Below are 144,179 nucleotides of genomic sequence, written 5' to 3'. Positions count from 1 at the left end.
ACAGGTGTAGTAACACCAGAGCACAGGTGTAGCAACACCAGAGCACAGGTGTAGCAACACCAGAGCACAGGTGTAGCAACACCAGAGCACAGGTGTAGCAACACCAGAGCACAGGTGTACTACACAGGGAAGCTAGAAGGCCAACTGCTTGACTTCAAACAGAAAGTTCAAGCAAGAGGGAATGTCGGAACTTCGTTAAAACTTTGCCTCATGATTCTGACATGAGCAGAGTGTGGCAGAGAGTGAAGCTCATCCACAACCGCACTACAACCTACAACCAGCTGTGCACTACAACCTACAACCAGCTGTGCACTACAACCTACAACCTGCTGTGCACTAAAACCTACAACCAGCTGTGCACTACAACCTACAACCAGCTGTGCACTACAACCTACAACCAGCTGTGCACTACAACCTACAACCAGCTGTGCACTACAACCTACAACCTGCTGTGCACTACAACCTACAACCAGCTGTGCACTACAACCTACAACCAGCTGTGCACTACAACCTACAACCAGCTGTGCACTACAACCTACAACCAGCTGTGCACTACAACCCTTGCATCCACAACACGACACACTCAGCCATTATCTGACGAGGATTCTATAACCAGACACTATGACCAGATGGCAGTGCGACCTTCCATGAACACCTCCATCATGTGCCCATAATTCACTGTGACAATTATGTACAATAATCGTACGTTCCCTTAATTATGAACAATTATCGTAAGTTCCTTAATCATGAACAATTATCGTACGTTCCTTAATTCTGTGTGATAATAATTAAGTTAATAATGCTGATGTTTCCCTTCATCTGTACACATCTCAAGTGTTGATGTATCTTCGTCTTGTTTACTCTGTATTACTGTGACTACATTATCACCCACACCGGCCACTTGTGATGGTCCTGTAGATTATGTAACACTGTATCAGTGTCTCTCCGGTGAACGACTGGTAATAATACAGTGTTGTCAGGGGGGGGGGGCAGTGTTGTTGCCAGGGAGGTGACGTGGAGGGGTTCAGGCGAGGGGGGGAAAGGGGGGAAAGGACCCAGATTGGGGTCGTGACCCGGATCAGGACCGGGTGTGTGTGTGTGTGTGTGTGTGTGTGTGTGTGTGTGTGTGTGTGTGGGGTGGGGGTGGAGGGGACCTTGCCATACAGTATATGGCCACGTCAGTTTTCACATACAAATTTTGCTGAACGTTCTGCGTCGTGTTATTGTTCTACAGATGAACATCATGGAATGGTGATGTTATTTAAGGGGCAAAGTTGCTGTGTTACACCATCTACCTGGTGTTACTTCCCCCCCTACCTCGCTTCCTCCTGCCCACACCGTGTGGGTAGCGCCTCTGCTCTGGTTATCATCAAGACTAGGACAGCGTCTCCTTGACCTGGTCATCACTACTGACCCAAGATAACAACTGACCCACAAAACACAACATCACGATCACTCTTGACCCAAGGTTACGTAGCTTATATTTCACCACGCTCACCCTTGCTGCTCAAATATATATATATATATATATATATATATATATATATATATATATATATATATATATATATATATATATATATATATATATATATATATATATATATTCCTATGAGTCCACGGGGAAAATGAAACACTAAAAGTTCCCAAGTGCACTTTCGTGTAATAATCACATCATCAGGGGAGACACAAGAGAGAAATATAACAGTCAGTTGATATACATCGGAGAGACAAAGCTAGGACGCCATTTGGTAAACATGTGATTGTCCAAAAACATGTGATTGTTTTGGACAATCACATGTCATTTTTCTGGTTGATAAATGAGCTGTATCGATACATCAATATGATTAAGTTCTTATATATAAAAGCTGAATACATTCTGACATACCATGTCATCAGATTTCTTGTTAATGCACTAAATCAAATCAAGAAATATGTATTATTCTGGATATTGTAACTATGACACAGATATCAACTTACAATTATAAATATATCTATTTAGTTAATCATTATATGCCTGAGGGACGTAAGGTTCTGCGGGTGGCACATTCACGATCGCAATGAATAATAAAGTTAAAGAAATGAATAAAGAATGAATAATAAAGTTAAGAAATGAATAAAGAATGAATAATAAAGTTAAGAAATGAATAAAGAATAAATAATAAAGTTAAAGAAATGAATAAAGAATGAATAATAAAGTTAAAGAAATGAATAAAGAATGAATAATAAAGTTAAGAAATGAATAAAGAATAAATGATAAAGTTAAGAAATGAATAAAGAATGAATAATAAAGTTAAGAAATGAATAAAGAATAAATGATAAAGTTAAAGAAATGAATAAAGAATGAATAATAAAGTTAAAGAAATGAATAAAGAATGAATAATAAAGTTAAAGAAATGAATAAAGAATGAATAATAAAGTTAAAGAAATGAATAAAGAATGAATAATAAAGTTAAGAAATGAATAAAGAATAAATGATAAAGTTAAGAAATGAATAAAGAATGAATAATAAAGTTAAGAAATGAATAAAGAATAAATGATAAAGTTAAAGAAATGAATAAAGAATGAATAATAAAGTTAAGAAATGAATAAAGAATAAATAATAAAGTTAAGAAATGAATAAAGAATGAATAATAAAGTTAAAGAAATGAATAAAGAATGAATGATAAAGTTAAGAAATGAATAAAGAATGAATAATAAAGTTAAGAAATGAATAAAGAATAAATGATAAAGTTAAGAAATGAATAAAGAATGAATAATAAAGTTAAGAAATTAATAAAGAATAAATGATAAAGTTAAGAAATGAATAAAGAATAAATAATAAAGTTAAGAAATGAATAAAGAATAAATGATAAAGTTAAGAAATGAATAAAGAATAAATAATAAAGTTAAGAAATGAATAAAGAATAAATGATAAAGTTAAGAAATGAATAAAGAATAAATGATAAAGTTAAGAAATGAATAAAGAATAAATAATAAAGTTAAGAAATGAATAAAGAATAAATGATAAAGTTAAGAAATGAATAAAGAATGAATAATAAAGTAATGAATAAAGAATAAATGTTTGGAAGGTTTGGTGGTACAGGATCAGGTCGGCTCCGTCATGCAATGACGATCCTCCGTCATGCAGGCGAAGCCTCACCGTCACACAGGCGAAGCCTCGCCGTCACACAGGCGAAGCCTCGCCGTCACACAGGCGAAGCCTCGCCGTCACACAGGCGAAGCCTCGCCGTCACACAGCTTTACCATCAGTTAGTACGAGTAAGATGTGTGTGTGTGTGTGTGTGTGTGTGTGTGGCAGGAGGCCTCCCACACTCCTCACACCTCACCTCACCTACTTCCTGCTCCCATGTGTCATCATCATCATCATCACCATCATCATCATCATCATCGTATGGTTCACGTGAATATATAGATGTTGTGGAGAATTATGTGTGGGTCACCGGTGGTACAGGAAGCAGAGCGCTATGTCTCGCCTCCCTTCGTGTTGCGCACCGCCCGGGATCTTACCCTGTGCAGGACTTGACTGACGTGTCGCTCGCTACAACCCCAACGCTACAACCACAACGCTACAACCACAACGCTACAACCCCAACGCTACAACCACAACGCTACAACCCCAACGCTACAACCACAACGCTACAACCCCAACGCTACAACCCCAACGCTACAACCACAACGCTACAACCACAACGCTACAACCCCAACGCTACAACCACAACGCTACAACCCCAACGCTACAACCACAACGCTACAACCACAACGCTACAACCCCAACGCTACAACCACAACGCTACAACCCCAACGCTACAACCACAACGCTACAACCACAACGCTACAACCCCAACGCTACAACCACAACGCTACAACCCCAACGCTACAACCACAACGCTACAACCCCAACGCTACAACCACAACGCTACAACCACAACGCTACAGCCCCAACGCTACAACCACAACGCTACAACCACAACGCTACAACCCCAACGCTACAACCACAACGCTACAACCCCAACGCTACAACCACAACGCTACAACCCCAACGCTACAACCACAACGCTACAACCTCACTCTCCCGTCACAAACAACAGGAAACATTTCTGCGTAGACCATCCGTGTGCCCTGTGACTCAGTTCCCAGAGCCAAGCGAACTCGGTGCGCAGGGGAAGCGGTGTTGGTGCGCTGTGAACAGCCAGTACGAGCGCACACATCACAGACGCAGCGCTGCACACGGAGCGGTGGCTCCTCCGCGCTTCTCTTCCACGAGAGAACTTTGTTCTCAAGGCAGAACTTTGTTCTCGTAGTAGAACTTGGTGTGCTTGATCAGCCCCACGTCATCACAACACGATGGGTGAGCGTCAGCAAGAGGGTCGGAGAGGGGAGAGGGGAGAGGGAAGAGGGGAGAGGGGAGCTGATAAAGGATAAGGGGGTGCAACTGGCGGGGGGATGTTGTGGGGGGAGGGTAAGGGGTGAGCTGGTCAAGGACAAGCGTTGCATCAGTCAACATGGCCCCACAACCCTCCAGGTTGGGTTATAACTAAAATGTTTAACGTCAAATCCAACGTGGAATCCACAAGAAAAATTGACACCAAAACACGATTCATTAAAGACAATAAATATCTATCTATCTACCTACTCAATTCTCTATCAACATTTATCTATCTACCCAATTCTCTATCTATATTTATCTATCTACCCAATTCTCTATATCTTCGAGCTTCCGTGGTGCAGTGGTTATTATCGCTGACAATGAACCATGCGGGCCCAAGCTCGAATCTTGAACAGTGCAGTCGACTCACATTCACCCTAGGTGTTCATCTTCCTCTGTGCCCCGGGCACCGTCGCTGAGGCGGCACCTGGCTTGGGCTGGGACGTCCTGGCTGTGAGGAAAGCACAGCGCAGGGGTAAGGGCGGAGAGAATGGTTAGGGAAATTGTTAGGGACAAAATCAGGGGCTAGTGTGAGGGTGAGAGGTGAGGATGGAGAGTGTGGGAGAGTGTGGGAGGGTGAGGGAGAGTGAGGGAGAGTGAGGGAGAGTGTGGGAGAGTGTGGGGAGGTGAGCTACACTGATGTGAGTTATAATGAAAAAGTGGGTCACGAGAGACGTGTGATCGAGAGGGCTTATGTACTTGGCCAAGGAGAGTGATGATGAGAGGGGATGTGATGATGAGAGGGGGATGTGATGATGAGAGGGGGATGTGTTCCGGGAGTGGACGAGTGAGTGTAGGTGTGAGGCAAGAGGCTGGTCACCAGTGATGGCTGATCTGATTGTAATGTGGCAATTGTGGTACAACTTTGGGGGGGGGGGGGGTGCTCAGAAACCTGAATGGCAATGGTGAACAGCTCGTTACGTGCAAGTGTGTGCTGAAAAAGAAGTGGTGACGAGGAAAACTTAGTTTGAAAAGAGTGACATACGCGGGTCAGTAGGGAGGATGGTATGGGCGCATTGCTGGATTTAGTACTAAGTGAAAGGCGAGCAAAAAGGGAGACTTTTGGACGTGAATGTGGTGAGCGGTGCCACTGGTGCCCGAAGGAGGCGTGGGCGAAGATTTGTGGAGGCTGTCGTAAAAAAGGAAATTATATGAACGAAAAGAAAAGAGAACGGTGGAAGCTAGCGAGCTTGGTAAGGAAGACTCGTGCGAAGATATGACAAGAATGGTCGAGTGTAGACTGGCAGAAGGCGAGAGTAAGTGAGGCTGAGGCAAGGTGTGGTCAGATGAGGGGGGAAGTGACCAGTGGGATGGTTGCAGGTGAAAGAGAAAAGAAAGGTGTGTGGGTGGTACTTACAGGGAAGGATTGCGAGTGGCAGGGAAATGTGTAAGAGCAAGCAACAGAAGGTGAAAAGGGTAATGGGACTGAAAAAGAGAGCAAAGGAGGACTGAGGAAGCGAGTGCTATTAAACTTCAAGGAGAGTAAGATGTTTTGGAAGGAGGTTAATATTTCAAGATAAACAAGAGAACAAATGCGAACATCAGTGAAGGGGACAAATGGGGGCGTGGTAAGGCAGTGATGAAGTGGAGAGGAGATAGAGTGAGTATTTTGAAGGACTGTTGAATGTGTTTGGTAATAAGGTGGTAGATGATGGGTGTCTGGGTCGGGTTGCTTGTAAGAGCACGCAGGGGGTTTCTTGAAAGAGAAGAGTTGGTAAACATGTTGCGTCAGACGAAGTGTGTCAGTGGGACATACAAGGAGAGACGGTGAGGAAAGGTTGACAGAGGAGAGGATATGTGTCAGACGTGGGAGTTACAATAAGAAGCGGGAGACGAAACTGGAACTGGAAGGAAGGAAGGAATAAGACTGTGAGTGTTCGGGGCCTGAACGTGCAGGAGGGTGAGAGGCGTGCGTGGAATAGAGGGAATTGGAACGATGGGGTATACAGGAAGCGATATGGTATCGTTGGACTGAGCTAGTGAAGCAACCAAGAGAATCACAAGGAGGTGTGTGGGGCCTGGTTGTGGGTAGGAAGCTTTGGTTATGAAGCAGTGCACATGACAGACGGATAATGCATGTAAGCGGATGAGGCCTTTCATCGTCTATTACTGGCGCTACCTCGCTAACGCGGGAAGAAGCGAACAAATGAGAATATATACACCTGCACGTGTGCGTGTCCGTGCACGTTTACGTGTCCCTGCACGTGTACGTATCCTAGCACCTGTACGTATCCCTGCACGTGTACGTATCCTAGCACCTGTACGTATCCCTGCACGTGTATGTATCCCAGCACATGTACGTATCCCAGCACGTGTACGTATCCCTGCAGGTGTACGTATCCCAGCACGTGTACGTATCCCTGCACGTGTACGTATCCCTGCACGTGTATGTATCCCAGCACATGTACGTATCTCTGCACATGTACGTATCCCAGCACGTGTACGTATCCCAGCACGTGTACGTATCCCTGCACGTGTACGTATCCCAGCACGTGTACGTATCCCAGCACGTGTACGTATCCCTGCACGTGTACGTATCCCTGCACGTGTACGTATCCCAGCACGTGTACGTATCCCAGCACGTGTACGTATCCCTGCACGTGTACGTATCCCAGCACGTGTACGTATCCCTGCACGTGTACGTATCCCTGCACGTGTACGTATCCCAGCACGTGTACGTATCCCTGCACGTGTACGTATCCCAGCACGTAGGAAAAAATCGTAAATGTTCCATAAAGTCAGTGGCGCGGGGAAGCACCAGGACCTGACGTCAGTAGGACAGGGGAGGCACCAGGCCCTGACGTCAGTAGGACAGGGGAGGCACCAGGTCCTGACGTCAGTAGGACAGGGGAGGCACCAGGCCCTGACGTCAGTAGGACAGGGGAGGCACCAGGACCTGACGTCAGTAGGACAGGGGAGGCACCAGGACCTGACGTCAGTAGGACAGGGGAGGCACCAGGACCTGACGTCAGTAGGACAGGGCAGGCACCAGGACCTGACGTCAGTAGGACAGGGGAGGCACCAGGCCCTGACGTCAGTAGGACAGGGCAGGCACCAGGACCTGACGTCAGTAGGACAGGGGAGGCACCAGGACCTGACGTCAGTAGGACAGGGGAGGCACCAGGACCTGACGTCAGTAGGACAGGGGAGGCACCAGGACCTGACGTCAGTAGGACAGGGTAGGCACCAGGACCTGACGTCAGTAGGACAGGGGAGGCACCAGGCCCTGACGTCAGTAGGACAGGGTAGGCACCAGGACCTGACGTCAATAGGACAGGGGAGGCACCAGGCCCTGACGTCAGTAGGACAGGGGAGGCACCAGGACCTGACGTCAGTAGGACAGGGGAGGCACCAGGTCCTGACGTCAGTAGGACAGGGGAGGCACCAGGCCCTGACGTCAGTAGGACAGGAGAGGCACCAGGACCTGACGTCAGTAGGACAGGGGAGGCACCAGGACCTGACGTCAGTAGGACAGGGGAGGCACCAGGACCTGACGTCAATAGGACAGGGCAGGCACCAGGACCTGACGTCAGTAGGACAGGGTAGGCACCAGGACCTGACGTCAGTAGGACAGGGTAGGCACCAGGACCTGACGTCAGTAGGACAGGGGAGGCACCAGGACCTGACGTCAGTAGGACAGGGGAGGCACCAGGCCCTGACGTCAGTAGGACAGGGGAGGCACCAGGACCTGACGTCAGTAGGACAGGGTAGGCACCAGGACCTGACGTCAGTAGGACAGGGTAGGCACCAGGACCTGACGTCAGTAGGACAGGGTAGGCACCAGGGCCTGACGTCAGTAGGACAGGGGAGGCACCAGGCCCTGACGTCAGTAGGACAGGGTAGGCACCAGGACCTGACGTCAGTAGGACAGGGGAGGCACCAGGACCTGACGTCAGTAGGACAGGGTAGGCACCAGGACCTGACGTCAGTAGGACAGGGTAGGCACCAGGACCTGACGTCAGTAGGACAGGGTAGGCACCAGGACCTGACGTCAGTAGGACAGGGTAGGCACCAGGACCTGACGTCAGTAGGACAGGGGAGGCACCAGGACCTGACGTCAGTAGGACAGGGTAGGCACCAGGCCCTGACGTCAGTAGGACAGGGGAGGCACCAGGCCCTGACGTCAGTAGGACAGGGGAGGCACCAGGACCTGACGTCAGTAGGACAGGGTAGGCACCAGGACCTGACGTCAGTAGGACAGGGTAGGCACCAGGCCCTGACGTCAGTAGGACAGGGTAGGCACCAGGCCCTGACGTCAGTAGGACAGGGTAGGCACCAGGACCTGACGTCAGTAGGACAGGGTAGGCACCAGGACCTGACGTCAGTAGGACAGGGCAGGCAACATGTCCTGCAACATGATTCCATGATTCTCTCTCTCTCTCTCTCTCTCTCTCTCTCTCTCTCTCTCTCTCTCTCTCTCTCTCTCTCTCTCTCTCTCTCTCTCTCTCTCTCACTCCCTCAGTCCAGTTCTGGCCACGCATGATCCACATTCTTCCTCAGAACAGGTTTGGTAACGCGGACGACCCCACAGTTTGATGAAGGCAAGCAGTTCAACGTTCACTCATTAAACAATGTGTTGTTACCGTGTGTGTGTGTGTGTGTGTGTGTGTGTGTGTGTGTGTGTGTGAAGGGGAGTGAAGGGGAGGCTATCATCAACCAGTGAAGGGGAGGCTATCATCATGATAGCAGTGAAGGGGAGGCTATCACCATAATAGCAGTGAAGGGGAGGCTATCACCATAATAGCAGTGAAGGGGAGGCTATCACCATAATAGCAGTGAAGGGGAGGCTATCATCATGATAGCAGTGAAGGGGAGGCTATCATCATGATAGCAGTGAAGGGGAGGCTATCATCATGATAGCAGTGAAGGGGAGGCTATCATCATGATAGCAGTGAAGGGGAGGCTATCATCAACCAGTGAAGGGGAGGCTATCATCATGATAGCAGTGAAGGGGAGGCTATCATCATGATAGCAGTGAAGGGGAGGCTATCATCATGATAGCAGTGAAGGGGAGGCTATCATCATGATAGCAGTGAAGGGGAGGCTATCATCATGATGGCAGTGAAGGGGAGGCTATCATCATGATGGCAGTGAAGGGGAGGCTATCATCAACCAGTGAAGGGGAGGCTATCATCATGATAGCAGTGAAGGGGAGGCTATCATCATGATAGCAGTGAAGGGGAGGCTATCATCATGATAGCAGTGAAGGGGAGGCTATCATCAACCAGTGAAGGGGAGGCTATCATCATGATAGCAGTGAAGGGGAGGCTATCATCATGATGGCAGTGAAGGGGAGGCTATCATCATGATGGCAGTGAAGGGGAGGCTATCATCATGATAGCAGTGAAGGGGAGGCTATCATCATGATAGCAGTGAAGGGGAGGCTATCATCATGATAGCAGTGAAGGGGAGGCTATCATCATGATAGCAGTGAAGGGGAGGCTATCATCATGATAGCAGTGAAGGGGAGGCTATCATCATGATAGCAGTGAAGGGGAGGCTATCATCAACCAGTGAAGGGGAGGCTATCATCATGATAGCAGTGAAGGGGAGGCTACACCGAGGGTAGGCCAGGTGTACGTGTGTATAACCTTGTGAGGACCAGTGTTGCATCCGTCTACCGCCAGGGGCGTGACCGTCACCCTCCTACCCCTGTCTACATCACTGCTCATGGTGATCAGACTCCATGCTCACAGAAGGAGCATGGCCCACATGCTCACAGGAGGAGCATGGCCCACACGCTCACAGGAGGAGCATGGCCCACATGCTCACAGAAGGAGCATGGCCCACATGCTCACAGGAGGAGCATGGCCCACATGCTCACAGGAGGAGCATGGCCCACACGCTCACAGGAGGATCATGGCCCACATGCTCACAGGAGGAGCATGGCCCACACGCTCACAGGAGGATCATGGCCCACATGCTCACAGAAGGAGCATGGTCCACATGCTCACAGGAGGATCATGGCCCACATGCTCACAGGAGGAGCATGGTCCACATGCTCACAGGAGGAGCATGGTCCACATGCTCACAGGAGGAGCATGGTCCACATGCTCACAGGAGGAGCATGGTCCACATGCTCACAGGAAGAGCATGGTCCACATGATCACAGGAGGAGCATGGCCCACATGCTCACAGGAGGAGCATGGTCCACATGCTCACAGGAAGAGCATGGTCCACATGATCACAGAAGGAGCATGGCCCACATGCTCACAGGAGGAGCATGGCCCACATGCTCACAGGAGGAGCATGGTCCACATGCTCACAGGAGGATCATGGCCTCCATGCAGGATGACAGAGGGGCAAGATGTGTCTGGTGTGATGCAGGGGTGACAGGGGCAAGATGTGTCTGGTGTGATGCAGGGGTGACGGGGGCAAGATGTGTCTGGTGTGATGCAGGGGTGACAGGGGCAAGATGTGTCTGGTGTGATGCAGGGGTGACAGGGGCAAGATCTGTCTGGTGTGATGCAGGGGTGACAGGGGCAAGATATGTCTGGTGTGATGCAGGGGTGACAGGAGCAAGATCTGTCTGGTGTGATGCAGGGGTGACAGGGGCAAGATCTGTCTGGTGTGATGCAGGGGTGACAGGGGCAAGATCTGTCTGGTGTGATGCAGGGGAGACAGGGGCAAGATCTGTCTGGTGTGATGCAGGGGTGACAGGGGCAAGATCTGTCTGGTGTGATGCAGGGGAGACAGGGGCAAGATCTGTCTGGTGTGATGCAGGGGAGACAGGGGCAAGATCTGTCTGGTGTGATGCAGGGGTGACAGGGGCAAGATCTGTCTGGTGTGATGCAGGGGTGACAGGGGCAAGATCTGTCTGGTGTGATGCAGGGGTGACAGGGGCAAGATCTGTCTGGTGTGATGCAGGGGTGACAGGGGCAAGATATGTCTGGTGTGATGCAGGGGTGACAGGGGCAAGATGTGTCTGGTGTGATGCAGGGGTGACAGGGGCAAGATGTGTCTGGTGTGATGCAGGGGTGACAGGGGCAAGATCTGTCTGGTGTGATGCAGGGGTGACAGGGGCAAGATCTGTCTGGTGTGAACGAGGGGTGACAGGGGCAAGATCTGTCTGGTGTGAAGCAGGGGTGACAGGGGCAAGATCTGTCTGGTGTGATGCAGGGGTGACAGGGGCAAGATCTGTCTGGTGTGATGCAGGGGTGACAGGGGCAAGATCTGTCTGGTGTGATGCAGGGGTGACAGGGGCAAGATCTGTCTGGTGTGATGCAGGGGTGACAGGGGCAAGATCTGTCTGGTGTGATGCAGGGGTGACAGGGGCAAGATCTGTCTGGTGTGATGCAGGGGTGACAGGGGCAAGATCTGTCTGGTGTGATGCAGGGGTGACAGGGGCAAGATCTGTCTGGTGTGATGCAGGGGTGACAGGGGCAAGATCTGTCTGGTATGATGCAGGGGTGACAGGGGCAAGATGTGTCTGGTGTGATGCAGGGGTGACAGGGGCAAGATCTGTCTGGTGTGATGCAGGGGAGACAGGGGCAAGATCTGTCTGGTGTGATGCAGGGGTGACAGGGGCAAGATCTGTCTGGTGTGATGCAGGGGTGACAGGGGCAAGATCTGTCTGGTGTGATGCAGGGGTGACAGGGGCAAGATCTGTCTGGTGTGATGCAGGGGTGACAGGGGCAAGATCTGTCTGGTGTGATGCAGGGGTGACAGGGGCAAGATCTGTCTGGTGTGATGCAGGGGTGACAGGGGCAAGATGTGTCTGGTGTGATGCAGGGGTGACAGGGGCAAGATGTGTGTGGTGTGATGCAGGGGTGACAGGGGCAAGATCTGTCTGGTGTGATGCAGGGGTGACAGGGGCAAGATCTGTCTGGTGTGATGCAGGGGTGACAGGGGCAAGATCTGTCTGGTGTGATGCAGGGGTGACAGGGGCAAGATCTGTCTGGTGTGATGCAGGGGTGACAGGGGCAAGATCTGTCTGGTGTGATGCAGGGGTGACAGGGGCAAGATCTGTCTGGTGTGATATCTAAACTTTCATCCATGACGTCATTAGATGACATCACATGACGTCATCACATTAACAGACAAACATGTCCTGTTTCTTAATGGCATGATAAATGTTTTTGTTCACCTTCACTATCTTTATTTTCTTCCTCACTCAACTTTACCTCAATCTTCACCTTGATTAAAAATGATTAGAAACTTTTTTGTTTAATGTCAATACTGGTAGACAGACAGGGTGGTCAGTGTTAATGCTGGTAGACAGACAGGGTGGTCAGTGTTAATGCTGGTAGACAGACAGGGTGGTCAGTGTTAATGCTGGTAGACAGATAGGGTGGTCAGTGTTAATGCTGGTAGACAGATAGGGTGGTCAGTGTTAATGCTGGTAGACAGATAGGGTGGTCAGTGTTAATGCTGGTAGACAGACAGGGTGGTCAGTGTTAATGCTGGTAGACAGATAGGGTGGTCAGTGTTAATGCTGGTAGACAGACAGGGTGGTCAGTGTTAATGCTGGTAGACAGATAGGGTGGTCAGTGTTAATGCTGGTAGACAGATAGGGTGGTCAGTGTTAATGCTGGTAGACAGATAGGGTGGTCAGTGTTAAGTCTGGTAGATAGGTAGAGTCGTCAGTGTTGAGTCTGGTAGACAGGTAGAGTGGTCAGCATCAAGTCTGGTAGACAGGTAGGGTGGTCAATGTTAAGTCTGGTAGACTGGTAGAGTGGTCAGCATCCAGTCTGGTAGACAGGTAGGGTGGTTAGCATCAAGTCTGGTAGACAGGTAGGGTGGTCAATGTTAAGTCTGGTAGACAGGTAGGGTGGTCATCATCAAGTCTGGTAGACAGGTAGGGTGTTCAGCATCAAGTCTGGTAGACAGGTAGGGTGGTCATCATCAAGTCTGGTAGACAGGTAGAGTGGTCATCATCAAGTCTGGTAGACAGGTAGAGTGGTCATCATCAAGTCTGGTAGACAGGTAGAGTGGTCATCATCAAGTCTGGTAGACAGGTAGAGTGGTCAGCATCAAGTCTGGTAGACAGGTAGGGTGGTCATCATCAAGTCTGGTAGACAGGTAGAGTGGTCATCATCAAGTCTGGTAGACAGGTAGAGTGGTCGTCATCAAGTCTGGTAGACAGGTAGAGTGGTCAGCATCAAGTCTGGTAGACAGGTAGAGTGGTCATCATCAAGTCTGGTAGACAGGTAGGGTGGTCATCATCAAGTCTGGTAGACAGGTAGAGTGGTCATCATCAAGTCTGGTAGACAGGTAGAGTGGTCGTCATCAAGTCTGGTAGACAGGTAGAGTGGTCAGCATCAAGTCTGGTAGACAGGTAGAGTGGTCATCATCAAGTCTGGTAGACAGGTAGGGTGGTCAGCATCAAGTCTGGTTTAAGGTTTAGAGAAAGTGGGTCACCTTTGCTTAGGAGCAGACCAGTGTCACACAGCTGTCCCTCCCATGACTGACTGACTGATAACCCCACAACCTGCTGACTTCTGGCTCCACCTATGACTGACAACCCCACAACTTGCTGACTCCTGGCTCCACCTATGACTGACAACCCCACAACTTGCTGACTCCTGGCTCCACCTATGACTGACAACCCCACAAACTGCTGACTCCTGGCTCCACCTATGACTGACAACCCCACAACCTGCTGACTCCTGGCTCTACCTATGACTGACAACCCCACAACCTGCTGACTCCTGGCTGAGGAGGGTGGGGTTGGGGAGGATATGGTTTACTGGGGTATGTGACAGATGCTGGTCACATCAGGGATGTAACATGCTGGTCACATCAGGGATGTAACATGCTGGTCACATCAGGGATGTAACATGCTGGTCACCTCAGGGATGGAACAGATGCTGGTCACATTAGGGATTTAACAGATGCTGGTCACATCAGGGATGTAACATGCTGGTCACATCAGGGATGTAACATGCTGGTCACCTCAGGGATGGAACAGATGCTGGTCACATTAGGGATGGAACAGATGCTGGTCACATCAGGGATGGGACAGATGCTGGTCACATCAGGGATGTAACATGCTGGTCACCTCAGGGATGGAACAGATGCTGGTCACATCAGGGATGGAACAGATGCTGGTCACATCAGGGATGGGACAGATGCTGGTCACATCAGGGATGTAACATGCTGGTCACCTCAGGGATGGAACAGATGCTGGTCACATCAGGGATGGAACAGATGCTGGTCACATTAGGGATGTACCATGCTGGTCACATCAGGGATGGAACAGATACTGGTCACATTAGGGATGGTACAGATGCTGGTCACATCAGGGATGGAACAGATGCTGGTCACATTAGGGATGGTACAGATGCTGGTCACATTAGGGATGTACCATGCTGGTCACATCAGGGATGGAACAGATGCTGGTCACATCAGGGATGGAACAGATGCTGGTCACATTAGGGATGGTACAGATGCTGGTCACATTAGGGATGTAACATGCTGGTCACATCAGGGATGGAACAGATGCTGGTCACATCAGGGATGGAACAGATGCTGGTCACATTAGGGATGGGACAGATGCTGGTCACATCAGGGATGGAACAGATGCTGGTCACATCAGGGATGGAACAGACGCTGGTCACATCAGGGATGGAACAGATGCTGGTCACATCAGGGATGGAACAGATGCTGGTCACATCAGGGATGGTACAGATGCTGGTCACATTAGGGATGTAACATGCTGGTCACATCAGGGATGGGACAGATGCTGGTCACATCAGGGATGGGACAGATGCTGGTCACATCAGGGATGGAACAGATGCTGGTCACATCAGGGATGGAACAGATGCTGGTCACATCAGGGATGGTACAGATGCTGGTCACATTATGGATGTAACATGCTGGTCACATCAGGGATGGGACAGATGCTGGTCACATCAGGGATGGAACAGATGCTGGTCACATCAGGGATGGGACAGATGCTGGTCACATCAGGGATGGGACAGGAGAGCTGTAGTGCCGCACGTAACAAAACGTACTAAATAATAATAATAATAATAATAATAATAATAATAATAATAATAATAATAATAATAATAATAATAATGATAATAATGATAATAATAATAATAATAATAATAATAATAATAATAATAATAATGTAATAAATCATGATAATGAACTTAATTAGATGTTTACAGCTGAGAGAGAAGGGTGTTGCTAGTGAGAGCTGCTGGTAGGGGGGGGGGGGACGACGTAACTGTAACGCTCTGTAACGCCACAACAAGAACATCCAACGTTACCAGCACTGTGACGATGGTTTATGGAAGGTTTGTAACTGTAACGCTCTGTAACGCCACAACAAGAACATCCAGCGTTACCAGTGTGGCCAAGCCAGTCATGCACACATTGCAACACCAAGCGGGTTGTGACTACGGGTTGTGTGTTACGTGGGGGGGAGTCTGGCTCACCAGGACAGCTGGGGCACTCATCCTGGCCTGCCTGACCTGGTGCCTGCCACTCCTCCTGGCCTGCCTGACCTGGTGCCTGCCACTCATCCTGGCCTGCCTGACCTGGTGCCTGCCACTCATCCTGGCCTGCCTGACCTGGTGCCTGCCACTCATCCTGGCCTGCCTGACCTGGTGCCTGGCACTCATCCTGGCCTGCCTGACCTGGTGCCTGCCACTCATCCTGGCCTGCCTGACCTGGTGCCTGCCACTCATCCTGGCCTGCCTGACCTGGTGCCTGGCACTCACCCTGGGCTACCTGACCTGGTGCCTGCCACTCCTCCTGGCCTGCCTGACCTGGTGCCTGGCACTCCTCCTGGCCTGCCTGACCTGGTGCCTGGCACTCATCCTGGGCTGCCTGACCTGGTGCCTGGCACTCATCCTGGCCTGCCTGACCTGGTGCCTGGCACTCATCCTGGCCTGCCTGACCTGGTGCCTGGCACTCATCCTGGGCTACCTGACCTGGTGCCTGCCACTCCTCCTGGCCTGCCTGACCTGGTGCCTGGCACTCATCCTGGCCTGCCTGACCTGGTGCCTGGCACTCATCCTGGCCTGCCTGACCTGGTGCCTGGCACTCATCCTGGCCTGCCTGACCTGGTGCCTGGCACTCATCCTGGCCTGCCTGACCTGGTGCCTGGCACTCATCCTGGCCTGCCTGACCTGGTGCCTGGCACTCATCCTGGGCTACCTGACCTGGTGCCACGTTATATATCTTGACCAGGTCACATATGACGCCTCTCACACCCAGGGTCACCAAACTGATCGACTTCTGTCTTTCCACATAACCATGTCCCGGGAAACCCCCCCCCCCCCCCTTGTCAGCCCACCCGGCACATTTTCTATATCATGTATATTACCCTGATTCTATGGACGCCGTGTCTGCACATGGTATTCCAGACGCAGACAGACAGAAAACGTGGTGTGGTGTACGTGAAGGTGGTGTACAGGTACTCCACCTTCAACTTTCTCTTGTCCCAAGACGTCATGTGACCAGTGGCCTGGCTGCCTCGCTCTATCAGTACGACGACTGAGGTTTGAGAATTCATGGATCGTAATATCAAGGTTCCTTCGTGTGTCCGCATGTGACATTTCCACTCCCTCCTCGACCTGGGAATGAGAACACATCCTCCACGTAGCAGATCATCATGCAATCACGACTTGTGCATGTTCTGTTGCAATGAGAAACATGTCATCGAGTGCGCATACCCACCCAAAAATTTTGGTGTCATCGGCAAACATAAGTTGCCTTCATCTTTCGTGTCATAACACTATCATCAATGTTATCTATACATTACTATCAGCAATACCATTTGTATATAACATCATCAACGCCATTTATATATACCAACATCAATGTAATTTACGTATATGTGAAATAAACAAATCGGGCTTGGAAAACCTCTCCTTCCTCAGCCTCACATCCAGCAATTATCACTGGCCATAATCATTGCAAGCACGTTAACCGTGAAGCAAATGTTCCTTGATTCAAAGGAAGTGTGATCATGTCTCCTGGTCATCCACTGATAGGTCTTGCTGGTCTTTAGCTAAGGGCGTCTCTTGACAACTTGTGTCGCTTTACCTTTCCTTCACTTTTCCGTTCTGACGACGGTACTATGGCTGTCTCTCCCCTTGTAGACAAAGCAGCTTTCTTTGGTTGCCGTTTCTCCTCTAACTCCACCTTGGATGACTACATTCCTTCACCACTTGATGCTCCTCTTACTAATCCTATGTTTCTTCCCGTAATCTCTCTTCGGACTGTCAGAAAAGCGCTTCTTTCTCTGGACACAAGCAAGGTTTATGGTCCTGATGGCATCCATCCCCGTGGACTGAAAGTGTGCCTCTGAACTTGCACTTGTGCTTGCTCGTCTGTCCCGTTTCTGTTGAAAAGCCAAAACTTTTCCTTCTCCTTGGAAGCCTGCATTGATACATCCCCATCCCAGAGAAGGGTGACCGTTCTGACCCCTCGAACTATCGTCCTATTGCTTTAACATCTACCATTTCCAAAGTCGATCAACTCCCATATCCTTAAAATTTTGAGTGTCACAGTCCTCTCTCCGATCACCAGTATGGCTTCCGTACGGCAAGATCCACTAGTGATATCCTTTCCTCTCTCGCTTATGTCTGGTCACCATTCCTGAAAAATTCTGGGAATCCTGTGTGTTTGCCCTTGACATCTCCAAAGATTTTGACAGGGTGTGGCATCGGGGTCTCATCTCTAAGTTCCCCAGTTTTGGCTTCCCTTCTGCACATTGCTCCTTCATACCTGGCTTCCTCTCTGGCCGATCTATCTCTATGGTTGATGGATCAGCCTCTTCCTCTTTTTCCTTTGACAGTGGTGTCCCTCAAGGTTGTGTTCTGGTCCCCACACGTTTTCTCCTTTTCTTAAACGATTTCCTCTTCTCCACAAATAACGAAATGCATTCAAACACTGACGACTTAACACTGCATTCCTCCACATCCTTCATTTCTGCTCCTTCTTCTCTCACTCGACCTGCATCTCGTCTTGACACAGCTTCCTCAATAAACTCAGACTTGGGCAGGATATCTCAGTGGGCAAGACGAGGTTAACGCCCCCAAGGCCCAGTTTCTACCCATCTCTCCATCGAAATTCCTCACAACTTTCCTCTCTCATTGGACGGTTCTGTAATTCCACCTCTTGACTGAGTGAACATACTTGGTGTTACTGTAACATCCACTCTTCCCTGGAAACCCCACATTACAGAAACCGGATAACCTGTTTAGATGTCGAAACTTTTCTTCTGAACAGTTGCTCCGTTTATACAAGAGACTGATCCGTCCATGTATGGAGTACTGCTCTCACATCTGGGATGGTTCTAGATATGCATCCTTACTTGACAGGCTAACTTCCAAACTTGACCCCCTTGCCCTACGCCGCAATGTTGGTTCCCTTTCTCTCTTCTATTGGTATTACTTTGGTTTTTGCTACTTGTGTGCCCCCACCACTTGTTAGACCACGCAACACTCGGCAAGCTGCTGTGGCACGTGATTATTATGTGGCCGTTGGCAACTCAAGGGTAGGCCGTTTTGATAACTGTTTCTTTCCTCATACGTCAAAGCTTTGGAACTCTCTAGCCTCTCCTATCTTTCCCAGTATATATGACCCGGCACGTTTCAAAGACAGGTTTTTCACTTCTTCCAAAAATCGTAATTGCTTTCCCGTTGTCTCTTTATCTTCCCTTCATACTCCCTTCTATATTTCAGTAAGGCCCGGCCTTGCAGTGCACTGGAGCCTCCAACGCAAAGGAGAAAAAAAAATGGCTCCAAGATTTGTCCTTGAGAAACATAACTTCTTACCATCAACTGCTGTTTTTTTTTTTTTTTTTCCTCCTACTGTGTCGCCGCGTCTCTAAATTCTTGTACATAAGTCGTGATATAACCTTATGGGGAACATATATACACACCCGAGCTTACGTCAGGTGTGTGTGTGTGTGTTTGTGTGTGTGTGTGTGTGTGTGCAGGGAACGCTAAGTAGGTTCAGCTCAGTCATGGCCGTGCACCACCATCACCTGCCAAGGTTATCACAGACCCTCCCACTACCTCACGTCAGCAACACTCCTCCCCGCCACCATCTCTGTCACCCTCCAGCGACCCTCAGCTCCCTTCTGTCTCCCCAGCGGCAGACACAGCCATTGGTCCTGTCTCTCCCCAGCAGCAGACACAGCCATTGGTCCTGTCTCTCCCCAGCAGCAGACACAGCCATTGGTCCTGTCTCTCCCCAGCGGCAGACACAGCCATTGGTCCTGTCTCTCCCCAGCAGCAGACACAACAATACGTTCTGTGTACCCAGCTACAAACATAATACACACTCCAGTAGGAGGGGCTGCAGGTGTTCAGGGCCTCTGTCAGGACCCATGAATGTTCAGGGATCCGGCAGGAGGGGCACAAGTGTTCAGGTCCGGGTTGGTAGGGCTGTTAGTGTTCAGGGCCTACGGCAGGCAGGGCTTCCGGAAGGCAGGACGCCTGATGTTCAGGGCCTCCGGTAGGCGACGCTGCAGGAGTTCAGAATTTCCATTAGGTGGAACTGCAGGTGTTGAGGGCTTGTGGGAGGAGGGCCGCAGGTGTTGAGGGCTTGTGGTAGGAGGGCTGCAGGTGTTGAGGGCTTGTGGTAAGAGGTGGTGCACTGGTTGCGTAGTGGACTGCCTGGCTGGTCTGGTGTGGTGACCTGCACATGTGTAGGTTGGGTCACACGTTCTTCTGAAGATCATCATCAGTCTCCAAGCGTTGTGGTTCTTATCGTAGAATGAGGCTGGTGGGCGGGAGAGAAGACAAGGCTTGCAGGGTTGATAAACTTGCCTGTAACATGTTACTGTGACGTGTTACTGTCACATGTTACTCTAACGCGTTACTGTGGAGTATTACTGTCACATGTTACTGACTGTTAGTTCTCGTTTTTCGAGATTCATCCTCGAGATATACACAGACCAAGCAAATCAGCGTTTGTAAGTGAGGATACGTACGTAGGTAGGTGGAGGCAGTACACCAGGGTGTGCAGTGAGTGCAAGACATCGCCAGGGGAAGGTGAAGTGAAGCAGTGAAGGGAGGCACTAGGGTTGGTGGGTTGGCTTTTATATAAACACTTTCACTATCAGCAACAGTGACCAGATTAGTGACAGTGATAGTGTATGTGGCCGGCCAACCCTTAGGCCCACCTCACAGCACAAGAGTTTACAAATGTTTCCTAAAGTGTGAGGGTCGGGCCTGATTCGGGCCAGCTGCTATGTGTCCCTCTCAGGCAGCAGTGTCCTTACTGTCTGCGGCGGGGTGTAGCTGGTTAATGCGGCGGGGTGTACCTGGTTAATGTGGTGGGGTGTACCTGGTTAATGTGGTGGGGTGTAGCTGGTTAATGTGGTGGGGTGTAGCTGGTTAATGTGGTGGAGTGTAGCTGGTTAATGTGGTGGGGTGTAGCTGGTTAATGCGGCGGGGTGTACCTGGTTAATGTGGTGGGGTGTAGCTGGTTAATGTGGTGGAGTGTACCTGGTTAATGTGGTGGGGTGTAGCTGGTTAATGTGGTGGGGTGTAGCTGGTTAATGCGGCGGGGTGTACCTGGTTAATGTGGTGGGGTGTAGCTGGTTAATGTGGTGGAGTGTACCTGGTTAATGTGGTGGGGTGTAGCTGGTTAATGTGGTGGAGTGTACCTGGTTAATGTGGTGGGGTGTAGCTGGTTAATGTGGTGGAGTGTAGCTGGTTAATGCGGCGGGGTGTACCTGGTTAATGCGGCGGGGTGTAGCTGGTTAATGCGGCGGGGTGTAGCTGGTTAATGCGGCGGGGTGTAGCTGGTTAATGCGGCGGGGTGTAGCTGGTTAATGCGGCGGGGTGTACCTGGTTAATGTGGTGGGGTGTAGCTGGTTAATGTGGTGGAGTGTAGCTGGTTAATGTGGTGGAGTGTAGCTGGTTAATGCGGCGGGGTGTACCTGGTTAATGTGGTGGGGTGTAGCTGGTTAATGCGGCGGGGTGTAGCTGGTTAATGCGGCGGGGTGTACCTGGTTAATGCGGCGGGGTGTAGCTGGTTAATGCGGCGGGGTGTAGCTGGTTAATGTGGTGGAGTGTAGCTGGTTAATGTGGTGGAGTGTAGCTGGTTAATGCGGCGGGGTGTACCTGGTTAATGTGGTGGGGTGTAGCTGGTTAATGCGGCGGGGTGTAGCTGGTTAATGCGGCGGGGTGTACCTGGTTAATGCGGCGGGGTGTAGCTGGTTAATGCGGCGGGGTGTACCTGGTTAATGTGGTGGGGTGTAGCTGGTTAATGTGGTGGAGTGTAGCTGGTTAATGCGGCGGGGTGTACCTGGTTAATGTGGTGGGGTGTAGCTGGTTAATGTGGTGGAGTGTAGCTGGTTAATGTGGTGGGGTGTAGCTGGTTAATGCGGCGGGGTGTACCTGGTTAATGTGGTGGGGTGTAGCTGGTTAATGTGGTGGAGTGTAGCTGGTTAATGTGGTGGGGTGTAGCTGGTTAATGCGGCGGGGTGTACCTGGTTAATGTGGTGGGGTGTAGCTGGTTAATGTGGTGGAGTGTAGCTGGTTAATGTGGTGGGGTGTAGCTGGTTAATGTGGAAGAATGTACCTGGTTAATGTGGTGGGGTGTATCTCCTATATGTTGCAGATGTCTAATGTGACAAAGTGTAGGTGGGTTAGGAGCTAAGGTGCCGTTGGTTCATGTGGCAGGGTGTAGGTGGCTGTAAGGATAGGTTGCAGCTGATTCATATGGCAAGGTGGAGGTGGGTCATGAGGCAGGGTATAGGTGGGTCATGTGGCAGGATGTAGGTGGATCATGTGGCAAGGTGGAAGTGGATCATGTGGCAAGGTGTATGTAGACTATGAGGCTGTACGTGGTCGGTTTCTGGGTGAGAGAGTAAGTGTTCTATGATGATTGGTGTAGGTGGGTGTAGCTGGCTCGTGAGTCAAGGAACGTGATTGAACGTACCTAAGGTGGCAGGGAGACAGGGTGTACCTAGGGTGGCAGGGAGAGAGGGTGTTGTACCTAAGGCAGCAGGGCGTAGGAGGTCACGAGGACGGGGTTACGTACGTGTTGTGGTGGGAGGCTTCACGGAGGGAGGGAAGGGTGAGTACAAGAGGCTGGTGTCAGTGTCAGGGAGGCTGACCAGTCGTCACCGGATGTAGCTAGGGGGCGGGGCGATAGCAGGAACTAAGATGGCTGACACACACACACACACACACACACACACACACACACACACACACACCACGACGCCCTAAAGGACACAAACCACCACTGGAAGTATATAAATGACTCCACTTTGGCATCACTATCACCAAGAACACTCCTGACTTCAGCGCGCTTCAGCACATCATGAACAACCTTCAGGAGTGGACCACTGCCAAAGACGTCACCATCAACCACACCAAGACTGTGATGATGTACATCAACCTGGGCGCAGACATCACACAAGGCCCCGACATCTTCATCTCACTAAGCCATGACATTTTTAGGTTCGTCAAACTTCTTGGTGTCACCATACACAACGGTTTAAACTGGAAGAGTCATGTCATCATTATCACGACATCTTCCTCATACCGTCTGTACCTAAGTGTGTTACACCAACTGAGCTCAGAAATGTCAAGACAACCTTCATTCTACTTCAGCTACGTGCGACTCCCCACCCTGGTCCTCCTCACAAACAGCAACACAGAGGGACCAGCTAGCAACATTACAGAAGAGAGCACACAGGCTCATCCTGAGCCCATCTTACACCACCTACCAAGAGGATCTCATCCTGCTGAACCTCTCCATAATCTCAGACCAACACCAGCAGCTCACACGGCTGACACAGCCCCGGTCACTCATACCTCTCCACCATCTCAGATCAACACCAGCAGCTCACACGGCTGACACAGCCCCGGTCACTCACACCTCTCCACCATCTCCCACCAACGCCAGCAGCTCACACGGCTGACACAGCCCCGGTCACTCATACCTCTCCACCATCTCAGACCAACACCAGCAGCTCACACGGCTGACACAGCCCCGGTCACTCATACCTCTCCACCATCTCAGACCAACACCAGCAGCTCACACGGCTGACACGGCCCCGGTCACTCATACCTCTCCACCATCTCAGACCAACACCAGAAGCTCACACGCCAGTTTGACAACAAACTGCTCACCCCACACCCCACAGATACCTCCTCCCCCACGACGCCCTTCCACCACTAACTTGTTCTAATCAGAGCTCGTATAGACAGATATCAGAAGTCTTATACTTAACACTGTGAATGTCAAAAAAAAAATCCACGAACAAGTGCAGAGCTATGCAAGTGAACAGCTCAATTTACTGTTGGTCAGGCTCTGTGGCGTGTTAACTGCAGTATAATTATTCATCACTTAACGTTCAGTCAAGCTCATAATGTGTAAAACATACTAGTGACTCTTGTATACATTCTTGTATATGAGCAACCCTGGCTATCTAGGTGCACCTTGCCCATGTGATTATCCAACGAGTGAAAACATCCAGCTCAACCTTATCTCAAACTCTTGTATGATTGCTTAACTTATCATGGTCACCCAGTTCTGTAATATTTGTAATAACTTTGCATTTTCAGCTAAATGACTGATTACATCCAATAAACCGTTATTTATATATTCATTTATTTACATGTAGAGGGTGTAGAGGACTGTCCTCCTACTTTGAATTTGGTATTTGTTGTTTCAATAACACACCAGTGTCCGAATTAACGTCCCTCTTCAGTCCGGACCCACGAATACCGACCACCGTCTACTTAGCTCTGCTGACATCATCATCATAATCACCTTCGAGTATAATGATACTGTACCACTCTGTGTATACTAAGCCATGTATCAGATGACTGGGAAAGGTTAAGGCTTATCATTTCTGACGACGTAATCAAGATCCTTAACAGACGACCCTATAAAAGAAAGGCGTCAAGAGGGACACCAAGAGACGACTCCATTAAAAAAAGGTCAATAAGGTGTTAGCAAGGAGACCAATAGACGTCTCCATAAAAGAAAGGCGTCACCAGGGAGACCAGCAGACGACCCCATTAAAAAATAAGGATATAACTAGGAGAAATATTGATCAGAGTCACAAAGGACGTGGAGCAGTTTATCTGCTTGAAGGTGAACTGTTTACATCCCATGTAGACGTTTAAAGATATTCATGGTCTCTCACTTTTAGGATATGGCCGGAAGACACACAATAATAAAAGTACTATATGATGCAAGAGACCGAAGTCATCTGACGCGTGACATCACTCCTGGTGACGTCAGGTTCGTGGCCCAGGGGCGTCACATGCTCATCCAGACTTGAGAACCTTTTATTGACTGGTAACATGGCTCAAGACTTCTCGCAACGCATGTAATTACATGTGGCACAGTGGTACGTATGAACGTATCTGTGGCACACGATACGCATGTGTGTACATGTGGCACAGTAAAACGAGAAGTATATATGTAATCGTCACAACACACATGGAGTCACACACACAAGATATAACTGATTGGAATTTTTCGTTGGAAGCGAAGAAATGGCAGTGATGAAGGCTCAAGTTATTTCCATGTTTTGAAGTTCAGTTGCTCTATTTTTTTTTTTTTTTTTTTTGACGGATATTCCGGCAATTACGCCATAACTGTGGTTCTGTAACTCTTTTCTTTTACGTTGGAGGCTCCAGTCATGCAAAGAAGTCCACGTCAAGGCCAGCCATCATGGAAATATAGAGGATCATGAAAGGGACACAGAGGAGACAAAGGAAAGTACTTCCGAATTTTGGAGGAAGTGAAAAACCTGTCTGGAGTAGTAACCTAAACAATGGAGTCTAGTAAAATGTTCTGTAAACAACTGATATGGTTTGTGTGTGTTACACTATAACTTGTTATTCATCGTGACGTAACGTCCTCTTGTTTTCATATTCATCTAACACGTTCATCCGTTCTGACGCTGGGGAAAACACTTGTACTTTCGTTATAATAAGAATGGAATCCCTTTTCTAGCTTCTTTCGAAAGTTAAATCATGAAATCCGTTCCTGATTCCACTAGGCATTTACTTCGAAGATAAACCACTTCAAAAATACTGAAAAACGATGCGCAAGTTTTGTCTGATAACGTCATTCATTAAGTGAACAATCAAATCGCTTCTTGACGAGGGCTAATTCCATGGAGGAACTTCTCGTTCCACAAGTCCACCATTTCCTTAATTCTGATTGCAGCGCATCCTTGAAACTGCTGTAGTACAAAATGGGGATCTGGATTTATAATTGGTTTCAGGCAAAAAAGAAAAAAAAGGATCCTATGTTGAGTGCGAATATATGTATTTATGGATGTGCAGCTGTTGTGTATTTATGGATGTGCAGCTGTAGTGTATTTATGGATGTGCAGCTGTAGTGTATTTAAGGATGTGTAGCTGTAGTGTATTTAAGTATGTGCAGCTGTAGTGTATTTAAATATGTGCAGCTGTTGTGTATTTAAGGATGTGCAGTGTAGTGTATTTAAGGATGTGCAGCTGTAGTGTATTCAAGGATGTGCAGCTGTAGTGTATTTAAGGATGTGCAGTGCAGTGTATTTAAGGATGTGCAGCTGTAGTGTATTTAAGGATGTGCAGCTGTAGTGTATTTAAAGATGTGCAGATGTAAAAGATAATGGAATCTCCCAAACGGAATTTCAATTTGCGTACAAGGTTTTCCTCTCCCCACTTATAGGAAGCAACAGTGAAATATAAAACAATTAAAAGGGCCTCCCCCATGCAAAAATCTTGGCAACATGTCTAACAGTGATGGTGGGGAAGTTTAAGTATCGTGGACAAACTTGAGAATAAATCATGAGTCAACCATAAATGTGAAGAAACAAGCAACTGTAGCCACTAAGAGTTGCTAAATATATATTCAGCGTCATATTTTCTTCGACATCTATAAAACATCTTTTCAAAATGCACTGTCCATTACTGTATGTTACACATCCTACAAGCTGAAAATTATTTCGGTTATCTGTTGTTTCCCAGATGATGATCAGCCTCTACGCAGTGATCAAGGAGAAAAGCATTCCTCTTCTCGCTAGTGATGGTATCAACGGGACTTCCACTAACATTAACCATCAGGAATATTGTACGCCTTTTTCGTTAGCGAAACAAAAATCAGCCAATACTTGAAGGAAAAATCTTAGATACAACCGATCACTACATTATACATGAAACTACTTGGCTGGATGAATTTTTTTTAAGGAAATTATTGTAAATGGCAACTCGTTCGAGAGGAGCGGGGGAGGATGTTGGCAATATAACCCGAGGATCCCGCATGTAATGCAGCATACAACTTGTTGACGAGGTGAATATTAGTTCGTTCTCCGGCTGAACATTTAAGCTCGAGACCAGTGTACAGCCGGACTTCAGGTGATCATGAAGACGGTTATCGCCGTAATGCTGGCTTACTTGGCGGTGATAAGCAAAGCCAAACCCTCATCACATGGGCCTTCCAACTCTAATGGACTCAATATTTGGTCTGGAATCGTCTTCGAGATTTTCGACCGTGTTGACACTAACGAGGCTACAGATGCTGGCAACCATAGTCGAGGAAACAGCGATACGCTCGATGAGGATCCCATCTTCTTTGATGGGTTTGGTCCCGACCTGCCAGTCCGTGACAGGGCCACGATAAACACGACTGAGGGAAGTGGAGACGGACAGCTGCATTTCCCTGGAAGAAACACATCTTCCAGGGGCGTTGCCGTAGACCGGACGGCGCTGACCGAGGAAGAGGGTAGCGGTAGTTTCATATATCCATCACGTGGCTCCTCGCACGGTGAGGTTCTCCTGAGCGAAGAGGACTCTGCTGATTGGGTACCAGACAAAGGAAACTGTACCCTCGAAACTGGCTACATCATTGTCAATGGCACTTGTGAACGCCTCCTAACAATAGGCCCGTGCGCAGAGGGCGAGTGGCTGGTACTGAGAGATAACCTGACGGAGTGTGTGCCTCGTCTGTGTCCCTTCGGAGAGTTGCATTATAATGGGAAATGTGTCAATGTGTCAGATATTTCCGTCTGTAATGAGGGACAAATTCTGTACGTGGATTTTACGGGCTACACCATGTGCGACTGTGAGCCAGGTTTAATCTACGATGCGTGGAGTGGGAACTGCTACGCTAAGCACGAACGAGGATCTTGCAACTTTGGCCAGTACTTGGAAGTGTCGGAGGCTGGTATTGTGGAGTGTGTTCCCAACGACTGTCTGCTGGACAACTACGTGAGAGACGAGAACTTTACTGGTTGTTACCGAAAGACGTATCGAGGTTATTGTGAACCAAAATTCCTGATCACTCACCACAACAACAACACTGCTGATTGTTTCACTCAGACCAGTGTCGACGACCGGAATATCTACGACGTTCCCGTACTTCGAGCATGTCCTGAGGGCTCTGTGCGTAGCCACGTTAATGAGTGTCGAGAACGGTTCCGCTTACCTTCCCTCACAGCTGACCCCAGTACATTTGGCAACTGTAAACCTGGCCACATTCAGGGCCCCGGCGGCACCTGCCGGCGTATCCACAGGGTGCTGGGGTAGGAAGCTCTGCCTGCAGGACTCCCCACCTTCTGCTATCATGCCAAACCTGGAAGATTATGGAGTCGATTCTCACTTGACGTCACACTTCACGATCTTACAGAACCTCCATTGGGTTGTCTGTAGTCTTTCCTGACGGGTATCAAATAATAGAAATTCTGTTGAAATTAACTAATTGGAAATAATATAAATCTATCAAATCAGTTTCATTATCTAGCTTATTGAAATGTGTTAAAACCACTGTTACACTTTTCGGTAAAAAAAATTAGTCTATGCTAATTTTAGTGCGATATACAATATAGAATAGTTCAGTATTTGTATGTATTCAGACACTGTAACAAGCTTTACTTCATAGTACAACAACACAGAAGTGCACATGTTACCGATATCGGTCAAGACGTTACATGAAACTGTCTAGATGGTCATCTCGTAATGATGAGCCACATTTATTTTACTGTTTTTGCGATAAAAATATGCATATATGTTCCACTGTGATATTAGGTTAAGAACAAATATATATATAATTTGGAATAAATGATAAAAGTTTTCACATGCATTCTTTTGACCTGCACATTGTTAAGGGGTAACTGGACCTGCTCAGTCTTATATAATGACTTGAGTTCAACAATACAGTGCCATAGCATGCTGGGATGACTAGCCCAGTGCCACAACATGAAGTGTTAACGACTTGCAAGCAATATATTTCATTCATACTTTCATAGTTTCAAACATTATTGAGAAAGCCTTAAGAGCAGATGAAAAAAGGGTCCCTTTGCTCACATCCAATCCCTAGCTGTCCAGTGTAATACACAATATATGCAATATAGATATATAATGAACTGGAATGAAAATGCGTAATGATTAACAACAGAGAATGGAAATCAGGTGCAGTAAACCATAAAATCAATTACCAAAGTGATTTACAGACCACCCAAAAAATTAAGCTACGTGAATTTCATGGAAAATTTGCTAAATACAGGAGAGATTATGACAAACTTGAATAAATTTTAAACATTATCATATAGTCTGGAGCATATAACTTTCATTTTACTTGATACATACAAAAGTAGAATATGGATGCAGTAACAACCATAAATCAGTAAATAAAGGATTAATAGACAAAAGAGGTGGACAGATAACCTAATATGTGAGTCATTCAACCTAACCCAGGTAAAGCATGAACAGACAAGATGAAATCACACGATAGCCTAGCACTTTACCAATGATAATGGCAGTCTTCTTAGACACTGAAGATAATAAAACATGCATATTAGTTCATAATATCATGGACCTAACTATAACAAATCACAGAGATATGGATGAAAGTAAAGTCAAAGTAAATTCAACACATCACAAGCTGTTACTGAATTTGAGCAACAAAAATTTTTTTGAGAAAACAGAATAGACCAAGACTAACAAGCAAATGTATCAGACTGGTTTTCATAGACAAGTGACAACACAACAATATTTCATATAACATTAAGCTACATAATAAGAGAAACCTTTTGAAGAAAGTTGAGAGAAGCAATAAACAAAGAAAATAAGAAATTTCTTGAAAATGAGAAATGCTGAAAAATATTTAGCGAATCTCACGAGAGATGAGAAGGAAAGATGTAATACATGGTCAATTATTCTCATGCATGAATCAAAGAAAAAAGAAAGTGAACCTTCAGTGTTGGTAAATAATATGAAAACAACCTCAAGAATGCATATATTTACAAATGACATATTTCTCATCTGTCTTAAAGGAGGATTCAATCTAGTGCAAAAACAGTAAAGGCCAATTAGTTTGATATCACATGTTCCCATGTATCAAAAATAAACATGAAACTCAAATACAAGAAAGGAGAGCAAATACAGTTTTTCAAAATTCTTCAAAGACATTTGATAAGGTAAACTATATAATTCTATTGAAAAAAAAGAATTAATACATATAGACCATCTCCTCCTATTAGCAAAGAAGCATCAGGATCAAATGAAGAAAAGGCCCCATTCCCTCACATAAAACATAAAAAGTAAAAATATGAATCTGGATGAAGGAGCTTCTAACTGATAGAAAATTCAAATTACAATATTAGCAAATGTAAATATGTCTGAGAAAGATGTTTTACAGATGTATCACTGGGAACAAGACTAGCTTATGTACTATCTATAAAAATGGTATCAGATATAGATAGTAAAGTAAAAAAGGAAGATTATAATATATGCCTTGCAGACAACTCGAGTCTCTAAAATGCGATCAGAAGACATAATATATGCCTTGCAGACAACCCAAGAGTCTCTAAAATGTGATCAGAAGACAAAGAGACTATGCAAAAAGAATTGAAAATAATCAATAAACGGGCAGAAGAGAACCAAATAAAATCTCCTACACTTGAAGAAATAAGCTATGGAGCAGTTGACAATACTGTGTAATGATGAAACCCTAAAGGTTCAACAGAGAAAGTGATAAAAAGCAAAGACTAGGAGTCAACCTATATAATAAACTTGAATTCAGCAGCCTACTTATAGTACTATCAATCCAAGTAATGAGTCTGATGATACTTAGCACTTTCACAGTGATAGAGAGAAAGGTGATGGCAAAATATTTAATGTACAAAAGGAGGCATATCAAATACTGATGCATGATAAAGATTATTGACCAAACTTGAGGAAATGCATAAGTAAGCGAGTTTCTACCTCTGACAGGTAGAACTGTGAGAGTAGAATACCAGAAATATCATGAAACATTAAAAGAACAGCAACATAAATAACCTCGAAAGAGGAATAGAAAAAAATGATAATCTGTGCAGCACATAAAAGAACAAAAAATGAATTTAGTACAAACACTTAACTTTACTCTTGGGAAGAAAAAGAAAGATTAAGTCAACAATTATACCTGGGAAACACACTGAAAAGACACCATGCAAAACTATGCATGTGTCCAACAAGAAAACTGGGCTCTTCAATGTCCTACTCAAGTGAAATGTGAAAAACTTCTGGAGTATATTACAGAAACCTCCAAATGAAAATTAAACAGTTGGTTGAAGAAAATATCAGATCATTCCAATAACAACATGGTATCTGTTTAACAGCATAGGACAACACCGTACTGTGAATCAAGTGAAATATGCAGTGTGCACATATTAATGCTACCTTAGGCAAAATCTCACTGTAGATATTTATAAGCAAGTATCTGTTAGTAGGTAGTTTCCATTGGTTCTTTGTATGGTGTGTCACTAGTATATTGCTACTCATTCTATGACTATTTTCTTCAAGTTTTTTCCACTAAACCCCATTAGGTTCTTTTCTGCTCACTTATGATTTATGCCAAAGTCTTATTGCAATTTTTCTGTCTTCTTCATATCCTATTATTTTATTTCCTCTAGTGTCATCTACAAAACACCTCATTATACTTTCATTCACTTCTCTGTCAGTCTCTGCCGTCAGTGTAATGAATAGCATTAAAGCTAACACTGCACTTTACGGCACCTACAAGACAGCATTCTTCTTTTCAGATGTGGCTCTATTTGCTGCTACTTTTGAAATTTTTGTGGATTACATGGGCTATCTTTAGTGTGCAAAACGATTCAAACACATGGAAAGGATAACTAAGAAAAACTATGATGATCTATGTGTCAGAAGTGGAGGGAGAAACCTAGAAGACAAGAGGATAGAGTAAAGGAAGCCTTGGGATATCAAGGCTTGAATATTCAGGAGGATTAGAAGCGTGTATGGGATAGGATGAATTGGATCAATATAGTATGTGAGGGTGACAGTCTATCAATAGGCTGAATCAGGGCATGTGAGGTGGTCAACGTAAACCACAGGTCTACAGGGTTTAACAGCAAATGGAAACTTTTGGTTTTGACACATAATGCATGAGAAAGAAGGAAAGGATGGGTGCAAATGAGGCAATTGTTGATTATTTTCCTGAAATCATTCCATTAAGGCAAAAGAGGCAATAAGTTATAAAAATAACCTTTGATCTATTTTTCTACTTTAACTTGAATATCTTGTTTCATTACTTTGCTGAACTAAAATCTGGAGTTTACTTTGTGAAATGTTTTAGCAAAGTTGAGAGAAACAGTCTGTTCTTTTTCCTTGCAACAGAATCAGAGAAATGAGGAGTGATATTGATTGTCAGGGCATCAACAAAGTCTTCTTGTATGATGCGGCAGTCAGTGAGGTGTGACAATGATGGTCCAGGTATCAATAGGATCTTGCATGATGGTCAGGTGAGATAGGAATGGTATCAGGGAATCAGCATGGTCTTGTATGATGAGGACGTGTGACAGAAGCATTACTGATTAGCTGGATATCAGGAGGGTCTTGTATAATGGAAAGGTGATGCATGGTACTGATAAATGGGATATAAGTAGGGTCTTGAATGATGTACAGGTGTGAGAGGAGTCATTTATAACCTGGGTATCATAAGGTCTTCTATAAAGGTGAATGATGTACAATACTGATAATCAAGATATCAGAAGGGTCTTGTACAATATACTGGTGAATGTGGCATAATACAGGTAGTAACATTATAAGCCAGGTCTTTTAAGATATAGTTATGAGGTTGGCAATGATGCTCAGGGCATCAGTTGTTTTGTGAGAAGTGAGGTGTAACTCCTACATCAATTTTCAGCTAAAAATTACTAATTTCAATTCTGTCTGCTCTCTCAAGTTTTTCAAAAAAAATTGTTTAGCATCAATGGATATCACCCTAGTAATAATGATCTGACTTTCTGTAGTACACTCAGGGGCAGTGACTTAAAGAGATTGAATCTTTAGATTCATTAACATCAAAATTCTCTTTCTTAAAAGAAAACATACAACTCAGTGAACTGGCTGAAACATTTCAGACTTGAGGGTAACAGAAGATTGAACCAAGAGAGGAGAGGTTTCAATAACATCTTTATTGCCTTTTTACCACAATGCCTCTCCTGGAAACAAATATACAACAAGTGCTCTTGGAGAAGAGTCCAGTTTGAAACTTTGTGCTGGCTGTCACCTTTATCTACATTTCAACCAAAAAGGGTCCCATCAATGCCAATACTAATCTTGAGATGACTTTGAAAAGAGTAAACTATATTTATTAGATTGTCAAGCTTAGAGTCACATTTGTGTAACATTATGCAACATGTATAACTAAAAGTGATGAACTTAGCCGCATTAACTGTAGGTCACTTCCACTGAATCTAAGATTCTAACGTCAGTCATGCATCAAACATTTTTCTGAATATATCATGAAAATTTGCGTAAATAAATTATAAATTTCCTTTTTCCATAGCCAGAGGTTGAACCATTATGTGACATTCATTTTTTCATTCATTTCAAGCTACAAAGTATAAAAAAAAAAAAAAAAAAAAAAAAAATGTATGTGTGTGTGTGTGTATATGTGCGTATGTATGTGTATGTGTGTGTATGTGTATATGTATATATATATGTATATTATCCCTGGGGATAGGGGTGAAAGAATACTTCCCACGTATTCCTCGCATGTCGTAGAAAGCGACTAGAGGGGACGGGAGCGGGAGGCCAGAAATCCTCTCCTCCTTGTATTAACTTTCTAAAATGGGAAACAGAAGAAGGAGTCACGCGGGGAGTGCTCATCCTCCTCGAAGGCTCAGAGTGGGGTGCCTAAATGTGTGTGGATGTAACCAAGATGTGAAAAAAGGAGAGATAGGTAGTATGTTTGAGGAAAGGAACCTGGATGTTTTGGCTCTGAGTGAAACGAAGCTCAAGGGTAAAGGGGAAGAGTGGTTTGGAAATGTCTGGGGAGTAAAGTCAGGGGTTAGTGAGAGGACAAGAGCAAGGGAAGGAGTAGCAATACTCCTGAAACAGGAGTTGTGGGAGTATGTGATAGAATGTAAGAAAGTAAATTCTCGATTAATATGGGTAAAATTGAAAGTTGATGGAGAGAGGTGGGTGATTATTGGTGCATATGCACCTGGGCATGAGAAGAAAGATCATGAGAGGCAAGTGTTTTGGGAGCAGCTGAATGAGTGTGTTAGTGGTTTTGATGCACGAGACCGGGTTATAGTGATGGGTGATTTGAATGCAAAGGTGAGTAATGTGGCAGTTGAGGGAATAATTGGTATACATGGGGTGTTCAGTGTTGTAAATGGAAATGGTGAAGAGCTTGTAGATTTATGTGCTGAAAAAGGACTGATGATTGGGAATACCTGGTTTAAAAAGCGAGATATACATAAGTATACTTATGTAAGTAGGAGAGATGGCCAGAGAGCGTTATTGGATTACGTGTTAATTGACAGGCGTGCGAAAGAGAGACTTTTGGATGTTAATGTGCTGAGAGGTGCAACTGGAGGGATGTCTGATCATTATCTTGTGGAGGCTAAGGTGAAGATTTGTATGGGTTTTCAGAAAAGAAGAGTGAATGTTGGGGTGAAGAGGGTGGTGAGAGTAAGTGAGCTTGGGAAGGAGACCTGTGTGAGGAAGTACCAGGAGAGACTGAGTACAGAATGGAAAAAGGTGAGAACAATGGAAGTAAGGGGAGTGGGGGAGGAATGGGATGAATTTAGGGAATCAGTGATGGATTGCGCAAAAGATGCTTGTGGCATGAGAAGAGTGGGAGGTGGGTTGATTAGAAAGGGTAGTGAGTGGTGGGATGAAGAAGTAAGATTATTAGTGAAAGAGAAGAGAGAGGCATTTGGACGATTTTTGCAGGGAAAAAATGCAATTGAGTGGGAGATGTATAAAAGAAAGAGACAGGAGGTCAAGAGAAAGGTGCAAGAGGTGAAAAAAAGGGCAAATGAGAGTTGGGGTGAGAGAGTATCATTAAATTTTTGGGAGAATAAAAAGATGTTCTGGAAGGAGGTAAATAAAGTGCGTAAGACAAGGGAGCAAATGGGAACTTCAGTGAAGGGCGCTAATGGGGAGGTGATAACAAGTAGTGGTGATGTGAGAAGGAGATGGAGTGAGTATTTTGAAGGTTTTTTGAATGTGTTTGAAGATAGAGTGGCAGATATAGGGTGTTTTGGTCGAGGTGGTGTGCAAAGTGAGAGGGTTAGGGAAAATGATTTGGTAAACAGAGAAGAGGTAGTGAAAGCTTTGCGGAAGATGAAAGCCGGCAAGGCAGCAGGTTTGGATGGTATTGCAGTGGAATTTATTAAAAAAGGGGGTGACTGTATTGTTGACTGGTTGGTAAGGTTATTTAATGTATGTATGACTCATGGTGAGGTGCCTGAGGATTGGCGGAATGCGTGCATAGTGCCATTGTACAAAGGCAAAGGGGATAAGAGTGAGTGCTCAAATTACAGAGGTATAAGTTTGTTGAGTATTCCTGGTAAATTATATGGGAGGGTATTGATTGAGAGGGTGAAGGCATGTACAGAGCATCAGATTGGGGAAGAGCAGTGTGGTTTCAGAAGTGGTAGAGGATGTGTGGATCAGGTGTTTGCTTTGAAGAATGTATGTGAGAAATACTTAGAAAAGCAAATGGATTTGTATGTAGCATTTATGGATCTGGAGAAGGCATATGATAGAGTTGATAGAGATGCTCTGTGGAAGGTATTAAGAATATATGGTGTGGGAGGAAAGTTGTTAGAAGCAGTGAAAAGTTTTTATCGAGGATGTAAGGCATGTGTACGTGTAGGAAGAGAGGAAAGTGATTGGTTCTCAGTGAATGTAGGTTTGCGGCAGGGGTGTGTGATGTCTCCATGGTTGTTTAATTTGTTTATGGATGGGGTTGTTAGGGAGGTAAATGCAAGAGTTTTGGAAAGAGGGGCAAGTATGAAGTCTGTTGTGGATGAGAGAGCTTGGGAAGTGAGTCAGTTGTTGTTCGCTGATGATACAGCGCTGGTGGCTGATTCATGTGAGAAACTGCAGAAGCTGGTGACTGAGTTTGGTAAAGTGTGTGGAAGAAGAAAGTTAAGAGTAAATGTGAATAAGAGCAAGGTTATTAGGTACAGTAGGGTTGAGGGTCAAGTCAATTGGGAGGTGAGTTTGAATGGAGAAAAACTGGAGGAAGTGAAGTGTTTTAGATATCTGGGAGTGGATCTGGCAGCGGATGGAACCATGGAAGCGGAAGTGGATCATAGGGTGGGGGAGGGGGCGAAAATTCTGGGGGCCTTGAAGAATGTGTGGAAGTCGAGAACATTATCTCGGAAAGCAAAAATGGGTATGTTTGAAGGAATAGTGGTTCCAACAATGTTGTATGGTTGCGAGGCGTGGGCTATGGATGGAGTTGTGTGCAGGAGGATGGATGTGCTAGAAATGAGATGTTTGAGGACAATGTGTGGTGTGAGGTGGTTTGATCGAGTGAGTAACATAAGGGTAAGAGAGATGTGTGGAAATAAAAAGAGCGTGGTTGAGAGAGCAGAAGAGGGTGTTTTGAAGTGGTTTGGGCACATGGAGAGAATGAGTGAGGAAAGATTGACCAAGAGGATATATGTGTCGGAGGTGGAGGGAACGAGGAGAAGAGGGAGACCAAATTGGAGGTGGAAAGATGGAGTGAAAAAGATTTTGTGTGATCGGGGCCTGAACATGCAGGAGGGTGAAAGGAGGGCAAGGAATAGAGTGAATTGGAGTGATGTGGTATACCGTGGTTGACGTGCTGTCAGTGGATTGAATCAAGGCATGTGAAGCGTCTGGGGTAAACCATGGAAAGCTGTGTAGGTATGTATATTTGCGTGTGTGGACGTATGTATATACATGTGTATGGGGGGGTTGGGCCATTTCTTTCGTCTGTTTCCTTGCGCTACCTCGCAAACACGGGAGACAGCGACAAAGTATAATAATAAAAAAAAATCATGAAAATAAAACCTGCCATTCTGATCATTACGAGATACACTATCTGTTTATTTGGCACTATACAAATGTACTGATTTACTATTGGAAAACCTCAAAAAACAAAGAGGATCAATGATACTCTATTCACTGCAACCCTCAACACTTACCCCTGGGGATGGTTTTATGAATAACTATTCTTAGAATTTGCCACATCTATTACATCACAGTTAAAGACCCAAGATTATGCAAATGACTCACAGTCTAAGAAACTTGAAGCAGTTGAAAAATGACACAATTTTACTTCAAATACTAAAATACCACATATGAAACAATGTAGAATAGAAATTTTCTTCAAAAGCTAACTTACTATTGTAACAACATATACCTACATTACAGGAAGCATTGAGTACCTTTTTCTTTCACACTACATTCCCCATGAACATCCAGGTTATAATTCCATCACAGTTGGAAACCACAAAATATTAGTTCACTAAAAGGAGTCAATCAAATCTTGGGTGAAATTTTAACAAGCAAATTGATATTTCCAAAATCTATATTCAACCTCCTCTTTTCATTCTCCCTTTACAGGGAAATTAATAACATTACCACATCTATATACATATGAATAATGAGCAGAGTGATAATAAAAATACAAAGATATATCCATCTTCCTCAATAGGAATAGTATAAAAAGTGTCTACATGAAAGAAAACCTACAAGGGGATTTCATGTATGAACATGAGTGAAAAGAAAATTGCTGGATAATGTCATGAGAAATAGCTAGCAGAAGTTATAATGAAAGTAAAAATATCATAAGGTAATAACATAATGCTGAAAAAAAGAGTATATTTTAATGAATTCCCATAGTTTTTGCAGACACATTACCAATGAATATAATTGAAATTACTGGTAGGTTTTGCTAGACTTTGCCTGCATGGGGTAACTAAGAGTGAAAAGTCACCTTTGGTGACACTACAGCTTCATCAGTGGAAAAAAAGAAGTACAGTCTCACTGCAGAAATTACCATCATTTCTCTGCTGATATTTGTAGCAAAGCCTTGAAGCTACAAGAACCACGAAAAAAAGGTCCTGGGGTTATATAACTGACTAATATCAGTACAGGACAGGACAGCACATGTAAAGAATAACTTAACATACAGGCTGAGAGATTTTTATCAATATATGCCCTCATTAAACCAGTCTCACCTGTGTCCTTGATATGTGTTGATATAAATTTGCAACGCCTGAGTAAGTATGCTAAAACATGAACTAATCATCTCAGTTCCATGTCAATTTAACAGCATGACTAGTTATGGTACCAATAAATCATTTCCATTAAAATGGCCCATTGGAAATTAATCTTAAATAAGAGTCTTGATTCTATACCTGCATACAGATCAAATGCAAACAAATCTGTTATGGCTATCTTCAGTAAGTTGATGACAAATACGTCTAGAAAACAGAGATACCAAATAAGACCACTTTTACTTTCCCTAAGTGACTAGCTCCTCATTTCAAACAATAGAAATTCATGCTAGTCAAATTCTGTCTATCAAAAGCTTTAAACAATGAAGATTTAATAACAGATCCAGAATACACACCATACTTACCTTCTCCCCTTAGATTAGGCTCTGTCTCAGCAAATTATCTTTGGTCAACAGCCAAACTCAAGATAGCCACACATCCATATATAAATGGGGTGAGTGCAGGCAACATCATGTCTACAAATGTCTGGTGCTTTGGGAGAGAAACAAGAATCTCACATTCAAAACTTATCACCTTGTTTGACAGACAGGTGCATAAACATTTCCTGACATCTAGTATAAAGTCAAATACACAGGTGAGGTGGCAACTACTTGCCCTTAATAAAAGGGATCAAATGAATATTGAACAATGTTTTGGACCACGGTCCAGCCATCTGGTTCTGCACACTACCTAGCTTTATACATAAAGGGTGCAAACGATTCCACTACTGAATACATAGGCTAATATAAGCTGTAGGAATGGAAAAAATAATTCCTGAATACAACATCTAATGTTCTAAACCCTTCTTTAGAAGAATCAATACCAACTCTTAATCTGCCTGAACAGCATAAAACATGATAAAGTTACATTAATTGGCTTAGTAGATGAGGAATTCATATTGTCATGAAACATCTAAGTATAATGCTATCCACTTGAACAATGGGTAAGTAAATTGAACTTATATGACAATGAAATCTAACCAGATGTACATCATGTAGTGATTCTATGCTATGTAACTCCTACAGGATTCTGAATAGATTCAAAGCAATTCATCTCTTTCATCAAATCTTAACCCGTAAAATGTACTAAAAGTCAAAAGGCATGAGCAAAAATGACTGCAGTGGAACTTAATATACACATTAATTTTCTCCACCATCAGTTAACTGCACCCTCCAAGGACTGACTGCTGGGAAGTCAGGTAATGTTGTTGGCAACTGATGAAAAAGTATCACTTCTTATTCATGCAAAGATACACTAAAAGTCAAAAGACACAGGCAAAAATGACTGCAGTACAACTTAATATACATATCAATTTTTCCCACAATCACTGAACCACCCCATCCAAGAATTGACAGCTGAGGAGTTAGGTCGTGCCGTTGGTAACAGATGAAGAAATATCACACTTCTTACCCATGCAAAGATCCTCAAAAAGAGTACACATCTTGGCATGATGCTAGATCTACATGCCCACAAGTGAATTTATTTTTAGAATAAAAGAAACAGTTCCTATAGTAATTGTGCTTATGTTTTTGATGAAATTACAATCATTTGTGCATTCACTAATGCAAATAAAATTCTGCCTGTCTAAAGAATACATTAATCCATTATGGTATACTTACACAGATAAGGAACAACCATGATGTCAGCCCAGGCCCTTCCCCATCCACTTAACACCCTTCCACACCAACAATGAAGAAATTATCCTACTTTTTTGGTATTTTCTTTAATGATAAAAAATGTATGATATAGACATATTCTAATAAGGAATAAATAGCAAGGGGCTAGAACCCCCCACTCTCCCTTCTCTTATTTCAATTTCCAAAAGATGGAACAGAAGAAGGAGCCAAGCAGAGAGTGCTCATCTTCCTCGAAGGCTCAGGCTAGGTTGTGAGAATGCGAGCTGATGTAATCAAGATGAGAAGAAAGGAGAGATAGATGGTATGTTTGAAGAAAGAGACCTGGATGTTCTAGCTCTGAGTGAAACAAAGCTCAAGGGCAAAGTCAAAAAAATTATTTGGAAATGTCTCAGGAGTAAAGTTGGGGGTTAGTGAGAGAGTAAAAGCTAAGGCCACGGCAGGACTACTGCTGAAGCAGTACTTGTGAGAGGGTGTGATACACTGTAAGGAAGCGATATGGTCAAAAATAAAGATGTACTGCAAGAGATAGGTGATACTTAGTGCTTATGCACCTGGCCATAAGAAGATAGATCATGACAGGCAAATGGTTTGGGAGCAGCTGAGTGAGTGTACCAGCAGTATTAACGCAAGAGACTGGGTATGAGTGATAAGTGATTCAAATGTGAGGGTAACTAATTTGGCAGCTGAGGGTATAGTTGAGGGGTATGGAGTATTCAGCATAATGAAAGGAAATGGTGAACAAGTTGTGGAGTAGTGTACAGAAAAGGACTGGAGACTAGAATGCCTAGTTTAAAAAGATGGATATGCACAACTACACATATGTGAGAAGAAAAGATGGTCAGTGAGTATCATTGGATCACATACTAATTGAAAGGCTAGCAAGAGAGAGACTTCTTGATGTGAATAAGCAGAGATGGGCAGCTATAAGATGTCTGATCATTCTCATGTGGAGGATATGGTAAGAAAAAGCATTATAGGGGACATGAGGGTGGTGAGAGTAGGTCCGCTTAGAAAAGACACCTGTGTGAAGAAATATCAGGCAAGGATGAGTGCAGAATGGCAAACCATAAGAGTGAATGAAGTTAGGGGAGTACGTAAGGAATCGGAGAATTTACAAAAGCAGTGTTGGCATGTACAGGAGATGCATGCGGCATGTGTAAGGTGGGAAGTGGGCAGATAAAAAAGGGTAATGAATAGTGGGATAAGGAAAAAAAGGTCCTAGTGCAGGAGAAAAGAGAGGTACAAGGGAGACACAAAGATGTGCAGATGATTGGGAGATGTGTAAGAGAAAGCGGCAGGAGGTAAAGAGGAAGGGTTGAAAAAGAGGGCAAATGAGAGTTAGGGTGAGCAATCATCAGTAAACTTCAGGGAGAATGAAATGTTTTGGAAGGAGGTTAATAATGTTAGAGAAAATGTTAGAGAAATGTTAGAGAAAAAATGGGAACATTAGAGAAGGGGGTAAATGGGAAATATGTGACAGGAAGTGATTAAGTGAGGAGGAGATGGAGCAAGTATTTTGAAAGTGTTGTATGAGTTTAATGATCCGGTGGCAGATGTAGGGTGTTTGGATCAGGGTGGTATATGAAGTGAAAGAGTCAAGATGGTTTGATGAAGACAGAACAGGTGGTGAAAGCCTTATGTATGATGAAACATGGCATGGCAGCTGGAGTGGATGGTATCGCAGTTAGTTAGGATTTTCAATGTCATGGATCATGTTGAGGTGCCTGAGGAATGGTGGAGTGCATACACAGTGCCATTACATAAAGGTAATGGGGATGAATATAAGCATTCAAACTACATAGGCATAAGTTTGTTGAGTGTAACAGCTAAGTTGTATGGGAGAGTTGTGAGTAAGAGGGTGAGCATCAGCCTGGAGATGAACTGTGTGGTTACAGAAATGGTAGAGGATATGTGGATTAGCCATTTGCTGTGTGCATGAAACATACTCAGAGAAACAAAAGGATTTGTATGTGGCGTTTATGGATCTGCAGAAAGCACAGGATAGGGCTTATAGAGATGCCTTGTGGAAGATTTAAGAATATATAGTGTGGAAGGAAAGCTGCTACAAGCAGTGAAAAGTTTTCATTAACAGTGTAAGGCATTGGTACAAGTAAGAAGAGAGGAGAGTGGATGAAGTGTGCCAGCTAAGTAGTATGAGAAAGTAGTGATTGAGAGGGTGAGGGCATATACAGAGCATCAAACTGGGGAGGAACTGTGTGGTTTCAGAAAGGTTGAGGGTGATTGGATAAGGTATTTACTTTAAAGAAAGCATGTGAGAAATACTAAGAGAAGCAGAAAGCTTTGTATGCGGCACTTATGGATCTGGAGAAAGCATATAAGTGTTGATAGAAATGCCTTGTGGAAGGTTTTAAGGATTCATGGGGTGAGAGGAACACTGCTACCAGCAGTGAGAAGTGGTTAACAAAGGTATAACACATGCATGCAAGTAAGAACAGAGGAGAGGGAATGGTTCCAAGTGAAGCTTGGTCTGCAGCAGGGGTGTGTGAATGCAGTCTGTAGGGGATGAGGGGGGCCTAAGAAATGACCCAGTTGTTTGTTGATGACATAACACTAGTGGCAGATTTGAGTGAGAAACTGCAAGAGTTTTTTTCATACTTGATCGCCATTTCCCATGTTAGTGAGGTAGCGCCAAGAACAGATGATGAAAGGCCGCATTCACTCACATCCATGACCTAGCTGTCTTTTACAATGCAACAAAACCACAGCCCCTTATCCACAACCAGGCCCACAGATCTTTCCATGGCTTCTCCCAACCACTTCATATGCCCTGGTTCAGTCTACTGACTGCATATCAACCCTGTATACCACATTGCTTCAATTCACTCTATCCCATGCAAGCCTTTCACCCTCCAACATAGTCAGTCCCTGAGAACTCCAAATCTTATTCACTCCATCCCTCAATCCCAATTTGGTATCCCTATTCTTTATGCCTCCTCAATTTCTGACACATATATCCTCTTTGTCAACTTCTCCTCAAGCATGATCCCCATATGTCCAAACCAATGCAGCACACCCTCTTCATCTCCTGAGGCAGAAATGAAAATGAGCACTTATTTTCCCTTTATTAACAATAGAAAAATAAGTGAAAAAGACACAAGTACACAGTAAGGCACACACAACACAAGAACTGCTGAACAACCAAAGCACTGACCACTGGCCGCTTGTCACAGTCACAATCACCCTGATACGTGGTGAACACAACTTGCAGCACTGACTTGCACTCAAGGCACCACGTTGATGCCATCGCTGCTCTAAAGGGGATTGCCAGCAGCTGGCCTGATGGTGGAGGGCTCAAGAAAAGTCACTCAGGGACCAGACAGTGGTGGTGTTCTCCCAACTCCTCACTCAGCTGCCCCCTGGCCCAGGAGTTGCCTTGCTCACCCTCCAGCACCAGCAGCTGACATCACTCCAGCCTACATGGCTCATGGTGCCAGGGAATGAACAGCACCATCTATTCTTCTGCTCCCCAATGAAAACAAACTATCACCAATTACATCTCTCTCAATCACACTCTTTTTCTAACCACACCTCCCTTACCCTTTTACTGTTTACTCGATCAAACCATCTTACACCACATACTGTCCTCAACCACTTAATTACCAATACATCCATCCTCCTTCACACACAGTCATTAATAGCCCATGTTATGCATCATGCAACATTGCTGAGACCACTATACCTTCAAACATAGTCATTTTCACCCCCATGATAACAATCTCTCTTTCCACATTGTAAAAAGGTAATTTTAAATGTTATGTAATAACCGATCACTTTTTCTAGTCAGGCTATGCTGTCAATGACGGGTCCATAACTTATTGCAATTTTATCAACCATTGTCAAGGTACTGAGGTGGCATTAGCCCAAAGTCAAGGGCAACTAAGGCCACCTAGGACAATAAGAGAGCTAGCTAGTACACTCTACTTTTGCTTTGTACTTTCAGCACAACTTTCCAGAAACACCAGATAACCATGACAATCAGCATCATTTGAATAAAGACCTTAAAACAAAAATAAAAGACACCAGTACTACTGTCCACTTTCACTGCCTGCATATGGCAACCATCCATGATCAATTCAGGAGCCTTGATATGACATTCTTCATAGATACCAGGCTTGAGCCATCTAGGGTGGTTTGTCATATGATGTCTGCCTTTGTCAATATGGCTTGATTTGTTTACACTGTGTCAACTGCTTACTAAACACTGCAGCTATTAGCAGTGGTGGGGCTGCTATACTTGATGTGTGAAGTAATGGTGGAGCTGCTAAAACTGATGAGAGGGATATTTCTTCTAATATTGCCTAATGTAGCTACTCCAGGGAGAATGGAAAAAGATGGGACACTATGTTGGGGAGCTCAAGAGTATTACAATCCATCTCCTGGCCTTTCATTTGCTGTCATTATGCTGAATGAAGCTTTAGACAAGACTAATGTACATTATGTGAGTTCCTTGTGGCAAAAGGCATCTGTACGAGTGTGTACAGACGGTGCCACAAATTATTACCACAAACTTATGAGATGTGAAGACAAAGCATCTGCAACTACTGATTGTGTTGAACCTTCCTCATCTGTGATTTCTCACACTGAAACCAGTGTGTCTGAGATGTCACTTTCTCCATCAAATCCTTTGCCTGATATTATAACAGGCGACTTTGACTCCGTCAAGCCGGAGCTTCTGAAACTTTATGGCAGTTTAGGTGTTAATATCGTATCAACACCTGACCAGGATGAAACAGACTTTACTAAATCCGTGAGAGTGTTGGAGAAACATGTTGAGGAAAAAAAACTGAAGATAAATCATGTGGTTATAATTGCTGGGATTCACAGTGAGCGCTTTGACCATGTCATAGCTAATATGGCCACACTGTATAAGGTAGGAACTCTTATCTCTGTACCTGTAGTAGTTCTGAGTCGAGGAAGTATATTTTGGCTACTAAGTATTGGAGACCACACCATCCAGGTAGCAGATGATGTGTTTGACCCTAAGTGGTCATGGTGTGGCCTTATACCGCTTGGACAACCATCCACTGTTTCCACGACTGGCTTGAAATGGAATTTAGACAACCAGGTGTTGGCATTTGGACACTTGGTGAGCACATCAAACACATATGATCCTACATGTCATGGAAAAGTCACAATCAAGACATCTCAACCTCTTCTTTGGACAATGGGTTGGAACTATGAAAAATTTTCTGGAAATTCTTCTAGCAGGAATTTTGCAGGTAATAATCCAGTCCATAAGTGCACCTAAACCTTGGTCCCATACAAGATGCCATGAAAAACACAGGATTAGTCCTAAATTCAAAATAGATAAAAAAAATGTGTCAAATTAATAATGTCCATGATAATGACCTTGAAAGTTTTTCTTGTAAAACATGTATTAGCCATTTTCTAGTATGAGCAAAGTAAGTTTATTTAAATAATTATTCAAATGGTAAGGATGTTTTTGAATTTAATGTTATGACAACATTTATGTAGAAGAGGAATAACTTTATAAGCACTGGAATTATATTCAGAACTGTTTTTTGTCATTGGAAACCAACCTTTCATGAGTTTATGTTGGAATTTTGTTCATAAAATTACCAGATTAAATTCACATAAATAAAATAAGTGTTGTAGAGTTGTACATCAATTAGGTCTGATCAGCTTCGAAATCAGTGGTATATTAAGGACTTGGGTACCATGGGGCCAAAATATTCTACACTACTTGACAGATCTCTTAAAAATGTTATGAAACCATATATAATGTGTACAGTAAACATTTGTAAATAAAACTATACAAGCTTTACATAATCCTAAATTTCTGGTAATCGATACTGATTATGTATGCCTTCTAGAAAACCGTTGTGGTAAAAGGAGAAATACTAGAGTACATAAGACCATCAAGAATTTGTGAATTTATCATGGTCAGATAGGTACAATGGGCAACCAAAGGGCCTACTGGGCTAAGATATTGTAAAATTAATGGAAAGGTCTGTGAGGCATGGATGTATTCTTTCTCCCCTACCCCCAGGGAAATATAGGGATATATAGGGGAGAAAGAATACTTCCCACGTATTCCCTGCATGTCATAGAAGGCGACTAAAAGGGGAGGGAGCGGGGGGCTGGAAATCCTCCCCTCTCGTTTTTTTTTTTTATTTTCCAAAAGAAGGAACAGAGAAGGCGGCCAAATGAGGATATTCCCTCAAAGGCCCAGTCCTCTGTTCTTAACGCTACCTCACTAATGTGGGAAATGGCGAATAGTTTGAAAGAAAAAGAAAAGCTATGATTGGAGCAGACAGTCTGCTTTTTTCTATATCACTTGCTAGGCACAAAAAACTCTGCTCTCAGTGTTTTGCTATCATTATAGAATGCTTTGGAAGTTTTTCATTTTACAACTTTCTCTGGACACACCAATTGTGGCTTCCTACACACAATAAATCTATCAGTATCACTCTCCATGTGGATGAGCCTCATTAAAGAATTCTAATAACTTTGTCCATATTTTATCATAAATGCATTAAATATTCTGAAGGCACCTATATATCTTACTGATATATTTCATGACTAGGTAAGTACCATCTTTACAAACTAAGCTATCTAGTACCTAAAAATTAAATGCAATATAAGTGTGGAGACAGTTGCAGATATCAAAGTATATCAGTAACAGTTTGAGAGTTTCCCTCACAGAACTAGAGAATATCAGTAACATTTTGTGAGCTTCCTCACAAAACTAAAGGATATCAATAACATTCTGTGTGCCTTCCCTTACAGAGCAAAAGGATACCAATAACATTCTGTGAACTTTTCTAACACTACTAAAGGGAATCAGTAACATTCTGTGAACCTTCCATCACAGAAATGACAGATATCAGTAACATTCTATGAGTTTTCCTCAAGGAACTAAAGGATACCAGTAATGTTTTGTTTTAACTTCTCTCCCAGAACAAAAGGATATCAGTAAATTTTGAGAGCTTCACTTACAGATCCAAGAAATAACATGCTACTGTGTTCCACCTTTTGCTTTTCTTTGTAGCCTTCTAATATATTCAATTATTACTAAAAGTAACACTGCAGTATCATCCTAATCACCCTCACTGTACACATGAAAGCCATGGCTATGTTTGTCAATTTACTGACACAGTATTGATTTAAAAGTCCTCAAGAGGACTTAGGACAAATGTTAAGTTTTTCATTTCTCTAATGCATCCTGTTCTTCTACGTACATAAAAAGAATTAATAATAATATTAATAACAATAATAGTACTACTACTAATAATAATAATAACAATAATTATGATTAATAATAATAATAATAATAATAATAATAATAATAATAATAATAATAATAATGACAATAATAATAATGATAATAATGATAATAATAATAATAATAATAATAATAATAATAATAATAATAACTATATCAATAATGATAATGTCTAACTAAGCTTCAGATCAGTACCTTCACTACATCCAGAAATGCGTATATTCTAATTCTAAAACTGTTTGGCTGGTTCATCTTCACGCTGGATCATTGAGAAAATTGTCCAACTCACTTGTGTCCTGTTCCAAGTCAACCTCTTCCAATTTCAGGCCTTGGTCATCCTCTGTACTTGAAATTCTTCCTTTAAACACAAAAACAAAAAAGATTACATAAATGAGATTGTACTTACATGAGCATGGCTGAAAACTGGTGAGATGATGTAAACTATGCTCGAAAGTGTAAGATGCAAGAAGGCTGGTAATCGTACTTTCTAGTTGCAACTAATCATCTATGAATAACTAAATGGACTTACTTGTTATCTGACCAAGTTCTTTGTAATTTTTAATATCTTCACTAAATTGATCGGAGAAAACCTTCTCTCTCTCTTTTCGTTCATTTTCTTGATGTTTCTCCAAAGCAACCATCTTGGCTTGGTGAGTCATAGTAAGTTCACCTGCAAAAAATTTCTACTGATGCCTTTTACTACACAAACTAGAGCATATTCCAATGGCTTTGGCATAAGTGAAAAGATATATTTATTTTTTTTATTATACTTTGTCGCTGTCTCCCGCGTTTGCGAGGTAGCGCAAGGAAACAGACGAAAGAAATGGCCCAACCCCCCCCATACACATGTATATACATACGTCCACACACGCAAATATACATACCTACACAGCTTTCCATGGTTTACCCCAGACGCTTCACATGCCTTGATTCAATCCACTGACAGCACGTCAACCCCGGTATACCACATCGCTCCAATTCACTCTGTTCTTTGCCCTCCTTTCACCCTCCTGCATGTTCAGGCCCCGATCACACAAAATCTTTTTCACTCCTTTCCACCTCCAATTTGGTCTCCCTCTTCTCCTCGTTCCCTCCACCTCCGACACATATATCCTCTTGGTCAATCTTTCCTCACTCATTCTCTCCACGTGCCCAAACCACTTCAAAACACCCTCTTCTGCTCTCTCAACCACGCTCTTTTTATTTCCACACATCTCTCTTACCCTTACGTTACTCACTCGATCAAACCACCTCACACCACACATTGTCCTCAAACATCTCATTTCCAGCACATCCATCCTCCTGCGCACAACTCTATCCATAGCCCACGCCTCGCAACCATACAACATTGTTGGAACCACTATTCCTTCAAACATACCCATTTTTGCTTTCCGAGATAATGTTCTCGACTTCCACACATTCTTCAAGGCCCCCAGAATTTTCGCCCCCTCCCCCACCCTATGATCCACTTCCGCTTCCATGGTTCCATCCGCTGCCAGATCCACTCCCAGATATCTAAAACACTTTACTTCCTCCAGTTTTTCTCCATTCAAACTCACCTCCCAATTGACTTGACCCTCAACCCTACTGTACCTAATAACCTTGCTCTTATTCACATTTACTCTTAACTTTCTTCTTCCACACACTTTACCAAACTCAGTCACCAGCTTCTGCAGTTTCTCACATGAATCAGCCACCAGCGCTGTATCATCAGCGAACAACAACTGACTCACTTCCCAAGCTCTCTCATCCCCAACAGACTTCATACTTGCCCCTCTTTCCAAAACTCTTGCATTTACCTCCCTAACAACCCCATCCATAAACAAATTAAACAACCATGGAGACATCACACACCCCTGCCGCAAACCTACATTCACTGAGAACCAATCACTTTCCTCTCTTCCTACATGTACACATGCCTTACATCCTCGATAAAAACTTTTCACTGCTTCTAACAACTTTCCTCCCACACCATATATTCTTAATACCTTCCACAGAGCATCTCTATCAACTCTATCATATGCCTTCTCCAGATCCATAAATGCTACATACAAATCCATTTGCTTTTCTAAGTATTTCTCACATACATTCTTCAAAGCAAACACCTGATCCACACATCCTCTACCACTTCTGAAACCACATTGCTCTTCCCCAATCTGATGCTCTGTACATGCCTTCACCCTCTCAATCAATACCCTCCCATATAATTTACCAGGAATACTCAACAAACTTATACCTCTGTAATTTGAGCACTCACTCTTATCCCCTTTGCCTTTGTACAATGGCACTATGCACGCATTCCGCCAATCCTCAATACACCAAGGCAACAATGACTTACTAAAGTAATAGGTAATGACACATACTATTAACCTTGGATATCAATAATCCATCATAATTTAACCTAAGCTTTAAATTTAAGACTTTGTAAATGGTAATCCTATGTGTCTACTTCTGTTGCTGGTACTGGCTTCTATGTGAGATCATAAATCATAAAAAAAAAAAATTCCTAGAATTTTTACATTGGCAAAGTATTTCCAGATGGCACAAAGTTTATAGATGTAAAGTTACTGCACAGACAATCCCTAATGTTCACCTATGTAGCCTCCATTATTTCCAGACCCATCAACATCCTTAAGAAGTATATCCTAAGTATCACCATGTATCTCCTGAGGGGAAAAAATGAGGCTCTCATGTCATCTCTACATATTACTCAAAGAATCATAATGCAGTCTCTCTCTCCACAAATTTGGAAAAAAAAAAGACGACAGAGGTAGGAAAATGATTCAAAAAGAATAAGCATGACATTAATGGATCAATACAAATCAGCATTCCATATAAAACAAAGAACATATCTATAATAAATCATCTAATCAATATGTCACCTACACCTGCCACCCGAAGGTTAAGCTACACCTGCCACCCGAAGGTTGCGCTGGATGCCGTATTCATGAAAAGAAGAAGAGAGTCCAGAGTTTAAGACGATGGCACCAGTAGCGTATCTCGGTCGGCGGCGCCATGTGTACCCCTCAACCCTAACCCCACCCACCCCTTTGTGGCGCTCTCGGGGCCTCTCAGTCAGCATGAAAGCAACTGCAAGACCAGAACCATCGCTTTTGCGCTAACTGCTGGTAAACAGCAACCCGGAATTATTCCCTGAAACAACGCTTGGAAGGAGGCAGAAGTGATATTGTGACAGTGATTGTGTCAGCGTCGCGTCGCCTCGCTGCAGTGTATCGAGACAGACTTCCCCAGAACTTTTTAAAGGGGAAGTAAATGTTTATAGTTGTGTTACTGGAGTGATAGTTTTCATGCATGGTGTTTTGACAAGAAAATAGTGAAGTTGGAGAAAAATGTAGCTTAGACACTGAAGCTTATTGATTCAGTGGTGAAATTGATGAGAACTGCTATTGACGTTTGTGTGAATAAATTGTACATTTCCTTTTCCATAGCCAGAGGTTGAACCATTATGTGACGTTCATTTTTTCATTCATTTCAAGCTAAAAGTTTGTTTTCTAAATTGTTTCTTACATTTTTCATATGTATATATATGTATGTGTGTGTGTGTGTGTATGTGCGTATGTGTGTGTATGTGTGTGTGTGTGTGTGTGTGTATATATATATGTATATTATCCCTGGGGATAGGGGTGAAAGAATACTTCCCACGTATTCCTCGCGTGTCGTAGAAAGCGACTAGAGGGGACGGGAGCGGGGGGCCGGAAATCCTCCCCTCCTTGTATTAACTTTCTAAAATGGGAAACAGAAGAAGGAGTCATGCGGGGAGTGCTCATCCTCCTCGAAGGCTCAGAGTGGGGTGCCTAAATGTGTGTGGATGTAACCAAGATGTGAAAAAAGGAGAGATAGGTAGTATGTTTGAGGAAAGGAACCTGGATGTTTTGGCTCTGAGTGAAACGAAGCTCAAGGGTAAAGGGGAAGAGTGGTTTGGAAATGTCTGGGGAGTGAAGTCAGGGGTTAGTGAGAGGACAAGAGCAAGGGAAGGAGTAGCAATACTCCTGAAACAGGAGTTGTGGGAGTATGTGATAGAATGTAAGAAAGTAAATTCTCGATTAATATGGGTAAAATTGAAAGTTGATGGAGAGAGGTGGGTGATTATTGGTGCATATGCACCTGGGCATGAGAAGAAAGATCATGAGAGGCAAGTGATTTGGGAGCAGCTAAATGAGTGTGTTAGCGGTTTTGATGCACGAGACCGGGTTATAGTGATGGGTGATTTGAATGCAAAGGTGAGTAATGTGGCAGTTGAGGGAATAATTGGTATGCATGGGGTGTTCAGTGTTGTAAATGGAAATGGTGAAGAGCTTGTAGATTTATGTGCTGAAAAAGGACTGATGATTGGGAATACCTGGTTTAAAAAGCGAGATATACATAAGTATACTTATGTAAGTAGGAGAGATGGCCAGAGAGCGTTATTGGATTACGTGTTAATTGACAGGCGTGCGAAAGAGAGACTTTTGGATGTCAATGTGCTGAGAGGTGCAACTGGAGGGATGTCTGATCATTATCTTGTGGAGGCTAAGGTGAAGATTAGTATGGGTTTTCAGAAAAGAAGAGTGAATGTTGGGGTGAAGAAGGTGGTGAGAGTAAGTGAGCTTGGGAAGGAGACCTGTGTGAGGAAGTATCAGGAGAGACTGTGTACAGAATGGAAAAAGGTGAGAACAATGGAAGTAAGGGGAGTGGGGGAGGAATGGGATGTATTTAGGGAATCAGTGATGGATTGCGCAAAAGATGCTTGTGGCATGAGAAGAGTGGGAGGTGGGCTGCTTAGAAAGGGTAGTGAGTGGTGGGATGAAGAAGTAAGAGTATTAGTGAAAGAGAAGAGAGAGGCATTTGGACGATTTTTGCAGGGAAAAAATGCAATTGAGTGGGAGAAGTATAAAAGAAAGAGACAGGAGGTCAAGAGAAAGGTGCGAGAGGTGAAAAAAAGGGCAAATGAGAGTTGGGGTGAGAGACTATCAGTAAATTTTAGGGAGAATAAAAAGATGTTCTGGAGGGAGGTAAATAGGGTGCGTAAGAAAAGGGAGCAAATGGGAACTTCAGTGAAGGGCGTAAATGGGGAGGTGATAACAAGTAGTGGTGATGTGAGAAGGAGATGGAATGAGTATTTTGAAGGTTTGTTGAATGTGTCTGATGACAGAGTGGCAGATATAGGGTGTTTGGGTCGAGGTGGTGTGCAAAGTGAGAGGGTTAGGGAAAATGATTTGGTAAACAGAGAAGAGGTAGTAAAAGCTTTGCGGAAGATGAAAGCCGGCAAGGCAGCAGGTTTGGATGGTATTGCAGTGGAATTTATTAAAAAAGGGGGTGACTGTGTTGTTGACTGGTTGGTAAGGTTATTTAATGTGTGTATGACTCATGGTGAGGTGCCTGAGGATTGGCGGAATGCGTGCATAGTGCCATTGTACAAAGGCAAAGGGGATAAGAGTGAGTGCTCAAATTACAGAGGTATAAGTTTGTTGAGTATTCCTGGTAAATTATATGGGAGGGTATTGATTGAGAGGGTGAAGGCATGTACAGAGCATCAGATTGGGGAAGAGCAGTGTGGTTTTCAGAAGTGGTAGAGGATGTGTGGATCAGGTGTTTGCTTTGAAGAATGTATGTGAGAAATACTTAGAAAAGCAAATGGATTTGTATGTAGCATTTATGGATCTGGAGAAGGCATATGATAGAGTTGATAGAGATGCTCTGTGGAAGGTATTAAGAATATATGGTGTGGGAGGCAAGTTGTTAGAAGCAGTTAAAGGTTTTTATCGAGGATGTAAGGCATGTGTACGTGTAGGAAGAGAGGAAAGTGATTGGTTCTCAGTGAATGTAGGTTTGCGGCAGGGGTGTGTGATGTCTCCATGGTTGTTTAATTTGTTTATGGATGGGGTTGTTAGGGAGGTAAATGCAAGAGTCTTGGAAAGAGGGGCAAGTATGAAGTCTGTTGGGGATGAGAGAGCTTGGGAAGTGAGTCAGTTGTTGTTCGCTGATGATACAGCGCTGGTGGCGGATTCATGTGAGAAACTGCAGAAGCTGGTGACGGAGTTTGGTAAAGTGTGTGGAAGAAGAAAGTTAAGAGTAAATGTGAATAAGAGCAAGGTTATTAGGTACAGTAGGGTTGAGGGTCAAGTCAATTGGGAGGTGAGTTTGAATGGAGAAAAACTGGAGGAAGTGAAGTGTTTTAGATATCTGGGAGTGGATCTGTCAGCGGATGGAACCATGGAAGCGGACGTGGATCATAGGGTGGGGGAGGGGGCGAAAATTTTGGGAGCCTTGAAAAATGTGTGGAAGTCGAGAACATTATCTCGGAAAGCAAAAATGGGTATGTTTGAAGGAATAGTGGTTCCAACAATGTTGTATGGTTGCGAGGCGTGGGCTATGGATAGAGTTGTGCGCAGGAGGATGGATGTGCTGGAAATGAGATGTTTGAGGACAATGTGTGGTGTGAGGTGGTTTGATCGAGTAAGTAACGTAAGGGTAAGAGAGATGTGTGGAAATAAAAAGAGCGTGGTTGAGAGAGCAGAAGAGGGTGTTTTGAAATGGTTTGGGCACATGGAGAGAATGAGTGAGGAAAGATTGACCAAGAGGATATATGTGTCGGAGGTGGAGGGAACGAGGAGAAGAGGGAGACCAAATTGGAGGTGGAAAGATGGAGTGAAAAGGATTTTGTGTGATCGGGGCCTGAACATGCAGGAGGGTGAAAGGAGGGCCAGGAATAGAGTGAATTGGAGCGATGTGGTATACAGGGGTTGACGTGCTGTCAGTGGATTGAATCAAGGCATGTGAAGCATCCGGGGTAAACCATGGAAAGCTGTGTAGGTATGTATATTTGCGTGTGTGGAGGTGTGTATGTACATGTGTATGGGGGGGGTTGGGCCATTTCTTTCGTCTGTTTCCTTGCGCTACCTCGCAAACACGGGAGACAGCGACGATGTATAAAAAAAAAAAAAAAAAAAAAAAATATGTCAAGAATGCTTTCACAGATGTTAAAGTACCATAACTGAGATATGAAAGCAACAGATAAAGTAAGAGATAACTCAGCAACAACATCAGATGAAATTCCAGCATTCTTCTTAAAAATTTTAAAGAGATCTATAGAAAACCATTGGTGTTAATGAGACAGAACCTGGATAATGGCAGTAAAGATAAAATATACAAAATGTCATTGATATAAGGGGCATTCAAGCTTCAACAGGAAGAGTATAAAACTGGTTGGGTGCTTATGTAGGTTGAGGATACCAAGAGGTTGTATTTGGCTTATGAGTAATTCACTTTGGGGATTATAGGTGTGAGAGTAGTGCCAAGTGAAATACTGAGCATTGAAATCTCCTCAGCAATAGGAGTTGAGTAAAGGTCATATTTTACATTTATATTATTTTTTATTATACTTTGTCGCTGTCTCCCGCGTTTGCGAGGTAGCGCAAGGAAACAGACGAAAGAAATGGCCCAACCCCCCCCATACACATGTATATACATACGTCCACACACGCAAATATACATACCTACACAGCTTTCCATGGTTTACACCAGACGCTTCACATGCCCTGATTCAACCCACTGACAGCACGTCAACCCCGGTATACCACATCGCTCCAATTCACTCTGTTCTTTGCCCTCCTTTCACCCTCCTGCATGTTCAGGCCCCGATCACACAAAATCTTTTTCACTCCTTCTTTCCACCTCCAATTTGGTCTCCCTCTTCTCCTCGTTCCCTCCACCTCCGACACATATATCCTCTTGGTCAATCTTTCCTCACTCATTCTCTCCATGTGCCCAAACCACTTCAAAACACCCTCTTCTGCTCTCTCAACCACGCTCTTTTTATTTCCACACATCTCTCTTACCCTTACGTTACTCACTCGATCAAACCACCTCACATCACACATTGTCCTCAAACATCTCATTTCAAGCACATCCATCCTCCTGCGCACAACTCTATCCATAGCCCACGCCTCGCAACCATACAACATTGTTGGAACCACTATTCCTTCAAACATACCCATTTTTGCTTTCCGAGATAATGTTCTCGACTTCCACACATTCTTCAAGGCCCCCAGAATTTTCGCCCCCTCCCCCACCCTATGATCCACTTCCGCTTCCATGGTTCCATCCGCTGCCAGATCCACTCCCAGATATCTAAAACACTTCACTTCCTCCAGTTTTTCTCCATTCAAACTCACCTCCCAATTGACTTGACCCTCAACCCTACTGTACCTAATAACCTTGCTCTTATTCACATTTACTCTTAACTTTCTTCTTCCACACACTTTACCAAACTCAGTCACCAGCTTCTGCAGTTTCTCACATGAATCAGCCACCAGCGCTGTATCATCAGCGAACAACAACTGACTCACTTCCCAAGCTCTCTCATCCCCAACAGACTTCATACTTGCCCCTCTTTCCAAAACTCTTGCATTTACCTCCCTAACAACCCCATCCATAAACAAATTAAACAACCATGGAGACATCACACACCCCTGCCGCAAACCTACATTCACTGAGAACCAATCACTTTCCTTTCTTCCTACACATACACATGCCTTACATCCTCGATAAAAACTTTTCACTGCTTCTAACAACTTTCCTCCCACACCATATATTCTTAATACCTTCCACAGAGCATCTCTATCAACTCTATTTTACATATTTCACTGATATACAAGGGAGAATCTGCACTTCAGCAGGATTAGTATAAACCTGATCGGCTGCAAGCACATTTTGAATATACTGGGACCTCTTGAAAGACATGATAGATGTGTTCTTGGAAAAAAAAAAAGACGACAGAGGTAGGAAAATGATTCAAAAAGAATAAGCATGACATTAATGGATCAATAAAATCAGCATTCCATATAAAACAAAGAACATATCTATAATAAATCATCTAATCAATATGTCACCTACACCTGCCACCCGAAGGTTAAGCTACACCTGCCACCCGAAGGTTAAGCTACACCTGCCACCCGAAGGTTAAGCTACACCTGCCACCCGAAGGTTAAGCTACACCTGCCACCCGAAGGTTAAGCTACACCTGCCACCCGAAGGTTAAGCTACACCTGCCACCCGAAGGTTAAGCTACACCTGCCACCCGAAGGTTAAGCTACACCTGCCACCCGAAGGTTGCGCTGGATGCCGTATTCATGAAAAGAAGAAGAGAGTCCAGAGTTTAAGACGATGGCACCAGTAGCGTATCTCGGTCGGCGGCGCCATGTGTACCCTCAACCCTAACCCCACCCACCCCTTTGTGGCGCTCTCGGGGCCTCTCAGTCAGCATGAAAGCAACTGCAAGACCAGAACCATCGCTTTTGCGCTAACTGCTGGTAAACAGCAACCCGGAATTATTCCCTGAAACAACGCTTGGAAGGAGGCAGAAGTGATATTGTGACAGTGATTGTGTCAGCGTCGCGTCGCCTCGCTGCAGTGTATCGAGACAGACTTCCCCAGAACTTTTTAAAGGGGAAGTAAATGTTTATAGTTGTGTTACTGGAGTGATAGTTTTCATGCATGGTGTTTTGACAAGAAAATAGTGAAGTTGGAGAAAAATGTAGCTTAGACACTGAAGCTTATTGATTCAGTGGTGAAATTGATGAGAACTGCTATTGACGTTTGTGTGAATAAATTGTACATTTCCTTTTCCATAGCCAGAGGTTGAACCATTATGTGACGTTCATTTTTTCATTCATTTCAAGCTAAAAGTTTGTTTTCTAAATTGTTTCTTACATTTTTCATATGTATATATATGTATGTGTGTGTGTGTGTATATATATATGTATATTATCCCTGGGGATAGGGGTGAAAGAATACTTCCCACGTATTCCTCGCGTGTCGTAGAAAGCGACTAGAGGGGACGGGAGCGGGGGCCGGAAATCCTCCCCTCCTTGTATTAACTTTCTAAAATGGGAAACAGAAGAAGGAGTCACGCGGGAGTGCTCATCCTCCTCGAAGGCTCAGAGTGGGGTGCCTAAATGTGTGTGGATGTAACCAAGATGTGAAAAAAGGAGAGATAGGTAGTATGTTTGAGGAAAGGAACCTGGATGTTTTGGCTCTGAGTGAAACGAAGCTCAAGGGTAAAGGGGAAGAGTGGTTTGGAAATGTCTGGGGAGTGAAGTCAGGGGTTAGTGAGAGGACAAGAGCAAGGGAAGGAGTAGCAATACTCCTGAAACAGGAGTTGTGGGAGTATGTGATAGAATGTAAGAAAGTAAATTCTCGATTAATATGGGTAAAATTGAAAGTTGATGGAGAGAGGTGGGTGATTATTGGTGCATATGCACCTGGGATGAGAAGAAAGATCATGAGAGGCAAGTGTTTTGGGAGCAGCTAAATGAGTGTGTTAGCGGTTTTGATGCACGAGACCGGGTTATAGTGATGGGTGATTTGAATGCAAAGGTGAGTAATGTGGCAGTTGAGGGAATAATTGGTATGCATGAGGGTGTTCAGTGTTGTAAATGGAAATGGTGAAGCGCTTGTAGATTTATGTGCTGAAAAAGGACTGATGATTGGGAATACCTGGTTTAAAAAGCGAGATATACATAAGTATACTTATGTAAGTAGGAGAGATGGCCAGAGAGCGTTATTGGATTACGTGTTAATTGACAGGCGTGCGGAAAAGAGGGACTTTTGGATGTCAATGTGCTGAGAGGTGCAACTGGAGGGATGTCTGATCATTATCTTGTGGAGGCTAAGGTGAAGATTAGTATGGGTTTTCAGAAAAGAAGAGTGAATGTTGGGGTGAAGAAGGTGGTGAGAGTAAGTGAGCTTGGGAAGGAGACCTGTGTGAGGAAGTATCAGGAGAGACTGTGTACAGAATGGAAAAAGGTGAGAACAATGGAAGTAAGGGGAGTGGGGGAGGAATGGGATGTATTTAGGGAATCAGTGATGGATTGCGCAAAAGATGCTTGTGGCATGAGAAGAGTGGGAGGTGGGCTGCTTAGAAGGGTAGTGAGTGGTGGGATGAAGAAGTAAGAGTATTAGTGAAAGAGAAGAAAGGCATTTGGACGATTTTTGCAGGGAAAAAATGCAATTGAGTGGGAGAAGTATAAAAGAAAGAGACAGGAGGTCAAGAGAAAGGTGCGAGAGGTGAAAAAAAGGGCAAATGAGAGTTGGGGTGAGAGACTATCAGTAAATTTTGAGAGCTTCACTTACAGATCCAAGAAATAACATGCTACTGTGTTCCACCTTTTGCTTTTCTTTGTAGCCTTCTAATATATTCAATTATTACTAAAAGTAACACTGCAGTATCATCCTAATCACCCTCACTGTACACATGAAAGCCATGGCTATGTTTGTCAATTTACTGACACAGTATTGATTTAAAAGTCCTCAAGAGGACTTAGGACAAATGTTAAGTTTTTCATTTCTCTAATGCATCCTGTTCTTCTACGTACATAAAAGAATTAATAATAATATTAATAATAATAATAACTATATCAATAATGATAATGTCTAACTAAGCTTCAGATCAGTACCTTCACTACATCCAGAAATGCGTATATTCTAATTCTAAAACTGTTTGGCTGGTTCAGCTTCACTAATACTTCTTTGCACTAAACTTCTCTCTCACACCACCTGTACCAAGGGAAATAGATGGTTCTGAAAGACAGCGCTGGATGAGTCCACTATGCCAACAGATTCTGCTGAGGACCTGAGTGAGGCATAGGTGGTGTGAGGAGGCCTACTTGGATATGTGATGCATTTTATGAATGCTAAAGTTAGTGCACAATTCAAAACAGTAGCACAGGAATCTAATATCATATGATGTATGTTACAGGTGACTGTAAACCATCATATGATATGTGAAGGATATTTAAGGGTTAAACAAAGTATTCCCAACAACCATTTCACTTTCAAGATATAACTCAACAAGATGTTCACCATCTTCATTTACACTGGGTATCCCAAGCCCTTAATTATACCCTCTACAGCCACATCAACCACTCTTGCATTCAAAATCTCCCACCACTTGCATCAAAATGGCTGACGAACTCAGTCAGATCCTCCCAGAACACTTGCCTCTCTTCCTTACTCCTCTCCATACCAGATGCATAAATGCTGACTCTCACCCATCTTCCATATCCACTTTCATTCTCATCTACATCAACCTGGAACTCACTTTCTTATATTCTTCAACTCTTTTGGTGTGCAACTGATTTTCTTTTTTCTTCTCTTTTGGCATCTCCAGTGCACAAGAAAAAAATCTTTTTAATGAAAAATATATAGAAAATATAAACATCTTTTATTTCAAGAATCAAGACAACTATTACTAGTTTATGAAAAGCACATTAGCTACCAGACTGATCAATCCTAAAGCATATACGTTGCACAAGCCTCCTTTGTGTAACATACTCTCTTTGCACGATTTTGTGCAGAAAAACTATCAAAACCATTGTTTTTTCTTAAGAATTATGAGTTAAACATTTTTAATGTATGCAAAATACATTATTCACCATATTAGCAAATCCTAATTTGGTATGGCTGTGGTTGGAGCATGACAGTGGGTGCTACAGGTAAGAATGAGCACCAAAGACTCAATGAGGCCCTAGAAAAAGCACACAACTACACATTATGATCAAGAATAGGTTTCCAAAACCTCAAGACAGCTCCTGTGATTCATCTATTGTCTGGGATACTAGCTTTGGCAGCACAAAAGAGCTTACAATAAACACAGAATCCATCTTGTGCTGTGAAATTAAGTATGTTGATAGGCATTTGTAGCACCCTGCTATATATCAGTTAACTGACGTCCATAAAGCCAAGAGTTGATACATCCCAAAAATTCCTCCTTCAGCTAAAGTGCCACCCAATCCTTTGTTCCCACCTTCAAATCAATCCTAATCTTTTTCTACAGGGGAATCCCTGAACTATTCATACCCCTTACCCTTGAGCTTTGTTTCGCTCAGGACTAGAACATCCACAATTCTGTTCCCAAACATACCACCTAACTCACTCTTCTTATCATGGTTACACCCATGCACATTCAAGCACCCCTGCCTCAGCCTTCAAGGAGGATGAGCATTTGTCCCTTAACTGGCTCCCTCTTCTGTTCCCACTTTTAGAAATTGAAGTACAAGGAAGGGAAGGTTTACAGTTCCCACTCCCATCCCTTTCAGTTGCCTTCTATGACATGCTGGAGATCCAAGGGTAGCATTCTTTCTCCCTCATTCCTTGATAAAGGGAGATATCTCAGCAAAACTTTCTATATAACTTACTTTTTACATTTCTACTATGATGAAATCCAGTATGTTAGATTTCAAATGATACAAGTGAAAACTAAGTGGAATGGATACTACTATAACATCATATTGGTACAAAGTATGAGTAAAGATTGTATTAACCAGATAATACACTAAAACCAAGTCAAGAAACTACCCAACTGAGTAAATTTAACTGTTCTCTAAATATAAAACTTACCTTTAAGAACATTAAGCCTATGTGTGTGTTTTTCCCGTGCCAAAGCAAGGCTTAACCGTAGGTCAAGTGTTTGTTCCTGAAGGGAAAGTTCTTCATCCAAGTCCTCAAGAGCCAAGAGGCCACCTTCAACCTCCTCAAAGAGTCCTCGCATAGAACCTGTTCAAAGAAAAATTAGCAATAGTTTTTGTTTATTATACTGTGTCACTGTCTCCCGCGTTAGCGAGGTAGTGCAAGGAAACAGACGAAAGAACGGCCCAACCCACCCACATACACATGTATATACATAAATGCCTACACACGCACACATACATACCTATAAATTTCAACATATACATACATATACACACACAGACATATACATATATACACATGAACATATTCATACATGCTGCCTGAATTCATCCATTCCCACCGCCACCCCACCACACATGAAGTGACACCCCCTTCCCCCCACGTGCATGCGAGGTAGCACTAGGACAAGACAACAAAGGCCACATTCGTCCACACTCATACTCTAACTGTCATGTGTAATGCACTGAAACCACAGCTCCCTTTCCACATCCAGGCCCACAAAACTTTCCATGGTTTACCCCAAACGCTTCACATGCCCTGGTTCGAGCCATTGACAGCACATCTACCCTGGTATACCACATCATTCCAATTCAATTTATTCCTTGCATGCCTTTCACCCTCCTGTATGTTCAGGTCCAGATCGCTCAAAATCTTTTTTCACTCCATCCTTCTACCTCCAATTTGGTCTCCCACTTCTCCTCGTTCCCTCAACCTCTGACACATATATCCTCCTTGTCAATCTTTTCCCACTCACTCTCTCCATGTGACCAACCACTCCAACACACCTCTTCTCTCTCAACCACACCCTCCTTATCATCACACATCTCCCTCACCTTTTCATTACTTACTCGATCAAACCACCTCACACCACATATTGTCCTCAAACATCTAATTTTCAACACATCCACCCTCCTCTGCACAACCCCATCCATTGCCCACGTCTCACAACCATATAAAATTGCTAGAACTATCATTCCCTCAAACATACCCACTTTTGCTCTCCAAGACAACGTTCTTGCCCTCCACACACTCTTCAATGCTCCTAGAACTTTCGCCCCCTCCCCCACCCTGTGACTCACTTCCACTTCCATGGTTCTATCCACTGCCAAATCCACTCCAAGACATCTAAAACACTTCACTTCCTCCAGCCTTTCTCCATTCAAACCCACCTCCCAATTTACTTGTCCCTCAACTCACTGAACCCAACAACCTTGCTCCTATTTACATTCACTCTCAGCTTTCTTCTTTCACACACTTCACCAAACTTGGTCACCAACTTCTGCATTTTCTCAACCAAATCAGCCACCAGCACTGGTGGTTGATTCAAAGAAAAATTATAGTAATATATTCAACATATACACATAAATCATTGCTTATAGTGGACCAGATTTGGTGTTGGGGCCAATCAACAGTCTCGTAATTGGCAAACATATTCAGGAAGGAGTTCACACCTTCTGGTAAGTCATTCACATAGATCAAGGAGAGTAATGGTCCCGGAACAAAACCCTGAAGCAATCCACTTGTGACTTCAACCCATTTTGAGAAAGCTCTCCTATGTCCTTTGCTCCCTTTCACAAAGATAATCTTCTATCCACTGAAGATGTCTCCACCTTATTTCTGCCCACTGATCCAGCCTCACCTTATTTCTGCCAAGTGGTCCAGCTTCTTAATCAGCCTCCCATGCAGTTCAATATCAAATGCCTTTAGGCAGTCCAGATATGAACAATCCATCCAACCTTCTATTTCTGGAATCAACTTTGTAATTACTGGTAACTATCTATACCGTATGGGGTGAGAATTTTACACTTATGGGATCCCAACAGTTGAGCACTCTCTGCTATCATACAAAATCTTAAATTTCTGTATGCTGTCTGCAATACCCATGTCTTCAGTCATTCTAGTCTATTCATGCATCACTCTCATAAGAAAAATGATTCTTCACATACTTTTTCTTACAAAGTTTCTTGCATAATCTAATCTTAAATCCTCAGATTGTTATATCCCTACATCACTAAAAAACTGATAACCGTCACTGTCATCAATGCTTTGAAACTTAAACACCATGATCAAGTCACCAATCAATTCTATTTTCCAAGGATGGAAAATTTGAGGCCTCTAGCCTTTCCCTGTAAGACCACACTTTCATACCTGACTGCTTACATTCAGTCTCTAGCTGTCTTGTGTAATGAGCCGAAACCAGAGCTCCCTATACACAAATTGGCCACACAGACCTTTCCATGCTTCACTCTGGACACTTCATATGTCTGGTTCAGTCCACTGACAGCATGTCAACCTCCATATATCACAATGTTCAAATTCACTCCTATCCCAGCATGAATTTTACCCTCCTGCATGTTTACACACTGATCACTCAAAATCTTTTTTATTCCATCCTTCCATCTCCAATTTAGTCTCAACATTATCTATGTTCCCTCCACTTCTGACAAAGTGATGACCACTATGACCACCTCAGACAGAGGATACTGTAGATACATACAGTGATGACCACTGTCCACCTCACACAGAGGTTACTGTAGATACATACAGTGATGACCACTATGACCACTGTACACAGAGGTTCCTCTCTGTCAACCTTTTCTCAAATATCCTCTCCATATGTCTAAATCAATTTAAGCACATCCTCTTCTGCTCTCTCAATCACACTCTTCCTACTATCATCTCATTACTTAATCAAACCATCCCACACCACATTTTGTCCTCAAACATTTAATTTCCAACACATCCTCCCTCCTCTGCACAGACTTATCTATAGCCCATGCCTCACATCCATATAATAATGTTGGGACAACTACAAATTCAAACATAACCATTCTTGCCCACTCGGATTACAATCTCTCTTTCAACACATTCTTCAGTGCTCGCAGAATCTTCAACCCCCCACCTACTCAAGACACTTCCACTTCCATGGCTCCATTTGCTGCCATGTCCACTCCCTGGTAATTAAAACGCTTCACTTCCTCCAATTATTCTCTATTCAAACTCACACCCCAACTAACTTGTCTGTCTGTCTATCCGTCTGTCTGTCTGTCTCTGTCTGTCTTTGTCTGTCTGTCTGTCTGTCTGTCTGTCTGTCTGTCTATCTATCTATCTATCTATCTATCTATCTATCTATCTATCTATCTATCTAGCATTCTGTCCACATACATACAACCTCTTCTTGTCATATATAACACTTGACAACACTTAACTCACACAACTCATTCTTCATAACTAGATTTTCCTGTGGTGAGCACTATGTGCTAGCCCTGTCTTTTGACAAAATGGTAGAAACAATAGTTGAAGTAGTTGGTAGGAACATTTAGGCAGGAGCATTAGGTAGAAACATTGGGTAGAAGCAGTAAGAACACTAGGCAGGAGTATTAGGTGGAAGTAGTCAATAGCAACATTAGGTAGCAGCCTCTGCCAACACTGTGCTAGAGCTGCAATCTGCCAGTTGCCTGTTAAGGGTGAGGCACTAATGGCTAAGAAGCAGCACTGGAGTTCATTAATTATGGAGACTATTGCCATGGCCACCCCCTTGAGGGAGCTCAAGATGGGACAGGCATCAGAGATATAACCTGCCCCTCAACCCTGCTAAACCTAATAACCTTGTTTATCTTAATAAGAGACAAAATCTTTGATTGAAATTTCATTAGAATCAGTCGTAAAATACAATATCATCTCAATTACTGCTGTAACATTTCAATGTTTATTTCATAGTATGCTACGTGAGTCCTGACAATCAAAAAAAAAATAAACCTCTGAAATCCCAAGCATTCATGTTCTACGTAGCAATTCCATTTTGTGCATCCATTTTCACGATAGTTTTTTGAATAAGTGATTTATTATCAATCGCTGAATCAGGTAAGATCCAACTGAAGAGAACTATGCAAAAAAACATACGAAAAACACTAAGTACTATATCATTCACCAAATATAGCATGAATACTTTGAATGGTGAAGGAAGTGAAGTGTTTTAGATATCTGGGAGTGGATCTGTCAGCGGATGGAACCATGGAAGCGGAAGTGGATCATAGGGTGGGGGAGGGGGCGAAAATTTTGGGAGCCTTGAAAAATGTGTGGAAGTCGAGAACATTATCTCGGAAAGCAAAAATGGGTATGTTTGAAGGAATAGTGGTTCCAACAATGTTGTATGGTTGCGAGGCGTGGGCTATGGATAGAGTTGTGCGCAGGAGGATGGATGTGCTGGAAATGAGATGTTTGAGGACAATGTGTGGTGTGAGGTGGTTTGATCGAGTAAGTAACGTAAGGGTAAGAGAGATGTGTGGAAATAAAAAGAGCGTGGTTGAGAGAGCAGAAGAGGGTGTTTTGAAATGGTTTGGGCACATGGAGAGAATGAGTGAGGAAAGATTGACCAAGAGGATATATGTGTCGGAGGTGGAGGGAACGAGGAGAAGAGGGAGACCAAATTGGAGGTGGAAAGATGGAGTGAAAAAGATTTTGTGTGATCGGGGCCTGAACATGCAGGAGGGTGAAAGGAGGGCAAGGAATAGAGTGAATTGGAGCGATGTGGTATACAGGGGTTGACGTGCTGTCAGTGGATTGAATCAAGGCATGTGAAGCGTCTGGGGTAAACCATGGAAAGCTGTGTAGGTATGTATATTTGCGTGTGTGGACGGGTGTATGTACATGTGTATGGGGGGGGGGGGCCATTTCTTTCGTCTGTTTCCTTGCGCTACCTCGCAAACGCGGGAGACAGCGACAAAGTATAAAAAAAAAAAAAAAAAAAAAAAAAAAACTTTGAATGGTAGGCAGTAATGAACTACAATGGAATTCCACCTCTTTCACTTATCTTTTCATATATTTTACCTTACTCATGCAATAGGCAAGAACCTACACAAGACAACTGTGTAGGGAAATATATGAAAAACATAATATATTGTATCATTCACCAATTACTGTTCAATATTTTGAACAATAAATTTTGAGCCAAGACTCCATGAAGACTGATGCTTGACCCATTGTCAATAATGGATCAAGTGTTGGTGCCTGCAATACTCAAGGAACATACAAGTTGGAATTTTAAATCTTAAATCTATCTATCTATATCTCTGATGCCTGTTCTCCAATCTAACCACTTCAAGGGGTGGCCACAGCAATACAGTCTCCATATGAGTGAACTCTAGTGCTGCTTCTTAGCCTTTAGTGCCTCACCCTTAAAGGGCCACTAGCAGAGGGCAACTCTAGCGCAGTGTTTGCAGAGGTTCCTACCTAATGTTGCTACTGACTACCTCAACCTAAAGCTCATGCTTAATGTTCCTCTCTATTACCTCTACCTAAACCTTCTACCTAATGCTCCTCCCTAAATGTTCTTCCCTACTACTTCTATCTACTGCTCCTACCATTTAGCCAAAAGGCAGGGCTAGCATACAGTGCTCACCACAGTAAAATTTACAGTTATGAAGAATGAGCTGTGTGAGTTAAGTGTTGTCTAGTGTTATGGATGACAAGGAGAGACTGAATGTCTGTGGACAGAATGCCAGTAGTCCACATATGGGTGAGGCAGAAAGAAAAGACAGCTACCTGCGTCAAAGGAGTGCAACTTGACAACTACTGAAGCACTGGTTCACTACACAGCCGTCACTAACCCTCCTAATACCCAGGAGGGTAGTGCTGGTAATATACGTCCCTGGTCAATGGCTGCCTACCAACTACTACCTAAATTTAAAATCTTAAATTCTTTTATTAATAGACTTTCCACTACCAGATAATCTAACCGCACTTTAATTAGTCCTACTTAAAGCCAGGCAGCCCATGCAAGATCTTCAAAACCTACAGTTGCTATGCAGTCATTCATTAACCCTCACTCACTCATTATCTGTAGAAATCTTTCTGAGTTTTTCTAGAAGCAAAAGAATCTCCACTTATCCCTGTCCTTACATGCCTCCCTTGCATACACCACTCCACACACTCTTCCACCATTTCTCTCCCTCCAGTAACTCTTCCTTTCTATTTCCCTAAGTTACAGGTGAACTTCCATACACTACTGAGATCTTCTCAATCAAAATTCTCAGCATATAAGACTTCACTGTTTATCAAACCTTTTCAACCATTTTTCCAACTTATTCCAACATCTTTATGAACTATCAAGGCTATGATTAACGTTACTCCATTTTCCACTGAATGGGCTGGCAATCTACAAATTGAAACTGTAACTGTTAACAAGCTGAGCTACATAATGGAATACATAGTGTTTGATATTAGTTATAATACTAGCAAAAGCAACTTACCATAAGCTCAGTCAACTCACCTATAGTAGCCAACATGGAATGTAACTGAGCCATGATGTTAGGCAAATGTGCTAAAAGGGAGTGGATCTCTGCCATCTGGCTGTGCTGATTTTCACACTCATCTGCCAGTGTTGTTATTGCACTATCAATATTCTGCAAACAAAATTTGTTAAGATTATCAAAATATATCTAAGTCTTCAACTTCAAAAACTATCTGTGAACAGTATGGAAAAAATGTGATTAATGCACAAAGCAATGGTCTACTAAGCATCAAAACAGAAAGGAGAGATTTCTTTAGTACTGTGACAAGGTGTAAGTACAAGGTAGGTAGTAACTGGTATGCAGCCACTGACTGGGGAGGTATATTACCAGTACTACCCGCTTGGGTATTAGAAGAATTAGTGATGGCTGCATAATGGGTCAGCACTTTAGTAGATGTCAAGTTGTACTTCTCTGACCCAGGCACCTGTCTTCTTTCTGGCTTACCCATACATGGACTGCTGGCATTCAGTCCACAAACTTAAAATCTCTCCTTGTCACACATAACACTTGACAACCCTTAACACAACTCATTCCTCAAAACTAGATTTCCTGCAGAGAGTGCTATGTGTTAGCCCTGCCTTTCAGAAAAACGGTAGTTAGAAGCAGTAGGTAGGAACATTAGGAAGGAGCATTTGGTAGAAACAATAGGTGGAAATAGTACAAAGGAACACTAAGTGGGAATTTTAGGCAGAAGTAGTAGGTATGAATATTAGGCATGAACATCAGGAGACACATTATGCAGTAGTTTATTTATGCAGAAGGCTCCAGTCACAGTCAGTGAGGCAGTGCCAGGAAACAGACAAAAAATGGCCCATCCGCTCACCGACACACACACACACACACATGTACAAACAAATGCCCATACACACATATACATATCAACATATGCACATATACATGCAAACAGATACACATACACAGAAAGGGTAAGAGAGATGTGTGAAAATAAAGAGTGTGGTTGATGAGAGCATAAGAGGGTGTGTTGAAATGGTTTGGACATATGGAAAGAATGTGATGACAAACTGACAAAGAGGATATATGTGTCAGTGGTGGAGGGAACAAGAAGCATGAGACCCAATTGGAGGTGGAAGAGTGGAGTGAAAAAGGTTTTGAGCAATCATGGGACTGAACATACAGGAGGGTGGAAGGCATGCAAGGGATACAGTGAATTGGAACGACGTGGTATACCATGGTGGACAGGCTATCAATGGACTGAACCAGGGCATGTGAAGCATCTGAGGTGAACCATGGAAAGGTCTGTGGGACCTGGATGTGGACAGGGAGCTCTGGTATTGGTGCATTACTTCTGCTTCCATGGTTCCATCCATTGATAAATCCACTCTCTGATATCTAAAACACTTCACTTCCTCCAGCTTTTCTCCATTCAAACTCAACTCCCAATTAACTTGTCCCTCAATCCTACCAAACCTAATAATATTGCTCTCATTCACATTTACTCTCAACTTTCTTCTTTCATACGCTTTACCAAACTCAGTCACCAACCTCTGCAGTTTCTCACCCAAATCAGCCACCAGCACTGTATCATTAGCGAACAACAACTGACTCACTTCCCAAGCCCTCTCATCCACAAAAGACTGCATACTTACCCCTCTCTCCAAAACTCTTGCATTCACCTCCTAAACACCCCATCCTTAAACAAATTAAACAACTATGGAGACATCACGCACCCCTGCTGCAAACTGACATTCACTGGGAAACAATCACTTTCCTCTCTTCCTACTCGTACACATACCTTACATCCTTGGTAAAAACTTTTCACTGCTACTAGCAACTTACCTCCCACACCATATACTCTTAATATCTTCCACAATGCATCTCTATCAATCCTATCATATGCCTTCTCTAATCCATAAATGCTACATACAAATCTATCTGCTTTTCTAAGTATTTCTCACATTCTTCACAGCAAACACCTGATCCACACATCCTCTACCACTTCTGAAACCACACTGATCTTCCCCAATCTGATGCTCTGTACATGCCTTTACGTAACCTCTTAATCAATACCCTCCCATGTAATTTCCCAGAAATACTCAACAAACTTATGCCTCTGTAATTTGAACACTCACTTTTATCCCCTTAGCTTTTGTACAATGGCGCTATGCATGCATTCCGCCAATCCTCTGACACTTCACCATGATCCATACATACAGTGAATATCCTTACCAACCAATCAACAATAAAGTCACCCCCTTTTTTAATAAATATACATCCCTGGTATAGGGGAGAGAGAATACTTCCCACGCATTCCCAGCATGGATATGTAAATATTCCAAAATCCAAAAAGTCCAAAATCTATAACACGTTTGGTCCCAGGCATTTCAGATAAGGAATACTCAACCTGTACCTATGATATCTGAGTCATAGCTTCTATATAACTAAGGCCTGCTAATGACAAACATTATCTGGGTGTAATGCAAATTATCCATGCATAATAAAAGTTCCTATGTAAGAATAATGAGTAGCAGCCTAGTATGTAAAATAAAGAAAAAATATAGGAATCTAGTGCTCCATCTAGCAGTCACTCCTGTGTGATCATAAACTGATTGATGCAAAATGCAAATGAAAACAATGAATGAGTTAGTTTTCTCTTTTTGACAGAAATTTAGAGTCTAGCTGGATAACAACAATACATAAAGGAATCCTTTAACAGCCATGGTTTTCCATGCACGAAAAATATCTAAATTACTAAGTAAGCCAGGAGTGAGGGTGATGTGCTTAGAAAACACCTTTTTTCCTCTGGTCTTTCACAATAAATATTCAAATGATGATGATATCAGCTATTAGTCTTTTGTAAAACACAGGTCATTTGTTTCAGGCCATGGATGATCAGTTACATCCCAATCAAAGTCTGAATATATGAATAAAAAGCATACAAAACATACTCTAACTTCCAGGTATTGTTCTAGTAAACATTTCCAATACATCATAACCGTCACACTATTTCCAAAATTTACTTTATCATTAACAATTCTATTCTCACCACTTCCATTCCCATTCACATCAAGTGGACCAAAGGGAACTTTTGCAGAAATTTATTTTCCAGGGCTAGGAACCCCAGCACCCTTACCTGACAATGTGTTCAGACAATGTGTTCAAGGTCAATTCATTATAAAAAAGAAAACAAATCAATAAAATAAACTTAACACAGAACTTCTTCAAATACTTTTACAAAAACAGCACACTGTAATCATGCATTCAACTCAAATTTCCTTAATAAAATGAACCATCTTATAGTTCCAGTCACCACTACAATAGTGTACAAACAATTCACAATGTTCTGCATCAAACAGGAGCTCACCTGAGCAACTTTGGCATTCTGTTCTGCCATGTGATGCATAGTGGCCCACTGTGTCTGGTACATCTGCAGAAGGTCAGATCCAGCAGCAAGGTTCACATGAGACTCAGTTGGTGTCGTAGAAGATCGTTCTCCCACTGACAGCCTCTGCAGCCTTTAGATAAAACAAAAATATATCAAATAAATCATTCATATAAACAGAATACATAATAATTATCGCAAGATATTTTCTCAACCTCAAGCAAATCTCTATTAACTCTTACACCTCCCCACTAGTATATATTAGTATGTCTAGGCAGCCTCTCAATCCATACACACAGCATACACACTAAGGTTTTCTGCCACAATTTCAAGGCCAAGCTCTGGGAATGGACACACATAGGAGCCAAATACCTTCACATCTACCTTGCAGATATCAGAGAGGGAGGTATCATGCAGTATGTGTAAATTATATCGATTATGACAAGATGAAAGAAAACCATACTTGGTCATCATCTCCCATGCTAGCAAGGTATCATCAGGAACAGACAAAGAAAAGGCCTCATTCACTCACATACATTCTCTAGTTGCCAAGTGTGCAGAAACAATAAATCACAATTGAGTAGGTATGGTGGAACCAATGTTCACTCTTACCTGTAATGGAGATTGTGCATGAGCTTATGCATGAATTTTGCAAGCTCAAATTGACTTTTGTATTGCTTTTCTTTTCTTTTCTTTCATACTATTCACCATTTCCCGCATTAGCAAGGTAGCGTTAAGAACAGAGGACTAGACCTTTGAAGGAATATCCTCACCTGGCCCCCTTCTCTGTTCCTTCTTTTGGAAAATTAAAAAGAAAACTGAGAGGGGAGGATTTCCAGCCCCCTGCTCCCTTCCCTTTTAGTCGCCTTCTACGACACGCAGAGAATATGTGGGAAGTATTCTTTCTCCCCTATCCCCTATCCTATAGGATATCCTTTTCTTTTCATCATTATAAATATCCCTAATTCAGTAAGCATGAAAATACTCTTCACTGAACCAGAAAAAAAATGTCTGGAAGCAACATTGGAAGAAAACTTCACTGGGGGATATGAAAACTGAACAGTTATAAGCACTGAAGGAAATAAACCTAAAGTTTCTATTTTCCATTCTTGTTTGCTGTTTCCTTCCTTAGTAAGGTAGTTCCAAATATAGATGAATAATTCACATTCACTCTCTAGCTCTCATACAAAATGCACCAAAACCAGCCCACACCATCCACAGACTATTCCCTGGTTTTCCCTGACAGATGCAAATATCCTTATTCAGCTCACTAACAGTACATCACTCCCACATATCACAATGATACAATTCATCCTGTCCCATGCATGCCTTTTACCCCCCATGAATGCTCTAACCCCATTACCATCTCCTTTTCAGTTTCCCCCTCTCCCTAGCTTTCTCCACTTCTGACATGCAGATCTTCTAAGTCTGTCTTTCTTCACTCATCCTCTTCATGCATCTAAACCCTTTCAGTACACCCCAGTTAACTCTCATTCAGACTGCATTTTGCTCTTGCACTGTCATTTCTTACACAGTCAACTAGCGTCACACCACATAATGTCTTCAGGCATTTCACTTTCAACACATCCCCTTGCTTCAGTTATTCTGCAGCCGAAGACTTGCATCAATTCAACACCATTGGAAATGCTATACCTTCAAATATACCCAACTTTGTCACAACTAACAACGGCATCTCCTTTTGAACACTTCTCAAAGCACTTCTCAAATCTTAGTCTTCTCCTAACACCTGGCTCACTTCAGCCCCAGCATTCCAACTGCTGTCATATACAGGGCACAGATGGTTAAGTATATATATATTAGTCCAAACAATGCTGTATGGAAACAAGTCTTGGGCCCTGAACACGGAGGAATGGTATGTGTCTAAGCTGGTAACTAAATTCCTCAGAAGGATACGTGATGTAAGTTTACCATAAAAAACAGTGCCATATGACTGAGAGTGTTGGCTTGGTCCAGACATGTGGTGAAGATGAGTGTAGAAATAGTAACAAAAGATCAAAAGTGAAAGGAAACTAGGAAGGATGGAAGGTTGGAAAATGGGGACTTTGAGGTAATAAGGCTTGCACTCTCAGGAGAAGATGAGGCATGTACGAACAGAGAGAAAGACGTAAAGAAATGTATCTCATGAGGACGACTTTCTGGTGATTGGGTAAAGATGAGTTCATGATGCAGTCATAGCAAACCATGGAGAAGTCTGTAAGGCTTAGCTATGGATGGTAATTTCTAGTTCTGATGTATTATGCAGATAGAGTGTGGAGTGAGCAAATAAGGCCTATGTTCATGTGTTTCTGATTCTATCTCAATAAAGTAGTAAAGAAAATAAAGAATAAAAAAGATACTAACTGTCCACATGAATAAAATCTGTCCTCAACAAAAAAATATATATATCAACACATAAATCCAATTCAGCTTCCTGAAACTTGTTAAAGTTGAAGTTTACAGAAAACAAATAGTTTAATCAAATTATAATACAATAAATACCTACGACATGGGATAATGTTTAATGGTACATAAACATCAAGCTGTACGACAACCAATCAAAAATTTTAAAAATCGTAACTTAATTTAATTTAGAAAAGAAGCATGGCTGAATAAGGTTCAAGATATAAATTCACCTGAAGCTATTTAATGAGAATTCACTGAAGTGGCTGAAGAAATAATATTCAAGATCAATTGACTATGTATGACATGTCTTATATACTACTGTAGATTACTAATCACCTTATGAAGTTAGACTAACTCACCCTGCCGTTATTCCGTCCTGGACGGTCTGTATATTTTTTCTTATAGACTCAAACATTTTATAAGTTTATTGTCTTTACTTGTAGTGATCAATGTCTCTTACATGGAACACTCTTAACTTGTTCGGATACATGACTCCATAAACATTGTACGTGACGTGCACATTAGCTCCATATTAATGCATCAGTCATGAGAAAAAATTTAATCATTGCTCTATGAGGATGAAATAATAATAATATTTCAAAAAAGTTGGGTGAAATTGTCGTTTAATTATGAGATATAATGTAGTGTGGAGGGATTGGGACGCCGTGTTTACCTGGCCCTCACCACCACTGCGCCTGCGTCCTTCTTCCCGCCTCACGTACAATTCAGGTACATTCCCGTCTATTTTTCCATATTAAACCACTTGTACACATTGTATAATTCTATTTCAACGATGAGCAAGTGTCGGAATGCACATGGCTATTATTAAACGTTGTTTTTTGCGGGGTGCGAATTGTTTTTCTCTTTAAATGGCAAGATTTGCTTGTGTTTGTTGTGGTGTCACTATATGAGGCACTGGGAGGTGTCAGCTGTTTGGTGGGGCTCAACGTGAGCTGCTGCTGCTGCTGCATGACCTGCATCACACCGGCTCTTATACCGTCATATTTTACACCCACCAGCCATTGTTGGAGACTATAGATACGACACGGAGTCTGTGGAGAGGTAAGGATCAAATTGTAGTGCACAAAGTAAAGTTAATGTCAAAAGATAATGGGTGATCTGTATGTATTAACCGGGCTGTCAGATGGATGATAAGGTTCAATATTGTGTTGGTTGTCGAGGTCGCCTCACCCCCCAGGACATGTTATGTTCCCCTCCAGCTTAACTTTATGTATGTAACATTAGGTTGCATCTCTTCAGAATATCGTCCTGACCTGGTTGGCCAGGTCGCCTTAACCCCCAGGACAACTGATATTCCCCTCTAGCAGGACTTCATGTATGTAACAGTAGGTTGCATGACTTCAGAATATGGTCCTGACCTGGTTGGCGACGTCGCTTCCTTGACATCTATTCAACCTAAAAGAATCTTAAGTGTAAAAGTCTGTTTTAATTAAGCACTGATATTGGCTTTTGATATTGGCTGATTTTTTTCATGACAGTGTAGCACTCAGAGAATACATTGTCATTTGTGGAGCATTAACTTCAGCATCATAAGTCATTTAATGATATCAAGATTTACAGCAGTATATGAAGGAAAATGCAGAGTATAGAATATAAAAGTTAAACAATTATAGAAGATTAACCTCATTCCAACCTCCCATCCCACTTAGCTCTCTACAGCTATATTGATAGTATTATAATCTGCTGCCATTCCTATCCATCCACCGTGATGTTGCAGCCATCTACCATTTCTGCTGAAGACAAAGAAGACCCCACATGATTCAAACAGAGTCCTGTCTTGGGGAAATAGTGCCTATGGCAAGCACTGAAATTGCACCCCTGTTCAAACATATGACACCAATATTTTTTGTTTTCATTACCTCTGCCAAGGAGATTATGTTTTTATTGGCATTTGTTTGTTTGTGAGCAACTTTCAACAAAACTTATGAACAAATTTTGACTAAATTTTCAGGGAAAGTCAGAAATGACACAATTGATTAGATTTTGGGAGTGATCCGAATCATTCTGGATCCAGGAAGCCATTACGGAAATATCAGTTTTTGTGAATAACTATTGAACTAATAATGATATCAATATGATTCCAAATGCCAAAGATATGTTTTCATGGTCAAGAAATTTAAATCTTTAAGTTTCGAATCATTGTCTGGATCGAGGATGCCATCACGCCACTGGCACCCCCTGCAAGTGGCGTCCAGGGCATCTGCATTTCCTTCCATACCCTGGATACGCCGCTGGATTCAAACAATCTAAAGACAGACTTACCATCTTAGGGTGCTTAAACATGTAATGTTTGTTTAAATAAAATTTTTAGCAGTCCATGGTATACTTTAGACACATGGGAGATGTATAATTAGTGGGTTAGAGGTGTGTTGATGAATTACTATTACATGACCACGATTGGTCTGGCAAATTGGTTAATCCGACAAGGCTTTGGAACCAAGAGTGCTGGAGAATCGGTGCATAAAAATATTTTATACAAAAACTTGTACAGTTTGATGGTATAGGTATTTTCTGAAAATAGTTTGGCCTTTATATAATTTAGATATATCTTTAGATTTTGGGAATAACTCATGAACAAATCTGTTCATCTTTTTTATGCATTTTGTTACAATAATTCATTCATATTGTTATTCAGTTAACCTTCATGTGAACATATTCTTTAATGACATATTGATAAAGGACATCTTTTCAGGATTTGTAGGATACCATGGACTGCCTTGGAAGGCTCTTGGGCAACCTGCCTCCAGTTCTACCGAGCCTAAAGGAACAAATAGAAGAATATCTCATAACTCCAGAGGAGCTGCCAATCCATGACCCTGTTCATTCTCGAAGATGGTTCCCAAGGAAACCAGAACCCATTCGTCTGTATAGTATATCTCTATTTCCCCCAAGCACATGTCTTGAGGTAGAACGTGACCCAGCCACCGGTGACATTACCGGACTCCGTGAAGTTTTAAACAAGGATGCGGGAGCCACAGCTAAGAATTCATCATCTATGAGGCGAGCCCCTGGTCCTCCAGAGGAAACTGTCAGGGGTTCCTCTACTAATTTCCCTTTTTGGCCAGGGGGATTTCCTGAACCAGTCCTTGTTAAGGAGTCAGTTGAAGCAGAGTTTCAGTTAGATAGCGAGAACTACATAGCAAAACATCCAAAGCTTTCTAGAGGAATGACCTTTGAAAAACCTGAAAAGGTGCCTGAGAAAGAGGAAGAGAAACCCGTGCAGAAGGCAACTGAAATGGTTGTTAGTATAACAGATATGTTGAAAGTAGATGAGAGTGTACTGAAAATATTTGATGAGAAGGAAGAAAAGGCTCCAAGTAAAGAGCTGAATTTAACTTTGGAAGGATTGAATGAAGAAGATACTACTCTGGTAAAGAATTTCAACATTGAGGCTCCCCCGAAGAAGGAAGAGTTTGTGTTGAATATCAGTGAGCCCCCCAAATACTCACCTGTACAAGAACAAGGTACAGAATGGGTAGAAAATATTGATGTTAATGCTCCAGTTGATGAGTATAACTCACAAGTTCCCAACCCTGCTTGTACATACCCATTTGAATTGGACATTTTTCAGAAGCAAGCTATTTTGCACTTGGAAAAACATGATTGCGTATTTGTAGCTGCACACACATCAGCAGGGAAAACAGTAGTAGCAGAGTATGCTATAGCACTAACTCTGAAGCATATGACAAGGGCAATATATACTTCTCCAATCAAGGCACTTTCAAATCAGAAGTACAGAGACTTCAAGATTAAATTTGATGATGTAGGACTTTTAACAGGTGACATTCAAATTAACCCAAAGGCATCATGTTTAATCATGACAACAGAAATATTGCAGTCAATGCTGTATAATGGTAGTGATTTGATAAGAGATTTGGAATGGGTTATTTTTGATGAAGTTCATTATATTAACAATGCGGAGAGGGGTCATGTGTGGGAGGAGGTACTTATAATGTTGCCAAGTACTGTAAATATTGTCTTACTTTCTGCAACAGTACCCAACACCATTGAGTTTGCAGACTGGATTGGTAGGATCAAGAAACGTAAGATATATGTTATTAGCACTAGCAAGCGTCCCGTCCCATTAGAACACTATTTGTACACTGGTACTGGCGGGAAGAGCAAGGATGAACGCTTCTTGTTGGTAGATGCCAGTGGTAATTTCCTCACAAAAGGATACAATGCTGCATTGGCTGCAAAGAATGAAAGAAAGAAAAATCAGCAGACTCAGGGACCAAAGCATGGTAAACAGCACATGGGAGAAAAACAAGAGAGAAATATGTGGATTGGACTAATTGATCATTTGAGTAGGAGAGACCTGCTACCAATTGTTGCATTCACTCTGTCTAAGAAACGATGTGACAGTAATGCTAATCAGCTGATGAGCCAAGACTTAACCACAAACAGGGAAAAGGGAGAGATTCATGCTTTTATTAAAAGGTGTATAGACAGACTTCAAGGAACAGATAAAGAGCTACCTCAGGTGATTTATATGCGAAGTTTACTAATGAAAGGAATTGGTGTTCATCATAGTGGGATTCTTCCTATCTTGAAAGAAGTTGTAGAAATGCTTTTTGCAAAAGGTCTTGTGAAACTTTTATTTGCCACTGAAACATTTGCAATGGGTGTAAACATGCCTGCAAGATGTGTGGTGTTTGATTCTATCAGAAAACATGATGGAACAGGGTTCCGTGATGTGGTACCTAGTGAGTACATCCAGATGGCTGGGCGTGCTGGGCGCAGAGGTTTGGACACTACTGGAACAGTAATTATACTTTGTAAGAATGATGTACCTGAGATGTCTAACCTTCATCGCATGATGTTAGGGAAGCCTACTAAGTTAGAGTCCCAGTTCAAGCTAACGTATTCAATGATTCTAAATATTTTGCGTGTTGAGAGCTTCAGTGTTGAGGATATGATGAAAAGGTCATTCTCAGAAGCTGTACAAATGGCACATCAGAGTGAGTATGAGACTGAACTAAGGTTAGCTGAAGTGAAACTGAGCAAAGAGCCTGAATTTCAATGCATGATGTGTAAAGACATAGAAGACTATTATATAGCTGCAAAGGAATATGTGGATCAACGCAAGATGATATTTAAATCCTTATTTGTATATCCTGGTGTCATGAGGGTAATGACTCCAGGAAGAATTATTATCATATGTTACAAACAATATCAGTTGTATCTAGCATGCCTGCTGAAAATTGATACTAAGGTTAACAATAAATTGACAGTTTTTATCTTGAAAGGTAGAAGTGAAAATGCCTCTTTTTTGGCAGAAGAACTCAAGACAAAAGAAGCCTATTCAGCTTGCCAAGAAAAGTTTGAAGTACTAGAAGACACTTCAGAGCACATGTGCCTAGAGATTAGTCCTGAACATTTGGCAGCCATTACAAATAAAACTATAAAGGTTAATGCGGAAAAAGTAATTGATAATATCAAAAAACGAGAAATTCCTCGATTTAGAAATGACCCACCTACGCAGTCTGTTATGGATGTAGTCGGTGAGCTACAACGTTTGAATGAGTCAGGTGGGGAGAATATCTCTATTCTCAGCTTAACAAAGGATCTTGGAGTCAGGGAGATAAAAGCAGTACTTCAGATTGAAACCTTAGAAGTGCTGAAATCAAAAGTTATGGAGCGATCATGTTTAGAATGTACACAATTTAAAGAGCATTTTAGTCACACCTTTGTTAGGTATAACTTAAAGGAAAGAATTGGACGTCTTAAGTTCCTCATGTCAGAAGAGGCTCTTCAGCTACATCCTGAATACCAGATGAGGATCAAGGTGCTTAAAAGGCTTGGGTACATTGAAAATAACAATACAGTCACACTGAAAGGTCGAGTAGCATGTGAGATGGGTAACCATGAATTAATGGTAACTGAACTAGTTCTTGAAAATGTGTTTGCAGAGAGCCCAGTAGAAATAGTAGCTGCCTTATTATCTAGTATGGTCTTCCAACAGAAAAATTGTAGTAAACCAACTCTAACACCAGAACTAGAGAAAGGAATTAACAAGTTCAAGGATGTGGCAGAAAACATTGGGAAAATCCAGAAGGAGTGTGGCCTTCCAGAGCCAGTTGGTGATTTTGTAGATCAGTTCAACTTTGGATTAACAGAGGTGGTATATCAATGGGCAAGTGGGTTACCATTTAGCAAAATAATGGAGTTGACAGATGTTCAGGAAGGAATCACTGTAAAGTGCATCCAGCGCTTAGATGAAACTCTTAAGGATGTTAAGAATGCTGCACACATCATTGGAGATCCTAACCTTCGCGAGAAAATGGAGGCAGCCTCCACAGCTATAAAAAGAGACATTGTATTTACACCTAGCCTGTATACTCAATAAGCATTAGTTATGCTGACAACTTCCAATTATTTTTGTTCCTTCATAATGCTTTAATGTTGCTTGAAGCATGAAATATTGTTTTTGATTACCTTTAGAATGCAGTGAAGTCAGTAGGCTTTATTTTATGTATATATATATATATATATATATATATATATATATATATATATATATATATATATATATATATGTATATATATATATTATTTATTTTATGTATAATACTTTGTTGCTGTTTCCCACATCAGTGAGGTAGTGCCAGGAAACAGAAGAATGGCCCATCCACTCATATACACATATATATACATAAATGGCACATATACATATCAAGATATGCATACATATACATGCACATACACAGACATATACATATATACACATGTACATATACATACTTGCTTGCCTTCATGCTGTTTCCTTTTTTTTTTTTTTTTTTTTTTCCAAAAGAAGAAACAGAGAAGGGGGCCAGGTGAGGATATTCCCTCACCAGTCCTCTGTTCTTAACGCTACCTCACTAATGTGGGAAATGGCGAATAGTATGAAAAAAAAATATATATATATATATATATATATATATATATATATATATATATATATATATATATATATATATATATATATATATAAATATATATATATATATATATATATATATATATATATATATATATATATATATATATATATATATATATATATATATTATTTATTTATATTATACTTTGTCGCTGTCTCCCGCGTTTGCGAGGTAGCGCAAGGAAACAGACGAAAGAAATGGCCCAACCCCCCCCCCCCCCATACACATGTATATACATACGTCCACACACGCAAATATACATACCTACACAGCTTTCCATGGTTTACCCCAGACGCTTCACATGCCCCGATTCAATCCACTGACAGCACGTCAACCACGGTATACCACATCGCTCCAATTCACTCTATTTCTTGCCCTCCTTTCACCCTCCTTCATGTTCAGGCCCCGATCACACAAAATCTTTTTCACTCCATCTTTCCACGTAAGGGTAAGAGAGATGTGTGGAAATAAAAAGAGCGTGGTTGAGAGAGCAGAAGAGTGTGTTTTGAAGTGGTTTGGGCACATGGAGAGGATGAGTGAGGAAAGATTGACCAAGAGGATATATGTGTCGGAGGTGGAGGGAACAAGGAGAAGAGGGAGACCAAATTGGAGGTGGAAAGATGGAGTGAAAAAGATTTTGTGTGATCGGGGCCTGAACATGCAGGAGGGTGAAAGGAGGGCAAGGAATAGAGTGAATTGGAGCGATGTGGTATACCGGGGTTGCACTTTGCACACCACCTCGACCAAAACACCCTATATCTGCCACTCTATCATCGAACACATTCAACAAACCTTCAAAATACTCACTCCATCTCCTTCTCACATCACCACTACTTGTTATCACCTCCCCATTTGCGCCCTTCACTGAAGTTCCCATTTGCTCCCTTGTCTTACGCACTTTATTCACCTCCTTCCAGAACATCTTTTTATTCTCCCTAAAATTTAATGATACTCTCTCACCCCAACTCTATATATATATATATATATATATTTTATACTTCTTCGTCGCTGTTTCCCGCGTTAGCGAGGTTGAGCAAGGAAACAGACGAAAGAATGGCCCAACCCACCCACATACACATGTATATACATAAACGCCCACACACGCGCATATACATTTCAACATATACCTACATATCCATACAGACATATACATATACACACATGTAAACATGTGTGTGTATGGGGTGGGTTGGGCCATTTCTTTCGTCTGTTTCCTTGCGCTACCTCGCAAACGCGGGAGGCAGCGACAAAGCAAAAATAAAATATATATATATATATATATATATATATATATATATATATATATATATATATATATATATATATATATATATATATTTTTTTTTATTATACTTTGTCGCTGTCTCCCGCGTTTGCGAGGTAGCGCAAGGAAACAGACGAAAGAAATGGCCCAACCCCCCCCATACACATGTATATACATGCGTCCACACACGCAAATGTACATACCTACACAGTTTTCCATGGTTTACCCCAGACGCTTCACATGCCTTGATTCAATCCACTGACAGCACGTCAACCCCGGTATACCACATCGCTCCAATTCACTCTATTCCTTGCCATCCTTTCACCCTCCTTCATGTTCAGGCCCTGATCACACAAAATCTTTTTCACTCCATCTTTCCACCTCCAATTTGGTCTCCCTCTTCTCCTTGTTCCCTCCACCTCCGACACATATATCCTCTTGGTCAATCTTTCCTCACTCATCCTCTCCATGTGCCCAAACCACTTCAAAACACCCTCTTCTGCTCTCTCAACCACGCTCTTTTTATTTCCACACATCTCTCTTACCCTTACGTTACTCACTCGATCAAACCACCTCACACCACACATTGTCCTCAAACATCTCATTTCCAGCACATCCATCCTCCTGCGCACAACTCTATCCATAGCCCACGCCTCGCAACCATACAACATTCTTGGAACCACTATTCCTTCAAACATACCCATTTTTGCTTTCCGAGATAATGTTCTCGACTTCCACACATTCTTCAAGGCCCCCAGGATTTTGGCCCCCTCCCCCACCCTATGATCCACTTCCGCTTCCATGGTTCCATCCGCTGCCAGATCCACTCCCAGATATCTAAAACACTTTACTTCCTCCAGTTTTTCTCCATTCAAACTCACCTCCCAATTGACTTGACCCTCAACCCTACTGTACCTAATAACCTTGCTCTTATTCACATTTACTCTTAACTTTCTTCTTCCATACACTTTTCCAAACTCAGTCACCAGCTTCTGCAGTTTCTCACATGAATCAGCCACCAGCGCTGTATCATCAGCGAACAACAACTGACTCACTTCCCAAGCTCTCTCATCCCCAACAGACTTCATACTTGCCCCTCTTTCCAAAACTCTTGCATTTACCTCCCTAACAACCCCATCCATAAACAAATTAAACAACCATGGAGACATCACACACCCCTGCTGCAAACCTACATTCACTGAGAACCAATCACTTTCCTCTCTTCCTACACGTACACATGCCTTACATCCTCGATAAAAACTTTTCACTGCTTCTAACAACTTTCCTCCCACACCATATATTCTTAATATGGAAATGGTGAAGAGCTTGTAGATTTATGTGCTGAAAAAGGACTGATGATTGGGAATACTTGGTTTAAAAAGCGAGATATACATAAGTATACTTATGTAAGTAGGAGAGATGGCCAGAGAGCGTTATTGGATTACGTGTTAATTGACAGGCGTGCGAAAGAGAGACTTTTGGATGTTAATGTGCTGAGAGGTGCAACTGGAGGGATGTCTGATCATTATCTTGTGGAGGCTAAGGTGAAGATTTGTATGGGTTTTCAGAAAAGAAGAGTGAATGTTGGGGTGAAGAGGGTGGTGAGAGTAAGTGAGCTTGAGAAGGAGACCTGTGTGAGGAAGTACCAGGAGAGACTGAGTACAGAATGGAAAAAGGTGAGAACAATGGAAGTAAGGGGAGTGGGGGAGGAATGGGATGTATTTAGGGAATCAGTGATGGATTGCGCAAAAGATGCTTGTGGCATGAGAAGAGTGGGAGGTGGGTTGATTAGAAAGGGTAGTGAGTGGTGGAATGAAGAAGTAAGAGTATTAGTGAAAGAGAAGAGAGAGGCATTTGGACGATTTTTGCAGGGAAAAAATGCAATTGAGGGGGAGATGTATAAAAGAAAGAGACAGGAGGTCAAGAGAAAGGTGCAAGAGGTGAAAAAAAGGGCAAATGAGAGTTGGGGTGAGAGAGTATCATTAAATTTTAGGGAGAATAAAAAGATGTTCTGGAAGGAGGTAAATAAAGTGCGTAAGACAAGGGAGCAAATGGGAACTTCGGTGAAGGGCGCAAGTGGGGAGGTGATAACAAGTAGTGGTGATGTGAGAAGGAGATGGAGTGAGTATTTTGAAGGTTTGTTGAATGTGTTTGATGATAGAGTGGCAGATATAGGGTGTTTTGGTCGAGGTGGTGTGCAAAGTGAGAGGGTTAGGGAAAATGATTTGGTAAACAGAGAAGAGGTAGTGAAAGCTTTGCGGAAGATGAAAGCCGGCAAGGCAGCAGGTTTGGATGGTATTGCAGTGGAATTTATTAAAAAAGGGGGTGACTGTATTGTTGACTGGTTGGTAAGGTTATTTAATGTATGTATGACTCATGGTTGAGGTGCCTGAGGATTGGCGGAATGCGTGCATAGTGCCATTGTACAAAGGGAAAGGGGATAAGAGTGAGTGCTCAAATTACAGAGGTATAAGTTTGTGGAGTATTCCTGGTAAATTATATGGGAGGGTATTGATTGAGAGGGTGAAGGCATGTACAGAGCATCAGATTGGGGAAGAGCAGTGTGGTTTCAGAAGTGGTAGAGGATGTGTGGATCAGGTGTTTGCTTTGAAGAATGTATGTGAGAAATACTTAGAAAAGCAAATGGATTTGTATGTAGCATTTATAGATCTGGAGAAGGCATATGATAGAGTTGATAGAGATGCTCTGTGGAAGGTATTAAGAATATATGGTGTGGGAGGAAAGTTGTTAGAAGCAGTGAAAAGTTTTTATCGAGGATGTAAGGCATGTGTACGTGTAGGAAGAGAGGAAAGTGATTGGTTCTCAGTGAATGTAGGTTTGCGGCAGGGGTGTGTGATGTCTCCATGGTTGTTTAATTTGTTTATGGATGGGGTTGTTAGGGAGGTAAATGCAAGAGTTTTGGAAAGAGGGGCAAGTATGAAGTCTGTTGGGGATGAGAGAGCTTGGGAAGTGAGTCAGTTGTTGTTCGCTGATGATACAGCGCTGGTGGCTGATTCATGTGAGAAACTGCAGAAGCTGGTGACTGAGTTTGGAAAAGTGTGTGGAAGAAGAAAGTTAAGAGTAAATGTGAATAAGAGCAAGGTTATTAGGTACAGTAGGGTTGAGGGTCAAGTCAATTGGGAGGTGAGTTTGAATGGAGAAAAACTGGAGGAAGTGAAGTGTTTTAGATATCTGGGAGTGGATCTGGCAGCAGATGGAACCATGGAAGCGGAAGTGGATCATTGGGTGGGGGAGGGGGCCAAAATCCTGGGGGCCTTGAAGAATGTGTGGAAATCGAGAACATTATCTCGGAAAGCAAAAATGGGTATGTTTGAAGGAATAGTGGTTCCAACAATGTTGTATGGTTGCGAGGCGTGGGCTATGGATAGAGTTGTGCGCAGGAGGATGGATGTGCTGGAAATGAGATGTTTGAGGACAATGTGTGGTGTGAGGTGGTTTGATCGAGTGAGTAACGTAAGGGTAAGAGAGATGTGTGGAAATAAAAAGAGCGTGGTTGAGAGAGCAGAAGAGGGTGTTTTGAAGTGGTTTGGGCACATGGAGAGGATGAGTTTTTATGGATCTGGAGAAGGCATATGATAGAGTTGATAGAGATGCTCTGTGGAAGGTATTAAGAATATATATATATATATATATATATATATATATATATATATATATATATATATATATATATGATATATATATATAATTTGCGCTACCATCGCAAACGCGGGAGACAGCAAAAAAAAAAATATATATATATATATATATATATATATATATATATATATATATATATATACATATATTTTTTTTTTTTTCTGTCTCCTGCGTTTGCGAGGTAGCGCAAGGAAACAGATGAAAGAAATGGCCCAACCCACCCCCATACACATGTATATACATACATCCACACGCAAATATACATACCTACACAACTTTCCATGGTTTACCCCAGACGCTTCACATGCCCTGATTCAACCCACTGACAGCACGTCAACCCCGGTATACCACATCGCTCCAATTCACTCTATTCCTTGCCATCCTTTCACCCTCCTGCATGTTCAGGCCCCGATCACACAAAATCTTTTTCACTCCATCTTTCCACCTCCAATTTGGTCTCCCTCTTCTCCTTGTTCCCTCCACCTCCGACACATATATCCTCTTGGTCAATCTTTCCTCACTCATCCTCTCCATGTGCCCAAACCACTTCAAAACACCCTCTTCTGCTCTCTCAACCACGCTCTTTTTATTTCCACACATCTCTCTTACCCTTACGTTACTCACTCGATCAAACCACCTCACACCACACATTGTCCTCAAACATCTCATTTCCAGCACATCCATCCTCCTGCGCACAACTCTATCCATAGCCCACGCCTCGCAACCATACAACATTCTTGGAACCACTATTCCTTCAAACATACCCATTTTTGCTTTCCGAGATAATGTTCTCGACTTCCACACATTCTTCAAGGCCCCCAGGATTTTGGCCCCCTCCCCCACCCTATGATCCACTTCCGCTTCCATGGTTCCATCCGCTGCCAGATCCACTCCCAGATATCTAAAACACTTCACTTCCTCCAGTTTTTCTCCATTCAAACTCACCTCCCAGTTGACTTGACCCTCAACCCTACTGTACCTAATAACCTTGCTCTTATTCACATTTACTCTTAACTTTCTTCTTCCATACACTTTTCCAAACTCAGTCACCAGCTTCTGCAGTTTCTCACATGAATCAGCCACCAGCGCTGTATCATCAGCGAACAACAACTGACTCACTTCCCAAGCTCTCTCATCCCCAACAGACTTCATACTTGCCCCTCTTTCCAAAACTCTTGCATTTACCTCCCTAACAACCCCATCCATAAACAAATTAAACAACCATGGAGACATCACACACCCCTGCTGCAAACCTACATTCACTGAGAACCAATCACTTTCCTCTCTTCCTACACGTACACATGCCTTACATCCTCGATAAAAACTTTTCACTGCTTCTAACAACTTTCCTCCCACACCATATATTCTTAATATGGAAATGGTGAAGAGCTTGTAGATTTATGTGCTGAAAAAGGACTGATGATTGGGAATACTTGGTTTAAAAAGCGAGATATACATAAGTATACTTATGTAAGTAGGAGAGATGGCCAGAGAGCGTTATTGGATTACGTGTTAATTGACAGGCGTGCGAAAGAGAGACTTTTGGATGTTAATGTGCTGAGAGGTGCAACTGGAGGGATGTCTGATCATTATCTTGTGGAGGCTAAGGTGAAGATTTGTATGGGTTTTCAGAAAAGAAGAGTGAATGTTGGGGTGAAGAGGGTGGTGAGAGTAAGTGAGCTTGAGAAGGAGACCTGTGTGAGGAAGTACCAGGAGAGACTGAGTACAGAATGGAAAAAGGTGAGAACAATGGAAGTAAGGGGAGTGGGGGAGGAATGGGATGTATTTAGGGAATCAGTGATGGATTGCGCAAAAGATGCTTGTGGCATGAGAAGAGTGGGAGGTGGGTTGATTAGAAAGGGTAGTGAGTGGTGGAATGAAGAAGTAAGAGTATTAGTGAAAGAGAAGAGAGAGGCATTTGGACGATTTTTGCAGGGAAAAAATGCAATTGAGGGGGAGATGTATAAAAGAAAGAGACAGGAGGTCAAGAGAAAGGTGCAAGAGGTGAAAAAAAGGGCAAATGAGAGTTGGGGTGAGAGAGTATCATTAAATTTTAGGGAGAATAAAAAGATGTTCTGGAAGGAGGTAAATAAAGTGCGTAAGACAAGGGAGCAAATGGGAACTTCGGTGAAGGGCGCAAGTGGGGAGGTGATAACAAGTAGTGGTGATGTGAGAAGGAGATGGAGTGAGTATTTTGAAGGTTTGTTGAATGTGTTTGATGATAGAGTGGCAGATATAGGGTGTTTTGGTCGAGGTGGTGTGCAAAGTGAGAGGGTTAGGGAAAATGATTTGGTAAACAGAGAAGAGGTAGTGAAAGCTTTGCGGAAGATGAAAGCCGGCAAGGCAGCAGGTTTGGATGGTATTGCAGTGGAATTTATTAAAAAAGGGGGTGACTGTATTGTTGACTGGTTGGTAAGGTTATTTAATGTATGTATGACTCATGGTGAGGTGCCTGAGGATTGGCGGAATGCGTGCATAGTGCCATTGTACAAAGGCAAAGGGGATAAGAGTGAGTGCTCAAATTACAGAGGTATAAGTTTGTTGAGTATTCCTGGTAAATTATATGGGAGGGTATTGATTGAGAGGGTGAAGGCATGTACAGAGCATCAGATTGGGGAAGAGCAGTGTGGTTTCAGAAGTGGTAGAGGATGTGTGGATCAGGTGTTTGCTTTGAAGAATGTATGTGAGAAATACTTAAAAAAGCAAATGGATTTGTATGTAGCATTTATAGATCTGGAGAAGGCATATGATAGAGTTGATAGAGATGCTCTGTGGAAGGTATTAAGAATATATGGTGTGGGAGGAAAGTTGTTAGAAGCAGTGAAAAGTTTTTATCGAGGATGTAAGGCATGTGTACGTGTAGGAAGAGAGGAAAGTGATTGGTTCTCAGTGAATGTAGGTTTGCGGCAGGGGTGTGTGATGTCTCCATGGTTGTTTAATTTGTTTATGGATGGGGTTGTTAGGGAGGTAAATGCAAGAGTTTTGGAAAGAGGGGCAAGTATGAAGTCTGTTGGGGATGAGAGAGCTTGGGAAGTGAGTCAGTTGTTGTTCGCTGATGATACAGCGCTGGTGGCTGATTCATGTGAGAAACTGCAGAAGCTGGTGACTGAGTTTGGAAAAGTGTGTGGAAGAAGAAAGTTAAGAGTAAATGTGAATAAGAGCAAGGTTATTAGGTACAGTAGGGTTGAGGGTCAAGTCAATTGGGAGGTGAGTTTGAATGGAGAAAAACTGGAGGAAGTGAAGTGTTTTAGATATCTGGGAGTGGATCTGGCAGCGGATGGAACCATGGAAGCGGAAGTGGATCATTGGGTGGGGGAGGGGGCCAAAATCCTGGGGGCCTTGAAGAATGTGTGGAAATCGAGAACATTATCTCGGAAAGCAAAAATGGGTATGTTTGAAGGAATAGTGGTTCCAACAATGTTGTATGGTTGCGAGGCGTGGGCTATGGATAGAGTTGTGCGCAGGAGGATGGATGTGCTGGAAATGAGATGTTTGAGGACAATGTGTGGTGTGAGGTGGTTTGATCGAGTGAGTAACGTAAGGGTAAGAGAGATGTGTGGAAATAAAAAGAGCGTGGTTGAGAGAGCAGAAGAGGGTGTTTTGAAGTGGTTTGGGCACATGGAGAGGATGAGTTTTATGGATCTGGAGAAGGCATATGATAGAGTTGATAGAGATGCTCTGTGGAAGGTATTAAGAATATATATATATATATATATATATATATATATATATATATATATATATATATATATATATATATATATGTATATTTGCGCTACCTCGCAAACGCGGGAGACAGCAAAAAAAAAAAAAATATATATATATATATATATATATATATACATATATTTTTTTTTTTTTCTGTCTCCTGCGTTTGCGAGGTAGCGCAAGGAAACAGATGAAAGAAATGGCCCAACCCACCCCCATACACATGTATATACATACATCCACACGCAAATATACATACCTACACAACTTTCCATGGTTTACCCCAGACGCTTCACATGCCCTGATTCAACCCACTGACAGCACGTCAACCCCGGTATACCACATCGATCCAATTCACTCTATTCCTTGCCCTCCTTTCACCCTCCTGCTTGTTCAGGCCCCGATCACACAAAATCTTTTTCACTCCATCTTTCCACCTCCAATTTGGTCTCCCACTTCTCCTCATTCCCTCCACCTCCGACACATATATCCTCTTGGTCAATCTTTCCTCACTCATTCTCTCCATGTGCCCAAACCATTTCAAAACACCCTCTTCTGCTCTCTCAACCACGCTCTTTTTATTTCCACACATCTCTCTTACCTTTACGTTACTTACTCGATCAAACCACTTCACACCACACATTGTCCTCAAACATCTCATTTCCAGCACATCCATCCTCCTGCGCACAACTCTATCCATAGCCCACGCCTCGCAACCGTACAACATTGTTGGAACCACTATTCTTTCAAACATACCCATTTTTGCTTTCCGAGATAATGTTCTCGACTTCCACACATTCTTCAAGGCTCCCAGGATTTTGGCCCCCTCCCCCACCCTATGATCCACTTCCGCTTCCATGGTTCCATCCGCTGCCAGATCCACTCCCAGATATCTAAAACACTTTACTTCCTCCAGTTTTTCTCCATTCAAACTTACCTCCCAATTAACTTGACCCTCAATCCTACTGTACCTAATAACCTTGCTCTTATTCACATTTACTCTTAACTTTCTTCTTTCACACACTTTACCAAACTCAGTCACCAGCTTCTGCAGTTTCTCCCATGAATCAGCCACCAGCGCTGTATCATCAGCGAACAACAACTGACTCACTTCCCAAGCTCTCTCATCCACAACAGACTTCATACTTGCCCCTCTTTCCAAAACTCTTGCATTCACCTCCCTAACAACCCCATCCATAAACAAATTAAACAACCAAGGAGACATCACACACCCCTGCCACAAACCTACATTCACCGAGAACCAATCACTTTCCTCTCTTCCTACATGTGCACATGCCTTACATCCTCGATAAAAACTTTTCAGTGCTTCTAACAACTTGCCTCCCACACCATATATTCTTAATACCTTCCACAGAGCATCTCTATCAACTCTATCATATGCCTTCTCCAGATCCATAAATGCTACATACAAATCCATTTGCTTTTCTAAGTATTTCTCACATACATTTTTCAAAGCAAACACCTGATCCACACATCCTCTACCACTTCTGAAACCACACTGCTCTTCCACAACCTGATGCTCTGTACCTGCCTTCACCCTCTCAATCAATACCCTCCCATATAATTTACCAGGAATACTCAACAAACTTATACCTCTGAAATTTGAGCACTCACTCTTATCCCCTTTGCCTTTGTACAATGGCACTATGCACGCATTCTGCCAATCATCAGGCATATGCATATATATGTATATATATATAAATATATATATATATATATATATATATATATATATATATATATATATATATATATATATATATATATATTATATATTTTTTTTATATTTTATTATACTTTGTCGCTGTCTCCCGCGTTTGCGAGGTAGCGCAAGGAAACAGACGAAAGAAATGGCCCAACCCCCCCATACACATGTATATACATACTTCCACACACGCAAATATACATACCTACACAGCTTTCCATGGTTTACCCCAGACGCTTCACATGTCTTGATTCAATCCCCTGACAGCACGTCAACCCCGGTATACCACATCGCTCCAATTCACTCTATTCCTTGCCCTCCTTTCACCCTCCTGCATGTTCAGGCCCCGATCACACAAAATCTTTTTCACTCCATCTTTCCACCTCCAATTTGGTCTCCCTCTTCTCCTCGTTCCCTCCACCTCCGACACATATATCCTCTTGGTCAATCTTTCCTCACTCATTCTCTCCATGTGCCCAAACCACTTCAAAACACCCTCTTCTGCTCTCTCAACCACTCCCAGATATCTAAAACACTTCACTTCCTCCAGTTTCTCTCCATTCAAACTCACCTCCCAATTGACTTGACCCCTATATATATATATATATATATATATATATATATATATATATATATATATATATATATATATATATCTTTTCTTCTTTCTTTTAAACTATTCGCCATTTCCCGCGTTAGCGAGGTAGCGCAAAGAACAGAGGACTGGGCTTTTTTTTTAAATTTTCCAAAAGCATTCATATGTTAGGCAATATTTTTCTCTTAGTAAAGAGATTACAATCATTAAGGCAATATATATATATATATATATATATATATATATATATATATATATATATATATATATATATATATATATATATATATATGGACTACCTCACTAATGCGGGAAATGGCGAATAGTATGAAAAAAAAATATATATATATATTTGTGTGTGTGTGTGAATAGATTTGTCTTTCTTCTTCTGTTTCCTTCCACTACCTCGCTAACACGGGAAACAGCAATCAAGTGTGAAAAAAAAAGATATATTTACCCACTAGGGACAAGGGAGGAAGGTTGCTACCTTCATATCTCTTGTGTATTATAGAGGGTTATATTGTGAAAATGGAAATCCTGCCTCCTGTGATTTTGCTTCCCAAAAGATGGAACCAAGGGAAGAGCCTAGAAAGGATTTTTCTTCCAAAGCTCAATGTTATATTTCTGACATTACCTCGCAAATGTGGGAAATAGTGAACAGGTGCAAAAGAAGGATCACATAGAACACACCTGAATTTGCAGCATGCATATTATGCCATAATTAATGACATGTATTTATTATTTTTTTTATTGTAGTAGAACGTGTGATGAACATGTTGATATTGTATTCTTGCTGCTGCTGTTGACAGTGGTCACTCATCAGTAGCCACTGTGGATTTCAGTATACCAGATAAGTTTCTTGTAAGAGTTCAGGTTAATATATCATATGATGAACTATTTAGTATGATTGGAGGTTTTGGTAATAACCAGTTGATATCGTTAGAACATATGATGTTTTTTCCATTGACATTAAAAGTCTTGATAAATGTTTGCTTCTTGATTACATATGTTCATTACTATGAATCTAGGTGAACAGTTTAATAACACTGCTTTTATGATATTTCTTGCACATGGCATATGTTATTCCATGGAAGGCTTTAATAGTATTACATTATTTGTTCTCATACTTTCTTTTTCTCAGAACTTCATATGATAAAAACACTTGCAGAATTATTCTCTTTATTTTGCAGGTACAATGCCAGATTTTTGTCTTTGTTTTGAAAGGTGAATGTCATACTACATTATTTTTTCATCCATGTTATCGCACATAACCTTGGATATCAGTATCATGTTTGCCTTTTTATCCATTCCAAGTGGCTTGGCATATTAAGAGATCCTAAAACATACTAGTTGCTATAGAACTGTATTTGAGTAAACAGAGCATTACATAGATACATGGAATTATGATCAACAGTGTATGAAGTTTAAGAAACAGTCCAGTTATGCTGAAAATGGATCACTGTACTTAAGTTGAGCTTGCTTCTGTTACTGAGGCAGTAAGAATCTTTGAAAGAGAATATATTAACAAGATAGTCACCTCACTCACCAATAGAAAGAAGATATATACTGTACTCTGCAGTCAGTACCCACATTAGAAATTTAAACAGTTGAGACTCATAATGGTTATGTCATTGCCTTTGCCATTCCTTGTAGTTGGGTTTAGGGACCCAAATTGTGCAAAATTTTCTGAGAAAAGTTAAAAGGCTGTCTGCACCTCATCCATCTCATGTAAATGGGAATGGAGTTTAAAGTTGATTGATGAATAGTGTTTCCTCAAGATCATATATGTAAAGACTGAAATAACAAGTCTTTCTGGATTTGGTAGTATACTTACTAAATGTATAACAAAGCCATTGGGAAGGTCTTTGATTGAGATTATGTTTCTTAAGAGTTGTCTAGCAACATAGTGTACAAATATTATTATTGTCATACGTAAATAAAGTTTTAATATATATTATTCATCTGTTATTACTAGCCTAGATTAGTTAGAATATTAATATTCACTCATTGTTAACCACCCAAGAATGTTGAATTAGCTTATACTGTCAATAGTGATAGCCCTCAGGGTTCTATCCAATTGCCTACTCTCTATCTTCTCATAAATGATATCTCTTTAATTTCATAATCTCTTGATTTTTATGCTGATGATTTCCCTTTATCACTTCAAATTGTTTTCTCCTCTAATACTGGTTCCCTTTCTAACACCGAACATATTTTCTCATTTTGAACCTGTGGAACATCTGAGAATTAGTAACTTGGTTAGAATCAGTAGTTTTAAACTCATCTGAGTCACTCGTATACCACTATTGAGTTTCAAAACAACATAATTCAACCTTGTAGCAACATAAACATGTTGAGCAGAACCTTTTTTACTAATCTAACTTGGAAACTCCACATTATCAATAAAAGCTGTGGTGTTCTTTAGTTACCTTAATTATATTTCTTGAGAGTAGCTGTCAGATCTGTAGAGGTAATTACATTATATGTTGTACTTTACACATGCATAGGATGATTCCTCTGCCTTTTTGTGGTGAGAGTGGAATCAAAAGTCTTTGATCTGATATATTCTTGTGGCATCACCTCTCTTCAACCATTCTTTTTAGTATGCTGTAATGATGTCACTCTGTCTAAGACCTACAGGTACAGTATTATTTTGTCCACTGCTCTCATGAACTGTCTGCACGTGCCCTTGCCACCAGGCTTGGACCCAAGGCTCACATCTGGCTGCTTCTGCCCACAATTACCATACAGAGACTGGCTATTGAGGATTGACGGTTGTGATACCTTCATCCCTCGAACAGCTAAATAGTGGAATTCTCTCCCTTCTTTCACCTTTTCTTCTTACAACCTTAACACCTCTATGGGTATTGTCTACAAACACCTGTAAACAAACATGATACAGTTTTACCTTCTTTTCCTCTTAGTGTTTTTTTTTTTTTTTTTTTTTTTCACTTGACCTACTACTAGCACTTAATACTCCTAGCTAATGTTCCTACCTACTACTTATACCTAATGTTTTTTCCTAATGCTGCTGTTTAATGTTCTTACCTACTACTTATGTCTATTTATTCTACCATTTAGCCAAAAGGCAGGACTAGTGCATATCACTCCACGCAAAAACCTAGAATTAGGAAGAATGAGTTGCGTGAATTAATTGTCAAGTGTCGTGTGTGACATGGAGAAGTTGTATGTATGTAGACAGGATGCTGGCAGTCCATGTGCGGGTGAGTTAGAAAGAAATATTAGCCACTTGGGTCAAAGAAGTGCAACGTTGCAACCCACTGAAGTGCTGGCTAACTACACAACCATCACTGACCCTCCTGATACCCAAGCAGGTAATACAGGTAATATACTTCCAGGATAGGTAGCTGCCTACCAACTACTACTAATGTATTTCTTATATATATTATAGAATCCCTTCCTTTTGTTATATTCTTTGACTTAAATCTTTGAACTGATATTGAACATTTTTTGTATTGGAATAGAACTAACAGGTGTAAATCCTGTAGACATATGTACACAAACTTGACAATTCCTGTAGACAATTTTACACATAGGATTTTGCACCCCTATTTCAAGGGTGCTTGCTGAGCCTAGATAGTTGCCAAGGTGGCAGTGTGTGACAATTTCTCCTTATAGTCAGTCATTCTTCAGCCATGCAAATAATGTACATTATCATGAGTTTTCTGAGAAGGAAACCAAGTGGCTTTTAGCTAGATTTAGAGGACCAGTCAAATTATGTTTAAAGTCTTGATAAAGATGATCTGTTTTCATATCATGTGGAAAGTGACTTTATGGATGATGGCTTCTCCAGCATTGAAAGCTGACCAAGATGAGTTCGGAGAATGTGTTGACCAAGATGATGTAGGAAAAGGTGGCCAAGATCAGGTAGGAAAAGGTGACTGAGATTTGGTAGATATTGACCAAGATGAGGTAGGAATAGGTGAGAGAGACAAGGTAGAAGGTGTTAACCAAGATGAGATGGGAGAAGGTGACCAAGATAAGGTTGGGGAATGTGTTGACCAAGATAGGTAGAAGGTGTTAAACAATTTCTGAAATAGGTTTAGAAAAATTTATTTTGGACTGAAAAAAAGTTTACAATGATTTATGACAAAAAATAGAACAGAAGCCATGTGTATGGGAATCAAGAGCTGCATTTCCAATGTTCTAAGTGGTATTTAATGTATGACAGGGATGTGCAATGTAGGTGATATCACTGAGTGCAGTTAGAGCATCTTATGGAGTTGTGTTATTTTATACTGTAGTTGTGTTACTTGATACTGTAGGTAGAGATAAAGTCGTAGTCCAGGTTTAGGGTTAATGTCATTGGCTTGCATTAGTAGTTAGAAGATGATAGCCAGGCCATCATCTCTTAGTAGTGAAAGAAATGTGTGTGAATGTGTAAGATGTCAGGGTATGATACATGATCTGGCATGACGGCCAGGGACTGCTTGAGGCTGCACTCCATGCGGGAGCAAGGATGGATGAGACACAAATCACAAAAGATTGAAAGAACTTGAGCATTCAGTCTAGAAAGAGGGAAAAGGTAGATGGTGATACTGTATATGCATGACAGAAGATAGAAGAACTCAAGAAAAACATTGTTAGATTGAAAACTTTGCTGATTGGAAGACACCAACAGCATAGGCAAAAATTCATTGGAACATAGGCGTACCTCAGTATACCTGAACACAATACATGTAACTTTATGGTCCCATTATATACCTAGGATGGTTACATTATATACCTAGGATATGCTCCTAAACAAAGGTTTTATCATTGATAACCTGCTAATATAGCACTTTTAACACAAAAGATGTTTTCATACATAGATATGAAGAATTATAACTAAATTGGTTATTAGAACAAGTGATTGACTAACCAGAAATTCTTATGCACATCATGTGAGGTGCTGTTGCAAGAAGGAATGGGATGAAGTAGTGACAGTAAGAGTGTTTGGTTACCCCTTGGGTTTAACATAATCATTGTGTTACTAGGCAGTGTTATCACTACTGTAGCTTTTGTTTAAAAGCAAGGAATCTGATGTTGATTGCTGTGCTCGTTTTTTTTTTTTTTTTTCCCAGTGTAGAGCTCCTTGTAGCAAGTGATTGATGCTTCATTAATCTTAACACTTTCAGATCATGTTCATGACTGGGTTCATTGTTTGATTTTATCAGTATCTTTCTCAAAACATTTAGAGTTATATTCTTGGTTTGAAGTAAGATGACTTGTGGTGGATGAAGCTCATACCTTCTTGTCCTCACCTGCATAATCTTCTTGTGGTTGCATCATTCATTTATTTTTATTTCTTCACTATGTGAGTATAACAGCCCAGCAAAATCAGCTATTTGACTCCTTGAATCCATTGTCATAGGCCATTCTATCTGTCTTCTTGAATTGTTCGCATACTCACAATCAGAAAAAAAAATGAAGTAATTCACACACACACCCAGCCAGATCTTCCACATATCATTCACATTCATTTCTCCAATTTTCTCCCAGGAATTGGCAATGTTGCCAACAATGCAAAATTCCCAAAATTTTTAATGTAACTTTATTTCAGTGGCTCTTGTGAGCTAATGAAAAATTCTAAGTTAGTAAGACTTGAAAATAGTAAATGTCCTCTATATATGGACTAGAGCAAGGAAAAAGTTATTGAGTATGTAATCCACCTTCATATACTTAAGTTTGCAGGGTGTTTTGTTTTGTAATTGAGGTGTTTTTGCTTTGACAGTATTCCGTGATGATAGGTCAAAGTAAGTCAAGAGCCATCCCTGAAAAATTCTTAATGCTGTTCACTCCATTTTGGTCAAATGCTAATACACTGGTAGAATAACCTTGGCATAACCGTATGATTCTGGGAAGAGAACACTATTAATGGGTTTCCCTTGAAATCTCTTAATGTATTGCCAAACGGAAGTAGCATCAAATGATCTTTAGCTATATTAAAATCTGGCACAGACTTTTCTCTCTTGGGTATAAAAGTTCTTGCAGGCATCTCCTATAACAGACTAGTCTCATCAACATTAGATACCTGTTGAGGTGTATAACAGCCAGCTTCAATGAATCTTATTATGCACAATACTCTTTTGCAGCAAAAGTGTCAAGACTTGCAGCTTCTGCACTCATCTTGAGGCTGGACAACCCATGTCATTTCTTGAACCTGCAATCCTTCTTTTTCATTCCTTAGATCCTCAAACAATGATCTTGCCATCTTTTAGATTATCAGAATGTTGAGTGACATTATGCTGGTTTTGAACTTTTATCCAGACACTTGGCATGTGTTCTGTGGCTTTCATCAAATCATCCTTATGCCTTGATATCTTGGTTGCATTTGACAATTTTTTTCATCTAAAGATTTTTTCATGTTCATTTGCTATTTCCTGTGTTAGTGAGGTGGCACAAGGAACATGAAGGAATGGTTTCAGCTCACATTCATGAACTCATTCATTCACCTAAAGATGTAACACACTTTTGAGTTTTCCTGTATTTTCTCTTTGTTTTGCTTGACATTATCCACTGAAGTGGAAAGTAGTCTTAAAGTCTTTGCAGTTTTCCTGATTTTTTTTTGCCAATTTCTATGTGCCTTATCACCTCTAACTTAACATCTGAAATGGTGGCCTTGTGAGGTCTCTTACCACCAGGGGCAGTACTGCTGCTTATTGCGCTTCCAGGTTTCTTTCCAAACATCTTCAAAAATTTCATAGGCTGTAAGCCACTTTAGAATTAAAAAAAAGGGGGGGGAGAAGTACAGGTCTGAGCACAGTATTGTATACAGTCAAAAGATGCAACTTGGCATCTAAACAAATGGTTACTCTACCAAATGTGAAAATGAGGCAAATGGCCTGGAGCAGTATAAGATGCTTACATGGATAAGTGATACAATGTGCATTTACTATAAGTGTTTTGAATTTTTGCACCAAAGGAATATACGGTAATTAAGAATAAAAGGAAATTTTTTTTAATAAAACATGATATAAACCAATGAAAAAAATATGATTCATGAACTTGATAATGAATCATCTTGAATTAACTCATATCAAGGTATAGTTGTACAGTATCTGTTCCTTTCTGTTTTATGAAATAATCTTAGGCTTAACTATTACTTTGCATTTGTCACAAATGGAATTCGGTTCATTTAGAAAAAATTAAATTTTTTGGATTTCTTGGGAGAACTGTAGCATAATAATTACAATATGAATTTAATGTTTTGCTTACAGAGGCCACAGTACATAAGGATGGATGAGATTGTATTTGATATAACGCAGCAGATACCATGCCGAAAAACACAGATCCAGCTCCTGGCCAGTATTGTGGGCAAGGTGAGAATGCTTTATGAAATTTGTGGTAAAACTGAGCTCCAACATGAACACACTAATTGTAATCTAGAAGACATGGTATCCTCAGAGATTTTTATTGATCTTGTTTGTTATTTTCATACTGGCCCACCTTTTCCCACAATAATGACATTGTCCCAGGAACAGATGAAAAACTGGCTTCATTTGCTCATATCCATTCTGTAGCTGTCATGTTTAATATACTGAAACCACTTTCTGTGATTTCCCCAAACTGCTTCACATGTTCTGGTTCAGTACACTGACATCAAACCCTCTGTATATTACATTGTTCCAGTTCACTCTGTCCCATGCAAGACTTGTAGCATCCTGCATTGTTAGGTCCCAAGCACTCAGAACCTTTTTCACTCTACCCTTCTACCTCCAATTCACTTTCTCCTTCTCCTAGTCCTCTTCCTTATTGACACCCATATCCTCTTTGTCAATCTCTCCTCACTTAATCTCTTGATCTTTGTCTTCTTCAGACATTACCTCATTAATGCGGGAATATGCTAGAAGGAAGAGAGAGTGAATGGTTCCAATTGAAGCTTCGTCTGTGGCAAGGGTGTTTGATGTCATCATGATTGTTTGATATGTTTATAGATGGAGTAGTGAGGGAGGTAAATGTGAGAGAGGGGCAAGTATGAAGTCTTTTGGGGTGAGAGGGCCTGGAAAGTGAGTCAGTTGTTATTTGCTGATGATACAGCACTAGTGGCAGATTCGAGTGGGAAACTGCAGTAGTTGGAAAGTGAGTTTGAATGGAGATGAATTGGAGGAAGTGAAGTGTTTGAGATACCTGGGAGTGGATATGGCAGTGAATGGAGCCATTGAAGCAGAAGTGAGTCATAGGATGGGTGAGGGACCAAAGGCTCTAGTAGAACTGAAAAATGTGTGGAAAGAGAGATCATTATCTGGTAGGGCAAAAATGTGCATGTTTGAAGGTATGGTAGTCCCAGGATTATTATATGGATGCAAGGCATGGGCTGTTGATAAGATTGTGCAGGGGAGATGTTTTGGAAATTAAATGCATGGACTAAAGTGAACTGGAATGATGTGGTATAGTGGGATCAATGTCAGTGGTCTGAACCAGGCTATGTGAAGCATTTGGGGTAAACCATAGAAAATTCTGTGAGGCCTGGTTGTGGATAGAGAACTGTTGTTTTGGTGCATTACACATGACAGCTAGAGAATGAATGTGAGCAGATGCAGCCTTTCTTTGTCTGTTCCTGGTGCTACCTTGCTAATGTGGGAAATGGTGATCAAGTATAAGAAATATGTGAAGTGTCTGGGGTAATCCTTGGAAAGGTCTGTGGGGCCTGGATGTGGATAGGGAGCTGTGGTTTCAGTGCATTACACATGGCAACTAGAGACTGAGTGTGAACAAATGTGGCCTTTTTTCTTTTTTTGGCTCTACCTTGCTGAAGGGGTGGAATGCTATTTCCTGTGTGGCACGGTAGCAACAGGAATGGATGAAGGCTAGCAAGTATGTGTATGTATATATATGTCTGTGTATGTAAATGTTGGTACAACTATATGGTGTGGGAAGAAAGGTACTAGAAATAGTGAAAAGTGTTTTCAAGAAAGTAAGACTTGTGTGTGAGTAGGAGAAGAGGAGGTTGAGTGGTTTCATGTGAAGCTATGTTTATGGCAAGAGTGTGTGATATCACAATGGCTGTTTAATCTTTTTATAGATGGGTTGGTTGGGTTGGTGAATGCAGTGGTCTTGGAGAGAGAATCATGTTTGCAATCTGTCAGGGATGTGGGAGTTTGGGAGGTGAATCAATTATTGTTCACTAATGAATCAGTGCTTGTGGCAGATGCGAGTCAGAAAATGCAGAATTTGGTTTCTGGGCCTGGGAGAGTGTGTTCAAGAAGAATGTTGATAGTGAAATTATGAAGAAAAGCATGTTTCTTAGGCATAGCATAGGAGAGAGACAGGTTTGTTGAGTTGTGGGTTTGAATGGAGAAAACATGGAAGAAGTGAAGTGTGCTAGATACCTGAGAATGGATATGACAGTGAATGTGAGAGTTGAATTGAGTCATGGAGTTGACTTTGGGACAAAGGTCCTGGAAACATTGATGAATATATGAAAATAGAGTTCACTATCTGGGAGTATGAAAGTGGGCATATTTGAAGGTACAGTATGCCCAGTAATGTTGAATGGAGGTGAGATGTGGGCTATAGATGAGAATTCATGGAAGAGGGTAAATGTGTAGGAAATGAAATATTTGAGGACAACTTGTGGTGTGAGGAGGGTTGATCAAGTAAGAAATGATAGGGTAAGGGAGCAGTGTGGTAATAAGAAGAGATTGGATGAAAGAGCTGTAGAGGGTGTGCTCTAATGGTTTGGATGTATCAAGAGAATGAGTGAGGAGGTTGACGAAGAGGGTATATGTGTCAGAAGTGGAGAGGACAAGAAGTGAAAGACCTAATTGGAGATGAAAGGATGAAATGAAAATGTTTTTGAGTGCTCAAGGCCTGAACTTTTAGGAGGATGTAAGACATGCATAGGATAGAGTGGATTAGAATGTGGTAAGGGCAGCAAGCTTCACCTCAAATGGCATTCACTCTCTTGGCCTACTGTAACTGTACTCACCCAATCAAATATGCATGTGCTTACCATGCATGAGTGGAACTCACCCTGAGTTTCTCAGAACTGATATTAAAAGATATGCATGAGTGAAACCATGCATTATGAGTTATACAATGGGTGTGCTCTAATGGTCTGAATATATCAAGAGAATGAATAAGGAGGTTGACAAAGAGGGTATATGTTTCAGAAGTGGAGAGGACAAGAAGTGAAAGACCAAATTGGAGATGAAAGGATGAAATGAAAAAGGTTTTGAGTGCTTGGGGCCTGAACTTTTAGGAGGGTGTAAGGCATGTACAGGATAGAGTGGATTAGAATGTGGTAAGGGCAGCAAGCTTCACCTCAAATGGCGTTCACTCTCTTGGCCTATTGTGACTGTACTCACCCAATCAAATATGCATGTGCTTACCATGCATGAGTGGAACTCACCCTGAGTTTCTCAGGACTGGTATTAAAAAAATGTGCATGAGTGAAACCATGCATTATGGGCTATACAATGCAAGAGAAAGGTGTATAAACCATGTTAATGAAATGTTGTAGGGTCTTTTGATATCTTGATTTGTGTCATTTTCTTTATCTAAAGTTTTGTATTTTTTCCAGGCTGATTGTCCATTGCCAAGTTGTATATTTTTGTATGGTCATAGTGGTACTGGCAAGACACTGGTTACTACTTCTGTTCTAGAGAAGCTGGGTGTTCTCACCAGCCATGTTAACTGTGTTGAGTTTTACAATGCCAGAGTTATGTATGAGACAATACTTAACCAACTCAGTGGTATGTGCTTTTATGTTATTTACATTTTTAATATCACTAGTACAATTATAATGATAATAGTAATAATAAGATAATAATAATAATCATGATAATAGTAATGATATTATTATTATATTTTTTTCTATTTTTCTTTGTCGCTGTCTCCCACGTTAGCGAGGTAGCGCAAGGAAACAGACGAAAGAATGGCCCAACCCACCCACATATACATGTATATACATACAGGTCCACACTCGCAAATATACATACATATACATCTCAATGTATACATATATATACACACACAGACATATACATATATACACGTACATAATTCATACTGTCTGCCTTTATTCATTCCCATCGCCACCCCACCACACATAAAATAACATCCCCGTCCCACCCGCATGTGATTGAGTAAGTAATAATAGGGTAAGAGAGATGTGTGGTAATAAAAAGAGTGTGGTTGAGAGAGCAGAAGAGGGTGTGTTGAAATGGTTTGGTCACATGGAGAGAATGAGTGAGGAAAGATTGACCAAGAGGATATACGTTTCAGAGGTGAAGGGGACAAGGAGAAGTGGGAGACCAAATTGGAGGTGGAAAGTAAGTGAAAAAGATTTTGAGTGATTGGGGCCTGAACATGCAAAAGGGTGAAAGGCGTACAAGGAATAGAGTGAATTGGAATGATGTGGTAAACCGGGGTCGATGTGCTGTCAATGAATTGAACCAGGGCATGTGAAGCGTCAGGGGTACACCATGGAAAGTTCTGTGGGGCCTGGATGTGGAAAGGGAGCTGTGGTTTCAGTGCATTATTACATGACAGCTATGAAAGTGGCCTTTGTTGTCTTTTCCTAGCGCTACCTCGCGCACATTTGGGGGGAGGGGGTGGTTATTTTCATGTGTGGCGCGGTGGCGATGAGAATGAATAAAGGCACACAGTATGAATTATGTGCATGTGTATATATGTATATGTCTGTGTGTGTGTATATATAGGTATACTTTGAGATGTATAGGTATGTATATACTGCATGTGTGGATGTGTATGTATATACATGTGTATGTGGGTGGGTTGGGCCATTCTTTCGTCTGTTTCCTTGCGCTACCTCACTAACGTGGGAGACAGCGACAAAGCAAAATGATAAAAAAAAAGTTTGAATGGAGAAAAACTGGAGGAAGTGAAGTGTTTTTGATATCTGGGAGCTTTCTTCCCATGCCATATATTCATAAGACCTTCCATAGAGCATTACAACAAACCCTTTGATATGCTCTCTTCAGATCTATAATTGTCACCTACAAATCTTTTTGTTTCTTTAAGTATTTTTCTCTCAAGGTCTTCAAAACAATATTGTGATGCTTACATCCTCTGCCACTCTTGAAGCCACTTGTTCCTCTGTTGCTCTGTGCAAGAAAGAGGGTGCCATTGTAGTTGATTCATTAGCTAGGATTTTTAACATAGGTATGGCTCAAGATAAGGTGCTGTAGGACTGTCAGGATGCCTGTATAGGCTCATTATATCATGGCAAGGGGGACAAAAGTGAATGCTTGCATTACAGAGGTATAAACCCTCTGATATATCTGGTAAGTCATGTATGAAAATGATAACTGAGAGGGTGGTGGCATGCAGAAAGCATCAGATGGGAGAAATAATGTGGCTTTAGGGGTAGTGAAGGATGAATGGAACAAAGGTTCAATTTAAAGGATCTGTGTGATATATTTGGCTTTATTATTATAACTTGTCCATCAGTACCTTTTTGTGAAGTTTACATAGTATGATGATGTCTGTAAGTAGTGAAGCTGCAAGACTTATAAAACACACATTTGAGCCTTTATGGTGCTCATGCATTAACTGTAAATGATGTTATTTTGACAATGATCGTAAATGTTTGTCCTTGACATTTGGTAAAACTTGGACTTCCATCCTTTTTCAAGATTATTTCACCAAAAGTCACAAAATTATTTTATTTGCAGGTACTCTCCCATCCTCCATCAACAATTACACATCATATGCAGCATGTGACAATCTTGGAGATTTTGTCCGGCACTTGAAAAATATTGGATATGCGCAAGGAAAGCCACGGATGGCCATTGTAAGTTAAGAAGAAAAGTAGAGCTGCGGTATTTGGGATGCAATGATGATTCTATATTTTCATTGTTTTTCTTTTCCTATATGATTTTATGAATACCCACTAAGGATATCACCGTAGTTTTGTCTCTAGAAAATGCTGCAAAGCCTTCTCTGGTATTTTACTATAGAATACATTTTTTATATATCATGAACTACTGCTGTGGATATCACTAGTTTTGTTACTAGAAAATACTGCAAAGCATTCTTTGGCATTTTACATGAGAATACATTTTTAATGTTTCCTTAACTGCTCCAAACTGCTATGCAATCCACAAGGATACCTGTTCGAGGTCTATTCCATCACGTTATGTAATATTTGAAGCTGACAATTTTTGAGGCTTTGCCAAAATTGTATGACAATGGATATTGGTGCTGAAAACCCTCGGTAATTATATTTTCTTTTTTGTGACAAAAATATTTCCAAAACTACCACAAATCTGGTGATAAATGATATGGAGGTTCTCTTGCTTGTACACACTTTCGAAATATGTGCTTGTCAGCCAGTGCAGTCGTTTTTTGGGGCAAAATATGCATCAAATTTGGCAAGTATATTTTGTACCCTGTAGCTAGGTTATGTTGGTTATTTACTGGTGCTTGGAACTCAAATGAATTTTTCTTGTCAAGAAATTCATCCCAACTTAAGGTTAGTAGTAGTGCAATTTTCTTTTCATCAGGTTTCTTCTGCTGCCAGAACATAAAGGTTATATTTTTGCTTAAAGGTCTAACAAGCTTGTTCAGTGTCACCTCTTTGGCTTATTTTGCTGATGACAGAGAGTTGTGAAGTTGCCATTTGCACCACGTTGTTACATTGCCACTTGATCTCGCCTTAGTCACTTGACAGGAGTTTGTCATGTCTTCTCCTTTGGTCATTCTAGTGTGTGATAGCTGATGATGTTTACACCACTGCCACCATGTTTTTCACTAGTTTGTGCATCTTATAGAGGCTTGATATTCAGAGGAAAGAGAGAGACCAGTATCACCTTGGTCAGTATATTCTCAAGAAAAAAGCTGCTTACGTTCTTGTGGGTGTCAACAAAGTAGCTACTTGCTTCTAGAAAACATTCTGTGGTAGACTGTAATGATTGTGAATATTGTTGCACACACTCTTAATTTCCAGTGGCAACTTTACTACCCTTTCTCTGTTCTGCCCACATGCCACCTTCCTCATGCCACACACTTCTTGCACACATGCCAGCATTGTTTCCCTAAATTTCTTCTATTCCTCACTCACTCCCCAAGCTCATGTTACCAGACTCTGCCTGCAACAGTTTATGCAGTGAGTGAAGTCATCTTTGGCCTGGCTTTTTCACCGAGTATACAGTTTTGTCAGAGAACTTCTTTCCCCACAGTCGTCCGCATTTTCCTGCTACTGGAAATAGTGTGGCCCTGGGATGCAGGAGTCATTAGAGATAAGCTCTGGGAACATTAAAGGAACACCAAGACTCTTTTGTAAAATTTGGTCCAGGAGATAGATATATATCATAGACTAAGCCAGATACCCAATTTATCAACTAGTCCCTAGGGGAGAATGAACAACAGGCCAATTTCTATGACCTGGATTTCAAACCTATTTGGCACGGCCCGTAAATGCATCACAGTCAAAAATGTTACCTACTACACCATGGATGTTTGTTCTTGAATCCCCTACCTTTCTCTAAAGAAAAACCTTTGCTACAACAATTCATGTACCACAACACATTAGCAAGCATTCCTTTTGAAACATGGATTACCTTGACATGATGTTGAAATTATGCAGAAGTCAGCAAAAATCTCTCTGGTTCAAGGCATTAGCCTGTTAAAATCTTGTGATAACTTAGAATAAAGTAAATCTATCCATTTATCCATATCTATATCTCTGATGGCTGTTTCCTTCTGGAACTCTCTCAAGGGGATGGCTAAGGCGTTAGAGTCTCTACAACTAGTGAACTCTATTGTTGCTTCGTAGCCTTCAGTGCCTCACCCTTAACAGGCCACTGGCAGAGTGCAAGTGTAGCGCAATGTTTGCAGAGGCTCTTACCTGTTGTTTTTGCTGACTCCTTCTACCTAATGCTCCTATAACTTCATATGATATTTTAGTCACTTCATTCATCATTAATGCAAAGTAAATGTTAAACTTAGTATAATTCATTAAATCAACAAGTGCTAGCTGGTAACTAGGTTTGACATATATGAAATTGATACTTTTAGTGGTTTTCTTAATTTGCATTAGACACAGTGTTGCATTTGACATGGTACTAGTAGTATGTATTCGGTCTACTTTAACTCTTTAAGCATTTGCTTTACAGGGATTTTCAGCAAACATTCTGTTCATGGGATGCCAATTATTTTCAGACACTTATGCACTTAATGATGTATGTCTTTCTTTCTTTTCTAAGTAGATTATGGAACATAGTGAACGTCTTCGTGACTGTGATACCAGCTTTCTGCCAGCACTTTGTAGATTACAAGAACTGACCCAAGACATAAATATTTTAGTTATTTTGTCATCAACACTTCCCATTGACAAGTTTCGTCCTCCCACAGGACTCATGGAGCCAATTATCCTTCATTTTCCCCAGTATACAAAAGGTATGACTTTTCTGTTTTTATTGGTATACAGTGGTATTTACTGTTTATTAGGTATATTGAAACATACCGTCTTTTAGGTATAGTGACATGCACTATCCCATAGGTATACTTGCATGCACTGCCCATTAGGTTTAAGAAATATGGGCATCATAGATACAAATGTGTATAGATATTTAGGATTAGATTCTGCTTCACATGCTGGACTTGAGCTCAGTTTTACTAGATTATAAGAGGTATCATTCAATAAACTTACTAGAAGGGAACAGAGACTAAAAGAAGAAAAATTGATACAGTGTATGGACCAAAACTCAAAAATCCTGTTTGCTTACATGAACAGAGAAAAGATCATAAAGTTAGAAATTGGACCATTCAGAGAAGGTTACATTTATGTAAATAACCCTAAAATAGTATGTCAAAAATTAGTTAACCAATATAAGTCAGTATTTAGTGCAAGAGAGCGTGAAGAAAGAGATGATGAAATGTTTAATGATTACATTGAGCATTCATTCACTTATTCAAACTTAATAGGAAGTAATATTATTGAGGCAGTTCATCAAATCAAAGAAAGGTCAGCCCCTGGGCCAGATGGGATTCCAACCATCTTTCTCAAGAGGGCAAAAGAAACAATAGTCTTTTTCTTACAATACTGCTGAGACAAAGCACAGACAAAACAGATTTGCGTATGTAACACCAGTATACAAAGGGGGATCCAAATTACTGCCAAAACAATATGGACCTGTCAGCCCAGCTTCACACAAGTATTTGAGAGGGTAATAAAGATTGTCAGACAGATTCATTAATGAAGGACAACATGATTTTGTCCCTGTTAAAAGAATGCAAACACAACTATTAGCCCAATAAATGACGTACAGGTACACCACCGAATTTCCGGCAACTGATGGTTCGGCACCTTCTTTAGTCTGGACAAAATTACGTAAGGGAATTTGAAATTACTGCGGCCACCAGACTAGTTTACTGGGTGGCCACAGATGGCATTGTGTGTAGGGTGCACTTATTTACATTCTTTATACTGCACTTGTTGGTGGTGATACCGCAATTCTTTGAGATTCTTAGCTTACTTTGCTTAAATTTAACCCTAGCTATTGCTTCAAAGACGTAAACACCAGTCCAAGATAAAGTAGAATTGTTGAAAAAAATGGACGGTGGTGTTTCAGTGCATAAGTTGCATGACATCTACAGTATTGGCTCATAACTGTTTATGATGTGATGAAGCAAAGGGAGAAAATATTGAAATTCTATGCAGACAGCGATTCGAAGAAGCAAATGAAGACTAGAAAAACTATGAAAGATGGTAAGAGTACTGAGTGCGATTGAGTGATGATGGAATTGTTTCGACAGCATCGGAGTGATGGAGTGGACTTGTCAGGTAGAATGATAATGGACCAGGCTAAGTTGTTCCATAAAGAACTTTAATTACAACATGAGAGTGACTATAGTGAAGGATGGCTTCAAAGATTCAAGAAACATCATGGAATTTCCATGAATAAAGTGTGCGAAGAAAAGCGGTCTGCAAACCACGAAGGAGCTGCCGAGTATGTGGACGGATTTGTGAAACTCATAGCTGATGAGCACCTCAGTCCTGAGCAGGTGTATAAGTACCTGTATTTGATTGGTTCTCAGTGAACGTAGGTTTGCGGCAGGGGTGTGTGATGTCTCCATGATTGTTTAATTTGTTTATGGTTGGGGTTGTTAGGGAGGTGAATGCAAGAGTTTTGGAAAGAGGGGCAAGTATGAAGTCTGTTGGGGATGAGAGAGCTTGGGAAGTGAGTCAGTTGTTGTTCGCTGATGATACAGCACTGGTGGCTGATTCATGTGAGAAACTGCAGAAGCTGGTGACTGAGTTTGGTAAAGTGTGTGAAAGAAGAAAGTTAAGAGTAAATGTGAATAAGAGCAAGGTTATTAGGTACAGTAGGGTTGAGGGTCAATTCAATTGGGAGGTGAGTTTGAATGGAGAAAAACTGGAGGAAGTGAAGTGTTTTAGATATCTGGGAGTGGATCTGGCAGCGGATGGAACCATGGAAGCGGAAGTGGATCATAGGGTTGGGGAGGGGGCGAAAATTCTGGGAGCCTTGAAGAATGTGTGGAAGTCGAGAACATTATCTCGGAAAGCAAAAATGGGTATGTTTGAAGGAATAGTGGTTCCAACAATGTTGTATGGTTGCGAGGCGTGGACTATGGATAGAGTTGTGCGCAGGAGGATGGATGTGCTGGAAATGAGATGTTTGAGGACAATGTGTGGTGTGAGGTGGTTTGATCGAGTAAGTAACATAGGGGTAAGAGAGATGTGTGGAAATAAAAAGAGCGTGGTTGAGAGAGCAGAAGAGGGTGTTTTGAAATGGTTTGGTCACATGGAGAGAATGAGTGAGGAAAGATTGACCAAGAGGATATATGTGTCGGAGGTGGAGGGAACGAGGAGAAGAGGGAGACCAAATTGGAGGTGGAAAGATGGAGTGAAAAAGATTTTGTGTGATCGGGGCCTGAACATGCAGGAGGGTGAAAGGAGGGCAAAGAATAGAGTGAATTGGAGCAATGTGGTATACCGGGGTTGACGTGCTGTCAGTGGATTGAATCAAGGCATGTGTATGGGGGTGGGTTGGGCCATTTCTTTCGTCGGTTTCCTTGCGCTACCTCGCAAATGCGGGAGACAGCAAAAAAAAAAAAAAAAAAATTTAATTTACATTTAATATTTGTTTAATTTAAATTTCTAGCAGTCCATGGTATACTTTAGACACATGTGAGATGTATGATTTTTGGGTTAGAGGTGTGTTGATGAATTATTATTACGTGGCCACGGTTGGTCCGGCAAAATGGTTAATCCGGCAAGGCTCTGGAACCAAGAGTGCCAAAAAATCGGTAGTGTACCTGTACAAAAGTTTGATAGATGGGAAAAGAATGGATGCAGTCTTTCTTAATATTGCAAAAGCAATTGATGAAGTATGATGTGTTACTAAAGAAAGTGGCAAGTCAAAATATGTAAGGAAAAACAGAAAAATGGTATAGAGATTTTAACAAACAGAATATTCAAAGTATTTGCAAATGGAAACATTTAAAGAAGAGGTACCGTTTAGAATATTGCAAGGAATAGCTCTAACTGCTATACTCTTTTTAATCACCATCTTTAACATAGATAAGGAAGTAAGAATGTAGGTAGATGTTTCATGGGTGACACAAGAGTAAGTAGAACAATAGTGTGTGGAAGATCAAGAAGAACTTCAAAGAGACTTTGATGATATCTTCAAATGGGCAGATGAGACCTTTATTTAATTTAATGAAAAGAAATATAACATATGAATCATGGAACAGTGAATGCTATTGCAGCATCCATATACAGAGGCCCTACAGTAAAAGTAATAGCAAGTAAAGCAAATGTCAGATTTGGGAGTAATTATCAGAGAAACTTAAATTCATGAGACATTAAAAAGATGGTGCTTGCAAGCCAAAATTTGAGTGGAATTATTTGATGACTTTTGCAGCAAGACACAGACACTTAATGATGAAAATGTTTAATTTGATGTACTGTACACATGAGAAATTAAGAAATGATGTTGATAGTGTGAAATAAACACGAGAACAAATAGGAACTATTTGGTGTTAGGATGACTGACGTAGGATGCTTGGGTCAGGCAAGTATGCAAATTGAGAGAGTAATAGAATGTTTTTAGTTGAAGAGGGAAGAGGTGGTGATAGCCTTCTGAAAGATGAAATGTGGCAAGGCAGGCTGGAGTGGATGGTATTACAGTTAAATTTCCTAAGAAAGGGGGTGTCTGTGTTGTTGATTGGTTAGTTAGGATCTTCATTGTATATGTGGATCAGGGTAATGTGCCTGAGGATTTGGGGAATATATGTGTGGTGCCATTTTATATAAGCAAGGTAGACAAAGGTGGATGTTTAAACTATAGAGGTAAAGGTTTGTTGAGTGCACCTGGTAAGTTGCATGGGAGAGTAGTTATTAAGATGGTGAAGGGATGTACAGAGCATCAGACTGGAGAAGAACAATGTGGTTTCAGGAGTGATAGAGGATGTGAGGATGAGGTGATTGCTGTGAAGAATGTGTTTGAGGAATACTTACAGAAATGGAAGGATTTGTATCTGGCATTTATAGCTCTGGAGAAAGCATTTGAGATGGTTTATAGAGATGTCTTAATGTTATGAATATATGGTGTGGGAGGAAAGCTATTAGAAGCAGTATGTAATGTTTGTGGGTAGGTAGAGAGGAGGTGAGTGGTTCCAGGTAAACCTTGTCTGTGGCAGGAATGTGTGATGTCACCATGGCAGTTTAATCTGTTTATGGATGGAGTGGTGAGGAAGGTAGATTTGGTTTGGAGATAGGCGTAGGTATGCAGTCTGTTGAGGGTGAGCGAACTGAAGAGAAGAGCCAGTTGTTTGCTGATGATATGGCACTGGTGACAGATTTGAATGAGAAACTGAAGAAGCTGCTGTCTGAGTTTGTGAAAGGAGAAAGTTGGGAGTAAATGTGAATAAAACCTAGGTTACTAGGTTTAGGTGTTGAGAGAGACATAAATTGGGGTGTGAGTTTGAATGGAGAAAACTTGAAGGAAATGGAGTTTTTTCGATATATGGGAGTGGATATGTCAGTGAATGGAACCATGGTATCTGAAGTGAGTCATATGGGTGTTGAAGGGGGACAAAGATCTTGGAAGCTTTTTGGAATGTGTGGAGAGAGTGGTCACTATATTGGAGGGCAAAGATTGGTATATTTAAAGGTATAGTTGCATTGAAGGTGTAGTATGGATGCCAGGGTTGATGAGAATGTACAGAAGAGAGTGAATGTGTTGGAAATGAAATGTTTGAGGACATGTGTGGGGTAGGTTGACTGAGTAAGAAATGATAGGATAAGGGAGAAGTGTGGTAATAAGAAGAGTGTTCTCAAAAAAGTTGAAGAGGATGTGCTGAAATTGTTTGAACATTTGAGGAGAATGCATGAGGAAAGGTTTACTCATAGCATGTATTTGTCTGCTGTAGAGGGAACAAGAAGGGGAGATCGAATTTGAGATAGAAGGATGAAGTGAGCCATGTTTTGAGATCTCAGGGTCTGAACTTGAAGTTAGGGGGAAAGGCATGCATGGGGTGGGGTGAATTAGAGCTATGTGTTTTACAGGGGTGACGTTTTATCAGTGGACTGAACCAGGGCATGTGTACCTACTGGAAAAACCTATGGAAAGGTATGTGGAGCCTGGTTGTGGAAAGATGGCTATGGCTTTGATATTTTATACACAAGAGCTTGAGACCGGATGTGGGCAAATGAGAGTTTTTTCTTCATCTATTTCTGGTGCTACCTTGTTGATGCAGGAAATGCAGAATGAATATGAAAGAAAAGAGAAAAGGACATCTGTAAAGCATTTGGTGCTCTCCCCTAGCATTTGCTCACACTGTATACATGACAACATTAACAAAAAACTGTTGGCCAACTTCATGACTGGCACCAAGCCAGAGACATTCACAAAGGCTTTGCCTCTAAAACAACGAGTTCCCCTAAGTAGCAGTTCTTTTTCCAATTCTCTTCAGTCTCTTCCTACATGACCTTCTGTCACATCCTGCAGTACTGTCATAAGCAGATGACTTAAAGCTATATCACATGCAACAATAAATGTACAACACTACATCTCACAATTAAAACTGTAGCTAACCCAGAATAGGATGTTGGCATCTCCACATAAGTCTTGAGTCACCTTTTTGACCCCAGATGGACATGAATTAAGCTTGCACATTTCCAACCCCTTGAGAGAACGATTGTTCCCACTTAACAAAACTCCTACTATTCTAGGCATCACATACGACACACACAACATTCACCCCCAAACTACACACAACCCAAATGCAACAGACAAACTTAGTGCCCTAACAACATTTACTGTTATTGGATTTGAATATGAAAAATCCCTTAGTACCCTCTATATACAATTAAAATGCTTCATTCCTTGGAACTTAATATTTTCCCTACTCTTGATTGTCTTGGAGCTTTGAAGCTTCTGAAACACCTTTAAAGGGGTAATTGGGAATTTTTAGTTTAAAAAAGTACTTAACGTAAGTATACATAAGTGAGTGAGTTTTTCATATATAGGAATAGTGGTTCCAACAATGTTGTATGGTTGCGAGGCGTGGGCTATGGATAGAGTTGTGCGCAGGAGGATGGATGTGCTGGAAATGAGATGTTTGAGGACAATGTGTGGTGTGAGGTGGTTTGATCGAGTGAGTAACGTAAGGGTAAGAGAGATGTGTGGAAATAAAAAGAGCGTGGTTGAGAGAGCAGAAGAGGGTGTTTTGAAGTGGTTTGGGCACATGGAGAGAATGAGTGAGGAAAGATTGACCAAGAGGATATATGTGTCGGAGGTGGAGGGAACGAGGAGAAGAGGGAGACCAAATTGGTTGTGGAAAGATGGAGTGAAAAAGATTTTGTGTGATCGGGGCCTGAACATGCAGGAGGGTGAAAGGAGGGCAAGGAATAGAGTGAATTGGAGCGATGTGGTATACCAGGGGTTGACGTGCTGTCAGTGGATTGAATCAAGGCATGTGAAGCGTCTGGGGTAAACCATGGAAAGCTGTGTAGGTATGTATATTTGCGTGTGTGGACGTATGTATATACATGTGTATGGGGGGGGGTTGGGCCATTTCTTTCGTCTGTTTCCTTGCGCTACCTCGCAAACGCGGGAGACAGCGACAAAGTATAATAAAAAAAAAAATAATAATAATAAAATATATATATAGCGTTTTTTTAGTATACATGGTGGTTTGCTGAGCTCCAGCGAAGGTATATATTTTCTTTACATGTATATGGAATATGATGAACATTAATGACTGAAATTTTACTTTTGAAATTTTGATCCGTTTTGATTTACTAAGGTGTAGTGCTAATATTGATTTGTGGATAGATTTATTTTTCTCAAGATACCCAATTCATGAGTGTCTCATCTGAAGAACTATATTGTGATTTATTTGCAGATGAACTCATTGAAATCCTTTTAAAGCTAAGACCAACCAGTTACTCAGAGGAATTTTATAGAAACTATGTCAGCTTAGTTTTGAGTGTGTTTTACCTGGCAACCAAGGATCTCCCCGAATTAAAACACCAGGCAAGTAGTGCAAGAGACAGTAACCTCAAGCTTCTTATTTTATGTACTATATTGCAGTAGATTTTGTATGACATATGTTTTCTGGAGAGGGCCTTTTGACTTTATTGATATCATGAGTAAGATTTTTTTTTATTATATTCAGCCCTATATTTTTTAATATCAATATGGGGACCCAGAAAAAGATAATTCATTCTTATGTATAACTTTGTGCAGTATCATGAAACAAGACATTTTTTATTTAGAAGTGGGAAATGAATATACACATACAACTTTTTTTTAAGTATTTTTTCATTCTTGAATATCATGTACTACTTTAAAACAAATAGGGGATGAGATGATTGGAACAGTTTTTTCTCATAAGTTGAAGGCTCTAGCGATGGATAAAAATCCTTACTTATGCCTCATATATGAAACATATTTTTTTTTTTTTTTTTTTTTTTTTTTTTATACTTTGTCGCTGTCTCCCGCGTTTGCGAGGTAGCGCGAGGAAACAGACGAAAGAAATGGCCCAACCCCCATACACACGTACATACACACGTCCACACACGCAAATATACATACCTACACAGCTTTCCATGGTTTACCCCAGACGCTTCACATGCCTTGATTCAATCCACTGACAGCACGTCAACCCCTGTATACCACATCGCTCCAATTCACTCTATTCCCTGCCCTCCTTTCACCCTCCTGCATGTTCAGGCCCCGATCACACAAAATCTTTTTCACTCCATCTTTCCACCTCCAATTTGGTCTCCCTCTTCTCCTCGTTCCCTCCACCTCCGACACATATATCCTCTTGGTCAATCCCTCCTCACTCACTCTCTCCATGTGCCCAAACCACTTCAAAACACCCTCTTCTGCTCTCTCAACCACGCTCTTTTTATTTCCACACATCTCTCTTACCCTTACGTTACTTACTCGATCAAACCACCTCACACCACACATTGTCCTCAAACATCTCATTTCCAGCACATCCATCCTCCTGCGCACAACTCTATCCATAGCCCACGCCTCGCAACCATACAACATTGTTGGAACCACTATTCCTTCAAACATACCCATTTTTGCTTTCCGAGATAATGTTCTCGACTTCCACACATTTTTCAAGGCTCCCAAAATTTTCGCCCCCTCCCCCACCCTATGATCCACTTCCGCTTCCATGGTTCCATCCGCTGACAGATCCACTCCCAGATATCCAAAACACTTCACTTCCTCCAGTTTCTCTCCATTCAAACTCACCTCCCAATTGACTTGACCCTCAACCCTACTGCACCCAACAACCTTGCTCTTATTCACATTCACTCCCAACTTTCTCCTTCCACACACCCCACCAAACTCAGTCACCAGCTTCTGCAGCTTCTCACACGAATCAGCCACCAGCGCTGTATCATCAGCGAACAACAACTGACTCACTTCCCAAGCTCTCTCATCCCCAACAGACTTCATACTTGCCCCTCTTTCCAGGACTCTTGCATTTACCTCCCTAACAACCCCATCCATAAACAAATTAAACAACCATGGAGACATCACACACCCCTGCCGCAAACCTACATTCACTGAGAACCAATCACTTTCCTCTCTTCCTACACGTACACATGCCTTACATCCTCGATAAAAACTTTTCACTGCTTCTAACAACTTGCCTCCCACACCATATATTCTTAATACCTTCCACAGAGCATCTCTATCAACTCTATCATATGCCTTCTCCAGATCCATAAATGCTACATACAAATCCATTTGCTTTTCTAAGTATTTCTCACATACATTCTTCAAAGCAAACACCTGATCCACACATCCTCTACCACTTCTGAAACCGCACTGCTCTTCCCCAATCTGATGCTCTGTACATGCCTTCACCCTCTCAATCAATACCCTCCCATATAGTTTACCAGGAATACTCAACAAACTTATACCTCTGTAATTTGAGCACTCACTCTTATCCCCTTTGCCTTTGTACAATGGCACTATGCACGCATTCCGCCAATCCTCAGGCACCTCACCATGAGTCATACATACATTAAATAACCTTACCAACCAGTCAATATATATTTATATATATATTATACATAATTGCTGTTTCCCGTGGCTGCAGGGTAGCACCAGGAAACAGATAAAGAATGGCCCATCCACTCATATACAGATATGTATACATAAATGCCCATATACACACATATACATATCAACATACACTTACATATACTTACACACATAGACAAGTACGTATACACACATGTACATATTTATACATTTATTCTTGCCTGCCTTCATCCATTTCTGTCGCTACTCTGCCCCACAGGAAACAGCATCACTTCAGCGAGGTAGCACCAGGAAAACAGACAAAAAGGACTAAATGTATAAACTTTCTCTACTATGCCTTCCTAGCTCCCTTTTTCAAGGGAGAAGATGAAAAGAGGGTGAAAATGAAAATACAATATAGAATTTTCACTTATCTTCATCCCCACTTCCTCCCTCCATTTTTGAAATCACTTAGAATTTCATATTCACATTGAGAAAAGGAAGGCAATGAGAAAAAGAAGGGGAAGAAAAAGAGTGTGAAAAGAGAAATTAAAATGTGTATGGTGTATCTAGAGAGAAGATTAGAGACTAGTTTAGTTTTAACAAGACAAAAATACCCAGCAGTTCTGACATGGATGGAGGATTGTTCTTGATTCCACCTTAAAGCTCCTAAGTGAAGATGGTTTTCATTCCATGAAGGGTTGCTGTCTACAAGTTACGATCAGTTATCCGTGTATCTCCTTAAATACTTGATAGATTGCATTCATATCAAAATCCTTAAAGGTATAAGCAGAATATGCTCATTCTGTTACCTACGTTTCATGTTGATTTTGATTTTGGATATTATTTCTTGTATGCCACATCTGTAAGATATACTTCAGTGATCTACCATGCAGAGAATGTAATGTGTTTGGTTGAAAGTAGTGAATACTTCCTCAGGCATTCATCATTAAGAATTGATATTACAGTACTATAGTGAAATAGAATTATTCATCATATTTGTGTGTTTATCTGCACATAATTACATGTATAAGTTTATCAAAATTTTCATCATGTACCTCACAGGTCCAACTAAATTTCCATGCTTATTGTGAACCATTGGAAAAAGGTGAAGCAGATGAGGGTGATGTTCGCAAGTTATGGAGAAATATTGAGCCTCACCTGAAGAAAGCCTTGACCTCAGTTTACCTCCGACAAGTGTCTAGGTAAAATTCCTATATAAAGACATATATGCCTCTGCCATTTTGAAAAATACTGTTTATGCATCAAAAGCATGTTTGTTTTATCCTCTCTGGTAAAGTGTGGTATGAGGATCATCTTGTTCTCTTTTGGTACAACATGGAAAAGTTAGTCTCCTTGTCTCACATCAGTCGTAAATTGTTTCTTCTCTTTCACATCAATCGTTTCTCATTATTTCTTAACTGCAGGCACCTTTCAGTATACATGATAATTACTCTCTTGAAAATGATTGTTAATCAAAAATGCATTAATAGAATACTTTAGATAATGGAGATTAGAGGATTTCAGTATTGATAAGACATTACTGAATATTATACCAAAGAAAAACAACACCATATTTGTACCAGGAAATATGGAATGCTTTTATATATGTGTATTGTGCATTGAATTCTATTAATGCTAAATGAAAATAGCAAACTTTATTTGAACACTTATGTTTACTGCTGTTACTGAACTGCTTGCTGGTTCTGTTGGAGAAAGAGAAGATGAGTTGAGTTACTGGGAAGGGGGTCATCTGGTTCAAATGATGTTATGCAATGTGGATGTGATGGTTGAGTGAGTTCAGCTATTACATCACTAGATTGTAATGGCTGGTCCTTCTTACAAGTTTCCTTTGTCTTCAAAAAGAAATCTACTGTTGTCCGTGTAGCCTTCATTGTCTTGCAGCCATCTTTGATGTTGTCCTCGCTCACAAACACTGATGCAATCCTTGGCAGCTATGAATTTTCGTGCAATCTTCTCTTCACAAGAAATGTATATTCTCAAAGGCATTCACTTCCAAAATAATCTGGTCTCATCCACATTAAAGATCTGCTTATGAGAATAACTGCTTACCTTAATAATGGTCTTGAGAGTTCCTGGGAAATTTTCAGCAGCAATGACATCAGCAGAAGCAGCTTCACAAGTCACCTTGATGTTGTGGTAATTGTAGCATTTCTTAAATTTCACAATCCAACTGGGACTTGATTGAAATGTCTTTGCTGCTCCTTTTTCAACTGCCTGGCCTTCATATATACTCCAGGCCTTTGCTTGCATCACAAGCATGCTGACAGGAACATATTCATGAGTTTGATGTTCAATCTGTGTGCTCAACATTCATCCCTTTCTCTACATAATCAAACTTCTGGAATATGAGGTCTTAGATGCACTTATTGATGTTTCACTCTTGTCATTCTTCTTGATCTTCTCTGCATTGTCATGAATGATCTGTAAAGTAGATTTTTTAAGTTCAAGGGCATGCTTCATATAAGCTGTTCATTCACATGTCTCATAATGTCTGAGCACATCCATCTTAACATCAGTGGTGGTTACCTTATGCTCCTTAGCACCACTGCTACTAGGTGAACTTAATGCTTTAGTGGCATGACGCAAGGGGCAAAACACATGACGTATAGTGTGCACAGCACAAAAGATTGTAATAGACTGTATCCACACCATGCATACATGTGCCTCTCACATGACACTGGCACTTCCATACCACCTCACGGCCAGCCTAATGATGATCATGTTATTCCAAACTTAAATCCACATTTATTGAAATAGGTGTAAATGGACCATACCTGTTTATCTAAAAATGGCACCTATCAAATACTGTAAGGCATGTGTACGTGTAGGAAGAGAGGAAAGTGATTGGTTCTCAGTGAATGTAGGTTTGCGGCAGGGGTGTGTGATGTCTCCATGGTTGTTTAATTTGTTTATGGATGGGGTTGTTAGGGAGGTGAATGCAAGAGTTTTGGAAAGAGGGGCAAGTATGAAGTCTGTTGGGGATGAGAGAGCTTGGGAAGTGAGTCAGTTGTTGTTCGCTGATGATACAGCGCTGGTGGCTGATTCATGTGAGAAACTGCAGAAGCTGGTGACTGAGTTTGGTAAAGTGTGTGAAAGAAGAAAGTTAAGAGTAAATGTGAATAAGAGCAAGGTTATTAGGTACAGTAGGGTTGAGGGTCAAGTCAATTGGGAGGTGAGTTTGAATGGAGAAAAACTGGAGGAAGTGAAGTGTTTTAGATATCTGGGAGTGGATCTGGCAGCGGATGGAACCATGGAAGCGGAAGTGGATCATAGGGTTGGGGAGGGGGCGAAACTTCTGGGAGCCTTGAAGAATGTGTGGAAGTCGAGAACATTATCTCGGAAAGCAAAAATGAGTATGTTTGAAGGAATAGTGGTTCCAACTATGTTGTATGGTTGCGAGGCGTGGGCTATGGATAGAGTTGTGCGCAGGAGGATGGATGTGCTGGAAATGAGATGTTTGAGGACAATGTGTGGTGTGAGGTGGTTTGATCGAGTAAGTAACGTAAGGGTAAGAAAGATGTGTGGAAATAAAAAGAGCATGGTTGAGAGAGCAGAAGAGGGTGTTTTGAAATGGATTGGGCACATGGAGAGAATGAGTGAGGAAAGATTGACCAAGAGGATATATGTGTCGGAGGTGGAGGGAACGAGGAGAAGAGGGAGACCAAATTGGAGGTGGAAAGATGGAGTGAAAAAGATTTTGTGTGATCGGGGCCTGAACATGCAGGAGGGTGAAAGGAGGGCAAGGAATAGAGTGAATTGGAGCGATGTGGTATACCGGGGTTGACGTGCTGTCAGTGGATTGAATCGGGGCATGTGAAGCGTCTGGGGTAAACCATGGAAAGCTGTGTAGGTATGTATATTTTGCGTGTGTGGACGTATGTATATACATGTGTATGGGGGTGGGTTGGGCCATTTCTTTCATCTGTTTCCTTGCGCTACCTCGCAAATGCGGGAGACAGCGACAAAGCAAAAAAAAAAAAAAAAAAAAAATCAAATACTGTAAATCAAGAGGTCCGTATAAAGTATGGTATATTATTCTTTTTCCTGTGCTTTGGGTTCCTCTATCTTATGCATTATCAGCCTTGCTGACATGGAGGCCTGTGGTATTAGAAGAGCTGTTTTCTTTTACCAAATATTGTAGTACGTTTGAATAAGCTTTATTTATTTAATCATACCCAGCTGTAGAGGTGTGATGGCCCTTGAAAGCTAAAACAGTGATTCCTTTGTTGGGAACATAGGAGCAGCTGTTGCAGTTTAGGAACTGGAGTGGAAATTGTTTTACAGTATTACACATCTCTTAGAAGTTCTGTCATTTTCTTTTTTTCTTCATCAGATATGGAAATTGCCATAGCACTTGCACCTGTTATACTTCATCTTTCTGTCATAGCTTATTTATTCATTTTGATATGCTTCAGCATTCTGTTCGAGTTAAGATATTCATTTAAAGATAATGAACACTTTTTCTAAAAGCAAATATCTCAAGGATTTTTAGATTTACTATTGTCATCTGGGCTTAACACTGAATAGTTAGTTTGCTCTTAAATCACGCAGCTTCTGATTTTGCTTTACAAATATATGTGTGAATATATAAGTTTGACTTGAAAAGTAACCCCACTGATGTAGATTTTCCCAGTTCACAGTATGAGAGAATGCAGTGTTTGACAGAAACAGGAGGACATGAACTGTCACATACCAAATCATCAGTGACTGCTAAGGTAAGAATCACTCCTTATTTTCTTAACACTTTCACCTGCTTTATATTTTCGTATTTGTAAATCGCTTCATATGTTTAGTAATTTGATTTTCTCTTCTCATTTTCTGATAGTATGTTAATTGCGTAATTTTGTTTATGACAGATGGAACTGCCCTTTTATTCCAAGTTTTTGATGATTGCTGCTTATCTTGCATCATACAATCCAGCACGCACTGACCGAAGGTTCTTTATGAAGCATCATGGAAAGCAGCGCAAAACTAAAGCTATGATAAAGGTAATAAATAACTGCCGCAGGTTGACAAAATATGCTGATGTGGAAAGATTACACTAGTATTATTGATAGATTTAGGTTATTTCAAATGTGTAATCTGCAAGAGTCTTTAAGGGATCTCATACTACTAAGAAACTTTCTTTGATTCTATTATATAAGCTAGTTTTTCATCTGTTACTGAAATGAACATTTTTTTATGTTATAAGGATATGATACATTTGTAAGAGTTTTTATTTTTTTGTGTATTTTGCACATATAGTGGTATACAGGTTTACAGATAACCACAGTCTAAGGGTTAAGGGCAAAGGGGGAAAACCTAGAGTTGATATAGAGTTGTGCAAGTTACATGTCAAATATTATGGAAGAGATGGAGAGAGTGTAGATTTGTGGATAGAATGCCAGCAACTCATGCAAAAATAAGGCAAAGAGTAGATTCGGCAACCTGTACCAGGGGAAGTTGACAAATAGTTCAGAGCTGTCTCACTATATTGCCATCTCTAACTTTTTTTGTACAGTGAATGCCTGCCACCTGATGTTTACGACAAACCCTTGATCCTTTAGAAGCCTGATTCTATTACATCCTGAATTTTTCCTAGGAACATCACTAAATGAAATATTGATGAGTGTAATATTCCTTCGAGGCTGAAGATATTTATGGAGTGACCAAGACTACTCTGAATGAGCTGGATATAGTTCAGGGTTACCTGGAGTCATGAGGTGCAAGTTACTCTTCCCACGGTTGTGATGTTCAATAATTTTTTACTTTTCAGCAATGCTGAGATGTATCTTGAATCTCTTAGCATGTACAACACTGATAGTACCTTTATGTGCCATGAAGTAATACAAAAGAACAGCCTTTGTACCATAAAGAAAACCAGTTGCATGATATCATGGGCACTGAGTTTGTTTCTATGTTGACCAAGTAGGAGCTTATCTCAGCCTGGTGGGCAGTGACCAAGTTGTGTTTTGTTTTTTGTCTTCAGATCTTTACTTAAAGGTACCTTGTAGGTGTAAAGGCACAGATGATAATATTAAACTATTAGATTATCGTAAATTCATCAAAAACTACGTTTATGCGTGCAGACAAAACATTCTATATCGGCAAAATAAGTTTAAATACACCAAGGTGATGTGCAACAGCCTGTCACATGTTCTCCTTATGTCTAGTATCCTGGACCAGGTAGGAAACAAACTAATTGTTTCATGATATCTGAAACCTAGTAGCAGACTTTTATGGAAATTTCCCTTTGATCACATACTTAGTCCGATGGGGTCTGAAGTGTCTTTTAGAAGCCAAATTATGATACATTGAAGTCTATTATAAAGACATTTCACAAAAGTTTAAAAATTGCCTTTAACACTTTATTTTGAATATGACTGTTTTTTGTAATATAATTGCATAACTTGTTTGTTTATTATTATTATTATTTTTTCATGAGATGAATTATGTTTTCAGGCTAAGGAGAGATCAAGAAATCAGTTGGTTGGACCCAAGCCTTTCCCTTTGGATCGTCTTTTGGCTATTTTCTATTCCATCATTGATGATAAAGTCACACCAACAGCTAACTTATTTTCTCAGGTAAGTTTACCAAAGTGTCATTGCTAAAAGTAAAGTGCACAGTGAAAGAGTGCATTCATACATGCAGCAGAGAAATGCAGTATCTGATATAATTGGCAAAATTATTTACTAAACAAAATTCCCTTTCCTGCTTTCGTGGGAAGGTGATGTGTTCAGGTTCCTTTCCAAATAATTCAGATACTTTTTTTTTTATGTTGAAGGCTCTTGTCATGGACAAAAGTCCACATCAAGGTTGGGCCCTAATTGAAATATAGAAAGAATTATGGAAAAAGAAAAGATGGGAAAGTACTTATGAGTTTTTGAGAAAGCGAAAAACATTTTTGAAATGTTCCAGGCCATAGTTATTGGGAAAGACATTAGAAGGTAGAGAGATCCAAAGCTTTAATGTGTAGGGAAAGAAGCAGGTATCAAAATGGCTCACCCTTGAGTTGCTGATGGCTACACAATAATCATGTGACACAGCAGCTTGCCAAGTATTGTGTGGTCTACCTAGTGGTGTGGGCACACAAGCAGCCAGCTCTCGGGAACAAAAACCTACACTGTGGTGTAAGGCAAGGGGTCAAGCTTAATTGTTAGCCTGGGACAATTTATAAGTTGGACCGCTTTCAACTCTTGTCAAGTAAGGATGTAGAGCTAGAACCATCCCAAATGTGAGAGCAGTACTCCATACAAGGATGAGTCAATCCCTTATATAAACAGAGTAACTGTTCAGAAGAGAAGAACTTTCGACTTGTAAACAGGACACCCAGTTTCTTAGAGGCAGACTTAGCTATTACTGTAATGTGGGGTTTCCAAGAAAGAGTGGATGTTACAGTAATACCAAGTATGTTCAGTGAGTCAAGAGGTGGAATTACAGAGCTGTCAAAGGAGGGATGAGAGTTGTGAGGAGTCTTCGAGAGAGATAGGTAGAAACTGGGTCTTGGAGGCATTAAACTTAACACAATTTCAGTATCCCACTGAAATATCCTGTCCAAGTCTGAGTTTATTGAGGAAGCCATGTCAAGACGAGATGCAGATCAAGTGAGAAAAGAGGGAGTAGAATTGAAGGATGTGGATGAATGAAGAAAAAGTGTAGGGGATGGGACAGAACCTTGAAGGACACTGCTGTTGATGGAGAAAAGGGGGAGGCTGATCCATCAACAACCATAGAGATAGATCGGCCAGAGAGGAAGGGGGACAGACCTTGAGCCACATGACATCAAAGTTTGGAGAGTCAAGGTCCTTGAGGTCTCTCTCTCTCTCTCTCTCTCTCTCTCTCTCTCTCTCTCTCTCTCTCTCTCTCTCTCTCTCTCTCTCTCTCTCTCTCTCTCTCTCTCTCTCTCTCTCTCTCTCTCTCTCTCTCTCTCTCTCTCTCTTCTCTCTCTTCTCTCCTAGGATTAACATATATAAAGAGACTGATGGTATTATAGGGCAAGGAAGTTTGAAAGGAGTGATTTTGGTGGTAGATTAACAGATGCAGAGCATGAGGAGTGATGGAGGTGAACATAGTCATAGGGTGGCATAAACATAGTTACACGCAATGACAAGCTTACAGGCTAGTTGATGTAAGGTTTAGGAAAATACAGAGCATAGAAGACTGGTACTTGTCACTTAAAAGCAAGATTATAGAGAAAATAGACCCATAGCTTGATGTATCTGCACTGAGGAATCTGGCTGAAAAGTTTATGGCATCAGTATTAGATAGATTAGTAAATTAGGATATTGATAGACATAAATCTTTGATTATTTTTGGCTTGAAATAGGAACATACACTAGATAAGGAAGAAAGGGGAAAAAAGGATGAAATGCACATTAAAAGATTGCTGGAGGCTATGAGAATGACAGATGCAATTTCTATGATAAAGTAAAGGAGAGCAATTGGTGGTTATAACCAAGACATAAAGGAGCAACCAGTTATGGTTATGTTTGGAGTCATCAGACCAGGGAGTGTGTAGGAAAAAACTAAGAATGATAAAGATAAGGCAGAATTCAGTGGGATATTCATCAGATGTGATAACTCAAAGGAAGTGGTGGAGAAAAGCAAAGAGCACAGTCAGAAGACAAAAAACTGGAGGAACTACTTATGGCAAGAGGTGGAGCAGCCATGCTAGCACTGCAGGGAGGGCAAGAATGCAAGATGATAATGTTTGACTGAAAGTAATGTATTTGAATGTTGATAAATTGATAGTAGTATGGAGCTGGAATTCAAAGATCATATAAGGGAAAGTGCACTGTAATAGAGCTAACAGAAGAGAGTCTCCCCATCAGTATACAAAAGCAGAGTTACCGGACTCCGCCTACATTAGGTTTCACCGTGAATGAAAAGTTCTTTTTAGCAAGACTCTATCATTGGGAGTACAATCTAATCATGAACTTACTCTAAAGGAGTCCATCATTTCCCTGCTACAGCTATAAAGCTACAGGACCTCTTGGAAAAGGGAGCATTGAGTAGCTCCAGAACCCTTTAGGGAAATGAGGTCCTGGAGAAATTATAATAAAATAAGTGCAAAGCTTTTTTTTTTTTCAGGTTCCCTATCTTCAAGAAGTTTGCAGTGTTTAGGCAGATGTCATATCAAGATTGAATTCATGGCAGCATAGATATTTTTAGGGAGAATTACACTTTGGTCGTACGTTAAGGATGGATCCCTTCACCACCAAAACAAATGATGTGTTGCCATCCTATGCCTCTTGATTGTTAAACAGTGGGGCAAAAGCAATAGGTGCCCAGTCCCCTAGTACATTTTTGGAAAAAGTTCTTACCATATGAAATGGTTTTGTGGTTCAGTAAATGTTGTAGCCCAGAAGTGGGATAGATAATCGTAATGCCAGAAACTTCTTTAGCTCTGCACTTCTTACTTACATATTTTCTAGATTACCTTGCTTTTGTTTCTTATGCCTAGCACCAATTAGTTCTGCACTTCTTACGTTTCTTTAAGATTTCCTTGCTTTTGTTTCTGATGCCTAGTAACCAAACTCTGGACTGTGAAAGTTACATGTGGCTTTTTTTTTTCAAGAATTTGACAGTTTAAGATTTGTATCACATTATTAGTCTCTATTCATAGATGATATGTCTGTCTGGAAACTGCAATCTTTCCTTTAGTATTGCTACAGGAGTCAGATTTAGCTTAAAAATCTCTGGACCTAGTAAAGATAAGCTTCTCTGGTCTTTGTTTTTAGGAGACCAGCTGCCTCCCTGCTGCTCTCTAGGTGGGATTTGTGAAAAGTCCTGGACTTGTTACAGTTAGAGTATTTTATGGTGGTAAAGTGCTTCAACATCTCATTATGAAAACACTCTTCTCAGTATCCCTTGGTGCCAGTAGGAAAATTAGTGGCATACATGCATTGTCAAAACATGAGAACCTTCTCATTTTTTGTGATAACATTTCATGTGTTAAGGTAATTCCAAACTCTAGGTTTATGGCCAAAATGAAATAGTGTTTTGAAATTATCTGCTTGTAAGATTACAGTTGGGGACCCTTATTTTTATGCTTAATTAAATGTCTGAAAGAGTTTATAAAGATCATAAGAAACTATGAAGGGGAAATTCTCTTCATTAGTCCAAGAAGCTCTCTCAGCGGGGAAAAACTCTTCCTGAATTAAGAGATGTGTTTTGTTGGCACAACCTGGTCTGTATGTTAGAACCTGTGATGCTGGGAAATTTGCCTCCACCTTGACCTTTTTGAGAAACATATCCATGGAGACCAAACAATAAAGGCCTTGGGCATTCCTGTAATGCATAAGCTATAAGATACCTAACCCCTAGATGTCAAGGAGTGACCATGTGTAGTGCTAGGGTTGTCACCTTCAGGGCAGACAAACCCTAACTTGCCCTAAGATCACTCTTCAGACAAACCCTAACTTGCCCTAAGATCTTTCTTAAGGTAATCATTTTTTGATTCATCCTGTTTTTTGAGAGTTTTTCTCTAGTCCTTCTTTTCCATGTTGGCATGCTCTCAAGGCTTTTGCAAAGAATATGAATTTTGAAGGGTGGAAAGCTGTTTCTATATGGGATAGTGTTCTACAAGTAATTTTATGAGCTGAATTTCCCACCCCACCTTCTCTTTCTTGAAAACATTTTTCCTGAACTGACAGTGACCTTCATTAAATTGACTTTTGTGTTCCAAGAATCAAGAGGCAGGTTGGTACCATTATGATGGCCAACAGAATGATGACATCATAAATGTATGGAGGTTGCTGATTAGCAATTGGGTAGACCAGGACCACACCAATAGGTAATGTCAGTTGTAATTTTTTCATTACAGATATCCACCCTGGTGACCTTGAGGCTTTTGACTCAAGTTGGAGGAGATGATCAGTTGGACTCCCCAAAGTACAAGTGTGCTGTATCGTTTGATTTTATACGCAGCATTGCAAGGTATGTAAATGTTGATAGACTTTCAGTAAGTTTTCTTTGGTTGGTTGATTCAGACCTCAAGCAAACAGAAAAATGCTCAGAATCTTTCTGTTCTAAGGTCATAGTTAAACATTACTTGATCATGCAAATGTTTGTTACTTCCGTGTGTGATTAAGCAGAGAGTGATACAGATTCATGCTTACTAATCAGGAAAAATTATGATGCATGTCGAGATTGAGAGTTGGTTTGGAGACTCAGGGCCTGAATATGCAAGAAGGTGCAAGGCATGCAGGGGATGGAGCATGTTGGAAAGATGTTGTTTACAGGGGATGACATGCTGTCAGTGGGCAGAACCAGGGTACATGAAATGGTTAGGGAAAATCACAGAAAGGTTTGTGAGTCATGACTATGGATAGGGGGATCTAGTTTTGGTGCATTATATATGAAAGTTAGATGATGTATGGTAGGTGATATTTGGTATTCTGAGGCAAGATCACTTAGAAATTCTTTAAACTGCCTGTGATGAAGAGTCTAGCATAGTTGACTGTAGAAATAGCAAGTAACATAACACAACACAATTCACTTTTATTCGTTTGGTACACATGTTTTCTTGATGACTAAAACAGGGTAAAACAAGTCTTAGAGGTCCATCCTTCTTTTTCTCGTTCAGCTACAAATCTCACAGTGACGCCCTCATTCAATCCAGCCATGGCTGGAGCGCCATTTGTTACTATACCAGTGACTTTCTTTGACTTTAAACCATGTTTTAAAAGTGTATCCATCACATCATTGAACATAAATTCACCTGTGGTGGTACCTTTCATGCTAGCTAAAAGCAACAATTCTTCACTTATTTCAAAATTTGAAGTCATTTCCCATACAAAAATGGCACTATGAGCAGTATTATCAACATCCATAGGTTCATCCATACAGATAAGAGGAAGACTCAAATTTATTAATGGTGTCCTTTGTTTTGTTTCTTGAAGTTGTCTGCCATGTCATCAGTCCTTCAAGTAACTGTTTGCCCCAAGGGAATAATGTTAGGAAATAATTTTATTTTCATTACTCAAAATTTCTGCTGCAGCAACAAAGCACTCCTTTACAATCTCACCATCTGAATATGGCATGAGTCATTTAGCAGTTAGTTCACTGATAGCATAATTTACTTCTATACTACCTTCAGGTTTTAGCATTAAGTTTGGTGAGTGATTCTTTTTGCCCACTGTAACTCTTCATCAACAAATCTACCTTGTCTTTTTATAACAATCCTTTGATTTCATCATTTTTTTCTGCATGTTTTTTATATATAGTGATGCAAATATTCTGTTCTTTCATCACTGTGACAGATTCTAAATATATTAAGCTTACTGGTCTATTTTTGAAAAAAAAAAGTATTTTTTGATCCAATCTTTATTAAACTTTCTACATTAACTATCAACCTTCCTTTTTATAGTTGACTGTACTGTAAAATGTTTTGAAATCAGTATCATTGCTATAAAAACATAACAGCTACTCCACTATGTATGAATATTATCACACAACCACTTGCTTGCCCTTTTCATGGGTAACTGACGTGCAACAGAGTGGTACAGTTGAGCCCAGTTGTGATTACAGAGTCTAAATGCATACATAACATGGTTGAGAGTGGTACTTCCTTGAGCAGAGCAATGTACTCAGTGCACACTGCAGGTTAATTGCTACTAATAAGTACCAGTTTGTTTATGAAATTGCAGCAAATATAAAAATTTCTTTGTATTATCCTTTTTTTCATTACATAAATGAACATTTCTCAAGATTACATTTACATAAGGCCCACATGTGTATGATAATAATGCCAAGTACTCATGAAATTGCTTGGTGGGCTGTTGTTTGGCCACCCAGATATAGAGCCTTTAAATCACTTACACACATCCTTAAATCCATGCCCATTTTGTTAAAGTAAAATGTAGGTTTCCACACTGATATTAGCCCTTTTTACTTTTTCACTTTCCACACTAATTTTTATCCATCCTGTTAGATCAGTGTCACCATCCACATCACTTCCATGTACAAAATTTATCCATGGCATCTAATACTCAGTCATTTCTCTGACAGTTTCATCAGAAATATCTTTATCCTTAATCAGTTCACTCACTGCATGTATCCCTTTTTCCTCATGGTTTACCTCTCCTTGTATCTTTTGCTAGTCTTGTATTAATAATATTTTTGGAATTTGAAAGGGACAGCAAATGATATACAGTATATGAATTGCACTCTTAATGACATTGGTACAAAGTATACTTGCCACAGATGAGATGCAATCTGACAGGGTGAAAGTTATTTGTATAGAGTTTTGTTCTCTGCATTTGGAGTATTAGGAATTAAGGGATCCAAGAGTGCATAAGACTAAGCTTCATGTATTTACTAAGGGTTTATGTTGAAGTCACTTGTTAAATAGAATACCTGTAAAACCATTTGATAATAGTAAGGATGAGCAATTGTAAGATTTTCCTACTCCTTGAACCTTAGGAACTCTCTACCCTCTCCTTTCTTTCCCAGTGACTGCCACCTGACATATTGTAAAAGACAGGTTTTTCAGTTCCACCAAAATTTGTAAATGCTTTCCCTTGTCTCTTATTTTACCCTTTCATTAACCTCTCTTTATTTCAATTAAGGCCTAGCCTTGATGTGGACTTTTGTTCATGATTGGAGCTTCCAGAGTAACAAAAAAAAAGAAGATACCTGGTCATTATCATGTTAAAGATTTAATAGGCCATCATTGCTGTGGTTGAAGGAAGATATATATATATATATATATATATATATATATATATATATATATATATATATATATATATATATGTACAATGGCACTATGCACGCATTCCGCCAATCCTCAGGCACCTCACCATGAGTCATACATACATTAAATAACCTTACCAACCAGTCAACAATACAGTCACCCCCTTTTTTAATAAATTCCACTGCAATACCATCCAAACCTGCTGCCTTGCCGGCTTTCATCTTCCGCAAAGCTTTCACTACCTCTTCTCTGTTTACCAAATCATTTTCCCTAACCCTCTCACTTTGCACACCACCTCGACCAAAACACCCTATATCTGCCACTCTATCATCAGACACATTCAGCAAACCTTCTAAATACTCACTCCATCTCCTTCTCACATCACCACTACTTGTTATCACCTCCCCATTTGCGCCCTTCACTGAAGTTCCCATTTGCTCCCTTGTCTTACGCACTTTATTTACCTCCTTCCAGAACATCTTTTTATTCTCCCTAAAATTTAATGATACTCTCTCACCCCAACTCTCATTTGCCCTTTTTTTCACCTCTTGCACCTTTCTCTTGACCTCCTGTCTCTTTCTTTTATACATCTCCCACTCAATTGCATTTTTTCCCTGCAAAAATCGTCCAAATGCCTCTCTCTTCTCTTTCACTAATACTCTTACTTCTTCATCCCACCACTCACTACCCTTTCTAATCAACCCACCTCCCACTCTTCTCATGCCACAAGCATCTTTTGTGCAATCCATCACTGATTCCCTAAATACATCCCATTCCTCCTCCACTCCCCTTGCTTCCATTGTTCTCACCTTTTTCCATTCTGTACTCAGTCTCTCCTGGTACTTCCTCACACAGGTCTCCTTCTCAAGCTCACTTACTCTCACCACCCTCTTTACCCCAACATTCACTCTTCTTTTCTGAAAAGGGGATAAGAGTGGGTGCTCAAATTACAGAGGTATAAGTTTGTTGAGTATTCCTGGTAAATTATATGGGAGGGTATTGATTGAGAGGGTGAAGGCATGTACAGAGCATCAGATTGGGGAAGAGCAGTGTGGTTTCAGAAGTGGTAGAGGATGTGTGGATCAGGTGTTTGCTTTGAAGAATGTATGTGAGAAATACTTAGAAAAGCAAATGGATTTGTATGTAGCATTTATGGATCTGGAGAAGGCATATGATAGAGTTGATAGAGATGCTCTGTGGAAGGTATTAAGAATATATGGTGTGGGAGGAAAGTTGTTAGAAGCAGTGAAAAGTTTTTATCGAGGATGTAAGGCATGTGTACGTGTAGGAAGAGAGGAAAGTGATTGGTTCTCAGTGAATGTAGGTTTGCGGCAGGGGTGTGTGATGTCTCCATGGTTGTTTAATTTGTTTATGGATGGGGTTGTTAGGGAGGTAAATGCAAGAGTTTTGGAAAGAGGGGCAAGTATGAAGTCTGTTGGGGATGAGAGAGCTTGGGAAGTGAGTCAGTTGTTGTTCGCTGATGATACAGCGCTGGTGGCTGATTCATGTGAGAAACTGCAGAAGCTGGTGACTGAGTTTGGTAAAGTGTGTGGAAGAAGAAAGTTAAGAGTAAATGTGAATAAGAGCAAGGTTATTAGGTACAGTAGGGTTGAGGGTCAAGTCAATTGGGAGGTGAGTTTGAATGGAGAAAAACTGGAGGAAGTGAAGTGTTTTAGATATCTGGGAGTGGATCTGGCAGCGGATGGAACCATGGAAGCGGAAGTGGATCATAGGGTGGGGGAGGGGGCGAAAATTCTGGGGGCCTTGAAGAATGTGTGGAAGTCGAGAACATTATCTCGGAAAGCAAAAATGGGTATGTTTGAAGGAATAGTGGTTCCAACAATGTTGTATGGTTGCGAGGCGTGGGCTATGGATAGAGTTGTGCGCAGGAGGATGGATGTGCTGGAAATGAGATGTTTGAGGACAATGTGTGGTGTGAGGTGGTTTGATCGAGTGAGTAACGTAAGGGTAAGAGAGGTGTGTGGAAATAAAAAGAGCGTGGTTGAGAGAGCAGAAGAGGGTGTTTTGAAGTGGTTTGGGCACATGGAGAGGATGAGTGAGGAAAGATTGACCAAGAGGATATATGTGTCGGAGGTGGAGGGAGCAAGGAGAAGAGGGAGACCAAATTGGAGGTGGAAAGATGGAGTGAAAAAGATTTTGTGTGATCGGGGCCTGAACATGCAGGAGGGTGAAAGGAGGGCAAGGAATAGAGTGAATTGGAGCGATGTGGTATACCGGGGTTGACGTGCTGTCAGTGGATTGAATCAAGGCATGTGAAGCGTTTGGGGTAAACCATGGAAAGCTGTGTAGGTATGTATATTTGCGTGTGTGGACGTATGTGTGTACATGTGTATGGGGGGGGTTGGGCCATTTCTTTCGTCTGTTTCCTTGCGCTACCTCGCAAACGCGGGAGACAGCGACAAAGTATAAAAAAAAAAAAAAAAAAATATATATATATATATATATATATATATATATATATGTTTAGAAAGGGTAGTGAGTGGTGGGATGAAGAAGTAAGAGTATTAGTGAAAGAGAAGAGAGAGGCATTTGGACGATTTTTGCAGGGAAAAAATGCAATTGAGTGGGAGAAGTATAAAAGAAAGAGACAGGAGGTCAAGAGAAAGGTGCAAGAGGTGAAAAAAAGGGCAAATGAGAGTTGGGGTGAGAGACTATCAGTAAATTTTAGGGAGAATAAAAAGATGTTCTGGAAGGAGGTAAATAGGGTGCGTAAGACAAGGGAGCAAATAGGAACTTCAGTGAAGGGCGTAAATGGGGAGGTGATAACAAGTAGCGGTGATGTGAGAAGGAGATGGAATGAGTATTTTGAAGGTTTGTTGAATGTGTCTGATGACAGAGTGGCAGATATAGGGTGTTTTGGTCGAGGTGGTGTGCAAAGTGAGAGGGTTAGGGAAAATGATTTGGTAAACAGAGAAGAGGTAGTAAAAGCTTTGCGGAAGATGAAAGCCGGCAAGGCAGCAGGTTTGGATGGTATTGCAGTGGAATTTATTAAAAAAGGGGGTGACTGTATTGTTGACTGGTTGGTAAGGTTATTTAATGTATGTATGACTCATGGTGAGGTGCCTGAGGATTGGCGGAATGCGTGCATAGTGCCATTGTACAAAGGCAAAGGGGATAAGAGTGAGTGCTCAAATTACAGAGGTATAAGTTTGTTGAGTATTCCTGGTAAATTATATGGGAGGGTATTGATTGAGAGGGTGAAGGCATGTACAGAGCATCAGATTGGGGAAGAGCAGTGCAGTTTCAGAAGTGGTAGAGGATGTGTGGATCAGGTGTTTGCTTTGAAGAATGTATGTGAGAAATACTTAGAAAAGCAAATGGATTTGTATGTAGCATTTATGGATCTGGAGAAGGCATATGATAGAGTTGATAGAGATGCTCTGTGGAAGGTATTAAGAATATATGGTGTTGGAGGCAAGTTGTTAGAAGCAGTGAAAAGTTTTTATCGAGGATGTAAGGCATGTGTACGTGTAGGAAGAGAGGAAAGTGATTGGTTCTCAGTGAATGTAGGTTTGCGGCAGGGGTGTGTGATGTCTCCATGGTTGTTTAATTTGTTTATGGATGGGGTTGTAAGGGAGGTAAATGCAAGAGTCCTGGAAAGAGGGGCAAGTATGAAGTCTGTTGGGGATGAGAGAGCTTGGGAAGTGAGTCAGTTGTTGTTCGCTGATGATACAGCGCTGGTGGCTGATTCATGTGAGAAACTGCAGAAGCTGGTGACTGAGTTTGGTAAAGTGTGTGGAAGAAGAAAGTTGAGAGTAAATGTGAATAAGAGCAAGGTTATTAGGTACAGTAGGGGTGAGGGTCAAGTCAATTGGGAGGTGAGTTTGAATGGGGAAAAACTGGAGGAAGTGAAGTGTTTTAGATATCTGGGAGTGGATCTGTCAGCGGATGGAACCATGGAAGCGGAAGTGGATCATAGGGTGGGGGAGGGGGCGAAAATTTTGGGAGCCTTGAAAAATGTGTGGAAGTCGAGAACATTATCTCGGAAAGCAAAAATGGGTATGTTTGAGGGAATAGTGGTTCCAACAATGTTGTATGGTTGCGAGGCGTGGGCTATGGATAGAGATGTGCGCAGGAGGATGGATGTGCTGGAAATGAGATGTTTGAGGACAATGTGTGGTGTGAGGTGGTTTGATCGAGTAAGTAACGTAAGGGTAAGAGAGATGTGTGGAAATAAAAAGAGCGTGGTTGAGAGAGCAGAAGAGGGTGTTTTGAAATGGTTTGGGCACATGGAGAGAATGAGTGAGGAGAGATTGACCAAGAGGATATATGTGTCGGAGGTGGAGGGAACGAGGAGAAGAGGGAGACCAAATTGGAGGTGGAAAGATGGAGTGAAAAAGATTTTGTGTGATCGGGGCCTGAACATGCAGGAGGGTGAAAGGAGGGCAAGGAATAGAGTGAATTGGAGTCATGTGGTATACAGGGGTTGACGTGCTGTCAGTGGATTGAATCAAGGCATGTGAAGCGTCTGGGGTAAACCATGGAAAGCTGTGTAGGTATGTATATTTGCGTGTGTGGACGTGTGTATGTACATGTGTATGGGGGGGGGGGGGGGTTGGGCCATTTCTTTCGTCTGTTTCCTTGCGCTACCTCGCAAACGCGGGAGACAGCGACAAAGTATAAAAAAAAAAAAAAAAAAAAAAAATATATATATATATATATATATATATATATATATATATATATATATATATATATATATATTTCTTTCTTTCTTTTAAACTATTCGCCATTTCCCACGTTAGCGAGGTAGCGTTAGGAACAGAGGACTGGGCCTTTTTTGGAATATCCTCACCTGGCCCCCTCTGTTCCTTCTTTTGGAAAATTTAAAAAAAAAGAGAGGGGAGGATTTCCAGCCCCCCGCTCCCTCCCCTTTTAGTCACCTTCTACGACACGCAGGGAATACATGGGAAGTATTCTTAATCCCCTATCCCCAGGGATAATATATATATATATATATATATATATTTTTTTTTTTTTTTTTTTTTTTCATACTATTCGCTATTTCCCGCGATAGCGAGGTAGCGTTAAGAACAGAGGACTGGGCCTTTGAGGGAATATCCTCACCTGGACCTCTTCTCTGTTCCTTCTTTTGGAAAATTAAAAAAAAAAAAAAACGAGAGGGGAGGATTTCCAGCCCCCCGCTCCCTTCCCTTTTAGTCGCCTTCTACGACACGCAGGGAATACGTGGGAGGTATTCTTTCTCCCCATCCCCAGGGAATGCATATATATATATATATATATATATATATATATATATATATACATACTATCCCTGGGGATAGGGGATTACCTACATATATATATATATATATATATATATATATATGTGTGTGTGTGTTCTTGAGTTTCTTTAATGATATACCTGATTGCAGATTTTTCTTTTCAGAATGGTTAATTTTGATGTCGTACACTACTTATACAACTATTCTTGAGAGCGTGGTTATTTTGACATCATATGCTGCTTAAGCAACTACTCTTGATATCATGGTTAACTTTAACATCTTACACTACTTATACAACTACTCTTGTGAGCATGATTAATTTTAACACTGTATGCTATGTATATAACTAGAATTATTACAATGTTCTGAGCACTTGGTGTGTAGTGCAGTTCTGAATGAAACAATGTATTCAAAGAATCCTAAGTATTCATTGTTTTCTTTAAATACAAGTCCATTGGTGTTTTTTGAAAAATTTGGTAATTATGTACATCAGTAACATGAAATTTGTGTTTTTCAGTACTAGCAGTATCAAATACCCTTATGTTTTTAGTGCTGTAGATATACAGTTCCCATGTAGATAAGAGAATCTTAGATTATGATAATGATTTCAGTATGAGTGTGTGCCATGAATATATCTGCAAAAATGATTTAAATGTAAATGTGTACCATGAAATATAGGCAAAGACCACTGAATAAGAATACAGTGACTAACTAGAAATTTATCAATGTAGATTCTTTCATTTCATAGCCATGTGTTTCTGTAGTTATGCTTTAGTCTACCATACTTAGACTTTTTTAAAGATTATATTTTTGTAAACTAATTATAAGAAATTCTGTGTACACTTAGGTGATAAAGTGATTCATTTGAAATTATAGAAATTTGATATGTGCTTCGAGTATTTTAAAAGCATAATGAATCATTGAGAACAAGAATCTGTTAGTCAAGGAAGTCGTTATGTGACTTATCAGAGTATGAAGAAACTATTCACAAAAGGCCTTTCTTGTAATCAAGTGCATAATTTTAATCGTTATGTTTAGGTAATAGATCTCTAAACTTTTTGTTTTTATTACTTAATATTCTCATGCTTAAAACAAAGTCACATTGTTTTTTTAGTAGTGTGTTGCATATTTTAAATTGTATCTGTGACAACATAAATATAGGTGCTATTATATGTAATTTTTCTTTTCATTATTAAGTTATGGGTTTAGACTCCTGTCATGAAGAATGCAGTAGATCTACACCAATAACTATGAGGAATTAATGTATCTGTCTTGTACTATTCTTACAAGATAATAAATGTAGTGTCATGTGATTGTGTTGATGATATGGTCTTAAGCTATTTTGAATAAAGATTGAAGTAAGAATTCTTTATATGAAGTTTTTTAGCTTCTTAAAAGGCAATCATAGTCCAAGTTAGACTTCAAGTTAGTCAGAATCAAGCATGCTAATTTCTTCTTTCATATCAAGGCAGTGTTGACAGAATCTCCCGTTATCAGTCCTTCTAACGTACTCACAGACAGCAGAATTCTAGGAGTGCTTGAAATTTTGAAAAACAAGTGTTATATCCCAGCCTTTTATACACAGCACTGCATAGAAATTTAAATTTTGGAATGCTTCTAAGGCCTTTGAACTTTACGTGCTGTCACCATTTAATCTATGCACCCAGCAATTGATCCTCCTCTCTCTCTTATGTACACTCCTATGCTTAGATTCAGGCCTCTTCCAATAATATAATGAGAATCATTCTTCATAGCCTTTTAACCTGTATAGATAAGAATGATATTTGTTTTTTGGTTAGGCTTTGGAGATGTGGTTGCCAGTACTAGATTAAAACAAAACTTCCACATCTGATACTTTGGTCCCCATATGACCCCAGGTTATAATTTTTCATACGTTTGCCATTACTAGTGTTAAAGGGGGAACATCAGAAATCGACAAGGAGTGGCCTTAATTGCTCACATCCACCCTCTATCTGTTAGGTATGATACACCAAAACTAGCCCCATATTCACAACCAGGCCCCACTGACCTTTTTGTGGTTTCCTTTGATTGGTTCAGCTCCTCGACAGAATGTTGTTCTCAGGCCTCGAGCCTTCAAAGCCACTTTCACTCCATCCCTCCACCTCCTCTTTTGTTTCTTCATTTTCTTTGTTCCCTTTTTTGACATGTATATCTTCATAATCATCCTTTCCTTGCTCATCTGTTCCATAAGTCCAAACAATTTCAGCACACCATCTACAGGTCTCTCATATATACTCCTCTAACTAGTACATCTCTTTCTTACCCTATCATTTTTTTATTCGATCAGCCCTCTTCACACCACATATTCCTTAAACGTTCTTTATTTATATTTATTATACTTTGTCGCTGTCTCCTGCATTGACGAGGCAGCACAAGGAAACAGACGAAAGAATGGCCCAACCCACCCACATACACATGTATATACATACACGTCCACACACGCACATATACATACCTATACATTTCAACGTATACATATATATACATATACAGACATATACATATTTACACATGTACATAATTCATACTTGCTGCCTTTATTCATTCCTGTCGCCACCCTGCCACATGTGAAATGACACCCCTCCTCCCCCCACATGAGCGCGAGGTAGCACTAGGAAAAGATAACAAAGCCACATCCAGGCCCCACAAAACTTTCCATGGTTTACCCCAGATGCTTCACATGCCCTGGTTCAATCCATTGACAGCACATTGACACCGTTATACTACATCGTTCCAATTCACTCTATTCCTTCCTCGCCTTTCACTCTCCTGCATGTTCAGGCCCTGATCGCCCAAAATCTTTTTCACTCCATCCTTCCACCTCCACTTTGGTCTCCCTGTTCCCTCTACCTCTAACACATATATCCTTTTTGTCAATCTTCACTCACTCATTGTCTCCATGTGACCAAACCATTTCAGTACACCCACTTCTGCTGTCTCAATCACACTCTTTTTATTACCACACATCTCTCTTACCCTTTCATTACTTACTCGATCAAACCACCTCACACCACATATTGTCCTCAAACATCTCATCTCCAACACATCTACCCTCCTGAACACAACCCTATCTATAGCCCACGCCTCACAACCATATAACATTGTTTGAACCACTATTCCTTCAAGCATACCCACTTTTGCTTTCCAAGATAATATTCTCCCCTTCCACACATTTTTCAATGCTCCCAGAACTTTCGCCCCCTCCCCCACCCTGTGACTCACTTCCGCGTCCATGGTTCCATCCGCTGCCAAATCCACTCCCAGATATCTAAATCACTTCACTTCCTCTAGTTTTTCTCCATTCAAACTTACCTCCCAATTGACTTGTCCCTCAACCCTACTGTACCAAATAACCTTGCTTATTCACATTCACTCTCAGCTTTCTACTTTCACACACTTTACCAAACTCAGTCACCAGCTTCTGCAGTTTCTCACCCAAATCAGCCACCAGCGCTGTATCATCAGCGAACGACTGACTCAATTCCCAAGCCCTCTCATCCACAACAGACTGCATACTTGCCCCTCTCTCCAAAACTCTTGCATTCACCTCCCTAACAACTCCATCCATAAACAAATTAAACAACCATGGAGACATCACTCACCCTTGCCGTAAACCAACATTCACTGAGAACCAATCACTTGCCTCTCCTCTTACTCGTACACATGCCTTACATCCTCAATAAAAACTTTTCACTGCTTCTAACAAATTGCCTCCCACACCATATACTGTCAATACCTTCCACAGAGCATCTCTATCAACTCTATCATATGCCTTCTCCAGATCCATAAATGCTACATATAAATACATTTGTTTTTCTAAATATTTCTCCTTAAACATTCTATCTCCAGCACATTCACCACATCCTTTTCATTTTTGTTTGAGGCCCATGTCTCATAGCCATACAGGACCAGCTGGACTACTGTACCATCAAACATATGTACCCATCTTTGCCCTTAAAGACAGTGACTTCTCTTTCCACACATTTCTCAGTTTACTTAAGTGTGTTATCCACTCACTTACCAAATGGCTCACTTCAGCTCCAATTGTTCCATTAGCTGCCATATCCTCTTCTAGGTGTCTAAAACACAACAGTTCCTCCAACTTCTCTCCACTTCCACTTACCTGTATCTTTTCACATTTTCTCTCTACTTTCTCTTATCACACACTTCTCCAAATTCAGACACCAGCTTCTGCAGTTTCTCACTTGAATATGCCAATAGTGCCATATCATCATCAAACAATTGACACCTCCCAGGCCCTTCCATCCCCAGCAGACTGCATAACTTTTCCTTTCTCCAAGACCCTTGCATTGTTTACCTCCTCAGCATCCCTACCATACACAGATTAAACAGCCATGGTGATATCACAGAAAACATCAAAGACAATGTACTGTTACTCATAAATAAATTTTTTGTTGTGTGTCTTCTTTGAACACATGAAAACCAAAAACAGAACCTACCATCCACAGTTAAGCATCACAGAGTACTCTATGGTTTACCTTGTCCATTTCATATGTCAGTTCAGCCCAATGATATCACATTGATCCAGTACAGTCTATCCCATCTGTTCCGCATAGATATCCTCCTAGGTATTCAAGACCTAATACCGCAAAGCCTTTTTAACTCCAACTTTCCGTAAATGTGAACTTATTGTTGTAAGGATCTCAGCTATAAACACAGTAGACTTTTCAAACACACCATCCAAAACAAAGGTAAATTGTGAGAAAATTATGGATAAAAGTGGAATAAAATAATGAAGGAAATGGAGAAACTTGATCTGATAATTATTTGGTCTGGGCTATCTACCTATCTATATCTCTAATACCCATATCCTCTGGGAACTACCATCAAGGGGTGGTCACAACAAAAGAGTCTCCAGACCTATCCCTGTCCTTACATGCCTCCCTCACACACACCATTCCCCACATTCTTCCTCTGTTTCTCTCCCTCCAGTATTCCTAAACCCTATTTGCCCATGTCTCAGGTACTCTTCCACTCTCACCAACCCCTTTGATTGTACTATCATGCACTCTCTTCGTAAACTCCCAGTCTTGCATTCTTTCCACATGCCCAAATCTTCTCAAAGTATGTTTCACCCACTCTACAACTATAAGACTAAATTTAGGTGGTTAGCCCTTGGTCCAGGCTACCCACTGTGAACCCAATAGTATTCTCATGACACTGAGATATCTCGTTTATGCTGTAATCTCACTGACTCCAGGCCAGCTCTTGCAGCACTCTCAATAAGGAAGGGAGGAGTGCTCTGCAGGAAACTGTTCCAACAACCAGTCACTCCCTGATTACAGAAAATGATAACAGTGGCTTATGCCCCTAATTCCTATGGATGCATTCATATTCAGACGTAGGCATCATGACAGTGTAGATAATCAAGCCAAATATGCCTGTTTGGTCTCACGCCCTTACACCAGATTTTGTCTAACTAAAGGGATAGTCCGAGCTGACCCAACCACACTTCCCATCAAGGACGGAAACCTCTTGAGAGATTATGAAAAACCAAGTGCTGTTTTATTGTATACTATGATCACTTTAGATTAAAGACACACCGAACCAGGATTAGACAATGTAACTGCCAGAATACACGTAGGGTAAAGGTATGTACATGTGTCAAGTAGCGAGAAACCATGATCCTGAACATTACAAGTACTGACCCTGTTCTGCACCTGATGAACATAGACTAGCACACTTTATTAACGATGTCCTAAAATCAGTGATTTCACACTTCAAGGCTTACTGTTTTGACAGCTTTGTAATCACTATCATTGAAGACATTTCGACACTGTACCCAAAATTCAACATACCCTGAGTCCTGTAGAGATTTGGTGTAATCATATGGCAGTACAAACACATTTTGTAAGTACGTGTCTTGTATGTAGTGTACCTGAATTTTCTCTGTATTACTGTCATTGTAAACAACATGATGGACAGTTTGGCTAATGATGAGTTGTAGGGCTTGTGGTGAGAAGTTTGGGCAGGAGGGCTGGTGGTGGGCAGGAAGGCTGGTAGTGGGCAGGAGGGCTGTGGTGGGCAGGAAGGCTAGTAGTGGGCAGGAGGGCTGGTAGTGGGTAGTAGAGCTAGTGATGGGCGGTAGGGCTGGTGGTGGGCAATAGGGCTGGTGGTGGGCAGTAGGGCTAGTGATGGGCAGTAAGGCTGGTGGTGGGCAGTAGGACTGATGGTGGGCAATAGGGCTGGTGGTCGGCAAGAGAACTGGTGGTGGGCAGTAGGGCTAGTGATGGGCAGTAAGGCTGGTGGTGGGCAGTAGGACTGGTGGTGGGCAGTAGGGCTAGTGATGGGCAGTAAGGCTGGTGGTGGGCAGTAGGACTGGTGGTGGGCAGTAGGGCTGGTGGTTGGCAGTAGGACTGGTGGTGGGCAGTAGGGCTAGTGATGGGCAGTAGAGCTGGTGGTGGGCGGTAGGGCTGGGGTGGGCAGTAGGGCTGGTGGTGTGCAATAGGACTGGGGGTGGGCAGTAAGGCTGGTGGTGGGCATTAGGATTGGTGTTGGGCAGTAGGGCTAGTGTTGGGCAGTAGGACTGGTGGTCGGCAAGAGAACTGGTGGTGGGCAGTAGGGCTGAGTGTGGACAGGAGAACTGGTGGTGGGCAGTAGGGCTGAGCGTGGACAGGAGAACTGGTGGTGGGCAGTAGGGCTGAGTGTGGGCAGGAGAACTGGTGGTGGGCAGTAGGGCTGAGTGTGGACAGGAGAACTGGTGGTGGGCAGGAGAACTGGTGGTGGGCAGTAGGGCTGAGTGTGGACAGGAGAACTGGTGGTGGGCAGTAGGGCTGAGTGTGGGCAGGAGAACTGGTGGTGGGCAGTAGGGCTGAGTGTGGGCAGTAGGGCTGAGTGTGGACAGGAGAACTGGTGGTGGGCAGTAGGGCTGAGTGTGGGCAGGAGGACTGGGGGTGGAACTAGGTGACTGTATTAAGCCAATGTGTGACCCCATTGTCTACAGGCCTCCCACACCAGGGATGACCCCAGTCATCGTGAGTGACGTCGTAGGTGACTTCCCCAGGAAGGTTAGGGTTGTGACCCTCGTGTAGCAGCAGGAGGTTGTGATGTTCAATGTCTTCGTATACTAAGTTGATGTGCCTGCTGAGGGTCGCGTCCAACATGGATAACACAATGAATGTGTCGCGTCTGAGGTGAGGTGTTGGTGGCCGGCAGCCTTGTGTGTGTGTGTGTGTGTGTTGGCTGGGGAGGGCTGCGGGCGGGAGACGTCCGGTGCACACGTCACTACTCGGTACAAGAAGATAAGCATTATCAACTAACCATAACCCGCTCTCCGCCGTCCTTACCATACCATGGCTACCCTTAATATTCCTGCGTTATTTAACACCAAAATAAATCTTACACGTTCCTCTGACGTTGATCTACGAGACAGTCTCTTGCTCCTGGAGAGATCCCTTCTGCGTCGTCTGCAGGAGGAGGTCTGGCGGAGGTGGTGGCGGCGAGGTGCTGTGGCCGCGGGTGGCGGCATCACGACGCCACATCCTGTTTTCAGTGGGCTGCGCCTTCAGGGACACACACCCATTAGTTTGCAATAAGTGAAGCCTCAGGAAGGAGGGTAGTGGAGTGTTGAGCGACCATAGTATATGATACATGACCACCGTCAGACAGTTCCTGGCTTCTAGCACCCACCCTTCACCTGCCCCAGTATGGAGCGCAGAGTAAGTCTTCCCGAGTCTGTTGCTCCTCATCCTCATCAGTCATTTTGGACGAGACTTTACTGTTGTCATGTCGCTGTGAGTGACGGCTTGTTTCGTCCTCCCAGTGATGCTAACACGGCGATCACAGTCTTCCATTACGGTCCACCTGTTAGCAGTCGGTGGCGAAGTGGCAGCGATTCCGTGCTATTGGCGGCTCGGGCCCCACAGACTCAGGGCTGCATTCCAGGCAGGGACGAGTAAATGATAAACTTTCAAGCAAAAAGTCCTGGACGAGACTGCATTCATATCCGTACATTGACAATGAGTAATGCCTCTGTATATTGGTATTATACAACTTCAGGACCTCCTTCAAGGAGTCCTTTGACTAAGACGCCTTCATGATCCAACGGTTCTGCAGGAGTCAGCAGCCAAAAGACGGACCCCTCTGAGCGAGACGTTGTCTGTATCAACTGAACTAATATACAGGCAGCCTCGCCAAGGCTCCGACAGCACTCAGGAAGCCAGCCACGTCTACTGGGCGGGACCACAGGTTATGGAGTTTAATTACCTATAGGTACTGAGCAGAGAGGGAGGGTTTTACACACGTGTGACCCCGTCTCTTGATGGTGATGTGATGTGTGTATGTTTGTGAGGTGTGTCTTGTGTTCTCTGAGCGGAAGCTGCGTCTTGGGCATGGGAGGTCGTCTGGTGCGTTGAATTTGCGTTTGTAATTTGAGAATGATGGGTCGTGTGTAGCACTCGCCGAGTAGATGCAGGTTGTGCATGTTGTGGGTCTGGAGTGCAGGTCAAACCAGAGAGCTGGAGTTGTTGTCTTGCTTGTCGAGTCATTAAGGTGTGCGTTTATACTGTCACTGGGATGGGGAGTTCTGTCAGTACGTGTATGGTGTACAAGTATGAGGTTGGGGTAAGCTTTTTATTTCTACCTTAGCGCCTGGTGGTTGGCTGTTGAACATCATGGGCGGGAGGCATCCAGTGCTGTTGGCAAGATGTGTGCCGAGCACATAGATATGATATTGTATCGGAAGTACTTTTATTGTGCAGATAGTCTGTATTTGTTTGGTATATGGTGGTTGCTCTAAGAGCAATGATATGAGGTTTGCATGTCTGTTATGTTTGTATGTCACATGATGCATGACCGAGCAAGTCAGGCATAGTTTAGCATGAACTGTTCGTACAGGACCTATACAGGATGCTGAGGGATTCTTGCTTCTCCAGAACATGTGCAGGTAAGTGTTCTGAGGGACGGTCACTTTACTGTGGTCTGTTTGTTGATGTTTGTGGTGTAAGGATATATATTCGTCATTCCAGCGTTAGCAAGGTAGCGCAAGGAACATGTTCCTTCTCTTGGAAAAAGTAAAACAGTAGGGGACTTTTAACCCCTTACTTCCACCCCTTTTCGTCGCCCTCTCCCCCATCCCCAGGGAGATATATATATATATATATATATATATATATATATATATATATATATATATATATATATATATATATATATAACATACTAACTTCCAACAGCACGGGACCCCTGTGTAGGAGGCGGGAGCATTACAGCTAGGCTATGATCACTCCTGAAGAGGGAAACGACTATTCGACTACTATGTAATCCAATAACCTTTGTTTCACGTTGGTGAGCAACGGGGTCTCCACTGGTCATCTTCCATAGACTCACACAACCAGCAGATAGCATTTTACATAACCTAACTGTACAACACGGAGGTATATATATATATTATTCCCTGGGGATAGGGGAGAAAGAATACTTCCCACGTATTCCCTGCGTGTCGTAGAAGGCGACTAAAAGGGAAGGGAGCTGAGGGGGGGCTGGAAATCCTCCCCTCTCGTTTTTTTTTTTTTTTTTAATTTTCCAAAAGAAGGAAAGAGAAGAGGGCCAGGTGAGGATATTCCCTCCAAGTCCCAGTCCTCTGTTCTTAACGCTACCTCGCTATCGCGGGAAATGACGAATAGCATAAATATATATATATATATATATATATATATATATATATATATATATATATATATATATATATATCCATGGTTCCATCCGCTGCTAAGTCCACTCCCGGATATCTAAAACACTTCACTTCCTCCAGTTTTCTCTATTAAAACTCGCCTCCCAATTTACTTGTCCCTCAACCCTACTGAGCCTAATAACCTTGCTCTTATTCACATTTACTCTCAACTTTCTTCTTTCACACACTTTACCAAATTCAGTCACCACCTTCTACAGTTTCTCACCCGAATCAGCCACAGCGCAGTATCGTCAGCGAACAACTAATTCACTTCCCAAGCCCTCTCATCTACAACACACTGCATACTTGCCCCTCTCTCCAAAACTCTTACATTCACCTTCCTAACAACCTCATCCATTAACAAATTAAACAATCATGGAGACATCACGCAACCCTGCTGCAAACCGACATTCACTGGGAACCAATCACTTTCCTCTCTTCCTACTCGTACACATGCCTTACATCCTCAATAAAAACTTTTCACTATCTAGCAACTTACCTCCCACACCATATACTATTAAAACCTTCCACAGAACATCTCAATCGACTCTATCATATGCCTTCTCCAGATCCATAAATGCTACATACAAATCCATTTGCTTTTCTAAATATTTCTCACATACATTCTTCAAAGCAAACACCTGATCCACACATCCTCTACCACTTCTGAAACCACACTACTCTATCCCCAATCTGATGCTCTGTACATGCCTTTACCCTCTCAATCAATACCCTCCCATATAATTTCCCAGGAATACTCAACAAACTTATACCTCTGTAATTTGAACACTCACCTTTATCCCATTTGCCTTTGTACAATGGCACCATGCATGCATTCCGCCAATCCTCAGG

At 41.6% G+C, this 144,179-nt stretch overlaps 5 protein-coding genes and 1 pseudogene across 6 annotated transcripts in view; 5 read left to right on the top strand and 1 right to left on the bottom strand.

Moving 5' to 3' along the window:
• Nucleotides 1–26,635: 26,635 nt before the first annotated feature.
• Nucleotides 26,636–28,436, top strand: LOC139766832 (uncharacterized). The gene has a single exon (XM_071695778.1). It carries the CDS (start codon nucleotides 26,728–26,730, stop codon nucleotides 27,889–27,891), a length of 1,164 nt encoding a protein of 387 aa, XP_071551879.1. The 5' UTR covers nucleotides 26,636–26,727; the 3' UTR covers nucleotides 27,892–28,436.
• Nucleotides 28,437–43,831: 15,395 nt separating this feature from the next.
• Nucleotides 43,832–45,227, top strand: LOC139766830 (thiamine pyrophosphokinase 1 pseudogene; annotated as a pseudogene).
• On the bottom strand, nucleotides 44,886–73,078 carry LOC139766831 (dysbindin protein homolog). Of its 2 annotated transcripts, none has more exons than XM_071695777.1 (6): nucleotides 72,943–73,078; nucleotides 69,849–69,999; nucleotides 66,505–66,637; nucleotides 60,162–60,317; nucleotides 47,293–47,433; nucleotides 44,886–47,121 (listed from the first exon to the last, which is right to left on the bottom strand). In XM_071695777.1, exons 2-6 carry the CDS (start codon nucleotides 69,909–69,911, stop codon nucleotides 47,018–47,020), a joined length of 597 nt encoding a protein of 198 aa, XP_071551878.1. In that variant the 5' UTR covers nucleotides 69,912–69,999; nucleotides 72,943–73,078; the 3' UTR covers nucleotides 44,886–47,017. The 2 variants fall into 2 exon arrangements, with proteins under 2 accessions (XP_071551878.1, XP_071551877.1); XM_071695776.1 differs by lacking the exon at nucleotides 72,943–73,078 and adding an exon at nucleotides 72,629–72,908.
• On the top strand, nucleotides 72,946–134,928 carry Orc5 (origin recognition complex subunit 5). Its single transcript, XM_071695775.1, has 12 exons — nucleotides 72,946–72,998; nucleotides 97,390–97,491; nucleotides 100,695–100,866; nucleotides 102,811–102,929; nucleotides 105,346–105,535; nucleotides 112,517–112,647; nucleotides 115,732–115,871; nucleotides 119,324–119,405; nucleotides 119,547–119,678; nucleotides 121,132–121,254; nucleotides 125,496–125,608; nucleotides 133,780–134,928. Exons 2-12 carry the CDS (start codon nucleotides 97,408–97,410, stop codon nucleotides 133,823–133,825), a joined length of 1,332 nt encoding a protein of 443 aa, XP_071551876.1. The 5' UTR covers nucleotides 72,946–72,998; nucleotides 97,390–97,407; the 3' UTR covers nucleotides 133,826–134,928.
• On the top strand, nucleotides 73,105–79,164 carry tst (superkiller complex helicase subunit twister). Its single transcript, XM_071695774.1, has 2 exons — nucleotides 73,105–73,331; nucleotides 74,983–79,164. Exon 2 carries the CDS (start codon nucleotides 74,998–75,000, stop codon nucleotides 78,637–78,639), a length of 3,642 nt encoding a protein of 1,213 aa, XP_071551875.1. The 5' UTR covers nucleotides 73,105–73,331; nucleotides 74,983–74,997; the 3' UTR covers nucleotides 78,640–79,164.
• Nucleotides 134,929–141,157: 6,229 nt separating the features above from the next.
• Nucleotides 141,158–144,179, top strand: part of LOC139766590 (reelin-like) — a 96,181-nt gene continuing 93,159 nt past the window's right edge. The window contains 1 exon segment of the mRNA XM_071695442.1: nucleotides 141,158–141,315. Within this exon segment, the coding sequence (XP_071551543.1) occupies nucleotides 141,304–141,315 (12 nt within the window). The 5' untranslated portion in view covers nucleotides 141,158–141,303.

The sequence above is a fragment of the Panulirus ornatus genome, chromosome 58, assembly GCF_036320965.1.
Source record: "Panulirus ornatus isolate Po-2019 chromosome 58, ASM3632096v1, whole genome shotgun sequence".
Classification (NCBI taxonomy): Eukaryota; Metazoa; Arthropoda; class Malacostraca; order Decapoda; family Palinuridae; genus Panulirus; species Panulirus ornatus.
The sequence above is the reverse complement of the archived record's forward strand: the minus strand, read 5'-3'. Positions and strand labels throughout refer to the sequence as shown.

Coding starts and splice junctions, on each gene's coding strand:
- LOC139766832 (XM_071695778.1), top strand. CDS start 26,728: ATGAAGACGGTTATCGCCGTAATGCTGGCTTACTTGGCGGTGATAAGC.
- LOC139766831 (XM_071695776.1), bottom strand. CDS start 72,684: ATGTTTGAGTCTATAAGAAAAAATATACAGACCGTCCAGGACGGAATA. Junction 70,000..72,628: donor CAGGACGGAATAACGGCAGG/GTGAGTTAGTCT, acceptor TTTTATCTAAAG/GCTGCAGAGGCTGTCAGTGG. Junction 66,638..69,848: donor AGAATGCCAAAGTTGCTCAG/GTGAGCTCCTGT, acceptor TTTTGTTTGCAG/AATATTGATAGTGCAATAAC.
- tst (XM_071695774.1), top strand. CDS start 74,998: ATGGACTGCCTTGGAAGGCTCTTGGGCAACCTGCCTCCAGTTCTACCG.
- Orc5 (XM_071695775.1), top strand. CDS start 97,408: ATGGATGAGATTGTATTTGATATAACGCAGCAGATACCATGCCGAAAA. Junction 119,406..119,546: donor AATCATCAGTGACTGCTAAG/GTAAGAATCACT, acceptor TGTTTATGACAG/ATGGAACTGCCCTTTTATTC. Junction 125,609..133,779: donor TTTATACGCAGCATTGCAAG/GTATGTAAATGT, acceptor TTTTCTTTTCAG/AATGGTTAATTTTGATGTCG.